The sequence below is a fragment of the Ambystoma mexicanum genome, chromosome 1q, assembly GCF_040938575.1.
Source record: "Ambystoma mexicanum isolate Mex_15411 chromosome 1q, UKY_AmexF1_1, whole genome shotgun sequence".
Lineage (NCBI taxonomy): Eukaryota > Metazoa > Chordata > Amphibia > Caudata > Ambystomatidae > Ambystoma > Ambystoma mexicanum.
In genome coordinates this window covers 817180336-817324514 of record NC_090922.1, presented here as the reverse complement: position 1 = coordinate 817324514, position 144179 = coordinate 817180336, and the positions used below count along the sequence as shown (strand labels likewise).

General features: G+C 46.2%; 1 protein-coding gene across 1 annotated transcript; it reads right to left on the bottom strand.

Annotated features, from left to right (window-relative positions):
• Nucleotides 1-50981: 50981 nt before the first annotated feature.
• Nucleotides 50982-109259, bottom strand: LOC138537124 (glutamine synthetase-like). Its single transcript, XM_069641429.1, has 7 exons — nt 108775-109259; nt 71773-71956; nt 71444-71605; nt 67021-67167; nt 55615-55742; nt 53575-53774; nt 50982-52059 (listed from the first exon to the last, which is right to left on the bottom strand). The coding sequence occupies exons 2-7, from the start codon at nt 71936-71938 to the stop codon at nt 51741-51743; spliced, it is 1122 nt and encodes a 373-aa protein (XP_069497530.1). The 5' UTR covers nt 71939-71956; nt 108775-109259; the 3' UTR covers nt 50982-51740.
• Between the last annotated feature and the right edge of the window lie 34920 nt (nt 109260-144179).

Below are 144179 nucleotides of genomic sequence, written 5' to 3'. Positions count from 1 at the left end.
TCCGCCTGGTTTTTCCGGGCGGAGAAATCCATGGCGCTACGGGACCTTGTTGTTAATTACGCCACCGTATTTAACGGTGGCGTAATTAACGCCTTCCCCACTCCCATTATACCCTATGGGGCAAAAATGGGAATGGGGAAGGGTAAAATGGGGAATGGGGATTTACCGCCCCGCCAAGGTCGGAATGGGGCGGTGAATCCGCCAACCCCCATGGCGCTATCGGCAGCTTTCCGCCGTGCTCCATGGTGCATTTTGCACCGCGATTTCCGCCAGGGTCGTAATGAGGCCCATTGTCCGTTTTCTTACGGTTCTCTGGCTGCAAACATTCATAACATACCCCGTATAGATTTCTGTTGCCCAAAGCAGAGTTTTACAAGTTCAACTACTGAGCCCCTCACATGTGCGTTGTGTTAATTACTACGCGTGCATTTTATTGAACTTTATTCAGCAATGCAGCGTTCCATAGCTCCCAACATTAGTCACATTATCCTGGGTAATTTCGTGTTACCGAGATAGGTTCGAAGGAGCTCAACTAATGGAGTGCCATCACGCATGGGCTGTGCTAATGACTACACATGCCTCTGGACTTTAACGTGATTCAGCAATACAGCGTTCTGTGTACTTATATGAGGTCTGGGGGCCCCATCAGGCGCCCGGAGGAAGCTGATGTCACGTTGAGGAAAGCTTCTCTGCATAAGTGTGCCTCTGTGAAAACTGCAATCGAGGAGTCATCCTGCTTCGTGGTGGCTGTGTAAGCCCGTGCCGTGATCTTCAATAATCTACACCAGGCACGGGCAGACAAGGGCCGTAAGTGGGAAACTGCAAGGCTGCACACGCACATGACTTCTGGCCCAGACAGTTTGTTGCCTGAAGTCTGGTAGCTGTGGCTGCAAATGACACACCCAGCTTGATGCAGAGTGTGCTTACAGTTTAGTCATCATGAAGTGGAGTAAAAAGTGGCCTCAGAAGAAAAAAAACAAAGGGATTTTGTGATGCTACACAAACGTGAACTGGTGGATCAGAAGGCGGCCGAAAGCAGACTTCAAATCCTGTAGGGAGCAAAGAATCGCCACTATTGGCTCCCAAGAAAACCCTTGACATCACATCCCAAGGACATAGTCCAACCATAAAATGCAGGTAAGAGAATTTTTGACTGGTTCAAAGGGATGGCGTTAGCCTTCCGCCTCCAGGAGGTGGAAAAGGAGTTGTGGGGTGCAGCCTTCATGATCTGCCTGACAACTGGTACTGACATTGGGGGTCATCACGAGTGAGGCGTTAAGAGGTTAACGGCGCCGGTAAAAGGTGCCGGCGCCGTCAACCCCTTAACGCCTCATTACGAGGCTGCTCGCAGGAACCTGCTAAGGGTGCCTGGTTTTACCAGACGTCCTTAGCGGGTCCCGCTAGCAGACCAGGGTGCTAACAACAGGCCCGTTGTTAGCACCCTCCCCATTCCCATTGAGCCCTATCGGGGCTCGTATGGGAATGGGGATGTACCAGGTCCGTGTTCCTTGAATGAGGAATTACCTGGTCCTCCAACATTGGAATGGCCTGGTAATTCCTCATTCGAGGAACCCAGACCCGGTAGCCAGTAAGGGGGTAATGGAGTAGCCATGCCGCTACCTCCTAACTCGTAAAGACTCCCATTGTCACTCATCTGACTCCTGAGGAGAGGCACATTTATGCCAAAATTAATGAAAGCAGCTATCGACCAGGAAGTTCTGCAAAACCCCAGAAGAGTACCTCAGGAGCTTTAGAGAGCACAAAATGAAAGGGAATCAAACCTTTGTGACGTTTGCACATCAGTTCTTCAAATATCTGGGCAGATGGGAGAAAAGTAGGAAAGTTAACACTTTTGAGAGCATGTTTAATTTGGTTGCATGTGAGATTATCCTTGAAAATTGTCAGATGAAGTTAAACCAGCCCTTAGTGGACAAGTGTATCCCTGACTGTAGAGAGATTGCAAAAGCTGCAGACCGATATGCGATCCCTCTAGTTCAGAAAAAGGCTCAGGCAAATACATCCAAACCAGATGACAAGACATCTGATAATAGAAATCATAGGGACGGAAAGGACAGAGGTTCTGAATCTTCCAGAAAAGGTCCAAAGAAACATAAATGAAGATCTTAGACCGATGGTCAACCCCCTCTGAAACATAGAGAGAGGGCACTTCTAGCACTGGGGCACCCACACCCTCAACACCCAGGGGATGTTTGCTGTTTGGGGAGTTAACACATAAAAAGGTAGATTTGGCCTGCAAGGAGGAAGCCGAAAAGGCCAGTGTGACTGTTGTACTCCTGAAGGTGGAGGCTATAGTCAGGGTGGGCATCTTAGCAGATGAAGTTGTTAGGAATCGTCCTGCCCAAAATAGACTGGTCCCAATTCTCCCAGCCCGATTATGGCAGACACGCTGGGATCTAGAGGCCGTTGGGAGGTTCGCTAAGTAATTTACGGCAGATATATGCCATTCCCAGGCTCCTATAAAAGATGGCTACCATGTAGGGTCATGTTCCCCTAAAAACATGGCTTACCACGTCTGCTGGTGTCAAGACATTCATGATGCCTGTTCCACAAAGCTAAAGGGGAAGAAGAAACAAAGCCAGACCCTCACTCTGCTTAGGTAATTAGCTTTTCTATTATTTTCTGGATCCATGTGCTTTATAGTCTAGTAAGCAGAATTGACTTGCCACTATATGATTGGTACCTTGTCTCTCAAAGCAACCACAAGACATCCAATCCCTCATCTGGTTCTCTGTGGAGGAACAGGTACTAATACAAAACATCTGATGTACAGGTGCACACCAGTGTTAGGAAACCAATTAATAGCATGTGTATTGTTAAGAGGGGGCAAGGGAGAGAGAAACAACCCTGGCACTGGGTTGCATAATAACAATAGTAAAGAAACTGGTGTCCATTGTCTGTGGAACACTTGCGTCCCCTGCACACCAAGTATTACTGTGTAACAAACCATAGTTTTGATTACTAATCTCAAATAGTATCTGAATTAATTCAATCACACATTGTTTTGCAAAAACATATTTTATAAGGTAATTGTAACATCAAAGATGTACAAATTCTTCACAATTTAGTACTCATTATTTATACAGCACATAAAATTCATATTCTGAAAACAATTGTATTGAATTATGAACATGTGTCTATTATAAATAAAACGAATACGTTTTAGACAAATGATCAAGTGGACTTCAAATTCCTGGTGTCTCCTATAATTGATTTGGATTCACCCCAAACCAGTCAAGGAAATTAAGTCAATGCTTTGTGCCCATATTGTTTCTTATTTGGTCCTATTCTGCCCAGTGGTTTTCGTGCTACGGCTGTTCAAAAACTGCACTTTTTCTCTATGGGAAAATGGATGTGAGTAGGCTGAAAACATTTTTATGTTTTAATAACAGTTTAATTTTTCAACAAATTGAACCCAGAATTTCCAGTTAGGGGCGGTCTTTGACAAACCTTTGGTTTAGAAAATTTTATTCAAATCCATCCACCAAGTCAATAGAATTTTGGGAGACAATGGCCCTCATTCCGAGTTTGGAGGTAAGTACCGGTTATTACCGCCATGGTGCAAAAAAACTGGCCTATTACGACTTTGCGGGCTCTAGCTTTGCGCCATGCCGGTAACATACCTAGCGCCATGCCGCAAAAGGGCCCCAAAAAGCCCTTACCGGCATCAAACGCACCGTACATAACACTACCGCCATAGAGCAAAGCGGCAATAGCGGTGACCGTAAATAGCGGTGACCGTAATCTGCGATCACCGCTATTTACAGTTACCGTTAAATAGCGGAACTGGAAACAGCATTATCTCACAGGAACTGGAAGGAGCACGGCAGCCATCTTTACAAACACAATCCATTGCCATCTTCACCGCACAGGACCCGGAGCCATCCAGTGAATACAGACATCTACCATCCACACCACCATCATGCCGAAAGCACCAAAAAAGGGAGCTGCCCGCCTCAGGAAGGAGCACTTTACCCCGGATGAGCTCCAGATCATGGTGGACACTCTCCACGAGCATTCGGACACCGTTTTTAGCAGTGACATGCAGAGGGTGCTGATTGTATAGAAGAAGGTGATCTGGGCCATGAGCGCCGTGGGCAACACCCCCCGCACCACAAAGGACTGTCGAAAACGGTGGGACGGCATACGGCTGAGGGTGCAGAGCATCCTCTCCGCCAACAGAAGCCAGGCCCTGGAGACTGGAGGAGGGCCAGGTTCCCCCATCAAATTGATGCCGTCGGAGGAGACGTGTGCGACCATGATTGGCCCAGAAGCCATTGAAGGGGTTGGCGACATGGAGTGCGGGGCAACGTCATCCGTCGATGGAGGTGAGTGTCCAAAGTCAATACTGAGAACACATTTGTAATGAAAGTCTGTACTGCCATAGGCTGGCCAAGGTGTCACGTCATGGTTGGCCAACCCCCTCCCTTTCAATAATGCTGAAACAAGTGAGACCCAGGCAAATGCCAGGTGCAGGGCTGTAACCCATATGGCACATACCACACGAAGATGCCTATTCCGTGAGGCAAACAGGGCAGGTGATGTAAACATTGTGCATGTGAGCCAGCACAGCACCCGGCCAACATGAGTGACACAGACATATGCATGCATTTACCATCCAAGCATGGATCAATGTGCCGCTCACCACCCAAATGGAGACAACCCACTAGAATCCCATTGTGATATTGTAAGTATGTCCAAATGCAGATTCTAAAAACATCGCTCAAGCCGTCTCTCTCTTCCACCCCCACAGGCAGCAAGCATGACAGTGATGACCAGGCAGCCAACCGGCCCAGTACCTCCTGGGGTCAAGCTGGGCCCGCCGTCTACCTGCAAGCAGGAAGACACCGCAAGCCACACCACAAGCTCCTGCAGGGCCCATGGAGGGTGCACAACCCCCACCCCCACCCCAGCCTGCACTGGCACAGGACACATGCCCCACACCGCACACTGAGGAGACCAGTGTGGTTGGGCAGGATGCAGCCACGAGCCCCCTGGATGTCCCTGACAGCCCCTCAGCTGTATGCATAGCTACTGAGGAGGACACTGATGTTAATGTCCACACCCCTGATGCCCAATCCAATCCCCAGGTGTCATACAGCGACTCCGGTGAGAGCGATACACCAGGGCATACCGGGCAAGGAGCCACACTGGAACATGCCAGTCCTGTATCCACCTCCCTTACTGAAGCAACAGCAATCCATGCAAGCCCAATTCCCAGCGGGCCAACCATATCTGCCACATTAGCCATGGATGCAGAGCGCTCGGAGCAGCTCACAGGCCTCATTAATGAGTTCATCTGAGACAATCGGAAGTCCAGGGAGGAGTGGCGCAATGAAATCAGGGCACTGGGTGAGGTCATCACAAGTAGCACGAACCGGCTCTGCGAGGTCCTTGGCCGGATTGCAGACGCCCTGGAGTCTGTACCTCCTGCACGACAGCCCCAGCAGGAGGACACACATTCTCAAAGCTCCTTCACCCAGATCAGCCCGCTCCATTGCTCACAGCGTACATTGCGCCGCCATGACATGGATCCCCTTGGCTCTGGGAGCGCACATTGACAATGCTGGCATACACGTGTGGCCTATGTTGTCCTTATGGGACTAGTGTGGGGTTGTTGTGGGGGGAGGGGGTGGGGGCGAGGATGTGTTTGGGAGTTGTGGTGGGAGGGGGTGGGGGGTGAGGGTGTGTTTGGGAGTTGTGGGAAGAGGGGGAGGGGGGTGAGGGTGGTGGAGGGTTTGTTTTTCACATTTGAACCTACTATTTAAATACACCGGTTGTTCATAAAAAAAAAGTCAGAGTGGACATTCATCATTGCGCATTTGTCATTTAATGTTTCACAGTGCATAGTGTACATGTATCCCCACACCCAGTGCCCGATGTCCTGACATCCTCACACCCTCTGCTGACTTGTGTGTCAGAAATATTGTCCGATCAAAGATTGCTGCACGGCACTTCCCTCCTGTGCATCGGCACCGTGATGTTGTCCTGCCAATTCTTCCTCTTCCTCCCCTTCATCATCATCAGGTGGTTGCAGCTCCATGTCAGGGGGCAGGGGTACGATCCGACGGATGCACATTCGGAATCACCCCCATTGTGCAGCATTATACATGCCATGGTGATCTTGGCCACCTTCTCATGCCTGTAGATAAGTGCTCCACCCGACCGGCTGAGCCAACGAAATCGTGCCTTCAACAGGCCAAAGGTCTGCTCAATCACCACACGTGTACGGGTATGGGAACGATTGTAGTCCTCCTCGTGCCTGTTCTGTTGGTTTCGGACAGGGGTCATGAGCCATGCCTTCAAAGGATAGCCACCATCACCTGCATGAGAGGGGAATGAAGGTAAGTGTTTGTACATTTATGGCAGACAACTGTACTAGACTTACATGGCAGCAGGTAACTTCTGCCCATACGCACATGTCCCTGGATGTATTGGCCCCATTTCTGACCCCGCTATGTGTCCTGTGCAATGGTGGGATGATGGAGTGGGTAGCATCCTCAGGATGGTTTATGGTGTGCATCCACATATTGTTGCACGTGTATTGTATATGCATGCAGCAGTGTTGGAGTGTGATCATTGCTGTGTTGTGTTCTGAGAGAATTGGTATTAGGGAGTGTTGGCTGTTGTCAGTAGCACATTCGTACCACGCTGTGGTATCCCTGTTAGGCTCAGTTCAATGCACTCCCAGGGATGACTCTCTGGTGTGGTGATATGCTGGAGACATATACAGTGCATATATACATAGTGCATATGCAGTGCATATTGCTAGATGCCCTTACAGTGTGTGAGGGCCGCCGATGAGTGGTGCATGTGTTGCGGAATGTGGCCTGGTCACCTGTTGGTCATGTAGTGTTAGGTGTCGGCCTTACTTCATCACTTTGGGATTTGGTATTCATGTGCCGTTTCACTGGCTCTGGGGCACAGTGTTCGGTGAGGTACTCATCGTGCACTGACGTCATCATTTCCACCCAGGTGGTGTATGCATCGCCCCCCCCTTCCCACCCAGCTGGAGTATGCAGGCACCCACCTCATATCCCTGATGCACTGCCATGGGCCAGTCAGGCAACTCACCGAGCAGCCAAGCACGTCGTCCAGCATGTTGCTCCATGTAGCATGGTAGCGTGGTGTTCCGCACGACCAAAGAGTCATGAGTTGATCCTGGATAACGGGCACAGCAATGTGTGATGATCTTGCTTGCGTTGCATACCATCTGCACGTTGATGGAGTGGTATTGCTTGCGGTTGCGATACGCCACCTCCATGGCATGCAGGACCAACAACTCCACGTGGGTGCAGTCGAGGGCACCGATATAATTTGGCATGCCTGCCAGTGCATGGAAGGCAACTTTTGTATCGCATATCTCCTGGGGAGTCCGTGGTATGGATATGTAGTCTTGTGTGTGCTTGAGGAGGGCATCCAGCACTTGGTTCAGTATCCGGGAAAATAAGGGTTGTGATATGCCATGCATGTGCCCCACTGTGTGCTGGTAGGTGTGTGTGGCAAGGAAGTGGAGCACAGACCCCACCTTCAGTGGAGGGGGGATGGCGGTGCATATTTCTATGAGGCTCACTATGTCGTCATGTATCAGGTCCACTATGGTGGTGATGGTGTCACGGTCATGCCGGTACAGGGTGTGGATCTGCTCTGGTGTTAGGTTGTAGGGGATGGCTCTGATGCAAGGGATTGGGGACTGCCAGTGTTGTAACGGTAGCTGCACTGGTAGGGCATGCTGGGCCTGTCTCACCCTCCTTCTCCTCCTGTGTGTCCTCTGTGGTGGGGGCTGTGGTTTTTGTTGTTGCTGCCTTGCAGGCAGGGCCTCCAGCTCCAGTAATGCTACTGCTATTGGTATCATCTTGGTGTGGGAGGGGGTGTTGTGTGTGGGTGTGCTCCTTTTGTGCTGTGCCAGACTCCATTGCCTCCACCTGTGCTGATTGTGTGCACCTGTGGCTCTTGGAAAAACTGCTCAGGGTTCTTAACACCTTCTAAGAGATGCCGGTGTTCACTCCATGCTGGTAAGGTACTTTTCGGGCTTCAGGAGGCCGTTATTTGCATGTCCGCATTACTTGGGATCAGCTCCGGTTTACGGCATGCCGCTAATATCGGCATGGTGTGTCGCGTGCGTGACCCTAGACCGCTATTTACGGCATAGTACTTTACGGTGCCGTAAATAGCGGTCTGGTTGGTCAGAATAGCCCGTAGCGGTAAGCGATGCCGGTAATCCTTTACCGGCATCGTTTTTCCCTTACCTCCAACCTCGGAATGACCCCCAATATCTGCTTTTTAATTTCTGAAATGCCTCTGAGCCCCTGCTGCAAAGCACCATGGGAGATATCTCCATTTGTTTTGGGAGAAGGAGCACTGCAGTCTCCGTCAAATATTTAAAAAACTACTCGACAGTATAACCCCAAAGCACAAAAGGATCGAGAGGCAACGCTTTGGGCCAAAGTTGTTTAGGACCTGGACCAAATTCGTCTAGCGGTTTTCACTGTGCGGGCTTCCCAAAATTGACCTTTTATGTCTATGGGAAAATGAATGGGGGACTAAGCCGAAAGTGTTTTTTTGTTTGTTTTCTTAATAACGTACACACTTGTCTGCAAAATTTCAGCCAAATCCATCATCTGAGTCAAATGTTATTAACAATTAATTTTTCGATTTCCTATGGTATTCAGTACTCACTTTAACTATAGTGCAGCGGCTGCCACACTATTTTTAAAAATATATATATTTGGAGAAATTCAGCTGCCCGCTGGAAATACAGCCGGAGTGCCAATGTGACTTGGATTAGTTTCCACCTTTTTCTGTTTATGTTTTTAACGCGGTCTGGCCGCGTTCAGCATCGAGCACCCGTGTGGACTTCTACTCTTTGAATCTATAAGCTGCAGCAGGAGCGCGACGCGATTCAGCCAGACGTTTCTTTGGAAGTCGTAAACTTCAAGCGCACGCAGCCCTGCTCGCAAATGCAGCAAAAACTCTAAGAAACTTTCCGTGTAAAGGATTTCCACTGCAGTCAAAAGTCAGCAGCCCCCTGTGCTGCACGAGTCGGAGGACCCGAACATCACAGGTAAGGCAGCTGTTTTCCTGACGCTTTACGAGTGTTTCTGAATACTCACACTGCCTGTATCCTTTTTATAACACGGAACGGCGTTAACACGCCGCATATTTAGAGTTTTTAACACACGTGGAAACAAATTTCTATACTTTGGGACCACCAGCACAAGGATTGTTAACTTTCAGTGCTTTTCTTTTGAAAGTATAGAGCAAGCAAAACGTCAATGTTATCCACAGCAGCAAAGTGTATTTGTTTGTTTACTCAGTAAATCAAACGCCTTACAATATCATAATGGCAGACAAGGAAGGCAGCAGGGATGCAGAAGCGTCCATTTTATTCAATGAAACCTTGCAACAATTGCCTAAACAGGCTGATAAAGCAATGCCACCTCAAATGAGAACGGTACAACAGAAGATTTTAAAATTGGAAAAATTACTAAAAAGGAAACCAACAAATGGTGGGAAATTAAGTCCTTACAAAATGATCTGGACAATCGGAGAATAGCAAGAGGCCTTAGAATTTTTACTATACCAACGTATGAAGACCCTGACCCGGCAATGTTAAATGAATGGGGGGAAGCTACCAGTGAATGTTCTTTCAAAATGTTGACAATCTTGGTTAAACATACCAATAGTGATAGAATCAAGGCACTCAAGGAGATTAAAGTGCTTGAACAAGATGTATACAATGGTCCAGATGCTGAAGCAGCAAATAAAATTAAGATTCAAATGCAGACCAATATCAGTAAATATGAAGAAGAAATAAAAGAACGTAAACAAAGAAAGTTTTTAAGAGACAAAGAAGACTATGCCACAGGCCGTATCTATACATTTGCCAGAAAATATGACAATGTTCGCAAAGTTATTCAAAAAAAGGCAGAGGTCAATGATGAAAATGCAAGTCTGACAGAATCAGAATTAGAAGAAGATGCCAGCACTTCTGCAAACTCTAGCAGTGAAAATACCCCCATTAGGTTAAATTGTTTAGAGGAAATGAGACTCTTACACCAAGTAGGAAAAACAGGACAAGTGCGAAATACAAACAAAAGCAAGCAATTCCAGAAAACAATGTCAGCAAAAGGAGGCCAAAGGGGCACCGGGGAAAGAGGGAGAAGAGGAGAGCAATCGACAGGCTGTCTGACACGGTCTGGCAAAACCAAGAAGAACACCCAGTAGAAGATACAATGCAAGTAATCAATCTATCAGACAGAACCCTGACCCAATATGAACAAGAAGTACTAGAAAAGGGTCTCTCTTTTTGCCCCACTACTAACTTTGACTATTCCCAAGTAAGAATCGATCTGTACTGTTTTATTCGTAAATTAAGATTGACTAAATTCCACGCTAGTTTGAATAATGTACCTACGCCTGGACAGAATAGAATTCCTTCACATCTGAACATCAGTGATATACCAGCATTAAGAGATCTTGCAAATTTAGGAGAAATGGATACCACCCAGATTCCTTCACATGCAGTACAGGATGAGTGGCAAATCGAATTACCTACGGAAATAGATGCCTGCATGGCGGCTTCTAGTGGAATGAAAAATAAGTCCAAATTCAACCCTTCTAATGTATTTTGTCCAATGATAGATTTATTTGAGGACCTTGTTATAGATGATTTAAAAAAAGGGGCGATTAGACCAGGTACAGTCCAGAATCTGACGAGACTACAACACACAGCGATGGGAAATTTACAAGCAGATACGTCGATCATTATTAGATCCTCTGATAAAGGCGGAAATGTGGTAGTTCTTAATACTAAGGACTATCAAAAAGAAGCAGCTCGACAACTGAATGACAATAGTAACTATGTCAAACTGCCTTGTGACCCTTACCCAGAATATAAAGTGCAATATGACATCATGTTGGACCGATGGCACAGTTTGGAACTCATTACCACTAAAGAGAAACAGTATCTAACTAAAAACCATCCTAAAACTCCAATCATTCACTTAATACCGAAAATCCACAAATCAATGACTAGACCACCAGGCATCAATAGATTCTCTCTTTGAAAACACCTCAAAGTTTGTTGATAACTTTCTGTTTCCCTGTGTGGAAACTTTACCTTCTTATACAAAAGATACCACAGCATTTTTGAATCAAATTGCACATATTCCCTGGCAACCTGACTTTCTTTTAGTTACATTAGATGTTGTTTCTCTCTATACGTGCATCACCCACTCAAAAGGCATTCAAGCAGTTAAAAGATTTTTGTCAACCAGATCTTTGAGTTTTCGTGAACATTCCATCATGCTTTTAGATATGCTGTCTCTTATTTTGACTCATAACACTTTCATGTTTGATTCTAAATATTATAATCAAATTTGTTGAACGGCTATGGGCACAGCAGTGGCTCCAACTTTTGCTAATTTGTACATGGGCGCATGGGAAGAAGATATTTTCTCCAATGACAACTACAAAGAACACACAGATAAAGTAATTATGTGGCAAAGATATATTGATGATCTATTCATTATCTGGAGTGGGACGAATGTGGAATGGACATATTTCTTTCATATTCTGAATGAAAACCAGCAGAATGTACAATTTACGGAACATCACAGTAAAACAGAAATAGTCTATTTAGACATAAAGGTGAAAGTCATTGGAAACAGTATAAGCACAGAGTTGCATAGAAAAGAAACAAGCACTAACACATTACTACACGCAACAAGCGCGCACCCACAATCTCTGGAAGACAGTATCCCATATGGTGAGTTCTTGCGGGTGAAAAGAAGCTGTAGTGAGAATGAAGTATGGGAAACAAATGCTAAAAAAACTGCGGCCAGATTCTTGACTCGAGGCTATAAGAGAACAGTTATAAACAAAGCCTATAACCGGACCTGTAGCAAAACCTGTGAGAAGACCCTGGCCAAAAAAAGTACACTCAGGGATCAAACAAAGGATCAACAGCACGAAGACTGCATACTCAGGTTCATCACCACATTTAACTCTGGAGCCAAAGAGACAAAACAGATCTTAAACAGACATTGGCACCTTTTGAAACGAGATCTAGATATCAGTCCACATTTGCCAACATATGCCACTGTGACCTATAGAAAACCACCTTCTATACAAAATAGACTATCACCTAGTATGTTCCAATCACCGAAACAAAGTACTAATACTTGGCTAACCACAAGAACATCAGGCTTTTATACCTGTGCCAAATGTAAAGCCTGTCGTTATGGAATGAACATGAAAGTTTTCTCACATCATTGAACGAAGAAAGAAGTTAAAATCAAACAAGATCTGAGATGTTCCACATAATTTGTTATCTATGTGATTACTTGTGCTTGTAATTTATGGTATATTGGTAGCACCAAGCTGGAAGCCAAGTTACGAATATTGCAACATCTACGTGCCATCAAGAACCATGACATGTTGTATCCACTTGCAAAACACTTTGAAGAGTTTCATCAAAATGACATCAGTTCCTTCAAATATTTTATCATTGACTCAGTAGGATTTCACCCCAGAGGAGGGGACAGATTGCGTACTGTAAGACAAATGGAATCCAGATATATAGTAGATTTTAACACTAAATATCCGGGAGGTCATAATCGTGACGAAGAACTATATGCATTCCTGGGATCTTGAAAAACTCCAAAACTTTAAAACTATTATTATTATGTAGTTACTTGGCTATATTCACATGATAACATGGGTATATATGTGAGTGTCTGAAATTCCCTGAATTTTCTGAATTTTTTGCTTTCTTTTACATATCTTCTGTGCCCATATAATGAATTAAGGTTTCTAGCAAATCATGTTTGATTTGGACGTTTAGGCATCCATTTGCAGTTCTTTCTGCATCTATTTATCAACTTTTATTCTTCATTGTGTGTAGCACTTATATCTTTTAATCACTATTTTAGTACACATTTTTTTGAAATGAGAGTCTGTTTTATATTTTTAGAAATTGTGTATTGTTTTTATCAATATGTTGAGTGCATTATTATCAAGTTTTTTTAATCGCATGGGAATATTAGACCATCTAATACACAGGCTGGTTGAGCTACAATATACAGGCGCCCGCAAGGGTAAGACACTGCCTTTACTGTTGAACCAGACCAACCTATGTGTTTTATTATGAATATTTACAACATATTTTATGGATTATTATGTCTTCCGTAGCATATTCATGTTGAGTTGATTTGTTTTGTGTATACTAAGAACATACGATAGAGGCACCCGCAAGGGCTAGATACAGCCTCAAGTCACAACATATAGGCGCCCGCAAGGGTAACATACTGCCTTTTATGTTGCACTAAATCAACTTATGTGTTTTATTATGAATATCTATAACATGTATTATAGATCTTCATGTTCTTTCCAGTATATCTATGTTGAATTAATTTGATTTATGAAAGAATATACCATGGAGGCACCCGCTGGGGTTACATACAGCCTTATGGTTAATGTATAAACCACAAGTGGTTTTAAAACTTGTACTTTACAAAAAGCACCTTACTGATAGCACATAGCACTTTAGTAATCAATACTCCTCTGATGTTTACATAGCACATAGCACTTTCTTACTTATGAAATATCTGTAATTTTGGTACTAATGTTTATATTATGTATTTTGTAAACCTTTGACAGCGAATTTCAGTTCAGGCCAAGCTATTGTGTCGGCCCACTTGGGCTGTTAAAATATGCCTGGTGAATTAGGAAATGATGAAAAATTGCTTCCTTCAATCATGTTGGTAATGGTGAAAAGCAGGATGCAAATTATATTATCTTAAATCAGTAATTCCGTGCAAAATTGTCCACCTTTAACCCACTTGGGCTAATAGGTATCCGGGACGAATACGGAATAGAATTACCAAAATATATCTAATATAAAGTGTTTTTAACAAGTGCACTATAATGAGAGGTCATATAGTTCCAATATGGCCGCCTTCTTGACTAACCATTGTCATTTTACCTAAATGTTAAACATCAAAGATGGACTCATACTCTTTTTTCGATAATATCACAGTCCTCACTCTCTGTCACATACCAGATGAAGCCAGAGTAGGGTGAAACGCGTTGTTCCTTCTTTGCACCTACGACTGCTGTTGTCTTCCTTGTCTATGTATTTTACCCAATAAAGGACACTTTAATTGCACAGTACACCAAGACTACCTGTGGATTATTTGGAGAAATTCAGCTCCCCGTTGGAAATACAGCCGGAGTGCCGATGTGACTTGGATTGGTTTTCAATCCACCTTTTTCTGTGTGTGTGTATATATATATATATATATATATATCACCAACAAAAACATTATTAAAGGGACGTTATGGTTAAGTTGCACTACTAAAAACCTATCCCCTTTACTGAAAAAACTATGCTAAAGGAACATTCTGGTTACTGGGTTACTGTGCCCTACTAAAAACGTATGCAATTCACTGACAAAGAAACGCTGTTAAAGAGACGTTATGGTTAAGTTGCACTAGTAAAAATCTATGCAATTCAATGGAGACACATTGTTACAGGGATGTTATGGTTACAGGTAAAACCGAAAGCCCCCAGAAATTAGCCAGTTTTCGTAAGCTAAGCAACCATAACTTGTGCTACCACTGTGCACTGCAAGGACTAACACACATGACTTTAAAGATGACATCACAAATATCACTGATGACATCAGTAAAGGTGATAGGTTTTTAGTAGCGCAATTTAACCATAACGTCCCTTTAACAATGTTTTTGTTAGTGAATTTCATATGTGTTTAATAGGGCACTATAACCAGAACGTTGCTTTAGCATAGTGTCTTCTGTAAAGATGATAGCTGTTTGGTACTGCTACGGAACGATAATGTCCCGTTAACAATGGGTTGTCACTGATTCCTTGGCTGCCCTCATGATGAATGTGTGGAAAAGCCAAGTTCTCTGGTGTATATATCCGTTTGCGCTACCCCTTCCTTTTCCTAATAGTGTTGGTGTATCTTAGCAATTACAGATCTACATGGTAAGTGTTGGTGAGTGTTTGAGTGCTTTCTCTTTTTGTGTTAACATTGCATGGTGAGTCTGTGCTGCACATTACTGGCCGAGATGACTGCAGGTGAGCAATATGGATGCTTCCTAGCGATACTGCACATGGCCTGCGTATGTACAATTAGACTGCAAGTATCCGTAGGACTCTATTAGTGGGCGCATGTATATATATCTATATATATATATATATATATATATATATATATATATCACCAACAAAAATATTATTAAAGGGACGTTATGGTTAAGTTGCACTTCTAAAAACCTATCCCCTTTACTGAAAAAACTATGCTAAAGGAACGTTCTGGTTACTGTGCCCTACTAAAAACGTATGCAATTCACTGACAAAAAAACGTTGTTAAAGAGACGTTATGGTTAAGTTGCACTAGTAAAAATCTATGCAATTCAATGGAGACACGTTGTTACAGGGAAGTTATGGTTACAGGTAAAACCGAAACCCCCCAGAAATTAGCCAGTTTTCGTAAGCTAAGCAACCATAACTTGTGCTACCACTGTGCACTGCAAGGACTAACACACATGACTTCAAAGATGACATCACAAATATCACTGATGACATCAGTAAAGGTGATAGGTTTTTAGTAGCGCAATTTAACCATAACATCCCTTTTACAATGCTTTTGTTAGTGAATTTCATAGGTGTTTAGTAGGGCACTATAACCAGAACGTTGCTTTAGCATAGTGTTTTCTGTAAAGATGATAGCCGTTTGGTACTGCTACGGAACGATAATGTCCCGTTAACAATGGGTTGTCACTGATTCCTTGGTTGCCCTTATGATGAATGTGTGGAAAAGCCAAATTCTCTGGTGTATATATCCGTTTGCGCTACCCCTTCCTTTTCCTAATAGTGTTGGTGTATCTTAGCAATTACAGATGTACATTGTAAGTGTTGGTGAGTGTTTGAGTGCTTTCTCTTTTTGTGTTAACATTGCATGGTGAGTCTGTGCTGCACATTACTGGCCTAGATGACTGCAGGTGAGGAAATATGGATGCTTCCTAACGAGACTGCACATGTACAATCACACTGCAAGTATCCGTAGGACTCCATTAGTGGGCGCATGTCCGCATCTTCTAAAGCACTTTTAAATAGTTGTGGGAGCGCATGTGTATCCGTTGCACAGCTATACCCATGCGTAGGGCATCCTATGTGTGCTGGTAACACCACCCCTGTCGCCAGCCCTACGGATTCATGCAGTATGCTACCGCATTTCAAGTACTCCTGCCAACTATGTGAGTCCAAATTTACAAAAGCGTGCTTGCAGGTCCAAGCTGCTGTTCCTAGCGCACATTTGGTCAAAACCCACCCAGCTGGCTGGGCTGTATGCAGGAGCAACATTTATTTTCCATTTCGTCTATGAGGATTTCCACACATTTTGTGACCCCCCTATAACTTTGCCCACTTGGACAAAACCGCACCAAACTTTGCAAGATTACTCTGAGGGGGGCATATACTTGTTTTGCAAAGTTTGTTGAGGATTGGTCTGGGGGTGGGGGGAGTTATAAGCCGCCCAACAAGTGACTCTTTCTAAGAGTTGCGCAACCTATAATGGCAACCAAAATCTGGAACACCCACCCGCATACTATCAGGATTGAGCTTTCCCATCAGAAATTCAAAAAGACACTAAAAACTTGGCTTTTCAATAAATATTAACACCAAGAAATGAAACCTTGACCATGAACAGCCTATAAAATGTAACTCCAAATTGTATGTTTTAGCTCTACCTGCTCTATAACAAATGAATGAATTGCTCAACCTTGCTCTGTAATAACTGATTCAGTGACTGAAGGTTAGGTTATATATCATGTTTAAGTAATTCTAATTGTTAACGTGTAATCTTTAATTTGTAACTCTCACTTATATGTAACCAGATTTGAAGCCTACTGTAACCTACGCCATGATACCCTCGGGTTTGGGCGTGTAATAAATGTAAAAAATAAAAATAAATAAATGAACTTAAACACACAGGGCCACTACCGCATTTATATATATATATATATATATATATTACACAGCCACAGTAGTGGCTGTGTAGTTATGGTTAAGTTGCTGTTTCCATAGGAAGAGCACTTTTTGGGCGGCTTATAACTTTGCTCCCCCTGGACGAATCCTCACCAAACTTTGCAATACAAGTAAATGGCCCACTCTGAATCTCTTTGCAAAGTTTGGTGAGGAGTCGTCCAGGGGGGGAAAAGTTATAGGGCGGGTCCCAAAACTTTTTTTTGGGAAAAAACTTTGCGCACGGCTACAGCCCGAACCGCTGGACGGATTTACACCAAATTTGCGGCAGGAGCGGCGGCCTGGTCCCGAAAGCGTGCTTTTGCAAATTTGGTGTAAATCCGTCCAGTAGTTTTTTTTTAAAAATGACCAAAATGTAAGGCAAAAAAATGTGTGATATCTGTGTTCGCTTCGCGGACGGACTTCCCTGTTCGCTCCGCGGACAGCACCCCGATTGGCCCATGGCCTTGCGTCATGTCCGCAGACATGCGACGTGTTTGCTGATTGGACGGCGAGGGGCGTGGAGCGCGTCAGATTTTCTGTGGCACCCGCCATCTTGTATTCGCCGTCGACCGCGTACAGCGCGGTGAAACGTGGATAAAAAATTGTATTTAGTGCCATGTGTTGGTGTGTAAGAGTGTTTGGGGAGGGTGGGGGAGTATGAGATAGGTTCAATGTTTTGTTTTTTTATGTGCTAGACATTTTTGTTGTGTTCGATTTGTCCGCGGAGAACACGGCTGTTCTGACATTTTGTAAATAAACTAAATGGTGGGGTGTTTAGGTATAAATGAGCTATGAACTCTCACGGTGTACTTAATTGTTCGTAAATACACAAACTGGGGGTGTCCTCAGGACGCTGTCCGTATTGTAATCTGTCTAGTTGAATGTGTTCTAAGAACACTCGTGGTGTCCCGAAATGGTTGCAATTACACAAAATGGGGGTGTTCTGAGAACGTTGTTTGTATTGTTCGTTGTCAGGGTGAAAGTGTTTTAAGACCACTCCTTTTGTCCGCTAATAGTACAATTTCCTATGGGCGTCAACCGACCTTTTGTCCACTGAAGAAACGATAAATCCGGCTGGTGTGCGCCGACATTATGTGATAATCCTATGACTGGCGCTATTGACCTGGCTGACTTGCTTTTGCGACACTAAATCATATCTCCCGCCCCTAAGCCTGATATTATCAAAGCATTCATATTCCCCGCCTCTCTCCGTGACGTTACAGGATGCGTCATCAAACGCGCCCAGTTCTCTGCAGTCCTAAACGACTTTACACAGAACCCGGAAGACAACACATATTATGTCACAACACAGCACGCCACAATTCGGAATATGAAACAGTGATTTAAAAGCAAACAGCAAGATTGTAAATTTTGTAAAGTACATTTATTTGACATCAAATGCTTAGAGAATATTCAGCAATTTGCATTTGTCTTTGTTGTCGATCCGCAAAAGTTCATGTTGAGGCACGCGATGTTCCTTTGCGGTACAGAGGGTGTTAGATCAGCTTACAACTCAGTGTGCCACAATTCGGAATATGAAACTGTGGTTTAAAAGTAAACAGCAGGATTGTACATTTGGTAAAGTACATTTATTTCACATGAAAGTTTTAGTGAATATTCAGCGATTTGCTATTGTCTCTGCTGTCGATCAGCAAAAGTTTATTTGGAGCCACGCGTTGTTCCTTTGCGGTAGATAGGCTGTTGGTTTATGATAAAAGCAGTAAATGGTCGCTCTGATAATCGGAAGGTTGCTCCAACAACGAGCCATTAGACCACCCTATTGATTGGTATGTTGTTTGTAGCCGCTAGTACTGCGTAAGGGCATATTGGTCCTTGGCGATTGTCCCATAAAATGGTGAGAGTCATGAAGTTGCATATTTGGACCTGCACCTGGCAGTTGAAGACCCCATCCGCTGGAGTCTGTAAATCGTGACATAGGCAAAATGGGGCCACATACCTGTTTTAAAAAACATAAATTAGTCTTACCAGCCGATCTTCATTAAAAATCATCATTTTATTTATTAGGACGTGAAACTATTTGCTATCGAAGATAGTGCAACGGAGTATGTTAATAATAAAATAATAATATTTTCCCATTCATGTAGCACTAAGAACTGTGAGGTATCTAAGCGGTGCTTATTATTAACCACGGTGTGTGGTGCTCATTTATCGACATTGGAAGGATGAAAGGCTGAGTTTGGCCTTGCTGGGATTCGAACTTGCGTTAGCAAGCTGTGCACAGATGTCAAAGCGAGCTTTGTACTCGCTGTGCCACTTGACAGGCTACAGTGAAGTGGCACAGCGAGTAGAGCGCTTGACCGCCTATAGACCGGTTAAATTATTTCTATTAACGCACCCTGTGTCGTCTGCCTTTTTCAGAGCCCTCTAAACGACACGGGATCAATTCGGCGGTGATAGTGCGCGGTAGAAAACATTATGCCACTTTCAACGAACAAGTTCAACTTGAGCGGTCTTTAATGCTACGCTATTGTAATTATATTTGGTATAAAATAATCTAAAGGGTTACTTACAGTACAATTGCAATTTCCATTGTCTACGAGTGGTGCAGTCCCAAAATACGACTCCGCGTGTGCGAACGATCTTTCGCATAGTGATATAATATATAAAAGTGGTTTCGTTTAAGAAATTTCATCTTTATTTTCTCTTACGTTTTAGCAACACTCCTTCAAGAGAAGTCTTTCATCACAATCTCTGTCTGTCAAGGTCAAAACACAATACAACCTTATAGTCCGCTTCGTGAGCCTCTCCGGGGCCCGAAAAAAAAATGGAAGCAGCTGACCTTCACTGTGAACGAGCATAAATTCTTACTTTGCAACATTGGCCCTCATTACGACCCTGGCGGAAAGTGACTGACCGGACCGCCACAGCGTAAATAGCGTTTCCGCCATTGCACGAAGGAGCAAAGTGCGGCCCATTCCGACCCATCGGGCACGAGCACCACGGCATGGCGGAAGTGCAAAGTCCGCGATGGCGGAAATGACCCCAAAACGGCCCACACCGCCGCCGTACGGCGCCCTAGGTGCAATACCGCCACCCATCTTAGCGGACACCGCAGTGAGCGCCAACCGGAAAGTACGGTGACCGTAAATATACGGAAACGGAAGTAAAAACATGGGCCCGGAACGGGAAACATCCCGCCGTACACCTATAAAACCACAAAATCCACACAACCACTAAAAACACTACCCTGAAACACACCCCAACCCGTCATCCACCCTAGCGAAACCAAGAAAAATGGGAAAAGTAGCGAAGAAAGCGTGCGACCGCAAGCGGCAGGTCCACTTCTCCCGTGAGGAACTCACCGTGCTAACAGAGACCCTCCAGGAGAATGCTGCCGTCGTCTTCTCCACGCAAATGACCAGGACGGCACTTGCGAACAAGAAGGCCATATGGGCCCTGGTGGCACAGCGTGTAAGTGCGGTGGGGACCGCACCCCGCAACCCACAGCAATGCAGAAAGCGATGGGACGACCTGCGGATACGCGTCCGTAGCATACTTTCTGCCAACCGCAACATTGCCACAGCCACCGGGGGAGGTCCTGAATCACCCATCAAGTTGACCCCCTGGGAAGAAATCTGTGCCTCCACCATTGGAATGGAGAGCATAGAGGGAGTCGGAGGGATGGAGAAAGGAGTGCAGACATCCGAAGAATCATGTAGGTGGCCCAAATAAAACAATGCTAAATCCACAATTTCCAATCATGTGAAGTACCATGTGTCCCCATAGTGCAACAGAAACACATGTCCAGGAGAACGTCCACACACATTGGCCTGATAGCGCACTTTAAAACTCACAATAAATACATAAATAATTAAAAACCCCTAAAACACCCACTACACGTGCAGCAGGCACACCCTAACTGCAGGCTGCCAAACAACTGCACCCTCACTCCACACACAAATGAAAGCACCTCCAAGGCCCCGACCCAAATCACCCTCAGGTACCACCCCAATGCATGTGATACAATGCCATTCCAATTCCCACAGACCCATTAATAACCCTCGCCCTCCTTTACTCCACCACAGGGTCCGATCCAAACGACGAGCATCAGGACACCCCTACCAGCACACCTGCAAAGAGGGCCAAGACCAACGGCCAAAGACCCTCCACCTCAGCTGCACGGATCAAGACACGGCAGCAGCACAAATCAGGTGGCAGCACAGAGGAGGGAACATCAACAGGCACCCCAGCAGCCAGCATGCCCACAACACCACCACCACAGGTCCCCCCAATGGATGCCACAGAAGGCACTGCCTCTGGTGGCAGCAGCACCATAGGTGACACCCCATTGATGGCAGCATGCTCCGACACAGAAAACGGGGATGTCGAAGTCAGATCCATCCATGACCTGTCCCAATCCCCCTGTCTGTCCCATCCCGTACACCATGAGGATACCACGCAGGGGCACCCACAAGACGACGACTGGCCATCCCCCACAAGCCCTGTGGCAAGGCAACATGAGGTCACCAGCCCCTCTGTGACACCACCGCAAATGGCCATGGCCCAGCAGAGGCAACAGTCCCTCGACCAGTTAATCGTGCAACAGCAGCAACTGGCCACGCTCCTCAAGGACCATGCCGATGAATGTGGGGGCACTAAGGCAGACATAGAAACATCAACTGAGACACTTAGGGCAGAAATGGAGAGAAGTACAGAGACACTAAGGGCACAAATGGAGAGTAGCACCGAGAGCCTGAGAGTACAAATGGAGAGTAGCACCGAGAGCCTGAGAGTACAAATGGAGAGTAGCACCCAGAGCCTGAGAGTCCAAATGGAGAGAAGCACCGAGAGCCTGAGGGGGGAACTGCATGCGACGTCCAAAGACGTATGTGCCGAACTTGCCGCAGTGCGCCGTGTGCTCACTGAGCTCTCACAAACCCTTAGGGACATGCATGGACGTGAGCAGGCAGAGACATCATCCGTTGCAAGTTCCGTCCAGGGCAGCCCCCAACGTAGATCTGGGAGGAACCTGCGCTCCACAGGCAGGGGTGCCCCTGATACCCGCAGAGGGGGCTTGCAATAGCGACTGCCCACTGACGATGAGCATCTTTGGACACTGGTGTTCGGGGGGGAGGTAGGAGGGTGGAGGGGGTGTTTTGGGCTCACTTGGGTGGCGGGTCGATAGGGTGTTCAACATGATATCACATATGCCATAAACAATGCACCATCAACCAATGAGATGTGTGGACAATGATCTTTGTGTACTAGGCCATCATAGGCGTACAGTCCATATTGTGCATGTACCAGACACACACAGTGCCACGAGTACCGTGTCCATGTATCAGCCACCAGGCGTGAGTGCTAGAAGCATGCATCAATGAGATGCTGACGAATGTCACGGCCCTCCGGTGCCTCGCAGACTCCTTGAGGTGCTGCCACATCCCCACCCTCATCATGACCATCTTCAGGTGCTTGCAGTTCTGCGTCAGGGGGCATGGGCACATTTCTACGTACGCACATGTTGTGGAGCATGACACATGCCATGACCATCTTTGCAACCTTCTCATGGCGGTACAGGAGTGCCCCGCCAGACCTGCTGAGGCAGCGGAAACGAGTCTTCAGTAGGCCGAATGCCTGTTCAATGACTACACGGGTACGTGAGTGGGCATGGTTGTAGTCCTCCTCATGCTGGTCCCGTGGGTTCCGGACTGGTGTGAGGAGCCATCTCTTCAGTGGATATCCAGCATCACCTGTATGTGGACGATAAACGTATGATGTGGAATGCCATTGCTACGTACGCACACCCCCCCCCTTCCTGCCAGGTCATTGCCGAATCACATACCCCACATCATCATGCATGAAATGAGACTCACCGAGTAGCCAGGATCTGTTCCCTGCGTGTCGCTCCATGTAGCGTGGTATTGTAGAGTTCCTCAAGACCATAGAATCATGGGTTGATCCAGGGAATCGGGCACAACAATGTGTAATGATCCTGTTGGAGTCACACACCATTTGTACATTCAGGGAATGGAATTGTTTTCGGTTGTGGTACTGGGCCTCCATGGCATGTGGGACGACCAATTCCACATGGGTGCAGTCGATGGCACCAATGCAACCCGGTATGCCGGCAAGTGCATGGAATCCCACTTTTGTGTTGGTAATTTCCTGCTCCGAGCGTGGTAGAGAGATGTAGTCGTCTGCGTGCTGCAGGAGGGCATCGAGCACTTGCAATAGTGTCCGTGAGAACAGTGGCTGAGAAATGCCATGCAACTGTCCGACTGTGTGCTGGTAGGTGCCTGTGGCCAGGAAGTGGAGTACAGACACCACCTTCAGTAGGGGTGGGATGGCGGTTGGGCTATCTATCATGCTGACAAGGTCAGCCTGTGTCATGTCCACAATGGCGGCTATGGTGTCCCGGTCCAAACGGTAGAGGGTGTGGATCTGCTCAGCAGTGAGGTTGAACGGATGTGCTCGGAGGCGTGGGATTGCGGGCTGCCTGCGTGGTGGTAGTGGCTGTGCTGGCGGCCCTTGCTGGCCCTGCCTTGCCCTCCTCCTCCTCCTGCGTCTCCTCCGTGCGGCCGGTTGTAGTTGGTGTTCGTCTTCTTCTTGGAGTTGGAGTACTTGCAGTGCTATCAGGTCCCCCAGGGCCAACATCGCGAGTCCTGCCGGTAGCATTTCGGAGTGGGTGTGGTTGTGGGAGGAGACTGGGTGTGCAATTTATGTGTTTTCAGGCTGTATGGCCTCCACCTGTGGTGATTCATTCCACCTGTGCAAGCTTCTCTCCCCTTAGGCCGAGCACGTCCCGCACACAACGCTGCAATTCGAGTAATGGCATCTTGCTATTGCAATCATGTTTTTGTACCCGATGGCCGTGTAACATTGGTTGATATGTACATTCGGCTATGGTCCCATTGTTTCACATACAATCTTTGCAGTCGCGAACAGACTTGTGAAGGGTCAGTGGAACGTAGTACTCGAGTAACGGTGGGCCCTCATGCATCACTGTACCGAGTTGCACCGACGGGCGGGGCGTCCCATTTGTGGGTGAAGGCAGTTGCCATTTTCACACACAGCCGCACTAGATGGATTAATTTGTGATTTCAAACGGCCACAGATGCCTTTTCGACGTGATGTTGCAAATGAGGAATTCGAAGGGCGGCGCTTTCGGTTTTCAGCTAACGGCGAGGAGATGCCCACAGGTCTGACTGCAAATATAACGTTCTATTGTTCAATGTCCTTGAGACAGGGGCCATGGCGAGGATGCAATGATTGATATGAATAGTTTGGGATGCGCAATAGCGACGTGGGCGATGAGGCCGGACGTTCCCAAATACATGTTACTTCACAACACTGGAATTCCGGGCTGGGGCACTGTGGATTTTGCAGGCTGCATAACGCACAGACTCAATGGATATTTCTAATGTTATGTGAGTAAATATTCAGGCGTTTTTATACCGGGATGAGGGAATGATGAATGGATGCATGGGCAGATGATTTGATACAGAGTTTGCCATGTACAGGGCTTCTTGGAATCTGTCCGCCTCCCCTGCGCTATGTGATGCAGGGCTGCCATAGTGGGACCATCGTCTATCTGGCCTTGTTGAGCCCTCCCTGTCTCGACGCGCCTTCAGACACTTGTGTCCATGCACGTTAACATTCCCATCAGATGGATTCTGTTTTCACAGACGCATGCACAGGTACACTCGTTTGTGATGGTGTTTACACCTCGATATAGATAGTTATGAGTCGCAAGTGGTTTTGGGGTGGTGATGATCCTTTGGAGTTGGCTAGCATGCATATGGCTGTGGATTTAGTGTGATCATTGAAGTGAGTTGTTCGAATGTAGTTCTGATGGCCATTCTGTTCTTTTTCTTTTCTTTTGGTTGACAGGTATCTCCTCCCCTTTTGCCACTGCCATCTGTATGCCACTCCTGCAGATGGCTTTTACTCCCGACACCTGCTGCTTCGTGTTAATCAGTGGAGCAGCATTACGATCTTATGGGACGATCGCCAATGGGCCACATGCCCTTACGCAGTACTAGTGGCTCGGAGCAACATTTCGGCCTTTCAGCTGGACTAGTGCCTCCCCATTGGGACGGCCCTGCGGTTCTGTGCGCTTCCATGTTGCCTTTTCGTACGTGAATGTGGCTCTGTGTACCATGATGGAACAGGGCGTCACACAAGTAGTAGCTGGTCATTTCTTGCGGATGCAGCCCACAATGGTGAAATGTGTTTTGGAGTTCATGGCCTAATGGCTGTATGGGCTTGGTGATTTTGTTGTGCATTAAATTTCTATTCTGATATGGGCCGTGTAGCGTTCTTCTTTGCAAGTGATGTGGCATATTCCTATTTGGGGAGCGATGTATTGTGAGGAGATCTGCATTGGGTTCCAGCTTCGGAGTTTAGTTGCGTGGTACTGTGCTGGGCGCGTTTGCCTACGAAGCCCAGTGAGGTCAGGGATGGGGGCTGCCAATATGACTGTTTGAATGTTGTCATGCTCAGGGGCGGGGGATTGGGTTTTGTGTAACAGATGCCGGTCAGCCAGGTGGACTGGTGGAATGATGTGATTTTCGGAATATTGCTGGTCACAGGTGCCTGTGTTTGCGTGCGTTTCTTGGTGGGGGACTGTGGTCATGTCCATTGGGATGGCTTCTGTATTCGTGCCATCTGTGCCCTGCAGCTCCCATTGGCCCCTCTTGTGATTCTTTTGTTCGTTGGCATGCATGGGTGACTTGTACATTTCACTGGTTGCATTGTGACTTCATTGCACCTACGGGGAGTTGTACTTTGTGGGCAGGGAGCGGTGTACAGGCACTCAGTGGGGCCGGTTACGGTTGATTCGCGATGCCGTACTTCTCGCCATGGCGGAATGGTACTTTCCGCCGTGCTTGATGGCGTTAGGTACATGTCCGCTAGGGTCGGAATTCGCGTACCGTTGCGCCATGGTCGTATTTACGGTTTGGCATGGCGCGTGCGCGCGTACTTGGTGCAGTTAGCGTTGGCGTTCACTACGGTGTCGCTAATGGCATCGTACTTTGCGGTGACGGGCCATAGTCGCACCGAGCGCTATTCGATGGCGGTATTGCATTTCCGCCATCGTTTTTCGATTTCCGCCAGGGTCGTAATGAGGGCCATTCTGTGTAAAGCCATCTGTAGAAGTTGGTTTTTGCACGCCATGTTTGTATATTGTTTGCGTGATATTGAAAAAAGTTTGTTTAAGGGACGTTATGGTTCTAAGTACAGCCGAAAGACCCCTGAAAATCGCATGTTATGGTAATCTATGAAAAATAACTCGCGCCACCACCGTGCACTGCTAAGACTAACACCCAGGACATCAAAGATGACATCGCAAATGTCATTGATGAAATCACTGATGACATCACATGTGTATGTACTTTTCATGCAATTTGTGTACTAGGGATTTTTATTATAATGTTGCGAAAAAAGTGTCAAGGATATTGCAATAAATATCATACCGTTATTAGTGCTTTGAACGATGCATTGATATAAATAGCATTGTATTATGGGATTCTATCTAGTATACTGAGCTACTAATGGAGAAACATAGCATTGTGTGCAGAGTACAAGATGAAAGTATAATATTTGTAATGTTAATATGTTGAATAATGAAATGATAATTGTCCTGAAGTGTTCGAAAATTCACAAAATGGGGGTATTCTGAGGACGTTATTCGTATTGTGTGATTGCTTAGCTGTATGCAATGAGGGAATGGCACAGAGAGTAAAGTGGACGCCGTCTGCGGACACCGCGGCTGTTCGTGGACAGGGCGTGCTACATCCAGGTTTTTCCAGGAAATCCAACATGGAAAGAAGACTGTAAGGATCAGCCAATCAGATGTCGAGGTTGTGGATTTGTGTTGAAAGAGACTGTGTGTGGTGAAGATGGCAGAAGTAGAGAAAGTCTGTTTAACTGCACCAAGCTTGGAGATATGTTTGTGTATGGTTTACAACAGTACGCTCAATGCAGGCATGTTGCAAAGAACTTTGATGTGAAAAGAGTGGAGGTGGTGCGGAGCACTGTGCCTTATTGCAATGTACAGGGAATTGTGGAAGTTTGTGAGCATATGGCCACGATAAACAGTCCGCATGTGGTAGTTTTGCAATATGGTGCTTTCCATTTGGGCAACGTCAGTGCCCCTACTTTGTTGGCTGATTTGGAACGCTTGGTTCAAGCCGTAATGAAGATCCTTCCAAATGCGAAAGTAATTTTTTCTGTATTACTACCTAGGGCAATATGGGACAATAGTTCAGTTTTTTGTCCTCAGCAAAACATTGCTAAGTGTGTCATCAACCGAGGCATGTGTGCCTTCATGCTTAGAGCTGGTATGTTCTTTTGTAATAATGAGAATATTGATGCCAGTAATGCTGTTAATTTTAAAGAAGATGGCATTTCTTTATCTTTTACGCGAAATGCCTTTCTATTTTGGAATGTAAGGGTTGCTTTGGAGAAGGTTATGTGAAGATTTTAGGAGTAAAGTAAGAAAAAAAAACAAGAAAACAAATACAAAATAACAGGTGTCTGTCAAGCATCTGTAAAAAAAACAAAAAAAAACGGCTCTTTTCAGAGCCAACTTCAAAGGGGAAATGGGGCACACTATATAAATTTACATTCACCATGCTCAGATTTTCGATATGTCCGCAGACATGGCGGTAATCCGCGGACATGAAAATCACTACGAGGGGGTTAGTATGTTCTATGTTACATGTATATGAAGTCAGGTTAAGTTGTGCTACTAAAAAACTATGAAATTCAGTAAAAAAACTTTGTTAAAGGGACGTTATGGTTAAGTTGCGCTACTAAAAACCTATGAAATTCAGTGAAAAAACTTTGTTAAAGGGACGTTATGGTTCAAAGTAAAACCGAAAAACCCCTGAAATTCGGCAGTTATGGTAACATAAGCAACCATAACTCGCGCCACCGTGCACTGCTAACACTAACACTCAGGACATCAAAGATGACATCACAAATGTCATTGATGACATCACTGATGACATCACATGTGCATTTACTTTTCATAAAAACTCTGTACAAGGGATTCTTATAATGCTGACCAAAAACTGTCAAGGATCATTGGGATAAATATCATGAGCTAATTAGTGCATTAAGCAATGCATTGATATAAATAGCATTCTATTATGAAGTTCTATCCAGTATACTAAGCTACTCATGCAGAAACATAGGCAGTGTGTGCAGCATACATGATGAAGGTGCCATATTCATAATCTTGCCATGTTGAATACTGAAATGATAACTGCTTTCTTATTAGAGTTTTGCGTACTGTGAAACATGTAATAAGTAGATAATAAAACCCACTTAATACATAATTATTACAGACAAAGCACAAAGAGACAACAACACATACAAATATGAGTATATACAGGGACAGTGAAGTAAACAAAAAAGCAGAAGTAGTAGCAGAAAGAGTTCATAACCTAACTGATTGTCTTTATACAGAGAAACTATTGCTCTGTTTCAAAGCTGCTACTTACCATATGTATGTGTATCACATGATGTGACTGCACCCAAAGGAAAGGAGAGTGAGTATAATGTATACAAATATGAACATATACAGGGAAGGTAGAGTAATAAAAATAAAACTATGAGAAAGTGCTGATAACCCTAATGATTATCTTCATGCACAGAAAGGATTGCTCTCTTTGAAGCCTGTGTCTTCCACTATGTATATATTTCATATGATGTGACTTGACCCTAAGTCTACAAATATAGTACCTTTGCAATTTTTACTTCCTGACTGTTACTGAAGAAAACTATGTGGCTTCGATATGTCAGTAAAGGATAAAAAGGGAGAGCCAGCCATGTGATGTCATCAGTGATGTCATCAATGACATTTGTGATGTCATCTTTGATGTCCTGGGTGTTAGTGTTAGCAGTGCACGGTGGCTCGAGTTATGGTTGCTTATGTTACCATAACTGCCGAATTTCAGGGGTTTTTCGGTTTTACTTTGAACCATAACGTCCCTTTAACAAAGTTTTTTCACTGAATTTCATAGGTTTTTAGTAGCGCAACTTAACCATAACGTCCCTTTAACAAAGTTTTTTTACTGAATATATATATATGAATATATGAAACACAACACGCCGTAGTGGCCGTGTAGTTATGGTAAAGTTGCGGAACCCATAGGAAGACCACTTTTTCAGCGTCTTATAACTTCGCTCCCGCTGGAGGAATCCACAACAAACTTTGATTAAAAAAAAGTATATGGCCTGCTCTGAATGTTTCTGGCAAATTTGGTGAGGTTTCATGTACGGAGTGAAAATGTATAGGGGGGTCCTTAAACATTTGTTTTTCCATAGACTGAATGGGCAAAAACTTTGCACGCGGCTACAGCCCGAACGGCTGGATGGATTTGCACCAAATTTGCGGCACGAGTGGGGGTTTGGGTCAGAAAGCATGCTTTTATGTTTTTGGTGGGACTCAGATCAGTACTTTTGTTGCAAACAACTGAAATGTATGTCTCTAAAAAATTGTGATATCTGGGTCCGCTCCGCAGACCCATTTCCCTGTTCGCTCCGTGGACAGAAATGTCATTGGCTTGCACTACGGCGTGCTGTCGGAGAACTTTGGACGCGCCCGGTGGTTGGCTGGAGGGAAGCATGCTGTGCGTCAACATTTTTTGTCTAATGCCACCATGGTGTATCGGAGGACAGTGCACCGGCGGAAGTGTCTAGAAAATATACTGTACGCCATGTGTTGGTGGCAAGAAGGGAGAGAAAGAGTGGGGGAGTGAGAAGGGGTTCATGTGACATATGAAATATGTGGAAGAAAACGGAGGAGTGCCTGCAATATTTGTGCGTATTGCACCAATTTGCGGGTTCCTAGACAGGTGACTACTTTGGGTAATTATTGGAGGCAGCTGTCGTAATGGCCAGATAGCTTCTGCTGTGACCTGTTTGCGGTGACCTCTTTCCGTGGTGAGTGGTGGCAGGTGAATTTGAGAAGTGGATTGAATTGCACATGACATAGGTTGGGTGGGAGCGATGGGAGAGTGGCTGTGCTCTGCGGATGGATTGCGGTAGTTGGGCACATGGTGGCATGCATGGATGCATGAAGTTGCGGTGGGTCTGTTGAATGATTAGACTATTGGGTCCTTTGCCAAAGGCCGTAGGCCATAGGGCATGCACTCAAGAGCCTAGGGCTTCAGCACACCCACCGCAGCAATGAATGTCTGACTCTGCATCCGGTAGAGAGTGGTGCTTGCATAGTGTGGTGTGTGCAGATTGGATGGAATAGGGCCAATGTTGTGAACAGTATGTGGGTAGGTTGGCAGTGACACAATACTTTGTGAAAGGAAGTGGGTACGCCCACAGTATGCGAATGAAAGTGCACAGGGGTGCAGGAGACAGTTTTCTTTTTACATTATGGAAACTGTTGCATTTTTGCTGCATAGCTCCATGGCGGTGGGCAGGTTGGGTAGGAGTGCTGGTGGCAGTGGTGTGTATGTGGATTGTCGTAGTTAGTGACATGGTGACATGCATGGTGGCATTACATTGCGGTGGGTGTGTTCAAGGCCTAGACTATTGGGTGCATGGACAAAGGCCGTAGGCCATAGGCCATGCACTTGAGAGCCTAGGGCTTGAGGACACCCACGGCAGTAATGCATTTAACTCTGCATCAGTTAGAGGGTGGTGACTTGTACAGAATGGTTGTGGAGCACATTTCAGACGGAATAGAGCAGCAGAAGTGAGCTGCCATGCGTGTATGTTTGGTTTCGCAGGTAAAGTCACTGTTAGAACATGGTAAAGTTTTTCATGTGTGGTTGGAGATGGTACAGTGAAAAGTCACGCAGTGGGGGCACTGGGTACAGTGTTTGCATGCTGTCAGTATGGAAGAGGGTATGGTTTAAGTGCTGCTTATATGTGCTTGGATAGTGTGCTGTTTGCACATTGCTTTGAGTAGGGGCAATGTTGTGAACACTTTGTGGTTAGGTTGGTAGTGACACAATACTTTCTGAGTGGAAGTGGGTAAGACCATAGTATGTGAATGAAAGGGCGTAGGGGAGCCGGTGACAGTCTAATGTTTGCAGAGTATGGGGACTGTTGCATTTTACGCTGTACAGCTCCATTGTGGTGCAGAGGTTGATAGGAGTGCTGGTGCCAGTGGTGCATATGTGCATAGTGGTAGTTGGATGACATGCTGATGTGCATGTTTGCATTACGGTGCGGTGAATGTGTGCAAGGAGCACACCCACTGCAGCATTGCAGGTTTGACAGTGCATCAGGCACAGGGTGGTGATCTTTGGAGAATGGGTGTGGAGCAAATTGTAGACATGCTACAGCAGCACAAGTGAGTAGAAAAGCATGTATTGTGTGTTCCATGGTTGTGGTGATAGTTGCAACATGCTACAGTATGTGGTGTATGTCAGGAGATGGTGCAGTGAGAAGCTGTACAGTGTGGCCACAGGGTGAAGTGTTTCTATACTGTCGGTATGGAAGAGGGTATGGTTGAAGTGCACCTTATATGTGCTTGGTTACTGTGCTTTGTGCAGATTTATTGAAGTAGGCCCAATGTTGTGAAGATGTTGTGCTTAGGTTGCCAGTGACACCATAATTTGTGAATGGCAGTGGGTAGGAGTGGTGCAGGCTGTGGTATTTTTCTGGAGTCTGCTAATTGTGACATGTTTTTGTGAATGGGTGTTTTATGGTGGGGGGGAGTTGGGTAGAAGTGCTGCTACGTATGTTACATTTGTGCATAATGTTAGCTGCCCACATGGTCGCATGCATGGATCCATAGTGTTGTGGTTGGTGTGGGCAAGGGCTGCACTGTTGTGTGCATGGCCAAAGGTGTGCTGGGTGCGCCTCAGGATCTGTGTGGATGCTGCAATTGTGCATTCTTTAGCTGAGGTTTCTGGTGGAGGGGCTTTGGAATCAACCGGAATGTGCTTCAAAAAAAGGTAGCAGGTGCTCCTCTCCAGAAAGAACATGGCATATCCTGTTCTGAGATGAGAGTTTGCAGCACACGCTTTTTGCTCACTGTACCTTTCACAGATGGGAAATATCAATTGCATATCAGTCTTTGTCCCACCCACATGGGCAGTCCAGCACCAAAATGCTATGGCAATTCCTCTCTGAACAAGAGTACCAATAGCAACCCCATACACGTGTTTCAGCCTTGTTGGGCCTCATCAGTGAGGTGAAGCTGTGCCTCTCTGAGCACAGTGAGCAGGGAGTCCGTGTCTGGTTGCCCCCAGGTAACTCAGGGTGACCAACCCCAAGTTCCTTGCAAATACTTCAAAAAAAGGTAGCAGGTGCTCCTCTCCAGAAAGAACATGGCATGATAACCTGTTCTGAGATGAGAGTTTGCAGCACACGCTTTTTGCTCACTGTACCTTTCACAGATGGGAAATATACATTTGCATATCAGTCTTTGTCCCACCCACATGGGCAGTCCAGCACCGAAATGCTATGGCAATTCCTCTCTGAACAAGAGTATCAACAGCAATGTATGTATATATCTGTAATATTAATGCATGTACCTATCTGTAACCGTAACGTAACCTTCGCTTACCGCATTCAATTGTAACTGTAACCAGATCTAAACTTACGCGCCCGTATGCCCCTGGGCCTGGCTGCGCTTTATAAATAAACAAATACAGATACAAACAGCAACCCCATACACGTGTTTCAGCCTTGTTGGGCCACATCAGTGAGGTGAAGCTCTGCCTCTCTGAGCAAAGTGAGCAGGGAGTCCATGTCTGGTTGCGCCCAGGTAACTCAGGGTGATCAACCCCAAGTTCCTTGCAAATACTTCAAAAAAGATAGCAGGCGCTCCTCTCCAGAAAGAACATGACATGATAACATGTTCTGAGATGAGAGTTTGCAGCACACGCTTTTTGCTCACTTTACTTTTCACAGATGGGAAATATGCATTTGCATATCAGTCTTTGTCCCACCCACATGGGCAGTCCAGCACCAAAATGCTATGGCAATTCCTCTCTGAACAAGAGTACCAACAGCAACCCCATACACGTGTTTCAGCCTTGTTGGGCCTCATCAGTGAGGTGAAGCTGTGCCTCTCTGAGCACAGTGGGCAGGGAGTCCACATCTGGTTGCCCCCAGGTAACTCAGGGTGACCAACCCCAGGTTCCTTGCAAATACTTCAAAAAAAGGTAGTAGGCGCTCCTCTCCAGAAAGAACAATGCATGATAACCTGTTCAGAGATGAGAGTTTGCAGCATACGCTTTTTGCTCACTGTACCTTTCACAGATGGAAATATCCATTTGCATATCAGTCTTTGTCCCACCCACATGGGCAGTCCAGCACCGAAATGCTATGGCAATTCCTCTCTGAACAAGAGTACCAACAGCAACCCCATACACGTGTTTCAGCCTTGTTGGGCCTCATCAGTGAGGTGAAGCTGTGGCTCTCTGAGCACAGTGAGCAGGGAGTCCATGTCTGGTGCCCCCAGGTAACTCAGGGTGACCAACCTCAAGTTCCTTGCAAATAGTTCAAAAAAAGGGAGCAGGCGCTCCTCTCCAGAAAGAACATGGCATGATAACCTGTTCTGAGATGAGAGTTTGCAGCACACACATTTTGCTCACTGTACCTTTCACAGATGGGAAATATACATTTACATATCAGTCTTTGTCCCACCCACATGGGCAGTCCAGCACCGAAATGATATGACAATTCCTCTCTGAACAAGATTATCAATAGCAACTCCATACACGTGTTTCAGCCTTGTTGGGCCTCATCAGTGAGGTGAAGCTGTGCCTCTCTGAGCACAGTGAGCAGGGAGTCCACGTCTGGTTGCCCCCAGGTAACTCAGGGTGACCAACCCCAAGTTCCTTGCAAATACTTCAAAAAAAGGTAGCAGGAAGAGGGTATGGTTGAAGTGTAGCTTATATGTGCTTGGTTACTGTGCTGTGTGCAGATTTATTGAAGTAGGCCCAATGTTGTGAAGATGTTGTGCTTAGGTTGCCAGTGACACAATAATTTGTGAATGGCAGTGGGTAGGGGTGGTGCAGGCTGTGGTATGTTTGTGGAGTCTGCTAATTGTGACACATTTTCGTGAATGGGTGTTTTATGGTGTGGGGGAGTTGGGTAGAAGTGCTGTTACGTATGTTACATTTCAGCATAATCTTAGCTGCCCACATGGTCGCATTCATGGATCCATAGTGTTGTGGTTGGTGTGGGCAAGGGCTGCACTGTTGTGTGCATGGCCAAAGGTGTGCTGGGTGCGCCTCAGGATCTGTGTGGATGCTGCAATCGTGCATTCTTTAGCTGACGTTTCTGGTGGAGGGGCTTTGGAATCAACCGGAATGTGCACTGACAGTGTTTAACAGTAAATATGGAGTGGTGCACAGAAATGGTATTGTGCAATGCCGAGGTTTTGTATGTGATTGCTGCATGCGTGTTTGAAAATTTCACAGCACCCAATGACGGAGTGCTGTAAAAATGCCAGTACAAAGGGAAGAAGTATTGTGTCTGTTTTACTGGGCCGTGCCCCTCACTGTAGATGGGAAAGCGCATGTGCCACATCCTGCCACTATGAGCATGGTGTCCGTGGAAATGGAATTATGTGAAATTGGCAATTAGGTGATTTGGGTGTGGTTGACAGGAAAGGGCAGTACCCTTTTGTCCCAATACTGTGTCGTGAGGTTGGTAGAGATGGAGAGATACACAGTGCTTATTGTCGGTGATACCTTTGTACGCCATCTAAACAGGTGTTGTGTGCAAAGAGGTGTTGCTGGTAATTTCGAGTTGGAAGGAGTGGACGCTTTCTGGGGTTATAAGTATGACTGCGGTTTCGGCGGGATGGTTCGCCTTTGCAGTTATGTGGCCTCTGTCACGAACATTGACTTTGTCGTGGTGTATTATGGAAGTCTACATTTGGGTTACATGGCGTGTGGACGTTTAATCTGTCACCTGAAGAGGTTGCTGAACACAGTGATGCAGATTTTTCCTACTGCCAAGGTCGTTTTCTCATGCATTGCACCAAGAGGAGTTTGGGCCCATGCCAGTGTAATTTGTCACCAGCCAGATGTTGGAAGGTGTGTTATGAACAGAAGCATGTGTGAATTTATGCAGACTGCTGGCATGTTCTCCACCCACTATGAGATCATGAAGTCGCAAAATATGCAGTGGTTCCGTAGAAATGGCATTTAATTGAGCGCCATTGGCAATGCTGTTTTTTTTACACTGTGCAAGAAGCATTGAGCATAAAGTGGTAGAAATGTGAAGAGAGGCAACAGAAACACATATAAACATAAAGAAAAAAGTTGCTTGCCCGCACGTAAAAAAAAAAAAAAAAAACTTTCTACATCTACGGTGGAAGACCCAACCCCCTACCCAGCTTGATATTGCTTCCCCCGCAACCCCCCTCACTATCACGAAAAGGTAGCGGATTCCACATTACTTTCAGGATTACACGTGTCACAATCTGGGTGGCCATGTGGATGTATGTGGATGGTTAAATCATGCATACTTTTACTTAACTTTGTAGTGGACGTGCTTTGAAATGGCACGTCACTTGTACTCTGAATGTGTAACGGTACATTGGAAGTGTTGTACAGCAGTGACAGTGTTGGATGATGGCGGCTTCAATGTGATTAGTGGATTCGTGTGTGCCTATTTACGGGTAACCCAATGAGGTAGTGCTGCAGAGAAGATAGTTCAAAGGGAAGAAGGACTGCTCCAGCTTTACAGGGGTGTGGCTCTCGCAGTACTTTGGGAAGCGCATGTGCCACAATCTGCCCTTCTCACCATGTTGCCCAATTGACATGGCACTGTGGGGATTATTCAATCAGGTACTGTGGGTGTGGTTCACAGGGGCAGTCCAACTGTTGTAAATTATACTCCGCGTACTGAGGCTAGCTGACATGGCGAAACACATCGTGTTGACTTTGGGTGATGCTTTTATGGTACATCTGCACAAGTATGCCCTGAAAAGACACTTTGATGGCAATTTCGGTTTGGAAGGAGTGGAGGCATTTTGGTGCGCTGTCGATGCCCGCAGTTTTGGCATTGTGTTTGCACTTTGCAGAGAAATGGTGACTTTTGCTACTGTCGATGTTATCGTCATCCACTATGGCCGGATGCATATGGGTTATGTGGCTTGCTTAGATTTGTTCCGTCGACTGAGGAGATTGCTGAATGTCGTGAAGACGCTTTTTCCCACTACCAAGGTGCTTTTCTCATCCATAATACCACGAAGAGAATGGGCCACTGCTCATGGATGTTGTTCCGAGCCAGACGCAGGAAGGTGTCTCATCAACAGAAGCATGATACTTTTGTGTCTGCTCGTGGAATGTTCTTCTGCAACATTGACCTCATTAGTTGTGGAAATGCAGTTGTTCCAAGCAAATGGCATTTTGTTGTCATCCATTGGTAATGCAGTTTTCTTTGCTCGTCTACAGGATGCACTGAATAGTTTACTGTAATAATGTGAGCACAAAAAAACTAAAAATCAAATAAAAACTGAAAAAAATGTGTTTCTCTACAAAAAAAGCTCTTTTCAGAGCTGCCCCTTACAACAAACTTCCCCTACCCTGTTTGCATTTTATTCCCCCATGACCGCACGCAGGCCGCGCGAAAGCCACATCCGGGAATTTTCAGGATGGCAGTAATGGAAATGGGACTGTGGAGGCAGAGGGATTGCGCAATAATGTTTCTGGGCATGGTGTGTATGCAGAGGACTGTTGTACAGAACTGATACTTTTACATGGGGACATCTTCAATGTTATTGGTGGATACGTGTGGAACTTTTTAACAGTACACAATGACGGTGTGCCGAAAAGAAGACAGTAGAAAGGGAAGAAGGAATGTTTCTGCTTTATTGGGGAACGGCCCTCGCCGTCCTTTGGGAAATGCACATGCACATACTCCCATTGCCAGCTTGCTACCCATGACATTGGGACAGTGGGGACTAGCACACCTGTGGGTGTGGTTCACAGGAAGGGCCGTTCTTAATTTTCTACAATACAGTGCACAATGAGCGGGACTGACATGGTTGCAATTACTTGCAAACGCAATGTAGCACAGCCCATTTGGTCCAACATCACTTACACGCCAAACCTATGTGGCCTGCTCCTATGTTCTGAAAAACTGCAAACAGATTGCGTAGCAGCTCTGGCCTGTGGCCTTTTGTAGGGCTGCTGTGGAGAACTTGCACCCGGAAAACAGGCCTACATTGTTCAAAAACCTACATACATGTACAACGGCCCATTGTGGTGTGTTTGTAAGTGTGTACTTTACGAAAAACACTCCCTATGTTGCTCAACACTGTCCTTTGCCGCTTTCCATGGGTCCGGATCGTGTCACCGAAATAAGGGCCCACTGCTCTCCTTTCGAACTGCTGTTTGCAGAACGCGTTTTGGACAGAATACGCTGTGCATACGTGCATACCGTTGCCACTTTTGTAGTGAATAATAGGGTGCCATATGTGTGCCGTGTATTTTGGGAGATGCTGGCTGTTTATAGGGTATAGCAGGTGGGATGTTTATCTGTATATGTACCTGTAGGCCGTGGGTGGGAGCCGCAGCCTAATTAATGTTCGTTTGCATATGCTGCACAGTGGCAGTGTTACCAGGACACAGAGGAACAGATGCACATGCATGGACTTGCACAACAACCATATGTCCCCTCCCACATGTAATCATAGGTGGAGGACAAGATGTGGACATGCAGAATGTGCTGGCATCGTACGGATGCCTCCATTGTCATTGTGGATAGGCCGGGCAACTGCGGTGTCCGTAGGACACCTATCTTTTCCTTTATTGTTGTAATTTCATTGAGGACTGTGTGCCGCTGAGTGAGAACAGCATTTCAACAAAAAAACAATATCACATATACACACAACAACCTTTCACTTATTAACATTTACTTGTACACATTTATACACACCATTAGGAAAGGGAAGGGGTAGCATAAGTGGATACTTATTGTGGGGAATTGGGGTTTTCCTCAAGTTGGTTGTGAGGGGAGGAAGACATTCAGGTATCACCTTAACATCTCCCATAACACGGATTTTGAGGGGATGGCACCCTTTGCCATGGGCAAGGGGTACACATGCAGATCTGCTAGGGCTGTTTCATATTGTAAATAATACACCCTTGTACGAAACCTTTCAGGCGGCACAATTGATCACCAATTTTTCCAGTTTGGCTTCCACCTGTCCTTTTTGCTATGCACAGAGTTTCTTTTATTTGCTATGGCCGTATGCTGCTGTGGAAGGGTTGCCAATTCTGCTGCCTTGCTTTCCTTTCCAATATGTTCTCTCACAGAAAAGAAAATGTGTTTGGTGTACATTAGCAATATATATTACATAATGTATGCTTCACAGTACTATGCGCAGTGCCTTAAGTGGCACTACAAATCGAGCCGGGGCTCATCGAGGGGGCGTGGCCTAACAGCGGGGGTCTCGGTGGCCTGTTAGGCCACGCCCCCTTGATGAGCCCCGGCTCAATGGGCTACTGGCACCCTATGGGAGAGAGTGTGCTAATCTCTGCATTTATTTTCTATAGACTTGCCTGGCAGGGGACAGCACCTCGCCTATTCAGCCTTAATGGTGGCGCTGCCCCTCGCCAGCTGGGAGGGGCAGCGTCACCATTAAGGCTGAAAGGGTGAGGCCACTGGAAGCAGAGGCCTTTTTCCTAAAGACTAAAACTCCCGCGAATCCGCGGGAGCTTCAGTATTTAGAAAGCAAGGCCTCTGCTTCCAGCGGCCTCACGTTTTCTCCATGATGGTGGCGCCGGCCGACGTGCATCACTTGATTAAAGGGATGCCTCACAGGTGCGGCGCCACCATTATGGCTGAAAGGCATTTTTTTCTGAAGCCTGAAGCTCTCGCACACGAGCGAGAGCTTCAGGCTGTAGAAAAAAATGCCTTTTTGTGTAGTGGCCGGGGCTGCCAGGGGAGATTAGTGGGCCCTGGCAGGGCCCCGCCTCAAAACGAAATTTCGGAGCCTGCCGGGGCCCAGCCCCGGCAGGCCCGGGCCCACTTAAAGCCCTGACTATGCGTACCAATGCGATTAGTAGTGCAAGTCATTGCGCCATGATGGTAATTTTCTTCCAGCCACTCTAAGGTGCTTGCCATTTCTCCGTAATAAATGAAACATTATGCGTCTCTACTATTGTTTACTGCAGCACCTATGCAGTTTGTAGACACACTTCAGTGTGCTTTCTACATTGTAGTGACGTTCTGGTCTTGGTACTTTGCAGTCCGTGCTCCCTGAAAACACGTTGTTAAGGGGACGTTATGGTTAAGTTATTCTACTAAAAAACAATCGCCTTTACTGAAAACACTATGCTAAAGGAACTTACAGTGCCCTACTAAAAACCTATGAAATTCACTAACAAAAAACGTTGTTATGGTTAAGTTGCAATAGCAAAAACCTATTAAATTCAATGGAAAAACATTGTTACAGGGACGTTATGGTTCAACCGTAAAACCGAGAAAAAAAACAAAATTCCCCAGTTATGGTAAGCAACCACAACTCGCGCCACCAGTGTGCATGACATCAACGATGCCATCACAAATCTCATTGATGACATCACTGATGACATCACGTGTGCATATAGTTTTCATGGAAAGCCTCCACAAGGGATTGATATTGTAATGGTGGCGGAAAACTAGCAAAGATCATGGAAGAACTATCATGAGATAAGTAGTTCATTAAGCAATGCATTGGTATACAATGTTTTTTGTTAGTGAATATATATGTGTACATATATATATATATATATATATATATATATATATATATATATATATATATATTTATATATACACGCCATAAAGTGCTCTTCCTATGGATTTAGCAACTTAACCAGCCTGCGGTAGCAGCCCTGTAGTTATGGTTAAGTTGCTAAACCCATAGGAAGAGCACCTTATGGCGGCCTATAACATTGCCCCGCTGGACGAATCCATACCAAACTTTGCAAAAAAAGTATATGGTCCCACCAGAATTTTTCTGGGAAGTTTGGTGATGTTTCGACAAGGGGGGGCAAAGTTGTAGGGGGGATTTTCACCAACTTTGCAGCAGGAGTGGCGGCATACTCCCAAAAGCATGATTTTTTGTAGATTTCATGTAAATCCGTCCAGTAGTTCTTTATAAAATGGCCCAAAAGTAGGTAAGAAAAATTAGTGATATCTGGGTTTGGTCCGTGGACTCACTTCCCTGTTCGGTCTGCAGACGGGCATCCGATTGACCTATCGGTCGATGTGATGTCCGCAGACATCGGGCACGCCCACTGATTGTTCAATAAGTGAGGTGCGTCAGATTTTTGGAAACAGCTGCCACGTTGGATTCGCTGACAGCCGCTGGTGTCCGTGAACATCGCAGTAAAAACATATTAAAAAACACAACATTGCACTTGTCAAACATATCAAACAATCTCTGGGAGATGAGGGGGATGAGAATGGGATGTGATATTACTGTAAGAAGCCAGAAAACGGGTGTTTTTCAACCCTGAAGTCTGCGAACAGTCCAGATGTTCAGGGACATCTATGCCTATTTCTGCATTACAGGGTTGGTGAAAAGCAGTTTTTGGATGGCTTATAACTTTGGCGCCACTCAATGAAATTCCAGGACATTTTTGAATGCTATTCTAGACCTGATTATGAATGGTTTTAGAAGGTATGGAGCTGTTTTGTCAAGAGGGAACACAATTAGAGGGGGGTCCCAAAATATTGTAAAGAATGTAAATGTGGTGCGATTTGAAGATTCGACACAAACGTCAGCAAAAGGATTTTGAATCTAGATAAAAATGTTTTTGCAAAGTTTTATGGGATTCTGTCAAGAGGGGGGCAAAAGTAGATGGGGGGACCCAAGGCATAGAAATGTGGTGCCATTTGACACATCTATACAAAGGTTTGGGAAAAGATTTTAGATCTAGATTTACATGTTTTTGTAAAGTTTGGTGGGATTCTGTCAAGAGTGGGCTAAATTAGAGGGGGTCTCAACATTTTTAGATGGCTTATAACTTTGTTGCCGTTTGATGAATGTGGCCAAATGTTTTCAGAAAGAGTATAGACCCAACCTTGAATGTTTGTGTAAAGTCTGAATGGATTTTGCCAAGTGGGGGCTAAGTTAAATGACTATTGTATATATATACATTTTGACACTTTAGAAAAAAAGAAACATGGGTGGGTTTCCAGCAAACTTGCGTAAGGAGCATTGGTAAGGACCATAAATCATGGTTTTGCAAATGTGCCTGTGCTTTATTTTTTGACAAGTGTCATAAGTAGGTACAAAAAATAATAATGTACCTTTGGTGACTGAGGTATAGCCTGTGGCCATGGGCAGTGGCCAGATTGTCTGGGTCATAGCATAAAGTCATGACCCTGGACAATCTGGCTACTGGCCCTGACCACGAGGGATGACAAATGGTGTTAAAGTGGCCATGCCCACCTGGGACTGGCTATGTGGTAAATTTATCCTAATGTGGGATAGGTTTGAAGGGGAAATAAAATGTGCTTGTGGTAATGTGGTCATAAGGTTCTTTCTTCACCTTCTGCAGGCTGCCATCGAAAGGGAAGAGCGGCTCTTTACGGAACCCGCCTTCCCTTTCCATGGTGGCCAATGTGGAAAAGGATTTTCCTTCCTATAGCAGAAACCCGGGGTGCTAATGGCCTTCATCCCCCATTGCAGGGGCTGGAATGGGGGATAACGGTCCGGAGCCCTCATTATATGCCCTTGCGTCGCTTGGACCGATAACTTGGGCTGCCGTGCCGTTATCCCTGTTCCAGTCCCTGGAACGGGGGATGAACACCACATTATTTCCATTAGCATAACACAAAATGCTTATGTTGGAAAATCTTATTGACTCTATGTACTTTACTGAGCAATGTAAAGTAGATGGAGTCTATAATATTTTTTTTGTTCTATTTTTTTTACTGTGAAAGGTGGTTCCTAAAGGAACCTTTCTTTTGGTGTTTGTTGATATATACTTTTTTTGCAGGAGAGGCTAGGACATAAGGGTGGGAGGAAAATGAGGGAAGATGCACCAAGCACTAATATGGAGGGGCAGGGGGACAGGGGAAGATGTTGCACATGTTACTTCTAAGGTAGGAGACAGTGTTTCTCATGCTCCTTGATTACAGCTTCAAAAGCACTTCAAAATTGCTTCCCCCTGCAAAGTGGTGTGTTGCAGTATATACAGAGGACTGTCGTTTTCAAAAGATATGGATCAACAGCCTCATTTAGGGCTTGCAACGTAGCTGGTGGGATTTTGTGTCCCACAGAAGTAGGCTCTGTGGTTAAAGTACTGGTTGAGGAACATGAGGTCGAGGAAGACAGCCTACCACTTGCTAAAAAAGGAACAAACTTTCTGAGAGCATTGCAGTGGTTGGATTTGGTGCAGCAGTGCATAGAATTGGTCCCGTAGGAGTACTGTCCAGGTAAACCATGACTGAGTACAACGTTGCACTCAGTGCATTTCACTCTGGTAGCTTTAGCCTTTGCTACATTCCCAACAGTGGTAAAGAACTGCCACACCTATGATTCTCTATGGGTGCTAGGAGGTAGGCACTTCTTCTATTTCATCTTCTTGGTTCTCTTCATTGGAAGTCCTGCCTTTTACCGGCGCCATTAAACCCATGCCACACTAGTCGTAATGAGGCCCAATGTATCAGTGGTCCATTTTTATTAGGGACACAGAAATGGCATTTCAAGATTGTGGGTACAATTTTGGATGTCTATCAGCAATTGTGAAGTAAAAAAAAGAAAACGAATATGTCTTTTTTTAACCACCCCATTGAACATTTAGTGATGTAGGATTTAGGAAAAGTGTAGTTCCCCAGGTTGGTATGTAGATGTGAGGATCATTATAATCACACAACAGGAAGAGGTGCCCTTCATACAACAAGGTGCAATATTTACAATATTGCATTTTCTAAGCCATTGTATAATGAACTAGGGAAAACATTGTAATTGCGATTACTTTTATTTTCGTGAAGGTACCTTTTTTTGACTCATATGCAGTTCATTTAACAAAGGAACGTTTTAAGACGCACACGTGTACAAATAATGATGTTGTTTTAGTTTCTTTGAGTTGCATATCAAATAATCCCAGCAAAGGGATCCCACAGGCAGGAGATTTATTTTCAGACGCGGAAATGCAAAATGACAGCCGAAGCATCAGGGAGACTGCAACATGGCTTGCAAGGTCATGAAGCCCTTACACAGCAAATGACCCAAGAAGATTTGCATTTTTGTATTTTATTGGCATTTACAAAGTGCTTTACGCCAGCACACTGTGCACAAATTAGACTAAATGGTACAAAAATGGAGCAGATAACAATAGCAGAAATGAATAGCAATGGATGGAAGTTAACTTGTGTGGAAAAATGTCAAGTGTAGGAGAAGATCGAATATCAGGGAAAGGGCATTCCAAGGTTTTGGAGCAAAAGAGAAAACGAACGAGAGGAAGCACAGGGAGGTTTTGGAACAGAGATAAGATGCAGGTGTTGAGAGTGTGTGTTTGTCCATGAAGGGATGTTGCATGTTTAAGATACATGGTTCTTTGTATGGGTTGTAAGGGTTGTTAAGTATTATGTAATATGCGTGTGAATGAGTGAGTGTATGATGTATCACCGGCTTGGTGAGCAAGTGAATCAGTGAGTGCATGGTTTATGGGTGTGGTGTGAAAGAGTGAGTGAATGGTGTGAGTGAATGACCGAGTGAATGTTGTGTGCATGTGTGAATGTACTCAGCCAGCCACCGAGGAGCTGATTTCGACAGGTGGGTGGGGGGGTGGGTGGTGCGCTAGTACAGCAATTTTAATGGGCATCCATCTATGATAAAGCAAGCATGATATTTGTTATTACATGGATAGACTTGCATTTTGGTGCAGACAGTCTAGCTATTTCCTACTGTGCATGGTATTTTTGTTCTTGGCATCAATTGTGATGTAAGCACGATAAGCCTTATTTTGTGGGTAAAATGGCATTTTGGTGCAGCTAGTCTAGCTATTAATTACTGTGGTATGGCATTTTACTCTGGCCATCTATGATAAAATAAGCATGATACATTTTATTATGTGTCTAGATTTCAATTTTGTTGCAGCGAGTTTAGCGATTTCTTACATGTTGTACCCTTAAACTTCAAAATAGCATTTGCGAAACCAGACTTAAAAAATACACCTGGATCATATTGAAATAAGCAAGATACTGCACAAATCCCAGGTGTGGTTCAATCCACTAAGAGGAATGGAATCAGCCGTCCTACTGATCTGGGATGTTCTAAAGACCAGCTAGGATACAGAAACCATGGACCGTCATCTTATTTGGCACATCGGCAGCATTCAAAATGATTAGTCACAGAATACTCTGGCAGCAGAGAGATGAACAAACGTCTCAAGACATATTTGTTCATGACTTTCTGTCTATTTATTCAGGTCCATAGCAGGTATGGGTGGGAATACCTATGGGGAGGTCTAGGCGAAATAAATAAATAGGTGGGTTGTCTAAACAAAATAGTGTTATTAGCATAAACCTCGAGCACTTCACTTCATAAGGACAGACGTCCTGAGTCTCTCCCTATCTCTTGGCCAGTGCCTTATCACCCTTTGTAGGTCAGAGAGTCACTCGAAAAGTCTGTGGTGATTTAAAGTGCACCAGGGCTCTTCTTACTTGACTGTCAGTGGTTTTGCTTGGCAGCTGTCGTGCTGATCATGGGTTGTTTTGGCCCTTTGGTACAATACATACTGCTAATAGGCACTACCAGCCCACTGCCCCTTCGGAGTCTAAGCATGGGTTGGGCGCTAAACACTTCCCCTCAGATAGACACCAAAGTACTATTAGATTCCCATCCACTTCAAGGTGTCCCACTTTCCGGTCAAATATTAGGGCTAAGCTAGACCTCTGTCACATTGGCCGCTGGGCATGGTGGTGATATGCCTCCAAGACTCCAATTGGTTTCACCATCTCGCTACCAGTCGTTAGCAGACTCCCTCTTTACAATGTACTTGTGCTCTATCCCTCCTGACACTGCTTCCTTTCCCTTCTTCCTTCCCACACGTGTTTTCATTTCTCCCAGTTCCCTCCTCTTTCCTTTGTTCACCTTCACTCTGTTCTTTCCCTACTGCCACTCTGTCCTTTCAGAACTGTCTTCATTCCACCTGTTTTTTTTCTGTTTATTCGCCTTGCCTCCTCCTTCTTCCCGTCTACTTCCGAGCGTTTCCCTCTCCTCTTTGCCTCTGCTCTTTTCCTCTGCACATCCATGTAGTCTGCATTCCACTTCATCTCCTCTCTCGCTGGCCTCTTCCTCTCCTTACTTCCCTTCTTCCCTCGCTCCATCTCAGCTTTGGTCTCACCTCTCTCCACTAAGTCCTCTTTCTCTATCTCTATCTCCCCCTTACCTCTGCTCCCTCTTCACGTCTCAACGTGCCTTGCAATCCTGTTAACTTACTCACTGCTGCTCAAAAAGAGCACCCTTTTATATCCGTGCTCTCCAAATCATTTGGTTGGTGAGTATAGCATTGGGGACACCTGGTTTCGGCTAGTATCCCTGGGTCTGGATTCAGTGTGTGTCAGCCTACCCCCTCTGACAAATATAAAGTGAGCATGGCCGAAGCGAAAAAAGGAGGCGCCACGATTTTGGAGTGAAGCAACTTTGTCATGACAACACCTATCTCTGCCATAGGGGAGCAAGGGACTCTCTTCCCTCCCCTGATCTGTCTACTTCAGGGTGTATGTGTGCAGGTGGTTCACTTTGCAGACCATGGATATGGTAATGTGTTTCTCCCCTCTTCGTCCGTGAACCTCATATTTTTGGGATGCCACTCTAGTGGGTTATCACCAAGTAAGGAAGCTACGTTACTCAATGAACTCATGAGGCTAGGTATAGAATGGTGGCCCTGGGAGCTGGGTGGGAGGTTGAGGGGATCTCCTAGTATGCCACCTCATGGACAGCATTGGGTAGCAGGAGGGAATCCCCGATCCACCGGATCTTTATGGGCCCAACCTGATGCCTTTGCTCAGAAACTCTGTTGCAATACTCATCGAATGGCTGATGGAAATTGGCTTGTCCTCAACATTGCTATGTTGGATATTATCTTTCCCTGATGAGTGAAACCACCTTTCTGCCTCCTTTTCAATTTAACCCATGCAGATCACCGCTGGAGTCCCCCAGGGAACTATCCTCTCACCCCTCTCCCCCCTATTAAACATCTGCATGACACTGTTCATGATGTTCGTTCAACAGCAGATTCTCAGGTTACAACTATGGTGACAAGTCAACTCCACAAAAACGTTGCAGACCTTTCCAGGCTCACTCCCACACAGATTAATGGAGGAGTCAGACCATTTTACAGATAAACTAAATAAAATGTAAATTCTGATGACATAGGGCAATGGATCTAGAAATCCTCATGGACAGCCCCCTAACGCTGCAGCCACAAATACATTTACTGACCAGGAAATGCTTCTTGCACCCAGGTTCAGTCGAGCACATGTCACCTTGCATTCCAGAAAGAACCTGCCATTCAACCAAAATAGAGATCCTAAGCAAACATGACACAGATTGAAAACACAGCCAAAACCTACCCGCAAACTAGAACCAAATGCAGGACCTACCGTATGACAACAGGAATCAAAACCTGGGCCCATAGGAAACAGGCAAATCTGAGGTTGCCACCGGAGTACAAGAACACCTTTAGCAAATGTGAGAGTCGAGGCATATCTGTCTTTGGGGAAACAACCCACCAGAAGAAAAATTGGTGCTCTCGAATTACACTTGTGCACGTCTAGCCTTTTCGTCCTGGAGTGACAACTGACCCAGTACCAAAATCTACATGTTAGCCTCCTACTCTAACCAACCTGCATGCCCCCTCTTCACTAGCACTCCTAGAGACCTTGCATCTCTTGCAACCACCACCTCCTCATAGTATATGACACTCAAAGGATAACAAGTACCCACTCATTCTCTATATCCTTACCCCCCTCTTAACCTTCTTGACATACTCTACCAACTTCCCTCATTGCATGTTTAAGCTCACAAAGGCTAGGTTACGATGTGTGGACACCACTGGAAATGAAGCAACACGCAATTTTCTTAAGTACGTAGACCCTTAGCAAAGCATTGTTTCTCCGACAGCCTTGCGCCAACATCTCTGCTATCTTAATCTTCTCTCGCTAACCCACTAACCACCCTCCTTTACAGCACTTAAAGCACCAAAGGGCACACCAATGGTAGACAACTTGCAATTCAAGTCCAAAAAACAAGGCTGTGAGGTTGCATATTCCGGTTTCTGCTTTGGGTCTCTGGTTCTTGATAAACATTGACAAAACACAATGGAGGGGGGCTAAAGAGCAGCAAACTCCACCTGATGCTAGCATATTTTCACAAAACACAGACAGAAGTTATTCTCGAGATTCTATTCATAAATTCTATCAGGTAAGTGGCCTACAGCTTGCTAAATATCCCTGTCGGAAAGTCCATCTATCCCTATCCCAGGTGATATTCTATTCCTATCTGGCACTGATGTGCCACCGATCTAGGAAAGAGAATAGATGAGGGGTTGTCCTTAATTTGGCTCACTACTTTCCTCCTGCTGTTGATGTACTAAAAACCCAAACCCTTGGGGGAGTGTTCTATAATTGTATTCCTACCTCTACTTTTAAAAGTGATTTTTCTTTCCCTGGCTCTCAATAAATTTGAGTGCCGTGGGGGTTCAGGGAATCAGCCTGAACACTTATGGCCGGTCTACCATTTCAGCGGGTTATACTACAGTCTTTCTTCAGGACCAAAAACAGCCTAAAGCTGTTTTTCTCTAAAAGGAGAAGGTTAGTCAATCTTCTTCTGTATATTGGCCAGAAGTCTGTTTCAAACCTGCAGTGGGAGACATAACATGTATTGGACATCACTATATCTCTCCCCTGCTGGATTGTCATTGGGAGTTCATTTATCATATTTGCTTACCCACCATCCTGATTCTGGTCGTGTTCCAGGGGGCATGTATTTTGTTCTGCCTGATTATCCCTGTAATGAGAGAACCACAAGGGAAGATATACTAGGGCTTCACCAGAGTGGACAGCATGATTTTGTGCAATATAAATATTATTGCACTCTCCTTTTTATTATTTCTTACCCATGGAATGTTGTATTGCCACTCGGAAATGCTGGTCCAGACTTTTCAACTTGTTTTCTGTCTTGTTTTTCTTTTGTCTTTGAATCCTATAGGCACACCCATATTCATTGTATAGCCTGGAATTGTCCCATTAAATGACAGACATTTTATCACAATATAGAGTTGCCTCTATTTTCTGTGTGTTATAACTTTGTTACACCAATTGTGTACATTATCAACAAGATTCATATTCTCCAGAATAATGCCATCAGAGCGGTACAGGGCTTATCTAGAAAATAGCACATATCAGAGGTAAGGAGACAGAATAATTGGCTGTCTACCAGCGACAAAATTCTGCTTAAAACTGCCTCGTTAACACACAAGTGCCTTAACAACGCTGCTCCTCGCTACCCTATGAAGAGAATCAACAGAAAAACGTCCAGTTGTCCCACCAGGACTGCAAACACAAACCGTCTAGTTGTACCTATGTTCAAATTGACCAAAGCCAGAAGGAGCAGTTTCCCAGTCAAAGCAGCGAAGTTATGGAACTCCTTCCCCCCCTTCCTGAGGGCAGACCAAACCTTTCTGAACTTCAGACATAACATCATTAAATGGCTTGGGGAAAAAGACCACTAACTCACTCTAGTGCCACTACTGTCTCTAGTCTCTTCTGCACTACCTCTATTGTGCCTTGCAAATAGATACTACAAAGCCGTTTTACACTGAACTTCACCCTTGTAAATTATGTAATTCTTGCATTGATTATTCCTATTGTATGTATATACCTGTCACACAGTCCACTGACTGCATCTATTGATCTGTAAATGTTGTTCTACTACTATGTAACTGAGTAACGTTAAGCTGAAAGTAATCATGTATCCTCCTGTTCCGCTGAGCCCTGATACCTCCAGGTCTGATGCGCATTACAAATAAGTAAACAAACAATTGTCGAAAACATTTTTAGGGCCAACATTCCAAAAATGAATAAATAGTGTTCGTCTTTGCATGGAGTGCTGCTGCCAAAACACTTCTGTTTTCTCTTTTTTCATGTTTACCATATGCCACGTTGGATATTGACCGAGTATGACGGCTCAGTGTCTATTTTTATAAAGTTGCCCACAAGATCATGTCTAAACAAGGTATCAAGGCGGTGCTGCCATGCGCTACCCGCTTCCTCCCCACAGTTGATATACCCTGAGATCAGTGCTTGCACTCAATTTGTACGCTTACCAGTGTTTAATCCTTCTTCTAGTGCCGGGGGAGGCGGGAGAGTTGCCTTCTCCCAGCGTTTGTGTTACTTGGTAACCACAGCATCATTCTCGCATTGTTAAGGAGGTCATTCTCGATCATGTGCTGCGTGCGTGCTTGATTATAGTATTTGCCAACCACCATCTTTGAGTGGGAACTGTTTGGTATTGTGTGTATGTAGTGGCTGCAAAAATAGGTTGAAGTACTTCTGGAACTTGAAATGTCTGATTGCAAGTGAAAGTGCTGTGGAAGGTGATGTCACAAGAGTATACGAAAAATGGGATCCCATTTATTTTGGAGCAGCAGGTGTTACACTGATGAGTGCACTTTTGAGTCACCGCTCCATTTCTGATCAGGGTTTACAATTCATTTTGGTCTCCTGTTCATTTTTTAAGGCTTTTTTGAATTGGTTTGCCCTAATTGATTTGTAATTATGGTTTCAATTATTCCAGAGTACTGCAACAATTTTTCAGAGATTTGTAGCCTACAGATTCCCAATATGATCTTTCAGGATTTCTCTTGTTCCCCTGATGAAGACGTGTATAAATAATGCTACGTCGTAACCCGTTGGTGCTTTGACTCCTGTTAGCTACATTTATAGGGTATGGTTGGATATAATTTAAGTGACCTGAAATGACCTTCCCACTTATTTGTATTTATTTTGTGTTGCTGTTGCATGTACTATTGTATTTTCTTCTTTCCATGAATTGTAAATACATTTTGCTATTTTTTATTCTATGTTCAGGTTTTAGACCCAATCTCGTGTTCCAGGTTTCATTTTCAGTTTTCACATATATATGTTCCCAAAATGTGGAAGAACGGGCCCCTGCCTTTCTGTTTGCCCGATGTCACAGAGTATGGCAGTCTGCTTTCAGAGTAGAAAAGTATATGTAGGTTTATGACCAGTTGTGTTAGTTGGCCCAACAGTTACTGAATATTGTGAAGTGTTTGCCTGGTTTGTTCTCGTCTTAATAATAAGATCATATTTTGAAACAGCTCTTCGTGTGGCATTCAATCCACTTCTAAGAGTAACAGTAATAGGTGTCACAATGTCCCAATTTCTTGCTACTCAATTCATTGACCTTGGAAGGATGAGGGCCTCAATCTTTTTGTCTTGCAGGCGGAACACTGATGTCTGGGGCAAGCAACTGACTTGCTCAGCTATCTTGCTACTACAACTATAGTGATTCTGGAGCTGTAGGATTGATTGTTTTGCATTAGCACTGTCCTCTTGAAGCATCCAGGGATGCTAGCTCATCTTGTGGATCCTTAGGCGTCCTTCGGTGGATCAGTGTGTATGAAAATAGGGAAGCCCAATTCAATGAACACTTATGAATATGGGTAAAGAATTCACCATCTGTATTATGTCTTCTCCAGGGCAAGTCAGCAACTGAACTCAAAAAATCCCATATATGTAGAAGAATCCCTCCCTCACTCCAATTACTGTCAGGAGGAGTCTGGAGAGCAAGTCTGTGAAAATTGGTTTTATTGCCAAATCAAACTATGTAGAAACTGAACCATTCAGGAGAAAGAGCCTTGTACCTGGCATGGAGCTCGATAGGTAGTAAATGTAGACCTTGGCGAGTCTCACTGGCGACACTTATGTGAATCATGCACCCTCTAGCACCATTAAGAACCAACACAATTTCCGCTTTTATCATATATAATATAATTATTTTATTTTTCATTGAAATTTAAAAGTACTACAGAGTCATGCACTAGAAACAGGGTTCCCGATTTATGATGAGGGTGAGGGCCATAAAGTCATGGCATGAGGCCTTGGTCCTAGTGTGGCCCACATCCCTTAGCTGTGCGTTATCCACTACTATTATATAAAAATGAGAACTCTTCTCCCTCACCCACTTTACCACATGCCCACGGTGCAAACAAGAGATACCCCATGCACAAACAAGGAGATGAAGCCATTGAGTTTCTTCAGTGCGTTGGCCATTTTCAGGCACCAGGAGAGCTACCATTGAAGCTGGCCATTCTGTCATCTCTTCGCTCCCCTGTCCCTCCCTATTCCACAGTTGTCCGTTTTAACGTTGTCATTTATTTTTGTGGATAGTGAACAGGAGACGGGTGGGAGGAAAAGCACAGGGGAACGCAGGCGTCTCATTAGGAAGCTTATGCTACAACGTGAGCTTCATCTGGGGTCGGAGTAGAGGCTCTACTGGTGTAGACATCGGTCCAGCAGAGCCTGCTGGAAAGTATACAGTGGGCTGTAAGCCATAACTGAAGCTCCCTCAACCAACGCCCGCATCAGAGTCTGCTGATGCCTCTGCCTCAACAACAGAGTTTCAATAAATATTTGCCTGCCCTTGCCCCACTCGAAGATATGAGTCCTTTTCAATTCCAGCTTGCACTACGGAAGGAGTGTCTTTAAATTGGGCATTTAGCTAGCATTTCACTTAGTGCTTGTACTCCGTGGGCTTATCTCCAGTTTCGTTGAGGATACATGTGCGGACAAGGGCTTCAGTCACTGCGTACGGGTCGCAGTTGGCTGATGGCCGGCGGTCCTCAAAATAACCTTTCTTGTCCTGCCCCACGTTCCTGGGGATGCGAATGCTGGCGCCCCGGTTGGCCACACCAGCTGTGAACTCATGGATATTGGCTGTCTCATGCAAGCCTGTGAGACGCCGGGCATTGTCTTTTCCACCCTTTGGGTCATAGATGCAAATGTGATACTCGTGCCTTTTTGACAGCTTCTCAATCGCCTCCTCGATGACCCTGTAAAGAGAAAGAGAGTGACAGGTTAAGGAGGATTTTTAAGGATCTTGCATCGTGGGAGGCAAATTGAGGAGGCCTGGTGTGCTAAAAAGGACACAGGAACCACACCTTTAGTTTTAGTTATTAAAGGACATGGGGCCTCATAAAGACGGAGGCGGAGGACCATGGTGCTATTAGCACCATGGTACATGCCAGTGTCCGCCATGGCGGAATGGGGGATTACCACCCCATGCCGAGGTTGGTGGGGCGGTAATTCCCCATGTTGCCATGGCCCTTCCCCAATCCCATTTTTGCCCCATAGGGCTCAATGGGAATGGGGAAGGCGCTAATAACGGTACCGCAAATTGCGGTACTGTTATTAGCACCAAAGTCCCTTTGCGGGTCCCTACTTTAACGGCTGGAAAAACCAGCCGTTAAGGTCGGGTCCCGCAAAGGGACCTCGTAATCAGGTGTTAAGGGTTTAATGGCGCCGACACCTTTTACGGCACCGTTAAACCCTTAACGCCAGGGTCGTAATAAGGCCCCATGGTCAGACCCTCTCTATGGGGCATCTGCAAATGAGAGTGGGAAGAGATGACTTATCCACCACCATTTCACTGACATACTTTCTATTGAACACTCTTGGATCCCTTTTGACTGGAATTGGTGGAAGGCAATCTCACAATCCATGGCCCCTGCCTCGCTAATGCAGCAACATGTGTTCGCGGGGAGAGGTGGGGGAAGACACACTAACTGCACAGCTTTCAGGAAATTGAATCAGCCTCACCTGAGTGGACAGGACAAGTGAGTATTTTAGAAATGAGTGAACAGGTTTGGGCAAAACAGGTTCTAGGTTGCTCCTCTTCTCTCCTTTAAGTGATTTGAGGTTAAGATTGCAAGATTTCGAATGAGGGCCAGCAAATGGCAATTGAACTTATTCATACCAGTCCTAGAAGGCAGGTAAGTGACATGTCCCCCTGATGCAACCATGGAGCCTAGATACATGCAATGTTCTGCTTGAGTCCCATTAGGACTCACCACTCATCCCCTGCAGGTGCCCCAGGGTCCCAAACACAGGGCAGGGTTATGTGTAGGGCAGAACAGGGAGGGGGGAACGAACACACACACACTAAAAATCACCCTGATAATTCCAAAAAGGAATGGGCACGCACCACCTCATTATTAACAGCTTGAGTAGAGCGTGCCATCTTTTAACAACACTTGAAATGTATATTTGGGCAATAATCCCAAACTTTACAAGTGGGGGCTTGCTTAAAGCTGGGCAGTTCGCCAAAGAAAGAATGGAGTTAATGTAATTTAACCCATCCTCATTCACAAGAAGTCCAAAAAAGTGATAACCATACTACCCACGAGACACGGTGTGGCATGCTCTGCCTGAAGAGAAAAGTCTGGCCATGAGGGGAGGGACTCTAAATAAGTACGAACATGACAATTGGGGATTTCTCCACAGGTGAGTTGTGGAGGCTGGTTATTCGAAGGCCAACTCATCTATTTCTTGGTTATCGAGTCACTTACTTGAGGCCGCCATCTTCCCTCATGGCCTGGGTGCTGAAGTTCGTATGGCATCCTGCTCCATTCCAGTTGCCAGTGATGGGCTTGGGGTCCAACGAAGCGATGACACCAAAGTCTTCACACACCCTGTGCAGGATGAAGCGTGCAATCCACAGGTGATCCCCCATGTCTATCCCTTCGCTGGGGCCGACCTGGAACTCCCACTGTAAAGAGCAGAGTAGAGCGCCCTTTCACTCCACACAGCCAGCTTGCAATACACAATGCACAGCCCGATGAAGGTTTCCCAGCAGTGATCTGCCAGAGCAATAGGTCCCTAGTAACGTATGCCTTCTCCCAGTACTGTCCTATCAAATGCTATAGGATCTCAGAAACATAAGGTTCCCCACACACAGTACCCATTTAATTATTTGAGATTGTTGCAGTGGGCTGCCTCCAAAAAGTGCCCCGGCAACTGTGACAAATTCCCAGCAGTGCCATGTTGGTCCCATGCTCTGCTATTACTGTGATTCAGTGGTGTGAGCTACCGCGAGAAGTCCTCTAACAGTGCCCCGTTTGCCTTTTATATCATTAGCACTGTGCAGTATGATCTACACTTAAGACTCCTCCAAGGAAGCCTGGTCAATGATCTATGACTCCAGAAGTGCCTTTTCCCTGTGGGAGGGTTCCCACACAATTAACAGTGGTGCATATTGCATTTATGCTCTATGCCCCCAACTGAGAAAGCTTCCACCCAGTTAGTCTAGGTCTACAGCAGGTTGAAGTTCCTCCAGTTCCCCGCCTATGCTATGGAACCCTAGCAATCTGATCTTTCTCTAGGTGCGCCCCGGCTGTTCGTTAGGACTTAAGCTAAGTGTTGCCAGCATTGCCCTTCCAATAGGAGAGGACGGCTGGAATGCAAAACATATCCCTGCTTTCCCGTCCAGTGCTTGGGCCCCAGCAGTATGAGATGAGATGTCCCATCAGTGTTCCGGCCATGCCATAGGTCCACAGAAGAGCAGGTCCCACCCTCCCAGGATTCATTCTCCTTGAAGCATCCAGGGATGCCAGTTCATCCTTTGGTTCCTTCTGCGTCCTTTGCTGGATGTGTGTATGAAAACAGAGACGTCTAATTGACTGGGTATAGAATTCCTCATCCAGATCATGTCCTCTCCTGGGAAAGTCAGCAACTGAACTAAACAGAAAATGTAATTGTGGCCCAAGATCCAGAAAATGTAGAAGAATAAATCAAACTCACTCAGTCAGTGCTTGGACCCCAGCAGTGTGAGTTTTCCCCAGCAGTGCACTGTCAGCACTACGAATCCTCAGCAGTGTCTAGTACTATGTACTAGGACGAGAACTCCCGAAGCATGAGCTGCCACCATAAGGGCACTGACCGACTGTGTTGTAGGATCTCAGCGTTGTGACCTTCCCTTAGGATTAACATACCTGTGCTATATGCTATCAGCTGGGCACCCTTTAATTCAGCAGTGTCCTGTGAATATAATGCAGCATCAGCATTGTGAGTTTTTTCTAGAACCTCTGCTGAACACACTGTTATCCAGCAGTGATGTGTCAGCGTGATAGGAGAGCAGCAGGAGCAGCAAAGCCCTGTATTTGCTCCCAGCAGGACATGGTTCCATCCCTAGAGCACAGTCAGGGGTGCAGGACTAACGCAGTAAGGGCTTGCTTCGGCAGTGGCCAGTAGGTGTTTGTTTCAATGTGAGTCTCGTTCCAGCAATGGCCTCTAGTGGTGTGATCTTGTAACACCCGTTTCATGATACTGCTCTACAGGGCCCCAGCTATGTGGCCTTCCTCTAGCAAGGTCGAGTAAGTGATATGGAACTCCAGCTGTGGACGTTTTCCCCAGAAGTGCCCAGTCAGTGACGTGGGACCTCAGTGTTATTTTACAGTCATCCCTGTCTGTGCTGTAAACTGTATCCCCAGCATTGTGCATTTCCCTAGACAATGGCGCTTGGCGCCCAACAGATCCAACTATGTGTGTGTGTGTCCCCAAGCAATGTCCTCTGGCACGCAGTGGGCCCCAGCATAGACTTGAATGCTCACCTGAGCTGGCATGACTTCTGCGTTTGTTCCAGCAATCTTCACACCGGCATACAGGCAGGCTCGGTAGTGAGCCTCCACAATGTCCCTGCCATACGCTTTGTCTGCCCCAACACCACAGTAGTACGGGCCTGCAGAGAAGGTCAAGGAAGAGAGGGGGCAAGATTAGAGAAGACCATGGCAATCTCACACAACTGTCGAAACATTAACAAGCCATCCAAGATACCTGGGTGCCTCTCCCTTCTGCACTAGAGCAACATGTCCATTCCACCTACACATGGTAGCCATCCAGGAGAGCTGCAGTGACTCTCCCTTCTGCACTAGAGCAACATGTCCATTCCACCTACACATGCTAGCCATCCAAGAGAACTGGGTGACTCCCCCTTCTGCACTAGAGCAACATGTCCATTCTACCTACACATGCTAGCCATCCAAGAGAACTGCAGTGACTCTCCCTTCTGCACTAGAGCAACATGTCCATTCTACCTACACATGCTAGCCATCCAAGAGAACTGCAGTGTCTCTCCCTTCTGCACTGGAGAAACATGTCCATTCCACCTACACATGCTAGCCATCCAACAGAACTGCAGTGCCTCTCCCTTCTGCACTAGAGCAACATGTCCATTCCACCTACACATGCTAGCCACCCAAGAAAACTGCAGTGCATCTCCCTTCTGCACTAGAGCAACATGTCCATTCCACCTACACATGCTAGCCATCCAAGAGAACTGCAGTGACACCACCTTCTGCACTAGAGCAACATGTCCATTCTACCTACACATGCTAGCCATCCAAAAGAACTGCAGTATCTCTCCCTTCTGCACTAGAGCAACATGTCCATTCTACCTACACATGCTAGCCATCCAAGAGAACTGGGTGACTCTCCCTTCTGCACTGGAGCAACATGTCCATTCTACCTACACATGCTAGGGATCCAGGAGAACTGGGTGACTCTCCCTTCTGCACCAGAGCAACATGTCCATTCCACCTACACATGCAAGCCGTTCAAGAAAACTGCAGTGACTCCCCCTTCTGCACTAGAGCAACATGTCCATTCCACCAACACATGCTAGCCATCCAAGAGAGCTGCAGTGACTCTCCCTTCTGCACTACAGAATCATGTCCATTCCACCTACACATGCTAGCCATCCAAGAGAGCTGCAGTGACTCCCCCTTCTGCACTAGAGCGACATCTCCATTCTACCTACACATGCTAGCCATCCAAGAGAACTGCAGTGACTCTCCCTTCTGCACTAGAGCAACATGTCCATTCCACCTACACATGCTAGCCATCCAAGACAGCTGCACTGTCTCTCCCTTCTGCACTAGAGCAACATGTCCATTCCACCTACACATGCTAGCCATCCAAGAGAACTGAAGTGCCTCTCCCTTCTGCACTAGAGCAACATGCCCATTCCACCTACACATGCAAGCCATTCAAGAAAACTGCAGTATCTCTCCCTTCTGCACTAGAGCAACATGTTAATTCCACCTACACATGCTAGCCATCCAAGAGAGCTGCAGTGACTCTCCCTTCTGCACTAGAGAAACATGGCCATTCCACCTACACATGCTAGCCATCCAAGAGAACTGCAGTGCCTCTCCCTTCTGCACTGGAGAAACATGTCCATTCCACCTACACATGCTAGCCATCCAAGAGAACTGCAGTACCTCTCCCTTCTGCACTAGAGCAACATGTCCATTCCACCTACACATGCTAGCCATCCAAGAGAGCTGCAGTCCCTTCTGCACTAGAGCAACATGCCCATTCCACCTACATATGCTAGCCACATATGCTAGCCATCCAAGACAGCTGCAGTGACTCCTGCTTCTGCACTAGAGCAACATGTCCATTCCACCTACACATGCTAGCCATCCAAGAGAGCTGCAGTGACTCTCCCTTCTGCACTAGAGCAACATGTCCATTCCACCTACACATGTTAGCCATCCAAGAGAGCTGCAGTGTCTCTCCATTCTGCACTAGAGCAACATGTCCATTCCACCTAAACATGCTAGCCATCCAAGAGAGCTGCAGTGTCTCTTCTTCTGCACTAGAGCAACATGTCCATTCCACCTACACATGATAGCAATCCAAGTGAACTGCAGTGTCTCTCCCTTCTGCACTAGAGCAACATGTCCATTCCAGCTACACATGCTAGCCATCCAAGAGAACTGCAGTGCCTCTCCCTTCTGCACTAGAGCAACATGTCCATTCCACCTACACATGATAGCCATCCAAGAGAGCTGCAGTGCCTCTCCCTTCTGCACTAGAGCAACATGTCCATTCCACCTACACATGATAGCCATCCAAGAGAGCTGCAGTGCCTCCCCCTTCTGCACTAGAGCAACATGTCCATTCCACCTACACATGCTAGCCATCCAAGAGAGCTGCAGTGTCTCTCCCTTCTGCACTAGAGCAACATGTCCATTCCACCTACACATGGTAGCTATCCAAGAGAGCTGCAGTGTCTCTCCCTTCTGCACTAGAGCAACATGTCCATTCCACCTACACATGGTAGCTATCCAAGAGAGCTGCAGTGTCTCTCCCTACTGCACTAGAGCAACATGTCCATTCCACCTACACATGCTAGAGCCATCCAAGAGAACTGCAGTATCTCTCCCTTCTGCACTAGAGCAACATGTCCATTCCACCTACACATGCTAGCCATCCAAGAGAACTGCAGTGCCTCTCCCTTCTGCACCAGAGCAACATGTCCATTCCACCTACAAATGCTAGCCATCCAAGAGAGCTGCAGTGACTCTCCCTTCTGCACCAGAGCAACATGCCCATTCCACCTACACATGCAAGCCCATCAATAAAACTGCAGTATCTCTCCCTTCTGCACTAGAGCAACATGTCCATTCCACCTACACATGCTAGCCATCCAAGAGAGCTGCAGTGACTCTCCCTTCTGCACTAGAGAAACATGTCCATTCCACCTACATATGCTAGCCATCCAAGAGAGCTGCAGTGCCTCTCCCTTCTGCACTAGAGCAACATGTCCATTCCACCTACACATGCTAGACATCCAAGAGAGCTGCAGTGCCTCTCCCTTCTGCACTAGAGCAACATGTCCATTGCACCTACACATGCTAGCCATCCAAGAGAGCTGCAGTGCCTCTCCCTTCTGCACTAGAGCAACATGTCCATTGCACCTACACATGCTATCCATCCAAGAGAGCTGCAGTGCCTCTCCCTTCTGCACCAGAGCAACATGTCCATTCCACCTACACATGGTAACCATCCAAGAGAGCTGCAGTGACTCTCCCTTCTGCACCAGAGCAACATGTCCATTCCACCTACACATGCTAGACATCCAAGAGAGCTGCAGTGCCTCTCCCTTCTGCACCAGAGCAACATGTCCATTGCACCTACACATGCTAGCCATCCAAGAGAGCTGCAGTGCCTCTCCCTTCTGCACCAGAGCAACATGTCCATTCCACCTACACATGCTAGACATCCAAGAGAGCTGCAGTGCCTCTCCCTTCTGCACTAGAGCAACATGTCCATTGCACCTACACATGCTAGCCATCCAAGAGAGCTGCAGTGCCTCTCCCTTCTGCACCAGAGCAACATGTCCATTCCACCTACACATGGTAACCATCCAAGAGAGCTGCAGTGACTCTCCCTTCAGCACCAGAGCAACATGTCCATTCCACCTACACATGCTAGCCACCCAAGAGAGCTGCAGTCCCTTCTGCACTAGAGCAACATGCCCATTCCACCTACATATGCTAGCCACATATGCTAGCCATCCAAGACAGCTGCAGTGACTCCTGCTTCTGCACTAGAGCAACATGTCCATTGCACCTACACATGCTAGCCATCCAAGAGAGCTGCAGTGCCTCTCCCTTCTGCACCAGAGCAACATGTCCATTCCACCTACACATGGTAACCATCCAAGAGAGCTGCAGTGACTCTCCCTTCTGCACCAGAGCAACATGTCCATTCCACCTACACATGCTAGACATCCAAGAGAGCTGCAGTGCCTCTCCCTTCTGCACTAGAGCAACATGTCCATTGCACCTACACATGCTAGCCATCCAAGAGAGCTGCAGTGCCTCTCCCTTCTGCACCAGAGCAACATGTCCATTCCACCTACACATGCTAGACATCCAAGAGAGCTGCAGTGCCTCTCCCTTCTGCACTAGAGCAACATGTCCATTGCACCTACACATGCTAGCCATCCAAGAGAGCTGCAGTGCCTCTCCCTTCTGCACCAGAGCAACATGTCCATTCCACCTACACATGGTAACCATCCAAGAGAGCTGCAGTGACTCTCCCTTCAGCACCAGAGCAACATGTCCATTCCACCTACACATGCTAGCCATCCAAGAGAGCTGCAGTCCCTTCTGCACTAGAGCAACATGCCCATTCCACCTACATATGCTAGCCACATATGCTAGCCATCCAAGACAGCTGCAGTGACTCCTGCTTCTGCACTAGAGCAACATGTCCATTCCACCTACACATGCTAGCCATCCAAGAGAGCTGCAGTGACTCTCCCTTCTGCACTAGAACAACATGTCCATTCCACCTACACATGTTAGCCATCCAAGAGAGCTGCAGTGTCTCTCCATTCTGCACTAGAGCAACATGTCCATTCCACCTAAACATGCTAGCCATCCAAGAGAGCTGCAGTGTCTCTCCCTTCTGCACTAGAGCAACATGTCCATTCTACCTACACATGCTAGCCATCCAAGAGAACTGCAGTGTCTCTCCCTTCTGCACTAGAGCAACATGTCCATTCCAGCTACACATGCTAGCCATCCAAGAGAGCTGCAGTGCCTCTCCCTTCTGCACTAGAGCAACATGTCCATTCCACCTACACATGGTAGCCATCCAAGAGAGCTGCAGTGACTCTCCCTTCTGCACTAGAGCAACATGTCCATTCCACCTACACATGGTAGCCATCCAAGAGAGCTGCAGTGACTCTCCCTTCTGCACTAGAGAAACATGTCCATTCCACCTACACTTGCTAGCCATCCAAGAGAACTGCAGTGACTCTCCCTTCTGCACTAGAGAAACATGTCCATTGCACCTACACATGCTAGCCATCCAAGAGAGCTGCAGTGCCTCTCCCTTCTGCACCAGAGCAACATGTCCATTCCACCTACACATGGTAACCATCCAAGAGAGCTGCAGTGACTCTCCCTTCAGCACCAGAGCAACATGTCCATTCCACCTACACATGCTAGCCATCCAAGAGAGCTGCAGTCCCTTCTGCACTAGAGCAACATGCCCATTCCACCTACATATGCTAGCCACATATGCTAGCCATCCAAGACAGCTGCAGTGACTCCTGCTTCTGCACTAGAGCAACATGTCCATTCCACCTACACATGCTAGCCATCCAAGAGAGCTGCAGTGACTCTCCCTTCTGCACTAGAGCAACATGTCCATTCCACCTACACATGTTAGCCATCCAAGAGAGCTGCAGTGTCTCTCCATTCTGCACTAGAGCAACATGTCCATTCCACCTAAACATGCTAGCCATCCAAGAGAGCTGCAGTGTCTCTCCCTTCTGCACTAGAGCAACATGTCCATTCTACCTACACATGCTAGCCATCCAAGAGAACTGCAGTGTCTCTCCCTTCTGCACTAGAGCAACATGTCCATTCCAGCTACACATGGTAGCCATCCAAGAGAGCTGCAGTGACTCTCCCTTCTGCACTAGAGCAACATGTCCATTCCACCTACACATGGTAGCCATCCAAGAGAGCTGCAGTGACTCTCCCTTCTGCACTAGAGCAACATGTCCATTCCACCTACACATGGTAGCCATCCAAGAGAGCTGCAGTGACTCTCCCTTCTGCACTAGAGCAACATGTCCATTCTACCTACACATGCTAGCCATCCAAGAGAGCTGCAGTGTCTCTCCCTTCTGCACTAGAGCAACATGTCCATTCCAGCTACACATGCTAGCCATCCAAGAGAGCTGCAGTGACTCTCCCTTCTGCACTAGAGCAACATGTCCATTCCACCTACACATGGTAGCCATCCAAGAGAGCTGCAGTGACTCTCCCTTCTGCACTAGAGCAACATGTCCATTCCAGCTACACATGCTAGCCATCCAAGAGAGCTGCAGTGCCTCTCCCTTCTGCACTAGAGCAACATGTCCATTCCACCTACACATGGTAGTCATCCAAGAGAGCTGCAGTGACTCTCCCTTCTGCACTAGAGCAACATGTCCATTCCACCTACACATGGTAGCCATCCAAGAGAGCTGCAGTGACTCTCCCTTCTGCACTAGAGCAACATGTCCATTCCACCTACACATGGTAGCCATCCAAGAGAGCTGCAGTGACTCTCCCTTCTGCACTAGAGCAACATGTCCATTCCACCTACACATGCTAGACATCCAAGAGAGCTGCAGTGACTCTCCCTTCTGCACCAGAGCAACATGTCCATTCCACCTACACATACTACCCGACCCTCTCTAGCAGACACTCGCCCCTGCTGACAGCTAGATGTGGTCGGTTCCTTGGGTAACCTTTATATTTCTCCCTCCAAAACGCCCACAAATAAAAGTACTCCATGCTGTCCAGTGGCATTATGGTGAGTAAACCCATTTTCCAGGCAAAACATCTGTATGTTTAACACGTCCGTCCTTTGAAAAATTTGATGGAAGGGTCGGGGTCCCATCCTGATTTTCTAGTCACTGCTCTCTCTTTATTCACATACCTTACATTGTCTCCAGCTTTACATTTGCTCACCGAGCACTAATGCTACTTTGCTGCGGACCCAGGCTTTTCCAAAAGAATGTACTCCCTGTTTGCTCCGTATTATGGTAGGAAACAGTAAATTAACACACGGCGACAAAACAAATGCAAAAGATAAAGGAATCTCAGAGCCCCAGAGGAACGAAGTCACGGTTTTGGAGTCAGCCAGAGTGCAGAAGACAGAAGAGCAGACCCAAAGTGCAGGTAAGCAGCATTGGCACATGTTGCAATATGGACTGCTATTATCAGAGGCCCGGACGAATGACGGTGCCCTTTTACAGCCAACCAGATTGCAGAACTAGCTCGAGGTGCAGTATGGACCAATATTCTCAGAGCTCCAGAGGAACGACGTTGCCGTATTGGTGCCAACACATGCTTCAAATTGTAAATAAACATTCGTCCCAGAAAATGATCAATTGTATAAATAACAATTCAACCAGTCCTCTTTCTTAATGTACTAGTCCTCTTTCTAAATGTTATCCCGGAAGGGACCTGGTTTGCCTACTACAGAGGCACATTTTGTTCCAGCTTGATAACCATACAAACATTCAAAGTAGGGTGTCTGGAGGGGCCCTTGGGATATTTTGTATATTGAAAATAAAATGATAAAATCCAAACAATCAGGAGCTGCTGTGCCCAATGGCCTCCCAGGTTTAGGATCGCTACTATGTGAGCACTTGTATTATTTGAGTTTTCATGAACGTAAGATTAATCCGTGATATTGCATCTTCATGGCAAAAAAGATGCTCTCTTACTCCTGGTCTAAGATCTTTGCTTCTTTACTTTTGGACGATATTAAATTAAAGTATGGGCAGAAACAATAGTTAAATGGTCTTATCGTCCGGCTCTTACAACAGAAAGCTTGGTATAAAGGCAATTCTCCACTTATTTTGCCTGTATAGATCTTTGCACAGCCTTCACTTGTCTGGATAAAAAATAAGCCTTGCAATAAGCAATGGGGCTGGTGAATTCCAGATGGGCTCTTAAATCTGTTAACTGATGTACACAAAGACACTTCAAATCAAATTAGAATGACTTGGGATGGAGAACTTGGTAGATAACTTTATACACTAGTAGGATTAAGGCATGGTTGAATGTTTGCCCCTTGCCTTTGTAACATATTTGGCAGGTCTATAAGAAGGATTGAGTAAATGTTGGGCTGTCCCCCCTAAAATTGGCCATCTACCTATAATCTCACTTTTGTTTGCAGACATCATATTTGATACACTCTTATAGGTCTTCAGTGTTCTTTGACAAGCCTAAATCATTATCTTAATGAGAACAATAAAAAAAAAAAAGTAAGCCTAACTAAATCGGCTATTTTTATCCCTGGAATGCTAAAAACAACAGTAGTGTACTGTGAACAAAGCTCGGTTGAAGAGAACTCGTCTCATGATTTATTTAGACAATAATGCAAATGATAAGCCCAGAACAATGGACATTTCAACAAGAATACAAATTCAACTTTATGTTATATTCTCTAATGTGTAAAATCAAAAGTAAATATTGTAGTCTCTTTTATTCCATTCATAACATTTTATAACGGGAACGTTTTTAGAAGTTTCACCTCAGCCGAATTGGAATAAATTAAATGATATAGATGGTTGCTTTTGGTAGAGGATCTTGGACCGCCTTCAGGCTACACAAGTAGTGATGATTCGGCATGAATTGGGAATCTGTCATGTAGATCTACCATCTATTGGAATACATTGAAACAGTTTTACAAGATCCTTGTACCGGCAAAGAGATATATATGCTGATTTAATCAGGCTATATCGAATATATTGCGTAAGTCCCAGATTGCTTTTATTTTAGAATGTGATGAGATCCCATCGGGGATAGACTCCAACCACTAGTCTTTACTGGATCAACTTCTAAAGATGAAATTGTATGAGTGGTGCGACCAGCAAATTAAAATGTAAAAGTTAGAATAAATCCGAGCAGGAATATGCAAAGGTTTTAAGACTTCATAATGAACAGCCCAGATATCCAATTAGGTTTCCTAATATGAGATTCTGTTGTATTTATTTGATATTCTGTTTCAATTTGCTTGGAACTCTTGATAGATGCAGAACATATTGAAGTTTGACAAAGAACAAAAGAGGTCGTCAATTATCTTGACAGAATAACCACCTTGGAAACCTTAACACATGTGATAACTAGTTGTAAAGCTTTGCAATCATTGAGAGTATATTTTTGTACATGATGTCCGTTTGTTTAAATTCAAAGTTCTTTTGAAATCGTTTATTAAACGGGAGACAAACTGCATTGATTATAGCTTTTGTACGTTTCTTTATTATTACACATGAAATACTAGGTGAATCAAATTAATGATCAATTCTTTATCGTTTCTATAAACTAAATTGGGAATTTGAATTATCTTTCTTTTAATAATGTATTCATGTGCATTTTTATTATACATGATGATCTGTACATGTTCTATTGTAAACACTTTGAAAAGTTGTTACAAACTAACCACAAATAAATAAAAAAAATAATTGTAAACGAGGGGTAAAGGAATCTCTGTGACAAACTCGAAATAAGTGAGAGATTTGGCATAAAGTTAGCAAACATTTTTAATTTCAATTATTATTTTGGTGCTGGTGAGCTGGTATCCAGCATTATATACGAGTGTTAAATAGTTGTGCTTAAGCGTTCTAAGGCGTGGAGAACTCCTATTCCCAACAACAAAAATCCTGGTCAGTCCAGGATTGAGAAGAACTCCGTTTCGCGGCATGCAACAATCAGACTTTCAGTGGCTGCTCTGGGATCTAAGGTTTGGTGTCCCATCACGCTGTATTTCCATGGGGGCCTCTTTCTCAGCCCGTTCACTCAGGGATGTAGGACTTGAAATCCCAGCATCAGGGCTAGCGCTTTCTCAGCTCTCTTTTGTCCTGGGGTTGCAGAACTATTGGGAAGTCTAGTGTGAACAATATATGGACTGGGCTTGTATCTTTATTCTACAGGTTTCCCAGGTGGGGGGATCTCCACACAGAGCTGTGTTTAACGGTAGTGACCAGTATTCTGCCAATTGTTTAACCATCTTGCTTTCCTTCCTCTTTCTACTGAAGGTTTCCTCTTTATTGATCTGTGTGACATGTTGACAGTATAGTTGATGCACTTTAATGAGATCTGATAATATTTGTGGTACCACTGTAGAACTGTATATATTTACCATTGTTGATTTTCTGAGCACAAAGTACGTTATCGTGATATTGTATATAACCTTGAATATTAATTATATAAAGATTGTGTTTTAACCGATACAGTGTGCAGACATTCCTTTGTGGGTGCTTGGGGACTACACTGTACTTAAGAATCAGCCTGCATCACCTCCTGAGAAGCTAGGCCTTGATTGCTCGACCACGTACCAATAATAGAGAATCTTGGCTGGGGTCCTCTGTGCCTCTCCTCTACCATATAGAGAGCAGAAGCACAGACACCCCCATCCAGTCTTTAGACTTGGATTTCACAGTTTACCCTGGGATTCATGCCTTAGTATCACGGTATGCAGCATTGCAGCCAGGCTTTAGTTTCTCAATCCATTTGCGCTGGAATTCAGGAGTTAACATTCCAGTTTGCAGCAGCACAATCAGGCTTTACTTTTTCAGTCCGCTTTTGGAGGTAGGACCGGATATCCCAGCATAGAGTTTTCCAATTACATTTGACTTTCTTCATTCCCTCTGGAATTCAGGACTCAACCAGCTCCGGAACACGTGCTATGTATCTTTCCATTGTTCTTCTTTTGTGAAGCACCATGCTTGAAAGCTTGGATACTTAGCATAGCCTAATGAATCTTTCAATCTATACATTTGCTTGATTTCTCAATGACTGAACTATCATCTAGAGCCCATACTTTCATTGGTCTAATATTTGTTTCTATTGGATGTTTCCAAATACTACATCCGGTTTCTAATCACTTGATGCTTTATCAATTAGCTATGGAGTTTCCCATGAAATCAAGCACCCTATTCTAATATTTCTACTGCGCTGTATGACTATTGTTTCTTCAGTATTTGTTCATTTTAAGGATGCTTTTTGAATACAGGAGGACTCAAGTTATTCTGTTTTTCCCACAAAGCCTTCAAATCCCTTTTCAACAATATGAATTGCATTGATATCACCATATCACATTACTTCTACGGCTTTCCCACCCTGTTGCTTGCTCCATTTGTCAAACTGAAAATAATGGGTAGTTGAGCATCCTATGTTCTTGCCCCCCAGCTCTGGATATCAAGGCCTCACGTCTTACTCTTGGTGGCAGGCCATTTGACCTTTGGAAGAAGAGGGATTGGAGGCAGGGCGAATTCACCAGTAAAGTACGTCATGGCAGTTACTTGGCACAGTTCACAGTGGCACAAGATCCTGGCATGTTCAACCACTCATTAGAATTAAATCATTATGCATGCTTGCAGAGCGTTTAGTGTGTTGGGCCACCTACTACGTCTCTGCTAAAAGAGCCTCCTCCGATGAGACGTGTGGTGGGATTCTAAATCATGATACAGGTGTCTCATTCAGTCACTTACATCCAGAAAAAGAGGCATCTTGCTACCTATCGAGAGGCATGGTAGAAAGGATCTGCTGTTAGAGGAGTGGCTTTGTCCACCTGGGTGCCTCTCTACCTCAAAGTGTTACCACTATAGTCTCCAGGTTTGTGATCACCTTCTACTAGGATGGGATTCTTACCCTGGGGTCCTGGATAACCTTGGGACGGCCAGCCGAATGGATGCCCATCTATCCCCAAGAGCGTGTACTCCTGCTCCATGCCGAACCAGGGGTGCTCATTCGCGGCCATGTCCATGATGTACTTGCAGGTGTTTCTGAAGTTTGTCTCTGTAAGAAAATGAAAGGTTCCATCATTAGCAGTGTGCTCCTTCCTCCCATTACCTGGAAAGATCCCCTCATATCCCACAAACTCTCCCTCACACCCAACAGCGCCGACCATGCTCCTGGGCCAGCCATCATGGAGGTGGGCTAGAGAAAGCGTGTGGCAGGGACTTCTTACAGGTTCACTGCCATGTCGGCCGTATGCTGGGGTTAGGATAACCAAAACCAATGATGAAGTCATGCCAGCACAAGTCAGAAAATGGAAGCCGGTGTAGGGGGCCCTGGGGTGCTAGAAGCCGCTAATGGGGGGGGACGATGTACCCTTTAATGTCTTCTGCATTCACTTTGCCACATTTACCTCTTCATACCTTTACTTCTTCTTTCACTTCTACTAACATTCACTTCGTCATTACAGGCAGAGACCCCTCTGTAGCCCCCTTTCTTTCTCATCCATTTTCTCCTCCCACCCCCACAGCTTGACCCCAACCCTGGCCTTACAGCTAACCTCAGTATATCCATTGCCGCCTTGGCAATGAGAAGATGAGGTAAGGGTAAGAAGAAGTATGTCATAATCCGTGCTTGGGGTCTGATTATGGCTATGTCTTATCATGAGGGTATGATGTCACTGTGGAACCTGGGAGGTGCCTGTGTATTCTGAGAATGGCAGTTGGTGCTGCTGCTCTGGATGGGAAAGGTTGTCCCAGTATTTTCTCTACATGTTATCTTGGATGAGGCAATAAACTCACGTATATATAATTTACCTGGCTCAGGTACTTCAGTTATACACTGGCGACGAGGATGGGATGCTGCTGGGAAGGGGCAGTTGTTTGAATAATACCACCTTCCAGAGGTGACATCTGTTCCATGTTCCAGATCCTGCCTGCCAGAGGAGGTTCGCCGTTGGGCCCCTGCTAGCCGGGCGGTGGCAGGGGGCAGCAAAGATGCGGCATCGGGATCCAGGAAGAGGGCTTTGGTGAGGAACAAAGATCACCGGTCCAGTGGTCCCCATCGTGCTAGGCAGGACAGCAGGGATCGTCATCCCAGGGGGCTGTCAAGAGGCTGAGGTTGCCGCTGCCGGCTGAGGAAGGCCTGTTCAGGGTGTATGTGACTTGGAATATAACTGGTGAGGAACCGGCCGGTTTTGTTTTGAGTGCAGCTGTCGGAGAGATGCCAGTGTGCGGGTTGGTGTCCATGCTGGCAAGTCGCTGCGCGTCACAGGCTGGAAGTGAAGGGGACGTTCAGTTGGAACGCACCGCGGGTGCCATAGGCATGGGCCCACAGGTTTTTCTGGCATTTCCATGGAAGGCAGCACTACTCGTTGGTGTGGCACAGCCTGTTGCAGGGGCGACAGGCATGAGTTAGGGTGCCCGGATGACCGAGGGCAGTCGGAAAGTGTTGGGTGCATTATTGGATCTACAATGGAGTGGTTCGAAGCCCAGCACAGGAATGGATGGGTGGCTTGATGGTGTCAATGGACGGAACAATGAGGAGTTGAGCTGTGCACAGCAACTATGTGCAAAAAGCGCACAGGACAGTTTCAAGGAGTTTGTGGCTGTGGACACGTGTTTTATGGGTGCCAAAAGGAGGAGCCTGCTACGGGAACCTTGCAACAAGAGTTTTGGAGCCATTGTGAACTCAAGAGACTTGGATCCTGATCTTAGGGGTATGTGGTCAAGAATGAAGGGTACAGCTAAGTGGATGGACTAATCAGGGTAGGTGTTAGTTGAGACCAGTTTTCTTTTATTGTTGTGTATACGTTGTGGCCTCCGGAGTTAGTGCATGTATTGGGTTGGTCTTGGGTTTATGTTAGATGTTTAAGGCCAGTGATGGTATGTGGATTGTTGTCTTCATGTGGTGGTCTGTTCTTGTTGGGGTGATTTGTGGACTGGTGGGTGCAGGGTCGTGGATCTGCAGTGTATATGTTATTTTCTTTTGCAGGGGGGGTGGTCTGGACATTTCCCGTGGGGTTAACCTATTGTTTTGTTTTCCTTCTCCTGCATCGTGGACTTGAGGGTGTGGAGTGCAGTGCTAGGGGTAGGCCTATTAGCATCTCATTATGGGACCAAATTTCTATTTTGTTTTATCTGTTTGTGGGTGTTGTGTTTGTTTGTAGGGGAGTTTCCCCTGGTAATCTCTGGGGTGGCTGGGTGGGCTCTGGGTGGGGGTCAGTGATGCTGTTTGGCGGTTGACAGTGAGGTGCTGTCTGTTTATGTTATAGTTAGGTGTTTCCTAGTTAATCTTGTGGGCAGGGAGGTGCTGTTTAGGGAAAGTGAGGTGCTGTCTAGGTTAAGGGGCAGTTAGGTGCTGTTTAGGGGCAGTGAGGTGCTGTCTAGGTTAAGGGGCAGTTAGGTGCTGTTTAGGTTGAGGGGCAGTGAGGTGCTGTCTATTGTGCGGTTAAGGGGTAGGTTGTGGGGATAGTGTGTTGATGTCTGGCGGTAGGCATGGAGTTTTGTTTTGAGTTTGTGGGTCATTGGTTTGTAGTTCTTGAATTGGACATAGACATGGTGGCCACATGTCTGTGTGGGGCTGAAGAGTTGTGTGGGTTAGTTTTGCGGTTGTGGTGTGCGGGGTTCTCCACTGGGGAAGGATCTGTTTTATTGTTTCTTCCTTTTATATTGTTGTTGTTCATCAGCGGGTTTTCTAGCTGGTGTGGGTGTTCAGGCTTTGGGGATGGCCTGTGGTTTTGTTTTAGTTTATCTTGTGATTCTTGTTTAAGATCTTTGTGAACATTTTGTGGCGTGGCATTTTGTTTCAGTGGTAGTTATCTCTGAGCTTGTGTGAGCCTCGGATTTCTCTTTTGACGATTGGGTGTTTTCCATCTTTGTGGGTTGATGCTCAGTGTTGCAACCAAAGTGTTGTGTTCTAGCTTGGTGTGGTGCAGCCTACTGCAATCAAGGTGTTATGTTAATGCTCTATAAATAAATAAATAAATCAATCAATCAATGATAATGATGTGTTCTAGCTTATGCTGTGTTAGCTGGGGTAAGGTGGGAGGTGTGTCATAATCTTTCTCCCAGTTTGATTATTGAGGTGCAGCTTGATTATTGAAGCTGAGTGTGCTGAGTGAGTTGCTTGTGGTTTGTTTAAGTGGTCCTGTGTTATTCAATGGTTCTGTCAGTGGTAAGGAGGGAGATGTGTCATAATTTGGGGTTGGGCCTGATTATGGGATATATGGTTGTGTCAGTGGTAACGAGGGAGATGTGTCATAATCTGTGCTTGGGGCCTGATTATCGCTATGTCTTATTATGAGGGTGTGATGTCACTGTGGAACCTGGGATGTGTCTTGGGATTCTGAGAATGGCAGTTGGTGCTGCTGCTCTGGATGGGGAAGGATGTCCCGGTATTTTCTCTACATGTTATCTTGGATGTGCCAATACATTCACGTATATATATATAATTTACTTGGCTCATGTACTTCAGTTATATCAAAGTGCATTTCTGACTAAGTGAATAGCGAAGAAGTGTAGAAGACGTTTTTTAGGGGGGATACGCTGTGCCGGCGTTTCCATAAGGATTCCAATGCGCTCAAGAGGCACTGCTTGTGGAGGATCACAATGCTTATAGCACTGGCAGGGCTGGAGAGCACATCAGACACCGGAGGGCTTGCAGCACTAACAGGGCAGGATGGTAGCGTGTTGCTTATGGTTTTTGAAAAGTATTGTAGGTTACCCGCTGCACCCCGCAATTAAGTGACTAGTGCAAGTCCTGCTAGAGGTCAGCCAAGAGCCCTCTACGAACGTTTCCCCATCATCATTGGATGGCTATGTTCACCCATTTGAGGCCGGTTCCCAAAAGAAACCTGTTGTGTGTGCTTCGGTCGACTGGGAGCCTGTTCCATAACCAGCGATTTGCTGTCCTCCCATGAGCTTCTGTACCCAGATCCTGCATCAACAAGGGCAACAGTTATCATCTAAACATCCCAGATTCAAACAAAAACAGCAGCCACCATCTAAACTTTACCGCAATCACTGTGGCCACAGAATAGACATTGCCAATCCTGTCTAGAGTGAATACCCTTTGAGACACTTTTTCTCTTGGTGGAGGAACACACTTCAAGTGCCTCTTGGTTGAAGAGAACCTACAGCACGTTTTGAGGGACCTAAACATAGATTCCCTCGCTGCTCGCCCGTGGCGCTATTATTTTTTATTTTTAGGTGAACAGAACATGTAGCTGTCCAAGTGCAGTGTAGTTAAATATAAAATCAATTTAAATACCAAAAAATATATTAAAAAAGACATTCACTAGAACCAGCTCAATGGCTAGTTGTTACATCTCACCCACCTGCCACCTTATGGTTGTATTTCAAGACTTCGCACATGACGAGCTTGTTTGGGTCCCTGAGGAAGGGGTCTCGGAAAATGGCTACAGGTTTGAGGAACATGTCGCTGTTGGAGCCCTCGGCCTGGTCGGTGCTTGATCCATCAAAGTTCCACTCAGGAATGTCTGGCCAGAAAAAGAAAGAAAGGTGTGAGCTGTACCACCAAGGCACTGAGTTAACACATTCTCCACCGCTCATGTCTGAAGGGGTGTCCGGATCCTTTTCTCCCAGAGTTGTAGTGCCCCCATTCCGCTTAGCTCCAGGAGGGGAGCCAGACCTAGTAAGGACTCACCTTCGATGGTTTTGGGCTCGTTGTCCAGGGTCCGTGTCTTGCAGCGCACAGATTCACCGGAGCCATCAATCCAGACATACGTGACCTGCACCTTCTCCCCTTGTGGAAGGTCCAGGTACCTCTGCTTGACGGCCTTGCTCAGATCTGCACTGACTGACGTGGCCATGATTCTGGATGCAGGGTCCTGAGGAAAGAAGGATGGGAGCTGCGTAAGTGTTCGGTGGCGTGATTGTCAGCATTACACAGCAGGGAAGAAATCGTTCAAAGCCTCAAATCTAACAAAATTCGTAACAATTGGAGGGGGTTCCAAGGTCACCATAAGGGCATTTACCATCTCTTTTTAGGGACAGAAAGGTAAACCCTCCAGGGAAAGTCCATCTATCGAAAAAGCACGGAGACTGGATTGCTCTCAATACTAGAAGTAATCCCATTAGAGAGACCTAGCTATCAAATAGTCACCTGAGCCAGTCCTGATTTTTCATTTTGAATCCTGGGAGTTTTAGGCCCGTACTTTTAATGGGAAAAACGAAACTATAAGTCCATCATGCAAAGCGACGAGCCAGGAATGGCTCAGGGTATCATGCATGGCATGGGCCTCCTTGGTAGCTAGAGGGAGGCCAGAAAAGGAATGAGCTTAGAGAAAAAACATACCTCAAAATCCACAGAGCGGGCTAGCTGAGAGGGCCAGGGGAATGCAAGGGGAAAGGGCTCTCACTCACTGATCCTTGTTGCTTTTGAGAGAAGAGCAGCAGCTGAGCTCTCGGCCACTCGGCCTGGTGTTACGAGGGCATAAAGGCTGGAGTGCCACAGATAATGCCCACTTTGGACCCGACTGAGAGACGAGGCGATAAAGAGTCAACTCTCCATAAAAACGAGTGTTAGAGGGCGATGTGAGGCCTGGTCCGAGTCTGGTTGGTGGTCCGGCGTCACCATCCCTGAAAAGGAATGATAGTAGGCCCCTCAGAGAGCGAAAAGCAGACGCTATATTAACAGGTTATATTTTAGTGCAACTCCTGACATTTGACTTCTTTGCGCTTTAAGTCCAAAAGAAAAATATGTAGGCTTGTGGATGGGTCATGTTATGTTATATAGTCTTATAAAGCGCACGTAAAAAAGAAGGGTCTTCAGGGACCTCCGGAAGGCCAGGTGGTTTGCGGTTGCCCGAAGTGACCAATGCAGCAGAATCCATGCTTTGGCAGCTGCCACTGAAAAGGCGCAGCCGCCAGTCCGCATTTATCTAAAGCGGGGGACCGCTAGTAATAGGGCAGTCTGAGGCCAAAGAGGGCGAGCAGGGATGTAGTGAACACATTTTTCCTGCAGATATTCTGCTCCTACCTTGTAAAAAGCTCAATGCACTAGGCACATAGATTTAAACAAGATCTGTTTTGCAATCCAAATCCATTGCAACTGTTTCAGAAGTGGTGACATGTGAGCGCGTGCCGGAGGGCACAAAACTACCATGGCCGCTGCATTTTGAAGCATTTGAATGCGATTTATCAGATAGCGTGGTTGGCCATAGTACAGCGAGTTGCAGTAATTAGCCGTACTAAGGACCAAAGCCGCTACCACAGGGGCATGGAATTGACCAGGAATGAAGGGAAGAACCTTCCGCAAAGTGCGCAATTTAAAATGACCAGATTTGCAAACTGCCCCAACCTGCTCAGTCATAGTGAGAGAAGATGAGAACTTCACCCCTAGAATTCTCACTACAGGGGACGGAGAAGGAAACGGGCCAAGAGAGATTGGCCAGAAATCAGGAGTCCAGTAGGTGAGAGGGCTAGTCGTTCCAGCCACAAGGCCCTCTGTTTTGCTGCCATTAAGTTTTAGTGAGTTATTGGCCATCCAGGCCCCCAGATCCTTGAGGCAGCTCCTGAGCCGGGCCGCAGTTTCAGGGCTAGACAAATCCAAGCGAACCAGGATCTGCTTGTCATCCGCGTAAGAGTAAAAGCAGCATCAATGTGACATAATAAGAAGACTAATATAAATGTTAAAGAGGATAGGTGACAGCGCAGATCCTTGGGGAACCCCAAAAAACAGATAGGATCAGAGCAGAAAGATAGCAGGAAAACTGCCTGGGACTGGTCTTCCAGGAAGGCTGCAAACCAGTTCTGCACCTGACACGTTCGACAGACGGAGGATCAGAATAGAGTGATTCACCGTGTCGAACGCAGCCGACAGATCTAGCAGGAGTAGAGCTCCCACCCCACCCTGATCGACTAGGCGGGTCAGATCGTCGAGCACAGAATTAAGAACTGATTCGGTTCCTCTCCCTGGTCGAAAACCGGACTGGAATGTATTAAAGAAAACAGATGTTTCCATAAAGGACGAGAGAAGGGGGGAGACAAGAGCCTCGAGAACTTTCACCAGGGACGGGAGAATGGAAATGGAGCGGAAATTTGCCAGCACGGCAGGATCCAGAGAGGGCTTCTTCAGTGAGGGAAGCACACGTGCATGCTTCAAAGAACTCTGAATAAGCCCCTCTTGAAAAGACAGATTCACTGCCATTTTGATATGGGTAATCAAATCTGCAGAGATAACTTTGAGCACATCCAATGGGATGGCATCTGCAAGCGAAACTGATTTAAGACCATGAATGGCTTTAAGAGATATCCTGCTTAGAAAAGACAGGGAAGGAGAGCCATGAAGTGTTAGGAGTAGGCATGGCAGGGATAGTTTGCTTGGTCACAGACCTTGCAGAGGTATTGCTAATATCTTTACAGAAAGCTTTGATTTTAGAATGAAAGAAGGAGGACAGAGAATCACACAGAGCTTGAGATGGCTCAATCGAGGCACTGATCTTATTCGGTTAGTGGGAGTAGAGCACAAGTTGCTATTTGCTGTTGTGCGAGGCAGGCATGGAGTGAACATTGCCCGTCTACAGGTGATCGTGTACTGTGCATGCCATGTGTTTTTTCACTGGGCATACGCTAGAAGACCCGAGCAGGATGCCTGTGTGCAGGAGGTGGAAATGTGCGTTTCTGGTGTGGCGTCACGTTGGCATTTGGAGTCAGAAGAATTCAGCAGGCAGAAGCAACTTGCCTTGAAAGAGTGAAGGAAAGGGACTGACTGCGCGCTTGAGTGGCATTACTTTTCTTAGGATCGGGGGTTCAGAGTTAAGTGCATAGCCAGAATCCTAATGCTGAAAACATTGTTACATACAGGAAAGAGATTGGGCTGGAACTAGACGGAGCTGTGCTCCAGCAATAAAATGGTCTTGCCGACGAGCCCTTCCGTGTAGACCCGGGGCCTGAAATTATTCAACCCCGAGCCCAGGCCCACACCTCTAGCATTCTGCCCCCCCCCAGTTCCGTGCACTACATTCTGATGGGAGGGGCTGAAAGCTGCTCTACCCACTATGGAGGTTGCTGTGCACAAGCCAGGCAGGAACACCTGAGAAGTGGCTTGTGCTCATGTTCATACGATGTGCCACTTACACTAATTATGCTGATGACACCCAGATACTTCTGCCCCTCACAGGCGTGTACAATACAGATGTACATCGTGTGAACGAGATCCACACCATCATTCAGGCATGGATGGCGTCCATGGCCTGTGCCTGAATGATGACAAAACGGAACTACTCCTTGTAGGCTCGCCAGCAAACCTAAACAAACTAAGCCCCAATTGTAATTTGTTTAATATAGATGAGCACAACATCCCAACTGCCGAAGTAGTCAAAACACTCGGCTTCTACCTCTAACCTTAGAAAACAGGTGAATATGACCGCCTCGGTCACTGCCTACACAGGCAAGCCAATTAGAGCCTGCAGACCCATGCTATCTGCAGAAAGCTGTCTCATATTAGCCAGAGCTCTCATAATATCCAAATTGGATTACTGCAACAGCCTCTACTTAGGCGCTAACAAGACTGTACTCAACAAACTCCAGATAATACAGAACAATGCACTTAGAGTTGCACTCAAAAAACCAAGAAATAAGCACATCTCAGCAAATAGAAAACAATACAAATGGCTCTCTATGAACGAAAAGATTGAACCTAAAACCCTATGCCTTACTTTCAAAGCACTGAACCACACAGCCCCTCCATACCTCACGGAAAAATTCACCTTGAGAAGATCCACACGAATCACCAGATTATCAGACACCTCCTGCCTAGTGGTCCCAAGATACAACTTAAAAAGATCTGGAGGATCTAGTTTCCCAGTTATGGCCTCCCAACTATGGACCACCCTCCCTTCAGACATCAAATCTACTCAAATCTTTTCCAACTTCAGGAAGAACGTCATTTGCTGGTTGATCAGCAAGAACTGCTAAACCACCTGACTACACCATACCAACTCAGCACTCCCACTCTCATTTCGCTTCATTCTAGTAATCTAGATAACTACTAGCCTGCCACACCAGTCTTGCCTTTTTTCCTCTAGCCTTGTATTTCCTTATGAATCGTGAATCATGACTGTATGCTTGTACTTTTCTGCCATGCTATGCACCATGATTGTCCTTATCCGTACATTTGTTTTAAGCTTCTATACTTCTACAACTCTTTCGTATGCATTATCTCCAGCCTAACTGCATTTCCTCTGTATGTAACAATACTCTAAAAGCGCCCAGATACCAGTGGGTCAGGTTGCGCTATATAAATAAAACAAACAAACGATGCCAGAATGCATACCAAGATCACTGCTAGCTGTGAGACAAAAGGAGATTATTTTCTGTGCGATGATATGCAGACGTTTGCCTTAGTGACTGTCACAAATAACTTCATGAACAGATCACTGCTCGCCTTAGGTAGGGGGGCACAATGGAGGCCCACCCAGGATTTCAGAGGGGGGGGGGCGGCGTTGTAAGGCTGCTGGTGGAAGGGCGCTCTGGTCTATCTGTTGAGCATGTACTTGTACGCAGAGGGGAGAGAGATAAAGAGGGGGGAGGACAGACTGGGTACAAGAAGGTGTTTATAGCAGCAGCTGCATCTCACCATTTGGAGGTAGTTGTTGTGCCTACTGGGGGTACTGAACAGACATGATGGTGAGATGATGGGGTAACGGCATCTCAAGGCCTTGTTAACGTACATTATAATAATGGGCACAGGCATCGAGGCGCTGTTACAGAAATTGTTTGTTTTTCTTAGTTGCATAATTGTGTTTGTTTTTTTGTCTTAGTTACGTATTTATAACGCGCTTAAACACCCAGAGGTTTGTAAGCGCGCACACGGGGATCGAACCTGTTGTTGCTTCCAGTCGTCTTGCTTCCAAGACGCGCACGCTGCCGCTGAGCTATCCTCCCGGGACAATCTTGAAATTAAGAACACGTAGGAACCCGGGGAAGGGATAATGACGAACACAAACCAGGACAGGAAGTTTGAGGGGGACCTGTGCTCCTCAGATTGTTAAAGGCATTGTTTGGCCTCCCCCCAACTTTTCTATCACTCACTCTCATCAGTAGCTCGGCAGGACCTTGCAGTGACCCAAGAATCCCATTTTCATCACTAGTGCACATATAATAATAATGTGCAACACTGCGCCCCAACCACCTCTCCCCCCGCCCCCCTGTCAGGTATAGAGGGGCGCCCACTTGGAAGGTGTGCGTCGGCTCTAGAGTGATAGGACTTCAGTGCGCGGGGCCACCCGAACTAGAGATCAAACCTTCACCATAGCCCAGACTAGATCGATGAACATGCCAAAGAAAAGGTGAATTAAAAACATTATAAGTATGCTTCTTTACAAAGAAAAACAGTTTACAGTACAGCAAACAAGCTACATGTGCAATTCAAACAACGACGTAAGCATGTTACTTATTACGGATTATAAAAACCAGAGGAGAATGTACCGATTTCGTAAATTGTTCCATCTTAATTGATAATGCACATTGTCGAATGATAATCAAATCACTGAGTGTAAGAAATGATGTGCTGTTTGCAGCTTGAAACGTTTTATCGAAGGCTGTATATCTCTTAGCAATATCAAATCTGACACATGCACCCCGACCCCCGCACATAATTAAAACAAGCATTGGCAAAGCCAGCAGTGTTGGTTTACTCATGGGTAGAGGCATTTACCAAGCACTGCCATAATTGTACAACCTGGCCAGGCGATAACAACAGCTGGGTAATGTTGCGATAACCTAGGTATAGGGATTGTCCAAGCACTGCTGTCACATGCCCAGGTAATCACACCCCTTTCCAGCTGCTGCATTTTAAGGCCTGCTAACACCATTGTGGCAATGCCTAAAACATGCCCATCTCATGGCTTTGTCAATGCTTTCTTTAAATAGGACTTAGGACTTAATCTAGTTGCTGAAGGCACATTTGGATAAAACATGTTTTCTACACAGTAGCACATTTATAGCTGTCATTAAGGTATTCACTGAACTCATACGGGCGGGCCAACGTTTGATGTTACTGCTTGATAGAGCAGCCACAAAATGATCCCAGGAGGATGTGGTTTGTAAATAGTGGGTGGGAAGGGCCACAGGGATTAGCATTGCCCTGGGTAGATAATGGATGGGTAAATAAATAACCAAACACCATCCACAAGGTGTGTGCCCCTCCTAGCTCTACTCCAATCCAATCGTTTGGATTTACAGGTGGAGTTTAAGCACCATCTTGTAGCAACTCAAAAAGGAGTGAATAAAAGAGGGAGTTAGGCCATGGGGCAGTTTGAGAGCGCTGCTGGCATCAAATCTGAAATTCTTAACTGCTCTTCGTTTAAATTGAGCACTATTGCAGATTCATTTGTCCGACGCTCACCCAGTAGTTTTTGTTTTCTTTTGTAGTCCGGCACTTGTGATCCGGTAGTTGTGTCACAAGTAAAACTACAAGACCCACAATACAATGACGTCGAGGGCTGCATACACATCTAACTGATTGCGTGGGCCATATTTACATGAATACATGAGAATGCCCGTGATCTACTTTAAGTACCGTCTTAACTCCTCACCATGCTGTAGCATGTAGCATATGCTGTGCATAACAATCACTACACGCAGTAACAGAGCTGTACTTACCCACGCTATAAATAGTTCACTGCTCTGGGCAGACTACTGTGCTAAAAGTCGAGAGCGGGCGCAAAATCTTCCCCATTCATTTACCAACTGTTGACAGTAATTAGCCTGGCCACTTCGAAGGCATTGGCCCTCATCAGGAGGTTGGAGTAACCATGCCACGTTTAGCATCATGGTTGCCTCCTTACCGCAATCCGGGCCCGGGTCCCTCGAATGAGGACTTACCGAGCCATAGCAACCTTGGCGGACCCGGTAATTCCCCATCCGAGGAACCCGGACCAGGTCCATCCCCATTCCCATTCGAGCCCGCATAGGGCTTAATGGGGATGGAGCTAACAACGGGCCCATTGATGACGGGCCCGTTGTTAGCTCCCTGGTGTCCCCGCAGGACCCGGTATGGACGCCTGGTTTTTCCAGGTGCCCATTGCTGGTCCCGCAAGGAGACCTCGAGGAAGGGCGGAATGGGTTTACTGGCACATTTACCGGTGCCGGTAAACCCATTCCGCCAACCTTATGATGAGGGCCATTATCTCGCAATCTCTAGTCTAAGCAAATACCCGGGAGGGAATGGCGCGCTTCTCGCCAGCACTGCATGAGCCATAAAACCATTCGATTAACCGAGAGGAGAATTAGTGCTGTGCAGGCTGTTCACTGCCCACTCTTCCCCCAGAGTCACCGCCCCCACGCCTCGCCCCACGGACATGTTCCTCTTAATGAGGCGCTGAGATGCAAACTTAGGGTGCCATCCATCCGCTCTCTATGGTTACTACAGCGTTGTAAGCTGTTCCTTGTTATCTACTCGCCCCCCCCCCATCTCTGCTAATAATATATTTAGCTACTTTGTACAATCCCCGTTATATAATCGGGCTAACCCATTTCTTATCCAATTAAGTAGGGTGAACAGATTTAAAAAGTAAACTGTGACAGGGCAACTGACATAAAAGTAGGACTTACTCTTGAAAGTGGCTGTCAAGGCACTACACTTAAGTAGCTTTTGGAGGAGAAGGGGGTTTAAGTGTTAATGTTCAAAGAAACACATATTGTAATTCATCTAGCACAAACAAACACTATCTCAAGTTGTAATTTCTTCTGTGCGAGATTGTGCATTCCTGCCTGACAGCTATGAAGACCAACTACAAAAAACCGGGACCACTGCAGTTTCCAATGGGAACATAATCTTGAACAAGGGGAACAGAGCACCAAAATCCGGGACAGTATTGGCAAAACTGGGACGTCTGGTCACCCTACAATTAAGGAAGACCGCAATAGAACACATGGACATTGAGGTGAAGGATTTGATCATCTCCCCCAATGCGCCTCTTGTTTTAAAAAAACTATGATTCACAGAGAATATTTCTTTTCTTAGTATACATTCAAGTTATAATGGTTTTAGTGCAGAAGGTTTTCGTCGGGAACATCTTCTCACATACCTAATAAAGCTACCATTGTTAAATATCTGCAGATTTATCATATATTTGTGCTTCAATATACTCCCCAGCAGGGGACACACGGGGCGATGACCCAAATTGGCATGAAATTAAATAACTTGTAGACTATATAAAGACCAAGTTGAGACTTCTTGTCATCTCCTCACCCAATGTCCCACTATATTAAGAGCTGTAGCCGCTGGGTATACACCCCTTGCTTCATAAAGGAAGAACCATTTTGGAGCACGATTCATGGAGCGGAGAGCGCAGTTATAACTGCAGTAGCTTATCCTGTCTGGAAAATAGCCCTATACCAAATTGTATTACTGAACGACTATTGATTTTAACAAATGAATTTCAATTATTCATTTTTTCAAATAACTCTTATTCTATTTTCTGTCTATAACGTTGGTTTTAACTAACAAAGCATTATACTATTGTATTTTAGAAGACGATTACATTTTGCAAAAGGTCTGTTGTGTAACCAATTGCTCTAAATAACATTTTTAAAAAAATGGAAGCAATTCTAAACAATACAAGAGATGTCCAAATCCCTGTTGGGATAGACCGCCTTTAAAGACCGCACAGCAAACTTTGGATTAGCAAACACAATACAGACCGAGTGATCTGGAACATTATGGGAGAAAAACCTGTTTCCAAAAACGATCTACTAAAGAAGGTTAGGGGAGGGAGGAGCCACAGTAACCTGCACAGAAAATGCTGAGCATGTGATGAGATCAGGAACATGAGCGAGATGAAGCAGACAAAACCATGAGCCAAAATATTAAAGCAGAGGAGCTGGCACGTGCATGTTTGGCAGGGCGAGTTCACGCCTTCACGTGACAAAGGTCGACAACCATCCTTATTGGCAAGGGCGGCATAGTGCATAATGCAGCAGACCTCAGCGTTGATGAGCAATCATGTCGGTGTAATAAATAAAAACAATGAATAAACAGCTTTTAAAAAACAAACAAACAAAAAAATCTCCATTTCCTCTGCTTATCATCTAATAATAAAAATAAAATAATAACATGCGACTCCTTGAACAGAAGTTTCTGAGCCAACATGTACTACAGGACTGCTTTGGGCATAAAGGAACACTTTAATGAGAAAATGCCTTTTAAACTGCATTGATGCCTATAGACATCCATGATTTCCTTTGGACCCTTATGTTCTATGGCTTGCATTAACTGTACAGAACTGGGTTTTGCAGTGCTCCAGCTTTCCTGCCTCCTCCATCCCTCCCACATCCTGTTTACTATTCCTTTCAGTTTGTGACATTTGGAAATTGTTACATTTTCTCTCTCTCTCTCTCTCTCTCTCTCTCTCTCTCTCTCTCTCTCTCTCTCTCTCTCTCTCTCTCTCTCTCTCTCTCTCTCTCTCTCTCTCTCTCTCTCTCTCTCTCTCTCTCTCTCTCTCTCTCTCTCTCTCTCTCTTCTCTCTCTCTCTCTCTCTCTCTCTCTCTCTCTCTCTCTCTCTCTCTCTCTCTCTCTCTCTCTCTCTCTCTCTCTCTCTCTCTCTCTCTCTCTCTCTCTCTCTCTCTCGTCTCTCGGCACATGAATGTATTCATTTTATTTAATTATTAACTCAGAAAACGTTACATAGTGTCTTTAATTGTTCACCTTATTGTATCATTTTAATATTAGGAGTGTTGTTGTAATGTTTGTTATTCAGTTACCTTTTTTAGAAGTGGTACTGTCCCGGTGCCCTCCCGCCAGATCAACTTGGACTATCCCTTTTGTTATTTTAGCCCAAGCCCCTGGGCGTTGGTGAAGCTTTTTACCTAGAGACCTTCTGGAAAGACTCTACCAGTCCATGTATGTCTGTCAGACCTACCTGAGGACTGTCCCCCTGCTGTTGCCAGGCCTACCACTTATATTGAAGGTCTGTTCCCTTAACATGCCCTTAGACCTCCTGTATGTGCCTCTCGATTCTTCACCCTGCTATTACTGGACCACAAACAGGTGTTGTGGACCCTGGGCTACATGTTAGGCACCCCAGTTAAATTTCAGAGCTTTACTCTTGATGCACGGTACTGTGCATCAAGGGTAAAGCAAATAAAGAATGCCACGCCCCTAAATTTAAAGGGTGGGGGCTGAAAACACACACAAGCACACAAACACTTTCACCTGTGCATTCACACATTATGCATACAACTCCTTGTATGTAGATATTCATAAAAACACACACCAATATACATACATACACACACATTATATTAAAATAATGATGAATTTACCAGCGTGCCGCCACGGGAGGCTCGGATGACCCTCCGCTCAGTGACGTGAACACGCTGCCTGACAGGAGAAGAGTCCTCTCCTGTCAATCAGCATGTTCACATTGTAGGTTTCTGCAACGTGAACCCGCTGACTGACAAGCAATGTGGCTATGTTGCTAATGCAATAATTAGAGGGAGCTGGGCCAGTTTTAAGAAGCCCTACCACCACCCATTATGTGCCATGTTTGTTGAGGAGCCAAAAGGGCTCGGCAACAAACTAATACAATGCGCGGGGTGAGCACCTGATCAGGAGCAGGCAGCATAGTCCGCAGTGTAAATAAAGTGAACGGGAGGAACTGTGCAGACTGTCCCTAAGGTGAGGAGGCGGCCTGACACTCAGGTGATGGGGCGTCTTGTGCACGGCCCCTTGCATCCATTTTGTATACACCTGAGCAGTTACATGTTCCAGCATTACAGGCGGTGGAGAGAGGAAATAGAAGGCAGGAACGGACAATGCCCAACATAATGCCTCCACCCCCCAACCAAGAGTAAGAAATGTACCTGGCGTGCTGCTGCCCTCTTCCCACCTCCCAAAAGTAGCCTCTTGTACCTCACAGCCACAACAAAAAAAAAATCTGGTAAATGCCCTGCCTCCTGCAACCCATCCCCAGCCCTTTCCCTGACAGAGGAGCTCTCTGCCAGGGTAAGGGCAGGAGCTGCACATTTGCTAGGTTGTGAGAGCTGCAGTTCCCACATTGGGAAACGCAGAACAGTGCTGTCAACTGCATTTTGTCACAGGACAAAGATACAGCATGCACACAACAAAAGAAATTGTGTATGGCATGGTGGCTAATTTGGTAATTGTAATGTTTATTTATAAAGTGCCTATACACAGGCAAGTGTTTCAAAGCACTTTGGAGCAAACAAAGATTGTTTTGAATCAAAATAGGGCAAATGTGGTTCATTGGGTTTATGGTCATTCCATCGAAATGACAATGCATCCTTGTCTCAGGAGGATAGCTCAGGGGCAACGTGCTCGCCTTGGAAACAAGACGACATGGAGCAACACAGGTTCGATCCCTGGGTCTGCGCTTAGAAATGTTTGGGTAGTAAGTGTGTTATAAATAACCTATCATATCATGCATCAAAAATAAAAGCATCAGAATTTTATCATTAAAAGAACATATCCATCGAAACTTTTCCATCGAATGGATATGGACTTTTAAATGTAAAAGATAGCATTTCGATGCGTTTATTTTCTACATTAAAACGTTACATGGAGCTGTCCATTGCTGAAATTTCGGCACTGGCCAGCTCCTTGTAACGTTAGAATTTTTTTTGTATATTGGGGTTGTGCAGGGTGCCCCCCTAGCTTCCCCAACCCCCCCTTAACCCTAACCCTAAATCTAACCCTTAATGTAACCCTTAATCTAACCCTAGCCTCAACCCTATCCCCTAACCCTTAATCTAACCCTAGCCCTAACCCTATCCATCAAAATTAACCATCAAAAATTATTCAATTAATAAGCTTTTCTCGTGGAAAGGTATTCAATGGAAAGGTGTTAGATGGAAAGACCAGATACCGTCCATTGCAAATGGTTTATCATTCAAAAAGGCTAATAACCGATATTACACGTCGCAACAGCTGCCAAGGTAGAGGGATAAGGCCAGAAGAACAAGGTTGCTGTTGCTCAGTACAGATCAGAAGAAAAATACCACTATGTACAGGAAAGCTTATAGATGGGTGAACAATTCATCCTGGGCGTGTGCTGGGTGTACCAATATCAGTGCGCTGGGTATGGGGTCTAAGTTTGTGTGGAGACCCAGTCGTTGTACATCATGTGCTTTGCAAAGTGATCAAGGGTGTTTGCCATACAGTGTTATGATCCTTTGTAGTTTGGGCTATTTGTTGGCCATTAAGCGCCACCTCTGGGCCGAAACTAAAGCATTGCTCAAAAAAAATTAAATAAACAAGAACCAAGGAAGAAAGAAATGGAAATTAATGCAGGTTGTGAGCAGGAGAAAACATTTGTCAGTGGTAATACACATCTCCAACGAACTACATTTTACAGACGTCCTCACAACTTATTTTATTGGAGAGGTGCAGTACCACTGAAAACACACAGATTTCCTCGTAAAATAGCTTAGATTTCTTATGAGGACATCTGTATGTTGTCAGTGGTACTGCACCGCTCCAAAAAATAATCCCTTGTATGGTAACAATATCCAAAAAGAAAAAACCTACATGTAGCCCAAAGGGGCCTGGAAAGTAGCCCAAATATAGTCCAACTCCCTCTGGCTGCAAAAAGTAAGATCACTACACGGCCCTAGCTTCAAAAGTGATACAGACACGCGAATGCTCTGATTATTTACCGGTAATCTTCATTACTCCTAGTCCTACTCTTCCTCGTCACCGTACTGACGACCCTCCTCACCCTCCCTGCGGGGAAGGTCCCATGCTCTGGCTTGGTAATATGAAACTGAGTGATGTGGATGTGGGGGAGAGTTATAGGAATTTAAAGAAATAGAAGAAGGTCCTGTGTCGGAGGCAGGGGCCTCATGAAGTAAGTACTGCGACAAGGAAGAGTGAACATGGAGGTAATGGTACTTTACCCCTGATTGGAAGACAATTAGGTAAACAAGCCACTAGTGGATTACATTGCTGTAATGAAACAAGAAATTGCTTTTAGTATTTTGGTGACAAAGCCATCAAAATGCTATTGAGTGGGCATTTGGTGCATGGCAACAGCTCGACGACAACGTCTTTGCAACTCCAATGCCTTCTGAGTACACTGCACCTAAAACTCTGTTAATTTGCTGCAATGACCCCAGATTGGATTTCATTGCTGCACTGAGGAAGCGGAGTGTGAATTTACAGTATTACCGCGAGACTTGCGTTTCAGAAGAGAACGCGATACCGTGCTCTGCGCCATAACACAACTCCATCTCGTTCTTCTTGCTGATCAAAGTGATCAATACAGTTACTTCGAGACTGCGCCCCTTGTTGTGGAGTCACAACTGTTGTCTCTTTTCTAGCACGAAACAGGCAAACTCAGCTCAAGGAACTCCCCTAGCAAGCGATTGGTTCACATAATACCAGGTTTATTCTTTCCATTAAGGTGTGTGTAGTTTTTGCACTCACCGCTGTAAATACAGGACTGCAAACACAAGAATGCAAAGAAAAAAAGCAGGTCTCAGTGATGTACTCACGGCTAAATGGGACAACTTGAGCGCTGTGGCTTTTTAGTTCAAACCATTAGGAAAACTCAAACATGTAAGCGCAAACCTAGACAGAACGTGGCCAATCAAAAGTCCCAGCATACACAGGTTTGCTCGAAAGCCAGCAATGGATAAAGGTTATTTCATCATATCAGGATGTACGCAGTGATGTCTGGTGTGCCTTCCAAGCTGCCAAACCTAATGAGTTTCAGGCCTACATTGACAAGCTAACTATGTTACCAGTTCACAATGTTCTATGTCTGGGCTTGCCTTTTACAAAGCATTTCCATCCTGTGATGATGTCTCATTTGTTCACCAAGCCTACAACTTCCAGAATGCATTGTTCTCTTAAATGAAAGCCCAGGACTGGAAACATTGTGTGCCACAGCATTGAGTCAGATAGTCACTCTGATGAGACACAGTAGTTGTTTGCGCTATGGCAAACAGCATTTTTTAGTTTTGGCACTTTTAGAGCTTTTTTGGTGGCATAAGCCACAAAATATTGGCAAAACAATTGCTACAAGAAAGGGGTGCCAAGAAGCAGCCTTTGCGGTTGGCATGGCAACTGGAAATGCTGTGGCATACAATTGCAAGCGTACAAAGTGTTACTTCCTTGTATACTAAAGGGATTCATTCCAATAGTGGCTGAACGTATTTTCTCCGCATCAGGAGTACTGTCACATGCCATGTGTCGGTGTGACTTTCTTCACTGGAGCTGTGGAGTGACCTCTTTGCAAGATGGAGATTGACTCCCTATGGCACTTTCCGTGTGGCGTGCCCTCTCTGTTGCCAATCTTAGCGCACGTACCTGCGTCTCCGTTCTGGCGTAGTCAGCCGATCAACGCAGTGTTTGTATCTGACAGGTCAAGGTCGCTAGAGAAGGCGGGGTGTCTGTGGTAGGAGGTGCAGACCAGGTCGGAGATTTAGTGTGAAGATGGCAACAAGGGTTTGAGCGTCTCCCTTCTCAAACCAACAATACAGGCAACCTGCGCACTGAACCGCCCATAGCAATTGGACATGCCGACTCTGTTTACTCAGGATTCTCTTGCCGGCTGCATGGTTCCGGGCATGAAGTCCATTCATTTCGTTGTTCACCCTCTACCGGGGACAGGGAACCAGTTAAATGACAGGTGAGCAGGTTTGGACCGAGGAGATCTGGTTGGATAAGATACATAAGTTCTATGATCACTATCCCATGCGGTAGAGCAGGATGTGGTGGTTAGCAGAAAGGACCGACGCCTTCACGTTCTTGGCTGGAGTGGCGGGCTCTGACCGTGTTCGGGTCCGCTCCTCCTCTTACAACATCATCCCCTTGTACATCGTGGGAGGGGACGTTGGGCAGGTTTATTTCCCCCGGTTAGTCATATAGCACGATCAGGGCCACTTGTGGGGAGCATGGGGTGACATTGGAAATACATACCGAGCGTGCAATTCTTTGAGTGGATGTTTTTCCTGTCAGGCTTAAAATATATTTTACAACTGCACACTACATAGACCAGTTGCAGGAAATGCGTCTGCTGGCCGCTCCCTCGGTAAAATCGTGGCACTTAGCAGAAGCCGGTGGCCCTGGGTTGCCCGACTGTGGCCATAAGTAGTTTACACCCAATAACTTTAAATGACGTCTGTGTCATATGCTGAGGGACACATCCTCTCGAAAACACGAGCTCTCCACGTGTTGTCGACGTGATAGACTAGCAGTGTCCTGCTGTTCTGTTCCTCTGTATACGCGTTCCACATTTTTTCAATCACCCGCCCCCCAAAAGGAAAGTGCTCTCATCTTTGAGTTCGTTTCGCAATACATGTAAATAATACTTACATTTATAGATCTAAGCATTCTGAATCTTTTATCCCTGTCACTATGTACGTGCATCACTGACCCTGCTTGGCTTAGTTTCTTTATTTGGCAACGGGGTGGCTTTCTATGCAACACTGGCCACTTTGGTGCAGGGACGTCATTTCACCAAAGTGCCAGGAGTAGCGGAAGTGAGATCACACGTCTCGACCCCTGATGACATCACATGAAGTGATGTCATTTGACCCCACCCCAAAGTGATATCGCGGGAAGCGATGGAACATGACCTTTCACCCGTTGACAAAACAGGAAGTGGCATCACATAGCATTGTGCACTACAAAAAATATGGTTACGATATCACTATAATGTGATGTACATTTCATACAAGAATGGATCTCCATATGTATCGTTAAGATCAGTGTATGCAGGCCCATATTACTAAATTACTGTGAATGCAAGGAGACATCCATGACCAAATCATAATGATGTGTTATTATATAGCACTTACGCTTAAGCGCTTTATATAGAAAAAATTTACACTCAATATCACCCAACCTGTGTTGGTACTCATTTATCGACCTCGGAAGGATGAAAGACTGAGTTGAGGCATTTAAGAACAGACTAACGGTAATTCATGTAATAAATGTGCACCGAAAAGGGGAGTGCCAGCGTGAAAATCGCAGCGCACACCAGCCAAAGCCGCGCACGTAGCTGTTCATCGATTCATGGAATGCGCTGCGCTTGAAAAACCAGGGATGTGCACCAAATCTATGGGTGGCGCACGCGGGCGCACACATCACTAAATGGTGTGCGCGATGCACACAGGGAAAGCGCACACAAGAAAAGTGGGTGGAACACGGGGCGTAACATGCGGAATGGGGAACAACGCGTGAAAATGTGGGCGTTATGGGGGAAGTTCAGGAGGTAAATGCTCGCAACGCACACATGCGCGCTAACAACACGTATTCATGGAATCGAACAGGGGAAAGCCGTGCGCCAAAAAAGACACGCTAATCCGGAAACAAGTACGCCAGCAGAAAGCGGGTGTAACTGGTCCCGCGCAGCATAAAAGTGCGTGCAAACCACAAACAAGCTCATACGCTACGATGAATATACCGTTCCTTGCAGCAGTGGTCGTGGGAGGAGGAGCCAGGCCCCGCATTTTCTTACCCAAGACCAGCCTTTTTGGGATGGCTGATGACTCGGCAGCAGAAGGGGCAGCTGAGACCCCACAGGGTCCGATGGAGGAAGATGCCACTGAGTCATCCAGGTTGGTGGGGGGTTTGGTTGAGGAGGAGGCTGTGGAAGGGACACAAATGGGGTCTGGGGGGGGGATTCCACTGGCGCTAGTGGTGCAGTCCAGGGGCAGGGACAGGAGGCAGCACAGGCCTCCGCGGAGGTGCCTGTGTGTAATCCTTTCCCCGATCCTGTTACTGCATCATCCCGCACCAGCAGGGATGCGTTCGTCCAGACCCGTTTTCTGGGAGGGGATGAGCGCACAACAACTGGCCTACCTCTCCCTGCGGATGTGGCAATCCGGGACCGGGTTGAGCCTGTCCTGGCTGGGATGGCGTTGCGTCAGCGTGGTATGCGAGATGACCTGCAGAGTTTTCGTGAAGACTCTGCACGTTATCTCAAATGCCTCTTTGACCGCGTCGGCCTACTAGGACGGGTCACCAGTGCTGGATTCCTCCGTGTTCTGGACCTTGTACTGACCCCCTCCTCAACTGAACCCCCTATGTGCCAGTCGTCCTCCGTGCCATCTTCCGACCCAAGTATCACCTGGGTACCCCGTGGAGCTGCCTCTGACCCAGCGGCCAGGCTGGTAGAGGATACATCCCTGCCACAGTCGGGAATCGGAGGTCCAGCAGGGGTGGTACCCCAACAACTGCACCCCAGCAGGAGGAGGCCGTGCAGGCATCAAGAGCCAGGGCAGAGGCACGGCAGCAGCAGTCTCAAGGTGGGAGCGATGATGGCTCGGGGCCATCAACATCAGAGGGGCAGGCATGGGCCAAAGGGCAGGAAGACCCTGGATTGGGAGTGTCTTCCGTGTGGCAGCAGTTGGGCCAACAAATAGATGCGGAGTGGCGGTGGGCGGAAGAGGCACGGCTCACTATGGTCAGGGCGGAGAACTCCATGTGCAGGGCGCTGAGGCGGGCTGAGTGCCTCGAGGCAATTCACAGGCAGTTGGAGGTGGACATGGCTTTATCCCTGTGAAACCTCTGGGCCATGGAGCAGGCCCACCTCCAGGACGTGGAACGGGAGTTCGATGATGCCCTGGCCTGGGAAATCAACAAGTGAGCCGCAGGACTTGTCCGCCGCCATTGTGTATAGTTAATTAGTGTTAGGTTTCCTTTCTGTTTTTATTTCATTTGGGGCGCTTGGACAATGCACCACCTTTTTGTATATAGTTGTTCATTAGGTAGGGTTTTTTGTATGTTTCCTTTCAATGGTTGTGCTCATGGACCCTGGATTTATACTTTGTATATATAATTGAACACTGGATTTCACTTAATTTTTATTATTTTATTTTACCATGCATTAATAGATTTGTCTAATTTTTTACCTTTGCATTTGTTTTAAGGGACAGACACTTTGGACCCATGTTCATTCAGATTGATTTGGATTCTGCTTTCACACATTTTATTTCTTTTATTTTGGACATGCAGCATTTTGTTTATTTCAATTTTTGTGTGATTTGATTTCATTCCCTTGCTTTTCACTTTAATACATTTTTATTTCATACTTCAATGTGTGGTATTCTCTCTTTGGTTTCATGCATGTCACGATGTGTGTTTTCTCATTCACTTGCACCCATTGTGTGTGTGTGACGGACATGTATTGATGTGCATACTTGCCATTTGGGATGTATCATGTGATGGGGATTTCAATGTGGGGTGGGTGTAATACTTGGTTGGACTGCGGTGGCGTGGGATTTGGGTGGCCATAAGGCCCATGATTGTGGATCGTGATGACGTGTTGGGGGGGACATGAGTCGGGGCTTGCTGGCAGGCGCCTGTCAATGGTGGGTGGGTGGGGGACATGTGTGAAGTCTCCCAGGTGCATGGTGCCATTGGGCCTGCCTGCGGGGAATGCCCAGGGCTGATGGGCTGCCTGTGGGGCATGGGGAGGGGGGTAGGGACACACCAGGGAGGGACCACACTGCCAAATCGTGTGTGTAACTACCTGCGCACCCTTCAGAATACACATACCCCGCTCGCACAAGGCCTATCGCGTGTGATACTTCCCGTGCACCCCCAAAATATACTGTACCGGCCCTGTGAACTGGTGCAGGGTTAGCGCGGCCCTTTGCGCTGCATTGGGGATTTCAATGCCTTTTCCTTGCGCAAGGGGCATTCTTGGGGGTGTAACCGCCGCTGCGGGATGTTCTCTGCGCCAGCGCTCAAAATGGCTTTGAAATTCCATGAATACGCGGTGCGCCAGAATGCTGTTTAGCGCGCACACTGGCACACGCTCCCTCTCTGCGTTGCTCGCGTGCGCTTCCTCTGCGCTGAAATCTATGAATTACTCCGTTAATCAGTTACTCGCCCCTCCAAGTGTGCCTGAAATAAACCTTTGATGAGTCTAGCAATTATTGTATAGAATTCCAGAAAGACACATTATTTGGTATTTCTATTCTTTCTTATTTAGGGTCAGTGCTGAAAGTGTTAGACTTGTGGCAGTCCTGTTCTTATTTTTCTTCTTTTTTTTTAAAGGGGCCTGAACAAGAAAGCCTGACACTCCAGAAGTAAAGAGCCACATGGTGCTGGCCACAGCCCAGGAGCTTGCATTACAAAAAAAAAAAGTTTTTTTTTTCGTTTTTTTTAAGAAAGAGGTCGCAAGGGAGACCTTAGAGGTCGCAGTTGTGACCTCTGTCAACCCTTAAATGACATCCCTGTTTTGGTGGTGTAATGCTTTTTGAGTGGGGAAGATATATACGGTAACTGTCCCCCTGTTAATATTGCTCTATCACCCTGCGGTGCGGGCCGGGGTTTGCACATCTATTAGCATTGTGTTCCCATTTCACCCACCCGGAACTGACTGCTCCTTCACATTGACGGGCTCGCGCTCCCCCAACTCTGCTAAAATTCTGCCTCTGTCCTTTGTATCCAACCGGTCTCTCCCGGTCTGATGCGCATTGCCAGGGATGTACGCCTGGGCTCCTGGAGGTATGATCCCCTCGCACATTGTTCCATGGTGGCAGCTTTCCTCCTCTCCCTGGCACTTGGTGCAGGACTACAGGTCACAGAAAGCAAGAAAAAAAATAGAATTGGAGGGCACAGCTCATGTAAAACACTATTATTAAATGAAGCACTACTATCTGGGATCATATCCTACTTCCTTCTCATTCTCTTGCACACTGTGTCCCTTATTGCATCATCCTTTAGTTTGCACCGTCTTCTTCGCACCCTGGTGCCTATAAATGCAAATTGCAAATAACCTCAGAAAATGCCAAAACTATTGGCATTGCCAATGCTTGTTTTAGATAGAAGGCATAATGGGATATAAACGCCTTCAAACACCAGCCACTCACAACCGAGTGCATCGCTTCCAAAAAAATTAACCAGGGCACTGCCTAACAGGATCCACCTTTCTTACGTATGTGGCTCCAGATCCTACCTGACCCCTCTTTGATTAAATGTTAAAAACCTGCCTTTGTGCCTCCGGATCTCCGTAGAGGTGGAGAACAGGTGTTCCACCTTTAACCTGATAAAAGTGAAATGGCACCTTGAACACTTTTATTTTCCACAATGACTACAGGCCTCATCTGCGACCGAGCTGCTATTAGATGGGAACGTTTTGGCCCTTCTGCGTTACCAAACATCATAGAACAGCAATTGCCAGTGCAAGAGATTAAGTGCAGACACTAAACACGTCTACTTGCAAAGGAATATGCATAACAACGCATAGAGAACAGCACTGAAAGATTTAAAAAAGACAGGCTTGTTTACAAGGCTTGGAAAAAAAAGACGAATGTCAGTTGACCTCAAGACTAAAATAGGGACGAAAAACCTTTGGGCAAGGCATTAGGGAGAAAACCAAATGGTTTGAGAGCCTTTCATTAGACCGAAGATCATAAATCAAACCCGGGCTAGAAATGGCATCCTTTCTGATGATTCATATTTTCCTGCATTTCTATTCTCTAAAAGTGCCAGTATGGCACCGTTTTGGCCTTACTGGTGCCCGCTAGAAGTGCAGTACAACTGACCACCTGCAGATGTCCTCATAAGGAATCTCGGAGGACATCTGTACGTTGTCAGTGGTACTGCACCTTTGCAGAAAATAATCCCTTTGATGGTAACAGTACTGAGAAAGGGAAACCCACATGTAGCCCAAAGGGGCCAGGAAAGTAGCCCAAATATCGCTCACTTGCCTCTGTCTGCGAAAAGAAAGAACGCTGCATGGCCCCGGCTTTGAAAGTAACAGACACCTGAAAGAAAATTAGTAACAAGCCACTAAGTTTTTATTATCATTATTTTATCTTTAGCCGCAAGCAGCTTTTTACAATTACATATCACATCATTTAGTATTTCACAAGTACAAAATATTTAAAACCACACAACTAAATTTAAAATGCCATTATTGAAAAAGAAAAAGAAAACAGGAATTCATTATGTCCTTATGTGCAGTTAGTTGTTCTTTGTTTGACAGACCATTACTGTCTATATCTGAGTTATGGATTAACAATTTAAATGGAGTTCAAGTCAACAGTATGACATCCTTTAACTTTATGCAGAGTTTAGTTTTTCTCATCTCCTCTTTGTATCTTTCCGTGCATGGATTTAGATCTTTATGAATCTTTACGCCTTCTATCGTGAGCCTTGGCTTCCAGCCCGACACCAGTCTTTCTCAGAGGGAAGGAGTTGTCAATGACCAACTGTTGTGCAAGAATCTAGTCAACCTCCGAATTCTGATTGCTTCTGTTCCATCCCATTCCATCAATATATCTTTTACATTTTGAACTTCATTTGAGTAACACCAAGGGCAGATGTTGTTTGGGTAATTAGCCTTGTGTCTTATATGTAATATCTCTCTTGGTACGATATTAAGATGGAATCTCAGGAAGTGCATTCTCAATTGAGGATTGGGGAATTCTCTTAGATACACAGCACGCCAGCCTCTGGATTTATCTTGTGCGGACAAGGGTCGATATAAATTTGAGCCCTCACCTTGTCAACAGTGTGGATCCAGTCGTACCTTCAACAAGCCACTATTAGATTACGTCAGCATAATGGACCAAGAAATAACATTTAGTGTGTCGGACTATTATGCCACAGTATTTCCAGTTGTCGTCCCAACCACAAAGTCAGCTTTATGCCACACCGTTTAAGCTCTCTCTCATCTCTGTAGCAATAGTGTTGGTGGCCACTAAAATGCACCAAAATTAATAAGCCGGCATTTAAAAATCCTATGGAGCTGTGTGTAATATCGATGGACAATATCACCATTCAGCCAGCCGTCACATACACCTAATGTGAGAATAGAAGAGTAAAAGACTGCACATTCACCCACCTTGCCTCACATAATACATCCTGCACATTTGCCCCACTCACTAGATCCAACACTAAAAATAACCCCAGCTACCAAGCCCCGGAGTACAAAAGTAAAAGCAAGTCATTGGCCATTTACGCCTAACTTTTTACACCCCGGGACATTTTAATGCCATATCGAGTGGGAGAAGGAGCGTGAAACTGAAGTACAATATCCACTGTGCCATCCTCCTCTGACTTCAAAGGGCAGCTGCAGTTAGGCCTGCATGAGATTTTCATGCAGGTGTAAAAGGAATGGTTTGCATGGAATGCGCCCGTTTTAGCTCCTGGTATAAGCAAGAAGTGTCCATCGAAATCTATTAAGTGCTAACATTAGCGCCCCCTCACTTTAAACAATATTTTTTTTAAAGCACCCCCTAAAGGTGCCATTTTGTAAAGTCTTCAAAGGTATCTAGAGGACCACCAATGGATATAGGGTTCCCTTCATGCTTCAACTTTTACAAAAGGGAGTACACAAGTAAATGGTACTCTATTTTTCTTTCCATTTTGGAAAAAATAAATGCTTCCCACAAATTATGCTCTGCAGAAGCATTTGCAATGGATTCCTACGGATAACACCCGATTTTAGGATTCCATGGAAGCCCATTTCTTTGACCCCTGCATGAAAATCTCATGCATGTGAAAAAGTGCGTGCCCTTTGACCCAGGCCCCGGGCCGCATGAAATGCGGGACGATAGACGGTCTGGGAGTTTAGGCGCGGGGTGGGGGAAAACGGTGCAAAAGCATAGGGAGGGGCGTCCGAACGGCGCCACAAGAAACAAAAGCCCAGGAAGGGCAGGAAACAGCACCTGGGAAGGTGCGAAATGTAACTGCAAGGGATCAGGGGGTAACCCGGCCGCCCCCAGGAAGGAATAAAAGGCCGGGGGGTATAAGTAAGCCTGGAAAAGGAGAGGTGGCACAAACCAGGTAAGAGCTCACCTCTCAGGTAGGCTCTTAGTGCCTGGAGAAGGGGAAGGAAAAACGTTTGCTCTTGCGGGCTTACGCATTTTTCTACCTCTCTAAATTTCATTCTGATCGCAGTGGCTACAACGGTGCCGGAGCAGGAGCAACCCAGAAGTACCAGCTGCGAATGAACAAAGGACTTTCACCGTGGTCAAACGAGAAGCGTGACTGACAGAATTCAGATGAGAAGGATGGCGGAAGGAAGAGCGAAAAGGGCCCAAGAGTTCTCAGAATGGGCGAGAAAGGCGGAGAAGGAGTATGGGGCACAATGGGTGCTGGAAGTAATGCAGAAAGAAGAAAGTGCAAAGGCAACGTCACCTCTGCTGTTCCTAGAGCCCAGTAGCAGCGAAGGAGAAGATGAGGTACCGCAAGGACAGAAAAGGGGAAGAGCGGAGTCGAAGAGATCAGAGGGACAGACGGAGGCACCGACCAAGAGGAAGAAAAAAGATAAAAAGAAAGGTACTGTGAATAATAATGTGGGGAATAAAACCAATGACAAGAAGAGCAGACGGGTGAAGAAATCCAGGGAGGAGCAGCAGGGGAGTTCATCAGATGAATCAAGCAGTGATGACGAAGAAAGGGATCATCTAAGGGCTTGGGTAAAATGGAGACGGGTGGTGATCAGGGAAAGACAGAGAGGGGTAGGGGGGGCAGGGGCAGAACCCAGAGAAGCCCCGGTCCCGGCACCACAGGGGGCACCAGCAGAGCCAAGGGAAACCCCGGTCCCGGCACCACAAGGGGCACCAGTAGTCCCGGTGCCGCAAGGAGCACCAATGATCCTGACACCACAAGGTGCACCGGCAGGGCCAAACATAGGGGCAGGGGCCACACCACTGGGGGCAGCACCGACGGTGGCAGCGGCAGAAAATGAGGGGCCACTCATGACGAAATATGGCCGGCCAACCATGGGTAAAGACGCACAGGGCAGGTCGATGAAAGCGATGGCTTGGTACATAAATGACAAAGTAAAGGAAAAAATATGGAGGAAGAAATTAATCGATATCTTTACATTGTTAGATTGTCAAAAGAGGGGGATGAATGTGGCCCTAGAGGACATGAAGGAGGACGAGAAAAGCTTACTAAAAAAGGGGCCAGTAGTGAGGAGTTTTGACAACTGGATGTCGGCCTTCACCATAATGTCTACAATTATATTACAAAAATTCCCGGAAGACGGGGTAGCATTAGTTGCGTATCAACAGAGGGTGCTGAAGGTCCACGCAGCGTTTGGAGGGGACGCATGGCTGGAGTATGACCACGAGTTCAGAAAGGAGATGGACTGCTTTCCGGATATGTGCTGGGATAAAGAAAACTTTAACCTCTACATATTTAACGTGCTAAAGGAGAAATGGGATTCCAAGGAGCGTAGCACAGGGGGACAGCAGAGAAGGCAGTATTGGCAGAATGATTACAAAGCGGATTATAGATCCAGTAGCCGAAAGTACAAACCCAGCTATGACAGAAATAGCGACCAGAGTTTTCGTAGCAGAAATTACGGGTCAGTCACAGAGAGGGTGGCAGAGCAGCCTGCCCCGACAACACAGAGGGGGGGCAGTGGGTGCACGGGGACAGCACGAGCAGAACCAGGTCAATGCAGGAGCTTTGAAAAGGGGGTACCATGTAGCTGGAGATGGAAGTGCAAGTTCAGCCACAAGTGCGAGAGATGCAAGGGTGACCACAGCAGCTCCAAGTGCACAAGGGCCGCAGCTCCAAGAGATGAGACGCGGAAATAAGAACTGGGGCGGGAAAGGGGCCACGCCGGTAAAAATCGAGAGGATGGAAAGGTGGCTCCAGAAATGCCCCGACCAAGAAGCGGCAGAACAAATCAGACAAGGCTTTAGAGAAGGTTTTAACATCCCGTTTACCGGGCAGGGAGCGCAAGACATTCATAGGAATCTAAAATCGGCAATCGAAAACAGGGATATAGTGACCAGTAAGATCAGGAAAGAGGTAGAACTGGGGAGGGTAGAGGGCCCTTTCACGGCCTTACCATTCGAAGAATTTATATGTTCACCGCTAGGGCTGGTGCCGAAAAAAGACGAAGGGGAATGCAGGCTGATACACCACCTATCCTACCCCCCGGGGGCTTCGGTGAACGACGGCAACGCCCAGAGCGAGGCGACGGTAGCATATTCAGACTTCGAGGAGGCAGTAGAACTGGTCAGGAAAGCGGGGGAAGGGGCATGGATGGCGAAAGCAGACATTAAATCGGCATTTCGCCTGTTGCCAGTCAACAGCGGATCACAAAGGTGGTTATGTATGCATTGGGAGGGGGAATACTTCATCGACAAATGCCTCCCGATGGGGTGCGCCATCTCATGCGCATATTTGAGAGGGTAAGTTCATTTTTACAATGGGCAGTAACACAGGAGATGAGGGAGTCCATGATGTTACATTACCTGGACGATTTCTTATTCGTCGGGCCCAAAGGTTCGGAGCTATGCAGGGCAACCCTGGACAAATTTGTGGAAATAACAAGTGAGTGGGGTTTCCCTCTGGCGGAGGAGAAAACGATGGGCCCAACGCATATTCTCCAATTCCTAGGTATAGAAATTGACTCAAACAAGGGAAGGTGTCGGATCCCGGAGGACAAGGTGGCAGAGCTGCTGAAGACAATAAAGGAACTACAAGGAAGAAACAAAGCGAAAGTGAGAGAATTGCAAGCGCTGGCAGGAAAACTGAACTTCGTAGGAAGAGTCATACCGCAGGGGAAGGTGTTCCAGAGAAGTATAGAGCAGAAAACGAGAGGTGCTACCAAGGGGCACTACAGAGTCAGGCTAGGGGGAGGAATCAAGAGAGATCTGGAAGTGTGGGCAGAATTTCTGAAAAACTTCAAGGGGGCGGTAATATGGCTCTCACCGGTGAACGAGGAAGATAAAAGGGTGTTGTTCACCGATGCAACAGGTGGCTTTGGTTTTGGCGCAATACTGGGGAAAAATGGTGTGCAGGCAGGTGGCCAAAATCGTGGTGGAATGGACAAAGAACATAACGCTGCTGGAGCTCTTCCCGATATGGGTCGCGTTATGCGCATGGGGAACAAGGAGTTGGCAGTATGGTCAGATAACATGGCGGTGGTGCACGTGTTAAACAAAGGAAGTGAGTCATGCATGATAGTATTAGAATTAATGAGGGCAATCACACTGGAAAGCCTAAAAATTAATAGATGCATAAAGGCGAGGCATATCGCTGGGGAAGAAAATGTGGTGGCTGATGCAATCTCCCGCTTTCAGTGGGAGAAATTCAGGGAGCTGAGAACGGACGCCGACAAGGAACGAACGGCCACGCCGTGGAAGGCACTAGAAAGGAAAGCATGGTTGGCCACAAGGTCGACTCAAAAGAAGTGGGAGAAGAACGGAGAAAAGAAAGGGTCATCAACAAGCTGACCAGAAATGCCCTGATGTACAAAACGGGTAAGCAGTATGAAAGGCATGTAAAAGATGTGTTGGTGGAAACAGGTGGAAAAAAGGTGGAAAAAATTTCAACAGAAAAAATGTGTGAATTTCTCGAAGGGGCATTTGCCAAAGGGGAAAAGAAAAGCTGGGCAGCAGCGCACCTGGCGGCGGTGGCATATACCACAAAAGTGGCGGGCATACCGGACCCGACTGACAGCGCTAAGATAAAATACGCTATGAGGGGATGGGCGAAGTTAGAGGGGAAGAAACCAGATAGCAGAAGGCCGGTAAATTTTGGGAAATTGATAATTCTGTTAAAAGGGCTGCAAGACACATGCAGCAGCACGTACGAAACTGCGCTGTTCAGGGCAGCATTTGCGCTAGCATATTATGGAGCTTTCAGAATAGGGCAACTGGTGGCCAGGAATACGAGGCAGGAGACGGCCTGGCAAGGAAAGACATTAGTATGGGTGTCAAGGGGATATCTATAATGCTAAGGAAATCTAAGACAGACCAAACGGGGAAGGGGAGAGCAATAGATATCAATTGCATCAGAGACAAGGACCACTGTCCCAGATGCATCACCCATTGAAATAGCCAGAAAGAAACTAAATCAGTAGAAAAGTACTGCAAGAGCACAGGGCTGCATTTCATAAGACATGGCTTACACCGGAACAATCCGGACATGTTTCACCAGGATGGGGTGCACCTATCAAGGAAAGGGATGGGATTTTTTTCCAACAACATTTTTAGGGCACTCCAAGTAAGGTGCTTTTGGGGGGGACCTGAGCGGGCGTAAGGAACACCCGCTCAGGTGTGGCGGCATGTGCCCAGGAACGAAGGCCCAGGGATAACAAGGACTCAGGAGGAGCCTTGGGCAACTTCGGGACTGGACACAATGTGCCCAAAAGCATATCGCAGTGTAATTATTTTGTTGTGTTGTATTTTCTGTAAGAAAATAAAATGCCTATGGCCTACAACTTTTCCATACACATAAGTTGTCTGTGATTTATTACTTAGGTAGGGATCTGGTAAGAGAAGCAAAGTGAACCCACACTACTTAGCCTATGACCCAGGCCCCGGGCTGCATGAAATGCGGGACGATAGAGGGTCTGGGAGTTTAGGCGCCGGGTGGGGGAAAACGGCGTGAAAGTGTAGGGAGGGGCGTCCAAACGGCGCCCCAAGAAACAAAAGCCCAGGATGGGGAGGAAACAGCACCTGGGAAGGTGCGAAATGTAACAGCAAGTGGTCAGGGGGGTAACCCGGCGGCCCCCAGGAAGGAACCAAGGGCCGGGGGGGTATAAATAAGCCTGGAAAAGGAGAGGCGGCACAAACCAGGTAAGAGCTCACCTCTCTCGGGTAGGCTCTTAGTGCCTGGAGAAGGGGAAGGAAAAACGTTTGCCACCCAACCTACCCTACAATAATATCGGAAGAAGAGGGGTGCAGGCAGGAGCCAAACGCCGAGTACTCTCTCGGTACACGGTCCAAAAAAGAAGGAGCGGGCAGAAGTAAGAACGCCGAGTACTCTTTCGGTACACGGTCCGAGACATGTCGTAGGCGGCATGTGCCCAGGAACGAAGGCCCAGGGATAACAAGGACTCGGGAGGAGCCTTGGGCAACTTCGGGACTGGACACAATGTGCCCAAAAGCATATGGCAGTGTAATTATTTTGTTGTGTTGTATTTTCTGTAAGAAAATAAAATGCCTACGACCTACAACTTTTCCATACACATAAGTTGTCTGTGATTTATTACTTAGGTAGGGATCTGGTAAGAGAAGCAAAGTGAACCCACACTACTCAGCCTATGAAATCGGATGTGGAATGCCAGTGGACATGCGTTTTGTGCTTCTTCTCTGCATCCAGTTGGCTAGAAAAATGCTCTGGAGTGTAAAAGTAAGGTGTTATTGTCTAGTGCCAGCGCTGGCCAATGAGCCGGCCAGCCTCAGCGCCAAATAGCCCAACACAAAATAAAGGGCTTTTGAAGGGGAAAAAAAAGGTGCTTTCTGTGCTATGGTAGGGAGTGGGGGTGGCGTTGCACGCAGCACATTAGCGAGTGCCCCTCTGGCTCTCCCCCCCACCTGTGTCACAGGCAACAGGAGCCAAGGCAGACCCTCATCGATCCGGCAGGCTCGCCACTGTGACCTAATCTGCTCTGCGCTTGCGCTACCACAGAGCAGATTAGGTCAGAGAGGCGAGCACCCAGGTGCGCCACGGGTCAAAGACCCTGTGACTTAGCAGAAAGCAGAATCCATTTGGAAAACGCAATGATCACAGAGCCCCCAGCTTCGTGGTCTCGGTGATCGTTGTCTTTCCCAAATGGATTCTGGCATTTGTAGTTTGGGATGTCAAAATCCGCTCACTTTGAAGCGAATAAAGCCATAAACAACGGCAAAAGCCAAATGACTAAAAACAGCCATGATGGCTTAACTTCAAAAACAGTGCTAAAGGAAAGAAGCACTGTACTGACAGGAAATGCTACTTCAGAAATAACAGATGATGACTTATTAACTAACACAGCGGAGATCATAGACATACAGAAATCAAACCCAACCCCAGAAAAATCCAATGCTATGAGCGCTAACTCAGAGAAAAGTTTATATGAAACAAGTCGAAAAGAAAGCACATCAAAGCAAAGTGTAGAGGAGGCGCAAAATGAGTCATGGGCTCCCAAACGTCCCCGAATTCACTCACCTGAGCAAAATTCTCCCACAAATACACCAGGTGATTTCCCAGATCCTGTTAGAAAAGCACCCCAGACTATCGATTTTACAACCAGAGTTGCGTTTGATCCAGAAAATCAAAGGCAAAAGTCTTTTGAAGAGGGAGAGATAAATAGACAACGTGCTGTAGAAATAAAAGCACTACAAGACCAAATCAAAAACTTTTTACCACATACAAAAAATGGTCCAAAAGAAACCATGTCATCAGATGATAACTCCTCATCTTCATCAGAGTATAGCTCAAATGAGAGCAACAGAAATAAAGGAATAAACCTACAAAGACGCAAAAATGGTACCAATTTTGGAGCAACAAATGAGATTAGGTGGTTAAAAGAGGCACAGGAAGCGATCATATCCTCTGTATCAATAACTATGGTTCCTTTTCTAAAAATGTATGAAAGTCTAAACGAAAACCAACGAGATCAATGGACAATGATTGCCCTAATGAATAGTAAAATGATCTATGTGGAATCAGTCATGGAATCAATCAAAGAAAAGAGAAGCCGAGAGAAATAATTGGATGGAGTGATCCTAAAAACATTGATTGATTCACTGCAAGATGCAAAAGCTGATAAACATCATTTTCTAGAAGGAATTCGAGAAATCATCACGACTTTAGCGCCCCAACCAAAAAGGTCTGAATCAAGATTGGATATCATGCAGCCAATTACATGCGAAGATCAAAGAGACGTCCAACCTGTCCCATCTGTGGTCGAACCTGATCCAACACAGCCCATTGCACATGGAGACCAAGGAGCATCCGCCACTGTGTCATTGAGTGCAAGATTGACTCCTAAACCAACACAAATCAAAAATGGAATTGGCCAAAAAATCTTACCTGAGACTTCAGAAAAATCGTTGGAAAATGCAGATAAAGCAGTCACAAGTGCTTTTCCAATATTTGATTCCAACGCAAATAAAAAGTCAGAAGAAGTAAAAATAAACAATACACAAAAGAAAGGCCAAAAAAGTACATGTAAAACAAAAAACGTGATCAATAAAGAAAAGAAAAAGATCTGTGGGTCAAGGAGTTTTTAGCGAAATGTAATAGTCACAATGGAAGAAGAGCCACTTAGCTCTGCTTTTTGCAGTAAACCTGTAGAGACTCCTCCGCAGTTGATCTCGGAAAAGATTCAGACGGTATCCGTGTCATCCGAAGATTCTAGTTCACACGATGGAAGTCTACAAGAACTTTTGGACTGTTCGGTCTATGATGATTAAAATTCGCAAACAAATGAAACACAGGAAAGGGTGATCATGGATTTCAATATATACGAAGCCAAAGAAGTATGCATTGATCCCAGGGTGCCAGATGAAGAAGACTTTCTAACCCTAAGTGATAAATTAAAAAAATGCACAGCCAAACATTCCAAAATGAAAGAACTAAAGGAAAGTTCTTCGCAGAAAGAAGTGCAATCTACCACCTCAAATAATGTACAACAAAAAGATACAAGAAATGGGACAGGACCACAGAGCGAAAAACAAGGAAACTTGAGAAACACTGGCCTAAACCACAAATGGATGAAGCAAAAACCGAAACCACCGAAAAATACGGTTGTAATACTCGAAAAAACTGCAAGAAATTCGGATGGGCTGATACTAAACAGATCAGCTGTCATGAAACTTCTACAGTATATCCCACAATTAAAAATAATAAAATCAGAGGAAATACTGTCAGTAATTTTCCCAGATGAAGCTCGTGTCGATCTAGTTGAAATTGTGACGAATTCGGTGATACTTGCTTCCATCATGCTAGAGGCCCACGAAAACTTCAGAGTACTGGGCTTTAAGATCACAGAACCAGTAGATCTCCAAAACCTCAATGAAGAGCCTGGAACTAGTGGTAAAAACAAAACTGAGCACTTCAAGAGAGATTTCTCTGAAGTTGAGGAGATGCAATATAACAAATCGAGAATTGTAAATGGAAAGCCAAACCAGAGAGAGAACTATCATTATGATCAGAGTCATTTGGGCGGAAGCAAAGATCCAATAAGACTGACTTCAGAACCAATGAACAGAATACTGAAGGAAAATGGAAATGAAGATCAAATTCAAAAGCATGAAAAAGAACATCTAAATAAAATAAAAATAACCATAAGAAGAAATCAAAAAATAGCTGAATCAACCAACTCACTACAAATAGCAAAAGAGGATCCAAAGTACTGGAATTGGCTAGCTGGTACTCTTGCTATAAAACCAAAACTGTAGCCATCTAAAAAAGTCCAGATCGACCAATGGAAAATAGGAAGCTGGAACACTAGAGGATTTCGTCACCTTTTCAATGACTTCAATCCCTCCTTAAACGAGCTGGACATAATATGCATACAAGTATCTTGGTTAAAAATTGCTCCATTCAAGGAAGGATACATCGTGCTATGCAATCTGGCCAAAGGATGTTCGCTTGGAAGACCATCTGCAGGTCTTTTAACCCCAATCAAAAACAGGTCTGGAATAATGGTGCTTGAATCTACAAATATTAATCCGTACATACAGGCAACAGTTGTACAATTTCAGTTGGAAGCTCCAAAAGTCAAACAAACAATGTTAATACTGAATGTCTATTAGAATCCCTTAAAAAATGAAAGCAAACGCTTAATAGATCAAATAATGGAATGCCTGGATGAAAAAAGAGAAGCGTTCCAAGATCTAAATATCATCATCTGTGGTGATCTCAATGCAGATTGCTTCGAAGAAAATAAACTAACACAAAGTGACATAAACCAAAAAAATGGTCAAAAATGCAAACGTGGGAAATCATGGAATAATGAAATGGAAGCAAGGAGATTGCACAGATTAAATAGAAACACGAAGGGAGATATACCGCCAGCAAATACCTGGTCAAATGGCAATGTGAGCAATACACTCGACTACATGTTTGTCTGTGAACAACTGCTAGCGAAAACTCAAAGCTTCAGGATATCACCTTCAATTTACAGCGATCATGAACCAATTATCGCTGTATTCTCACATTGGGAGACTAGAAGAAATCAAACATGGGATGCAAAAATAGAGTTAGAACACGGACTAAACCGCTTAAGGTTGAAAAAAAGTGACTTTGATACTGTATTGGAAAATCTAGAAAAGTGGCAATCCAAAGAAAAAATGTCTGTAGAATACGATACATCACTACAGATATTTAGACAAAGCACCGCAAAACACGCAAAACCAAGAGTCAAAAAATTACATGTATATGATGCAGAAGTGGAGACACAAAAGAAACAACTAAGAAAGAATCTTTGCGCATTAAAAAATGAAAAGAACAAAAGAATGAAAGAATTGATCCAAAAAAGAAAACAAAAATACAAAAATTGGCAGAAAGCCCACAAATCACAATTGTTACAACAGGATGCAGAAGCCATGCAAAAAGCCATGAATAACACAAACAGCAGGACATTATGGGACCTGATAAATGATAAACAATCATCAACAGTGGCGCTCACAAATCTAATATCAGAAATTGTTTGGATGGAGCACTTCGCAAAATTGTTCAACGAGATAGAAAAATCGGATACTGAAAATAACACTAATGAAGAAAAAGCAGGACCATGGGATATTTCATTCGATAAGGAGGAGATAAAGTTGCTAATTTTGAGAGCAAGCTCCTCAAGAGCCCCAGGGCCAGATGGTCTATCGAATGCAGTGTTAAAAGAAGACCCAGAGAAATGGGCAATCTTTTCTGAAAGACTGTTCAAGAGAATTGTTAAGCAGGGACAAATACCAAAATCATAGAAGCTGGCCATGTCGTCCCAATTTTCAAAAAAGGGAATAGGATGGACCCAAAAAATTATCGCCCAATTGCCCTACTAGATTGTGTTGGGAAAATCTTTGCCACTCTTTTGCTAAAACAACTGAAAACATGGATCAAAGACTCAAACACATATGACAAAAGACAATCAGGCTTTGTTGAAAATGTGGGGTGTAATTTAAATCTCCTGATACTAGGATTGATGAAAAAAAGAGCCTACACAAATAAACAAAAACTGTATACAGCCAGCATTGATCTGCGCCAAGCCTTTGATAGTGTAAACAGAAGTCGGCTTTGGGAAAAATTGGACTCTAAAGGCTGCCCTACAGATCTCCTGAAAGCCATCAAGGAACTGTACGCCAAAACTTCGATAAGAGTCTCAAGGCGGCAACTTATCAAAGGATATAAAAACAACGAAAGGCCTCAAACTAGGATGCCCATTAGCTGCCACTTTGTTCTGCTTCTACATTGAAGAAATGCAATACTGCCTGGAAAACAGCAGGACATTTCCACCTAGACTAAATGGCAGACCTGTCAACCATCTGCTTTATGCTGATGACCTGATAATATTAGATCACACACAAATTGGTCTACAAAGAGCCTTAAATCAGGTTGAAAAATACATAGAAAAAAATGATCTAAAAATAAATGCAGATAAAACCGAAATACTAATATTCGGTGACAAAAGATGGAAAAAAAGTGAAGAGCCCTGGAAAAGGATGCTAAAGACAAAAACAAAACAACTAACATCATCATCAATAAAAGATATGGAAAATTCTCCCTCCGACCGATGATAACATTCTACAGGCTCAAAGTAATACCAACACTAACATACGGAGCAGAGACTTGTATGAATATCTCAGAGAAGTTCTGGAACACTTTGGAAGGACTCTTCTGGAAAAACATCTTACCGATACCGAAAGCAACACCAATGACGGTAATTCGACATGAACTTGGTTTGACAGCTCTATACGTACACATCCGCTACAATAAGCTGATGTTGTACAGAAAAACAATGAGCAACCTGACGCCTCCCCAATTTGAAATATTTTGTCAAAATAATAACTTCGAAGAAAAAGTAGTAGAAGACTCGAAAAGAGAAAATGAACAAACTCTGACAGAATCTGCCCTCAAAACCCAAACATTAGCAGAAAATCCAATAGCTGTAAAAAGAGTGCTTTGGGCCGAGGACTGGTCGAACACCGAAATGAAAAGAGCTCTGTCAAAAACTCATACACTCTTGAAAACCAATTGTGGTGTGATGTCCATCATACCGGACTATCTGAGAAAATTCCCAAATTGCAAACAAAGAGATCTGCTACTTCGCTTCAGATTGAATATCCTCCAAAACAAAACAACAAAGGCAAGATACACCAAAGAAAAGATATGCACAAAGTGCAGATTGTGTAAAAGAAGTGAAGAATCACTAAATCACTTAGTGTTATTCTGCACAAAACTAAGAGATCTTCGAAATTTGTATATGACCAGCAACATTGCTGACCTATGTGGCCTAGACGCGGAGAAATGGTGGAGTCTAATTTATGCTTGCCAAATTCCAAAAATAAATTTTGTAACGGTCACATTTCTAGAAAAAACCCTTAAAAGGCTAGACCATATCGATGAAGAAAATGCATTGTAAATAGTGAATTGATATGGTTAAAAGGATGCGTTGTTTTAGTGCTTAGTGTTTATCTTTCACTGTCTAGTTTGGTCTAAACTTATTATTATTGTTTAAAAACAAAAACTTGTTTTAAGTATTCCGTTTCTAATTCGAAAGGTTTTTAAATTAGATTTAGCCTATTAAGGATTTTCTGGTTTTTCCCTGCATTTGACCTCTGTTTTTGTAATTGCCTGATGTTGATTTCGTTATGATAGATCTCTTTTGTGAAACAAAATTCTTTTTGCTGATTGTGAAAGGTTTGTAATAAACCAAATACACTTAATACATTTTTTTTTTTAAAAAGTACATTTAGACACAACGTTGCTAGCTTGAAAAGCACACAGGCCATAGCAAGGTACGCTTACTATGGTGTGTGTACTTTTCAAGCAATTAAAGAAATTGCGCCCTTTTTAAAATGTGTTTAACATTTCCTTCTGAACTCCGTCCCCTCCTCCACTCTGCCCCTGCACCGGGCCTTGTGGGATCCCCCTCCATGTTTCTTCCATTCCCACCACTGGCTAAGGTCTTGTTTTTACACCTTACTTTTGCATTCGGGGCTAACAAAGGGAACCCCTAAAACCTCCACAAGGCTGGGTGATGGCGTAAACACGTGACCTTTACTGCGCTTCGAATTGACAGGACTTTAAAAACCGGCGCATCCTTAAGACTATCTCTGCGTCCTTCCTGCTGGGCATTCTAGGGTGGTCCAAGTTCTCCCCTCCCCGGCTAAAGCGCAAGCATAGGCGGGCAGGGACCAGACAGAGTATCTGCAGCACCCTCTATTCAGGAGCAGGTACCTTGCTCACTGTACTAGGGAAGGGGGCGAGAGCAGTCAGATCATGGGGGGGGGTTGAGGGATGGGGGGGCACTCTGCCGCACACAAGAGAATGCATAGGTAGTGGGTAAGCCAGATGAGGCTCGAGCCAACCCGCTTCAGCCTCGTGCATGCCTGACTACATTTCAAAAGGGAAAACCCGGAAATGTGTGTCACGGGACGCCCCCGATCCACTAAAGACCACGCCCACCACCACACCCACTTGTGCACGCCCACTTTAAGGTCTTACACGGATATGGACATTTGTTAATTGAAATGGCATCACGCACACAGACATCACTTGCTGTCACTCTCGCGCCGCACCTCCATGTGATTGGCCAGGTGTGGGCGGGGTTACTGGGACAGCCAGGCACGCAGAGAACCGGAGAAGAGCGTGGAACCCTGGAGACTAGTCTGCCCTTGTGTCTGGCTAGTACCTGCCCACACCGCGGGCTTGACCACGAGCCTCGCCAGCTTCGCGTTCTGGTCTCTGCAGCACCCTGTCATCCTTGTACCTGCGAAGCTTCGCCACTAGCGCTTAGCAAAGAACCGCTCCCTGCGTCACTGGCGGGAGTACAGACGAGGGACAGCTTTGGTCATCTTCAATGAAACGGGAGCATCACTACCCGGTTGTAACACCGTTTTGCAACCTCGCTGGTGATAGATGCAAACACTCTGCTGGGGGCATGTATCATGCAATGAAATGCTGAGCATTGTATGATAAAAGGCTAGAGTTTTTCATTTGGTCTGCTTTACCTAGTAGAGCCATTTGCCTCTTAACAAAGAAGGCGCACACGGCTGAGGAAAGTTTCACTGGCTTGCCGAAGATGTTAAAAGGTATTTGTACTGCGCACTGTCACCAACAGAGTTGGTCCCCAGGCGCTCTGGCGGATCTGCAAACGAGAAGGTGGGATGGGTTAGTAGGTGAAGCGGGAGTAGGATGGTGAGAGGAGTGGTGTTCTGTTGGCAGCTTCAACTCGTTATACACCGGGTGCTGAGCTTTGGTGCAAGTGTCGGATCGAGGTCAGTCCTCGTGTGCTGTTGGTGCGGCTTATGTGTTGCTGCGGTGTTGTGAAGTGCGTGTGGGTTGTTGTGTGAGATTTGAGTGAGATAAGTCTGCAGAAATGCTGAGTTTTTTGTTAGTGGGTTGCATGAAGTTTAACATGCTAACAATCAGATGCACGATTGGTGTTTCTGGTGCATTTGGGTCTCTGCCAGTTATATGATTTTTTAAATATTTAATTTTAAGACATTCGCCAATGTTACTGAGTCGGCTCGTGTTTGGCCCTTAGAGCCAGGCCCGGCACACTGGCTCGCCCCTACCAAGAACTCCCTGGCTCTCCCAGCTCTAAGAGTTTGCACGCTCCAACATGTGAACGGAATTCTGCCTCCACTATGCACGCACTAAAACAGTCGCAAGCGCTGTCCGTTTCCTCCAATTACGTGGACCCTCTTTGTCGGATTTATCTGCTTAAGACAATGGTACCCTTGCGGACGCAAACGCTCGCGTGCAGGAGTTGTGTAGTAACAGCTCATTCGCCGAGGACTGAGGCAGCAGTGTTACCTATCCGTGAGTCGACGCTGTGGCCTGGTGATGTCTCCCTGGATCGTAGTGTCTTCCGGACTGGTGGTGCACCCTGGGTGGTGGCGCGGGTGATTAATCGTCTCCCAGCTCTTAATGCCGCTCGTTTAGTCCAAGTCGTAGCTCTCTACTTCCCAAAGCGCAGAGTCGTTACTTTTATGGGCAGCCCCGGACCTGCCCACGGTCTCATAGGTTGGCGCAAGCATGCACGATCGCTACATGGCTGGGTGGATACCAGCCTCAGGGTGAATGCACAGGTGGGGCGAGAAAAAAATAATCAGGCTTAAGTTAAGTCGACACATGGACGCTGCACCCAGGCAGAGAAAGCTGAAAAACAGGCTCATGGGGGACCCGGTGCCCCCCCCTCCCCCTACACCTCACCTGGCCCTCCACTGGAGTGGAGTCAGGGAATGAGGGTGAGGCGGCTCCCTCTTCAAAGCAACCAATGCAGGAGGCTTCCGAAGCCTAACTGCATCACGCGCATATGGCCCACATTACATAGTCGCTGCTTTACTGAGGGACGGCGTCGCTGCTACACGTGATTTACAGGCGTAGTTTCTAAGTATTACCTGAGCGCTGAAACGAGAGAGATGTCTCTTCTCACTTATTGAGAATATACACACGTGCGTGTATCCCACTACCGCAGGGCTCCCTGCTTGCCACTACCACATGGCTCCCTGCTAGTGGCGATTTTTGGCAGTGCTTTATTGTCCTAATACCACTGTGGTACAGTGCTCTCTGTAGTCTCGCAGATTTATGGAAACGTAAGCATTGCCACAGAACGTAAAAACAACGAATTAACACCTCCACGTTTTAGGTCACCAGGGTGGGTGGCATGAGTTCATTCTGTTGTGGGTGTGTGATAGACCACTCGTGGCCGTGCTCGGGGCCGGTGTCAGAAAATCCTACAGGTAGGAAAAAATGATGGTGTAGGAAAATCTGACAGCCTACCCTGTCATTTTTTCCTACCCGTCAGAAAATCCTACCGACAGCAGGCATTGGGCAACCCACCCAAGGGTAGGAAAAAGTGACAGGGTAGGAAAATGTGACAGCTTGACCTGTCATTTTTTTCCTACCCGTCAGAAAATCCTACCGAGAGCAGGCATTAGGCAACCCACCCAGGGGTAGGAAAAAGTGACGAGGTAGGAAAATCTGACAGACTGACCTGTCATTTTTTCCCACCCGTCAGAAAATCCTACCGACAGCAGGCATTGGGCAACTCAGGGGTAGGAGAAAGTGACAGGTAGGAAAATCTGACAGCTTGACCTGTCATTTTTTTTAACCCGTCAGAAAATCCTACCGACAGCAGGCATTGGGCAACCCACCCAGGGGTAGGAAAAAGTGACGGGTAGGAAAATGTGACAGCTTGACCTGTCATTTTTTCCCACCCGTCAGAAAATCCTACCGACAGCAGGCATTGGGCAACTCAGGGGTAGGAAAAAGTGACAGGTAGGAAAATCTGACAGCTTGACCTGTAATTTTTTTTAACCCGTCAGAAAATCCTACCGACAGCAGGCATTGGGCAACCCACCCAGGGGTAGGAAAAAGTGACGGGTAGGAAAATCTGACAGCCTGACCTGTCATTTTTTCCTACCCGTCAGAAAATCCTACCGACAGCAGGCATTGGGCAACTCAGGGGTAGGAAAAAGTGACAGGTAGGAAAATCTGACAGCCTGACCTGTCATTTTTTCGGTATCCCTACATATTATCCCCACCAAAAATATTGCCGTATATATGGTTTTGTCTTGCCACAGGCGATATTTTTTGGGGGGATAATTTGTGGAAGCGGGGGTTGCGGGGGTGTCCCCATACATTTTAAAAATAATGCTGGGGTTGCAGGGGGGTGTCCCCCACAGGGTCCATGGCTCAATATCGCCGCAAAAATACAGCGATATTTTTGTATCGCAATATTTTTGTGTGGATATTAACACATATGGAACCTTTTTTTCCTACCCGTCAGAAAATCCTACCGAGAGCAGGCATTTGCCCGTGTACCGGGAAAGTGGGGTAAGGGGAGTAAGAGGTTATGGAAACAATTCCTCTTTTTTAAGTTTGATGACACACCGTACTGCCTCAAAGTGCATTTTTAAGGATGGCAGCTTTTGCGCAACCTCTATATGCCCCACCACTGCTTTACTATTTTGATCATTAGTATTGCGAAGACACAATACAAGGACATGATTGTTGACGGCTATAAGCTCAAACAATATTCAATTTAGAGATTTGCCAACAGGTTAAGCTTTGTCTGCACCTTTTCTGGCAACATGTCACAACATTACTTTACAACTCGAAATGTCCATATCATTGGAAATGTTATGTTAAAGGTACTTATATAGCGCACCGTCGCCAACGGAATTGGTCCCCAGGCACTCTGGCGGATCTGCAAAGAGGATGAAGGTGGGTCGGGTTAGTCGAGGAAGAGGGGAGTAGAAGAGTGGGGGAAGTGGTGTGCTGTTGGCAGCTTCATCGGATCGGGTGAGTGCTTGTGTGCTGTAGGTTTTCTCTATGTGTTGTTGATGCAATGTGGTAAAGTGCGTGGGGATTGCTGGGATATAAATGGTTTTGTGAGTGGGATGAGTATGCAGAAAATTGAGGGTTTGGTTAGTGGGGTCTGTATCCTGGTCCAGGTACTTCTGGTTCCGTTTGGAAAAATGTCACAACCTCCGCACACATATGGTACATATCTGCATGCAGGTGTGCACTCACTTTTTTATTGCTTGCATGTAGCCGTACAAGAGGTTGCATTAATGGGGCACACTAATATGGATGAGAAAAGAATTCAGGGAAGGATATAGAGAGAGGGGTAAAGGGAAGGAGAGCCGACCGCGGCTTCATTGATTTTCTTTGGTGACTCTGCAGCTGTGCTCCTGCTGAAGCCATGTTCCTGTGAGGACACTGCCTCGCTGATGCCATGCTCTGCCCTCTTCTGCCGAGGTCAGCGCAAGGCAAAGTCTGTGGTCTGTGCAGCTCTGTGCACGCATGCGCAGGGACCTCAAGTTTACTTCCGCTCAGGCCTGCATGTCTCTGGGGCGCAAGGTCCGCACAGGCACAACTTTAGCCACCAGGGGCATCACGCATCAATTATGTATTGGGCGCAGTCTGCATGCAAGCAGCGGAGAGGAGGCAGGGAGTGAGACAATAGCCATTGGAACTCTGCAAAAACACCCTCCAGGCCATCATTAACCAGCATTCACTCTTAAGAACATCCAGCCCCTCCGCTCCATCTACACACACACGTCCATCCCATCCTCAATGGCCTCTCAAATTCACACACTATACAACCACTCGCTGGCATATTTTCAATGACACCAAAAACTCACTTTGAAACCCTTCCTTCTCGACACCGATAAACCCAGACTCTAACAACTATCATTCGAGGCACAAACGACAATATAGAGAGGCAACGCGTTCACCTCCTAAAGACCCCGACACCGTTGTACTCACCGGCATTACATCAAGTACATAACCCCCCTCTCACAGACAGACCTTCAATCTATCAAAGAAATAACCCACCTAGCAATCTCCTCTGTAAGCGTCCTAAAATCTCACTCTAAAACCACAAACTATCCATCTCCTTCCGTACACAGCAACACCTCCAACGATACGGACCCGTCCATCCACCACCAAAACAATTCACTGTAGATTCTTTCGCACCCACACAGCATACCCACTATTTTCTCTAAACTGTTCGCCAACATAAACACCTTACACCCCAGACTGCCTTGTTGTAACAAGCTCACAATCTGTCTGCATGCAAACCCCACCGCTGGTCTCACAAAAAAGCCAAACTCGGCCAAGTCACCCGATGTTTCCAGCAACTGAGCACTAGTTACTATCACTAATATAATTGCCACCTGTCGAACACAACATAATTCTATACACCCGCCCTCCCCACATCTCTCCTCGTCAAGCTTAGCCACTTCGCGATCACCAGCTGCACAAATGCCACTTAATTTCCCCCAAAAGTCCTACCCTCTCGTCCTTCACTACATGAACCCCCTCCAATACGAGACGCTACAATCCCCCTGGTCACACATACCGTGACCGCCTAGTCCACTTCATAACCCTCCAACAATTCCCTTGATTACTTGTGAACTGATTCACCCATTACCCACCTACTTGGTGCTGGCAGCACAAGTGCCTCTAAGACAACCCCCATTTCAAGGAAGCTCCTCCTCTTCAAACCATTACTCCATCCAACCCTCTTGCTAACAATCACATCTTACAACCATACATACAACCCAAGCTCTCCTCTTCCTCTCGCCACCTCCTGCCGGTACCATCCTTCTTGAAATGCATCCACCTGGCCCCTCGTTGTACACCGCCTCCCACGCCAAGACTGTCACTAACGAAAGGAACATATAAGCCACCTCTGTTCATCTATCCACCTATACCCTCGGTACATACCCTACTTTCCATCTCTTCCCTTCATTCATCCTTCCACTTACTCCTGCCAGCCAAAGTACGTACAGGCCTCACCCATTCCCTCTTCTCCCCTCCGCTGCCCCGTACTCTGTTGCGCCTCTCAAATTCTTAAGCCTACTATTCCAGCCTCCTCACTCCCTACTCCCTCCCTTGTCCCCAGTACGCACCGGCCTTCTTCGCTCTGCTCTTCAGAATGTGACAGTCACCAGTGCAGATATTGTACTTTAAAACCAGGGAAAATAGAAGTAGTGTTTAATGAAGGTAGTCATGGCCCTTTTTTGAATTAGTAATGTTCATGGTAAACATTGCATATCTACTTAAAATGATACATAAAAGAACAAACTGTCAAGCACCAGCACACACAGGGTCAGCGACGAGGTGGGCCCAATGACACCAAGGTCAGGGGCAGCACCTGGCTGCCCTGTGAGGCCTTCGCTGAAGAGCCAGACGCTCTGCAGGTAGCCGGATTTACAGCCCCCATGCAGGTTTTTGTTATGAGCGGGACGGGGGCTATCCAGAGGGCACATTTAATGCAAAAGTTAGAGAGCAGACCAGACTTTTTGGAAGACTTCCTTAACTTTAATATTTCCAATATATCTTCTATCGCATGCAACGCAGAACGGCACCACCCGACTGCTTTCACAGAGGGAGCAGGAGCTGTGCTTTATTTGGCTTTCAAAAATGCATATACATAGTGCATCTGAGCGCCGCTTATTGAGGGGGCGAGCGGAGGAGACTCTGCTATTTCGGCGCCCCTGCCCCCAATGCTTCACTACACACAAACATCACAGAGGCAATATGCCCTGGTCCTTCTACAGCACAATTCCAACCATGGAAGTGACTTTTGAATAAGTTGCCATAAGTAAGCAAAATAGTTATTTAAGAACAAACTTACCTGGAAAGGCAGCAGCAGTACTACTCGGGGACTCTACACCTTTCACCGTCCAATTCAGCAAACAAAGAGGGCTACTACTCCCCAAACCTGTGAATATAAACATTTCCCTGCCTCCCACTATCCAGCCTTGCCTCTGGACAGTCCTCACACATTGCCGCAGTATTCGGACAATGTACTTCTGCCATCCTCTTCACCCGAGCATGCCCTCCCTTTTATCACACTCTCCAATTTGCCAGGCTTCCCTTCCCCTTGGAGCTGCCTCCATCCCTTGCCCCCAAGCTGGTGAATCTCCATGGCTGGTGGGGGGCTCACCACTAGGTGTTAGGTGTGGGGGCCACCAATAGGCCAATGTGGGTAGGTCTGCATGCAGACTGGTGCAGCAGAGGTCCACTGTACACTTTACAGAGCGATACATGCTTCTGCATTTTATAGCTCGTAGTATTTATTATATGCCAAATTTATTATGGAACTCCCAAGTTCCAGGGTGCAACGCGCGGTTGGCTAAAATTATAGGATCGTCCTACCATTTCATGCACCATGAGGAGAAAATGTACGATTTGGTCACAGAACAAGTGTGTTGATAATTGTCCAGTAATCAGGGTATCTGCAAAAAAAAAGATTTTTTTGGAGGGGACAACATTGTGTTACCTGACTGGCATACTTTTGTGTTTGTTCAGTGGTTTGTGAAAAATGGCAGTAATTCTGCTACTGCCCAAAAAGGTGGCAGTAATGGAATTACCACTTTTTGCCGTGCCACTGAACTTATAATGAGGCCCTTAAAGTGTGCTGCTTTCAGCTCAGTTGGGTGTGTGTTGTGCTCGGTCGAGCTATGGGATGCGTGTGTGAGCTATGGGATGCGTGTGTGAGCTATGGGATGCATGTGTGAGCTAGGGGATGCTTGTGTGAGCTATGGGATGCTTGTGTGAGCTAGGGTTTGCTCAGTTGATGCAGTGGGCGGGCATCAAGAAGATGCAATCTAGGGTGGAGTTGATGTCTCGAGAGGAGCCTATACTGGGATGTAATTGGGTGCTTGGCTATACAGTTTGGGTAAGCTAATGTGGGCAGGTGGGCTGCTGGCGTGAGCTAGGCTGGGTGGGTGCTGTGCTGGGGTGAGTTACAGTGAGGTGCTTGGATGAGCCACGGTGACGTTGTTATTTGCTGTAGTGTCCTAGGGCGAGTTGGTGATGTGCTGTGATAAGCTATGTAAGCTTGTTCAGATGCTAGGTGGCTAGGTTAAGTGGGCTGGGTGCTGGTATGAGCTTCGGTCCAGTGGTATGAAGAGGTGAATTAGGGTGGGGTTGGTGGCAATAGCTCTAGTGCAGGGGTGCACAACTGATTTTGACAGAGGGCCGAAAGTACCTTACATGAGGGCTATAGTGGGCTGAAAAGTAAATGTGGGCGGGGCGGTAGGCGGGGCATGGCAGGAGGCTTTTTAAACCCCCAATTTGTACTAAACACATGGAAAAAGAATGTTTTTGAGGGGTAACGATTTTTATTTGCATTTCAAACTTACATTTTGTACTACACATTTTCCATTGTTATAATTTATTTCTATTTAGTTATTGGATCTCGCCTGTTTAATTAACTTATATATATTTTATTGACCCTAGATACACTATGCCCCATACACTATGCCCCATGGCCCCCTCACCCCAACCAAACACTATGCCCCATGTCCCTCACCCCCAACCAAACACTATGCCCCATGGCCCCCTCACCCCCAACCAAACACTATGCCCCATGGCCCCCTCACCCCCAACCAAACACTATGCCCCATGGCCCCCTCACCCTCAACCAAACACTATGCCCTATGTCCCTCACCCCCAACCAAACACTATGCCCCATGGCCCCCTCACCCCCAACCAAACACTATGCCCCATGGCCCCCTCACCCCCAACCAAACACTATGCCCCATGTCCCTCACCCCCAACCAAACACTATGCCCCATGGCCCCCTCACCCCCAACCAAACACTATGCCCCATGGCCCCCTCACCCCCAACCAAACACTATCCCCCATGGCCCCCTCACCCCCAACCAAACACTATGCCCCCCTCACCCCCAACCAAACACTATGCCCCATGGCCTCCTCACCCCCAACCAAACACTATGCCCCATGGCCCCCTCACCCCCAACCAAACACTATGCCCCATGGCCCCCTCACCCCCAACCAAACACTATGCCCCATGGCCCCCTCACGCCCAACCAAACACTATGCCCCATGTCCCTCACCCCCAACCAAACACTATGCCCCATGGCCCCCTCACCCCCAACCAAACACTATCCCCCATGGCCCCCTCACCCCCAACCAAACACTATGCCCATGGCCCCCTCACCCCCAACCAAACACTATGCCCCATGGCCCCCTCACCCCCAACCAAACACTATGCCCCGTGGCCCCCTCACCCCCAACCAAACACTATGCCCCATGGCCCCCTCACCCCCAACCAAACACTATGCCCCATGGCCCCCTCACCCCCAACCAAACACTATCCCCCATGGCCCCCTCACCCCCAACCAAACACTATGCCCCATGGCCCCCTCACCCCCAACCAAACACTATGCCCCATGGCCTCCTCACCCCAACCCAAACACTATGCCCCATGGCCCCCTCACCCCCAACCAAACACTATCCCCCATGGCCCCCACACCCCCAACCAAACACTATGCCCCATGGCCTCCTCACCCCCAACCAAACACTATGCCCCATGGCCCCCTCACCCCCAACCAAACCCCCCAACTCAGCACACACACAAACATGCACCAATACAGACCCGAACCCCCACCCCCCAACTCAGCACACACACAAACATACACCCATACAGACCCGAACCCCCCACCCCAGCACACAAACATGCACCCATACAGACCCGAACACCCCACCCCCCAACTCAGCACACACACAAACATGCACCCATACAGACCCGAACCCCACCACCCCCCCAAATCAGCAAACTCTCAAACAAGCACCCATACAGACCCGAACCCCCACCCCCAACTCAGCACACAAAAAACATTCAAATCAAAACATTCATACACATCCAACACCCCCCCACCCCCGCATCTCAACATACACACAAAATACATTCAAATACAAACATTCACACACCCCCCCACATCTCAACATACACACAAAATACATTCAAATACAAACATTCACACACCCCCCACATCTCAACATACACACAAAATACATTCAAATACAAACATTCACACCCCCCCACATCTCAACATACACACAAAATACATTCAAATACAAACATTCACACACCCCCCCACATCTCAACATACACACAAAATACATTCAAATACATTCATACACATCCGACACACCCCCCCACCCCCGCATCTCAACATACACACAAAATACATTCAAACACAAACATTCATACACATCTGACACACCCCCGCATCTCAACATACACACAAAATACATTCAAACACAAACATTCATACACATCCGACACACCCCCCCACCCCCGCATCTCAACATACACACAAAATACATTCAAATACAAACATTCATACACATCCGACACACACCCCCCGCAACATACACACACAAACATAAAGCAAAACAAACCCGACACACAAACACAAACAGACCACTTACCGGAGACGTGCTGGAAAGCAGGTAAGCTGGAAGTCGCTGGAATCGTACTACGGCTGGCGTGGTCCAAGGCTGAAATGCCTTCCGGCATCAAGCCTTATGGACCACGCCAGCCGTAGTGCTGGCCCTCCATTGGTGCAGCACACACGCATTACGTGGCTCGTAGGAGCGACGTGATGCGTGTGTGTGCTGAGCCAATGAGGGCCAGTGTTTTCACCGGCCCGGAAGACAACAAAGACTTTCCTAATGGAGGGCGGCCGCGGGCCGCCCTCCATTAGGAAAGTCTTTGTGCCTCGCGGGCCGGTCAAAAGGGCATGGCGGGCCGCAACTGGCCCGAGGGCCGTATGCTGTGCACCCATGCACTAGTGGGTGTGGGGCTAGGGTGAACTAGGATGGTTTGCTGGGGTGAATTAGGATCAGTGTGCTAGTCTGTGTCATGCTAGGATGGGGCGTTTTGCTGGTGTGAGATACGGTCGGTGGATATTGTACCTGATGAGCTAGGTGGGTGGGTGCTGTGTTGTGGTGAGCTAGAGTGAGTGGCCAGGGGCTGAGATGAGTTAAGATGTGCGCAGTGTTGGGGGAATTTATGGTGGATAGGATGCTTGGATGATGGGATGCTTTGGTGAGCTTGAGTTGACAGATGGGGTGCAATAGTGATCTTGTGCTGAAGTGATCTAGGGTGCAGGGGGTGTTGCTAAGAGCTAGAGGAGGGTGATTGTACTGCACAGGTGAGCTAGGGTGGGTAGATTGTATGCTAGTAAGAGTTAGGGTGAGTGGAATGTTTTTTTGTGTTGAGCTATGTTGTGAGCTAGGGTGGGTGGGTGGTGAGCTGGAGAGAGGAAAGGTCGGGAGTGTACTGATGCAAGCTGGGATTGGTGTGTGGATTGGTTTGCTGAGGCAGTTTATGGTGCCCTGGGGTAGCTACAATAAGTATTGTGCCAGGGCAAGCTAGGCCGGGAAGTTTATGTACTGGAGGGAGCTAGGGTGGATATGTATTGTGCGGGGATTAGTTAGGGTAGATGGGTGGCATGCTGCGGAGAGCTAGGGTGGGTCGGCCGGTGTTATGCTGGGGAGCTAGGGCGGGGTGACGTTGTTGGGTAAATTTGTGTAGGATGAGGCAATGTGGTTTGTTGAAGTTTACTGGGGTTTGTGAGGTCAGGTGAGGTGTCAGGGAAGTTGTGTGACTGGGGAGAATAGGGCGCTGCGGTGAACTCATGTTTTCTGGGGTGCTTTGGCAGTGGTTGGATAGGTGGGCAGCTGGGATGAGCTATGTTGAATGAGTTGTGCTTGTTTTTATTGCATTTGCATTGGGGTGAATGCTTGGCTGAGCTAGGGTTCCTGGGTGTGGTAGGTTGTGCTGGGGTGAGGTAGGTTTGCTGGAGTGAGCTAGGGTTTGCTAAGGTGCGCAAGGGTGGTTGGGGTGCTGGGGTGAGCCGCATGTGTTGCAGTGATGTAGCCGGGCTGGGGATGATTAGGGAGTCATAGGGTATGGGGTGGACTAGGGTATGGTAGTGAGCTTGGGTGAGTTCTTAGGGTGTGTGTTTTGGTATGATGCTGCAACCAACAGGGGGGATTCTAGGTGAGGAAGGGTGGGTAGAGGGTAGGTGTGATCCTGGGGTAGCAAGTGTGGGTGAGCTATTGAGATGCTTGGGTGAGCTTGGGTGGGTGGACTCCTGGGGTGAGCTCTGGGTGAGTTGCTGGGGCACGCTGGGTTGGGTGGGTGTTGTGTTACCTTGAGGTGACCTAACGTGTGTGAGTGGGGTGTTGGGGTGAGCTATGGTGTTCTGGGGCTAGTTATGAAAATTGGTTGTTGTTCCTGGATGAGCTAGGGTTGGTGGGTATTGTGCTAGGGTAAGCTAGGGTCCTCAAGCGTATCTGCTATTGCTAGCCTAGGTGGGAGGGGTCCTGGGGTCAGTGAGGTGGTGGGGTGATATTCTGTTGGATGAGGCGAGCTAATGTGATGAGGTTGGGTGAGCAGGTGACATGGTTGGGTGGGTGCTGTAGATGGGGTGATTTGAGGTAGTGGGGGGTTGGTTTGGTTGAGGAGAGGCGGTGGTTGGGTGGAATTAGGTGTATTAGTGGGGTGATTGGGGTCGGTCTGAAATTTCTGGGTGAGGATTTAGGGTGAGGTGAGGTGGTTGGGATAGGCTGGGTGGATGAAGTGAAGTGGGGTGGGGTTGAGTGTGGTGAGCTTTAGGCTGGCATGTGCTAGAGTACATTGATGGAGGAAGGGCAAAGCTGAGGCAGGTAAATCCTACCGAGAGCAATTTTTGACTGTGTACAAGGGATGTGGGGGTACATGTCAACGGCTAGGTACTAGGCACATTTGACAATCTACAGGATGACCAAACTGTGACCAAAAAACTCTATCATGTTGGATTATTCTATGCATTTCGGAGTGCTACTCCATTGCTGTAAAAGATGTCCCTGAAAATCCCACTCCACCATGGGAGTGTTAACCACTTTGTCTCTCCAAAGAGGTGCACCAGTGAAGGGCATTTGCAATGCCACAACTTGGTCCTCACTCCAGCATTTCTCAAAACATTGCTGATTAGACACCCTATCGGGCAAGGACGCTTACTTTGGAAGTGCGGTTCTGCACAATATCATGTGTTAATTAGGCTTCCACAAATGAATCCACTTCTCCCACCTCTATCTCCAAAACTGCTATCAGAGTCTATCAAAGATGAGGAATCTGTTGGAGGACACAATCCATTAGAATAACTAATTACTTTCCCCATGTAATGTTTTTTCTGATGGATGTTCCTCCCACGGGTCCCTCATCACCCTCCCAGCCTACCCCTCTGACCTTTGGTGAATTTGTTATCACTTCTCTCTTTCAACGCCCTTGCTGGTTATTTAATTCTTCAAGACAGATGAGCAGAAAGAGGGAAAAACTAGGAACTGAGACAGCTTGCACAATGTGTGCTATTCTACTATCATCGTCCCGTCCGGACGTTGGAATGGTAACTGTCATGGGATGCTGAAGCCGCACAGCTCCCCTGGCGGTCAAAATCTTTTCAGAGACTGCATAGGAGGATACCAATACATCAAAGATGAGGAAACTGTGAGATGAACATCCACCAGAAAGAACATTACCATGGATAAATAATTCGTTCTTTCCATCCGCTTGCATCGGTAGAAGCTGTCTCTGTGAAAAAACCCGGAATTTCACCAGACCAAACTACTGCTCAATGTCTTTAAAATCCTTGTAGATTATTTGAGGGTAGCCTACCGGGTACCCCTTTGTTTTGTTTACAATAGATACAGCCTTCTGAAGTCATAAAAATGCCACTGTATTAGTGCTGCCCCCATACAAGGAGTTTTGCGGCACCAGAGTCTGTGGAAAAGGGTGTTGCTCGATGTGCTCAGAAAGTGTTGCATCAGATTCTAGCATGGACACCGCCTCATGTTCTCCCAATGTACTGTCATCACCACGCCTTCCAATGATACACTTTATCCTAGTTCTACAACACAGGTGCCCGTGAGTTATTGTTAGTGGATTTAAATCATTTTATGGGTTGCATTGGGAGCAACCGTGAGAAAAGCAGCCATTGAACTTAAAGGCACTGGGTAACCCGTCAATTACAGCATAGCCATCCAAATAATATGGGCCCACCTTATGCCTGCTGCCTCCCCGTAATGCTGTTTGTAAGAAGATACCCTCACTTTCCATACAGTAGGCACTGTGTGCACAGAGTGGAATAACATTTTCTGTGCGGTGGTAGAGGTCGTAGGCATTAAGGCAATGGTCTCTGGTATGTTCAGCAATCGCAGCATAGAACCCAGTACTCAAGGTATGCTCAGCAACCGCAGCATAGGGCCCAGTGTTTATCAAGTAACCCATAGCATAGAGCGCAAGATGGAACTAGCATCCCACAAAAGTAGGCAAGACCCAAGAAACACCAAGCACCCCCATAGCAGAGGCCACAATTAACCCAACTCCCCACAGCAAGGATCAAGATAAACAACAAATAGCATTGCGCACAAACTTTCAGCACCCTGCGACAGAGCCCACGATTTACCCAGAAATCTATATCATAAAACCAAGCTATAGCCTGCAATGAATAGCACCATGCCCTAGCTACATCCAGCACTGTGAAACAGGGCCCAAGATATACCCAGCAACCGATACCATAACACCCAAGATATAACCTGCAATGAATTGCATCGTGCACAAGCTACATGTGGCACCCTGCAACAGGGCCCACGATTTACCCAGAAACCCACACCATACCAAACCCATACCATAACACCCAAGCTATAACCTGCAACGAATAGCCTCGTGCCCAAGCTACATCCAGCACCCCACAACAGGGCCCACGATTTACCCAGAAACCCATACTATAACAAACCCATACCTTAACACCCAGCTATAACCAGCAACGAACAGCATTGTGTCCAAGCTACATCCACCCCCTGACCCCCGGGCCCACGAGTTACCCAATCACCCATACCATAACAAACCCATACCATAACACCCACGCTATAACCTGCAACGAACAGCATTGTGTCAAAGCTACATCCAGCACCCTGCAACAGGACCCAAACTTTAGCCTGGGCCCAGAATGGCCTGAGATTTACCCAGCTGGCAGCAACCCATAGCCCAAAAATAGAGCTGGGGAATGACCAGGGCACACTGCAAACCATGTATACAGTCAGCACTCAAAACATGGGGCAATTCAGTTAGCACACTTTTTTTGCTATTTGTGTAATACTGAATATTGAAAATAGGTTTTGCAGCAGTGCATATTACAAGTTTTGTTTTTCCTCTCGGACAAAGTGCTGTTTCCCATGTTGGTGCCTACATTCGAGCAGTGTGGCAATCAGAGCTTTCTACTGAATTGTGCTGTTTACCTTAATAACAAGAGTCAATAAACATGACTCTACTTTTCAACTCTGGGAGATGGGGGGTTTTCTGGCGTCATTTACGAGCTGCTCTGTGTAGAGTGTAGCATTGACAAGGAAACTAATGCAGGACGCATGCGCAGACAGCCGGACTTATCACGAATATGTACGTGTATGTGAACTAAGTGCATATCACATTAATAATGCACTTAGTTCACATACACGTACATATATATTTGGGATGGATTCTTTCATATGTTTTGCACATTTAGTGCTTATTAGAATCCTCGGAGCTTATAGATACAGTGTCCACTGCCTTTCGTCTGCTGGGTTCGTGCTTTTTGCATCTGTTTTTCGAGTTGCTCGTAACACGGCTTCACCTTGTTCTGTTACTTTAGCGAGCCTGGCTCTTGTCAAGTTACAAAAACATCACCCCGGGGACCCCAAAAAGACAGGCACACCACATTCCTGGTGTCAAAAAATCCTATCTTTTAAGTACTGACTGAGCATGCGCACGCATGCTCAATCAGCAAGATAGGATTTTCTGACAGATAGGAAAAAGTGATGTTACACTGGCCGTGAGAGGTGAATGGCTACACCGAGGGCCCGCCCAGTGCGGGTGCGTTGTGGCTATCTCAAAAGCACATCGCAAACACGTGATTTGCTTCTCCATTGAATCCCTGCTGCGAATTCAGCATAAAACACGTGCTAGCAGCGTTCGCGCTCCAATCGATACAGATAACTCACACTCCTCGGAAATCGTTTAACGGGATCCGACCGTTTATTAACATATGCAAGATTATGTATTACATTTCCATACTGAGTTGTCTTGACTTATAACTAAGCACAACCGAAGACCGCATTTAATTCGCCATTAATGGGGTGCCTAAATGAATAGATTACTTTTTAGTCAAGCCTTGAGGAGGAACACGGAGGTGGGTTGTTCATGCAATACACCATTTCTGATGATTTCATTTTCTCCGACATGTTTTTTGTGTCGTTAAGTAGGAGTCGTGCTGGGCCGCGTGATGAGAAGCAGCTGCTTCCACAGAAGTGCTTTCTTGTTAGGTTTTCTAAGGACACACCCAGAGTTGTAGTGTTTTTATGCGATTCAGGACGCACAGCGTTGGAGTCCGGTGTTGATGTAGACGATCGTACAACAGCGCTTCCGCTCTTGAACACGCGGCTGGTATTTATACCACGATATACCGCAGAAGAGTCGAGACAGGCAATATGTATGTTTCAATATTTATGTTATCGGTTTATGGAAGTGGTTTGGACACGAGCCACTCGCAAAACACCTACACGTTTGAATTTTGATGCATCATGTGCTGTACTGACGATTGCCACAGGCTTACAAAATTCTCATCCTCAGCCGTGTCGCACTACAAAACAAAAATCTCAACGGTTTACTCAAATGTGTATAATTTACACAACCCTCTAAGAACACTAATCAACCCTCATTCTAAAGCAGCCGCCCCCCACTCTGTCTCCCGGCCACACAGTCACATATGTAATCCCCAGACACTGGTTCCTCTGGACCTTCAAGCCCCTATGTCATCTACCAGAGACCTTTCCTTTTAAACTGGCCTCCTGGCCACCTAATTCTTTTTCCACCGGAAGGGTCCTCCTTTGAGATCTACTGTTCACCCATGCCCCTCTGCCCTCAAATGACTGGGCCAAACTCATCAATGGCATCCAATGCCTTACCATGGTAATTGTTGAAACTTTCCTCCCATTGAGGGAGCGGGTTATTATCGGATCTGGAAGACCCCATCCATATGGTGTTAATTCTTCAACCATTAATGTCCAAAACCTCAACAACTCGGACACTCAGTTCATTCTGGTCACTCGATCTAACCATTTTTAACAGCATGTTCAACAAAGCCTATTGGTGTGTGTGGTGAATTGGATGCTGTCCTGCAGAAGTAAACGGATGGGTAGAGGCTAACGAACCCACTCAGCCATCACACTGCCAAACCAAGAGCCAACACAATCATAAAGATAAAACAGGCACAGTTAAGCGATCTACCTCCTTCACCTATTGTGGTGATGTGGAGCAAGGCTGTGCTCTTAAGAGGTGTGTTAACGTGGTTCAGTGGTGACCCAAACAGCAAGTCCAAAATTGAGGGAATGTCCAATCAAGTTCTACAAACATAGATATACTTTAATAAAACACACCATCTGCAAAATAACTATAAAGAAAAAACACTACACAAAACCCACCTCTGATGAAAGAACAGAGAATAGGCAAAGATCACACAATGCAGCACTCTTAATGAAGCGGTGGTGTAAGGCAAGTAAAAACCACACTGTTCTTTTGAAAGGATATTTATTTTGGATGCAAAAGGGGAATTAGTGACACAACCAGACTCTAGGGCCTAGAAGTGGACCTACAGGCAGTTAATGGTCAATAGTACCTTTTTGCAGTTCGACCGCATCGACCAGCTTTCGAGTTGCTGTGCAAGCGGGTCGAACCAGGCTCGAGGACTGTGCCTTGTAGATGATCCAAGCGTAGTGCACGTCAAGCCGGTTCAAATACGGGAGCTCAGGAGTTCGAAGCCGGCACTTGAGCGATGCAGGCCGGAATTTTCAAAAAACAACTTTTTGGGCCCTTTTCAACATTTACCACCTTATAACCCATTACAGTGCTACTCAGTGTGGTGCTCGCTCCCCTACCGACCGTTCCCAAGGAAGTCTCTGTCAAAACATGCATCGATACTCCAGTTAGTGCACAGCTGTTCAATATAGAAAGGGTTCTGGAATCAGATTAGGAAGTGTATCTGTGGTAACATGGCAAAGATCAATGCAGTGTTGATAATAAGTGGTTGATGTAGGGCCCCCATATGTTCGGGGATCTTGCGTGGAGGGGTAGAGTTGTGACGAAGTTTGTCTCCATGTCGTGACAGTATGCCACATCTTGTAGCCACGTTTGGAATGTAAGAGGACACCCTCCCCCATGTTGTAGCTATACGTCGGTGCGCTAGTACCAGCAGTAGTCCGGCTAATCTTTTCACTGAGTGTTGTAAGTTTTTGGTGTAACCTAGCATCACTACCTTAGGGTCTTGTTTGAGGCGTTCACCTACTATCGCTGAGGTCTTGTCTTGTACCTTGTTCCAGAATTGTCTGATCAGCGGACATTCCCAGGCTAAGTGTAGAAATCCTGCGGGAGATTCATCGCATCTTTCACAGGCAGCTGATGCGGCTGGGCGGTGTCTATGTAGTTTGGCTGGCCTGTGGTACACCTGATGTACGAAGTTAAAATGAATCGGCTTGTACTGTGAACTTAGAGACACCTTTTGTGTTTGCCATAGTATGTATGTTCAATCTCCCTCATCTATCGTGTCTCTTAGTGCTCTCTCTTATCCCTCTTTGGGGGCTGTCGGCAGCTTTGTGCTGTTTGTCAGTAGGTCTTTATAGATATTAGACACTAATCTGCCATCTGCCTTCTCCCTGCATTTGAATCACTCCATGTACGAGTTTCCACATCGGCTGTTGTGTCGGGAAAGATGGGAACCAGGATTTAAGCGTGTGCCTGAGTCAAAAGTATACAAAAATGTCTAAGGCTGAGTCTGCCCCTCTTTCCCGTGCCTGTTGAATTGTTATTCCATCCATGAACCTGTCACTTAATGTATCTATCTCTATCTTATCTGCCCACTGGAGGTATACTTTCTCGGATGTGAGTGGTATCCCCAGGATAAATCTTGCCGGGAGAAGGGGAGGGGGAGAATCTGACCACGACCCCACATTTTTGTGCAATCCTTTTCCAAATCTCATACGTGGTTAACACTATATCCATAGTTTTTGGGGTACGTGGAGGTGACCCATGATCGCTGCAGATTAGGGGTTATCAGGGCCCGTTCAATCTGGACATGTGGGCGGACAGACTGGGTGGCATACCAGTGACCAAGTAACTGTGCCTTTGCGGCCTAGTAATAGCATTCCAGGTCTGGTAGCGCTATCTCGCCCTTTGTTAATGGTTGAGCGAGGGTTGTGTGGGCTACTCTCGCTGGTTTGCCTGCCCATATTAGTTCTAGAATTGGGCTTCTGAGAGGTTGGAAACATTTCCCATTTAATAGTAGCGGTGAGTTTATAAACAGGTATAATAATTTAGGCAATATGACCATTTTCAATATTGAGGCCCCCCACCCCCATAGTGTGAGCAGTAAGTGTCTCCACCGACACATTTTGTCACAAAGAGCTTCCATCACTCTCCCATAGTTGTCTCGGTAAAGTTCTTCATGATTTCTGGATAGGATAATTCCTAGATGCCTGACGCCTGTGGGCTCCCACTTGAAACCATAATCGTTCTGTTGTACCTGATGTTAAGGGTAATACGACCGATTTTGTGTGGTTGATTTTTAGCCCTGAAAAGGCTCAGAACCCGAGCACCTCTCTCATGACTGGATTCAGGTTTGTCGCTGGGTCACTGATAAAGAGGGCCACGTCGTCAGCATATAGGGATAGAAGCAGTTTACGGGGTCCTAAGGTGAGGCCTCTCTCTATTTGTCTAGTTCTGAGGCCTGCAGCTAATGGCTCCATTGCAAGTGCGATTGCTGTGCTGGCAGGGGGCAGCCTTTTCTGGTCCCTCTTTTTAATATTATGGGGATTGATTTTGTTGTCCCTAGTGTGATCCTGGTTAAGGGATGTTTGTAGAGGAGTAAGACAAGTTTCATTTAATACTGCAAAGAGGTATGGCCATTTGACAGAATCAAAGGCTGTTTCTGCATCCAATAGGACTGCCACTGACTGGGTCGACGGTTCCATCGCTTTGATGATGCAGAAGAGCTGCCGGATTCCGAATGTCGAGTTGCGCCCCGGTATGAATCCCGCTTGGTCTGCGATCACCAAGCCAGGCATCAGTGGGAGCAATCGAGATGTGAGAATCTTAGCAAGGATTTTGTTCTCAACATTTATTAGTGACACAGGTCTATACGAGGCGCATTCCTCGGGTGGCTTTCCCAGTTTATGGTGCAGGATAACGTTCGCTTCACTTAGTATGGGGGGCAGGCATTCTTTCTCTAGCACTTACTAGTATACCAGTAACAGGATTGGAGCAATAAAATTTTCCCGTCAGACCACCCGGGCCTGGTGATTTGGTCCCTGGTAGCTCCTTGATTGCAGTCTGAATCTCCTCGAGTGTGACTGGTCTATTCAGGCAATCTCTCATTTCACCCTTGACCTAGTACATCTCAGTCTCGTTCAGGTACTCGCGAAGAGCCTCTGGGTCGCTCGGAAACTTGGAACTATACAGGTCGTGATAGAAGGCGCAAAATGTTTCTACTATTTCGCCTTCAATGTAGACCAATTTTCCTTGAGTATCTCGCAAGCATTCTACTTGTGGGGGTTTTCTATCTGCAGCCAACAGCCGAACCAGGAGAGCTCCCGGCTTCTGGCCTTCACTGTATTGTCGAATCTGATGGCCTCGTGCTAAATACCGGCCTTCTCGGTCGGCGTTGGTGCAGAATTTATCCAGTTCCTCCCTGAGGAGGGCTAGTGTTTGCAGACTTTTTAGGTCAGCGTATGTGCGCTCTAATTCCTTTAATCGGCTTTCATTGTCTGCGAGTTCACTTCTAATGCTTTTCAGAATCCCGTTCTCTTTGGCCATACATACTCCCCTGGTGTAGCATTTTAGTGTTTCCGCAGTGTCCCGCTTGATGCTACTGACACTTGGTTAATAGTCAAAGAAAGGATGTAACCTCTTCTCAGAGCTCCCGGACAAACACTGGGTCTTGGAGTGCTCCTGACTTGATTGCCCAGCTGTGGCTGCTCCTATTGTCGTCTGAGGGGGTGCACTCTAGGGTGACAGGGGAATGGTTGGAAAGTGTTCTCTGGATTATCTGGCACTCGCCTCACTGGAATCCTCCAGATTGAGACACCAGTAAATCAAGTCGTGAGCTGGTACCGTGCACCCATGAATGGAAAGTGAATTCATGAGCATCCCTGTGGCTGAATCTCCACACATCTATCAGGTTATAGTCCTTGCAAATCCCCTTAATTGGGAGGCTTGTCTTAGAGGGTGTGGTGGTGGTAGTGTGTGATTTATCCCAGACCGGGTTAAGTGTGGTGTTCAGGTCCCTGTCCCATATGATCGTGGCAGTATCAGCCCCCATTAAGTGCATCATCACCCAGTCAAAGTTGTTGGTGCCGTCAATGTTTGGACCGTATATGTTCACTAGGGCCACTGCCATGCCCTCAAGCACCCAGTGGACCAACAGCATTCTACCTTCATCGTCCCGTGCTACTGGCACCAACCTAAACTTTACTCTCTTGCTTATCAGTATGGAAACCCCTCTAGCGTAGGATGAGAAGGAGGCATAGTATCTGTGACATCCCAAGTCTGCGGCCCATTGACTCTCAGAGGACGGAAGGAGGTGAGTCTCTTGAATAAAGGCGATGTCTACATTATGTCTTCTGAGGTATTGAGATATCTTTCGGGCTTTAGCTGGGTTGTCCCCCCCCCTCTAATATTCCAAGTCGCTAGCTTGAATGATTATGGATTGTTTCATGTTTACACAGGTTATGTTCCCTTTTCTTGTGTAATACTTTATTGGTATGTGCATGTCTCCTTTGATTGCTGTAGTTTGACCACAGAGTTCGTCGGCGGGAGCCGGACCCACGCTCAGTGCAATTTCCCCTTTATTCCCTTCTCCTACCCTGTACGCGCCACTCGGGTGAACTTGTAGTGGAGTCCCCCCCTCTTCCCACTCTCGCAGGCAACCCCCAACTCGCCTGTCAATGTACCCCCCCATAACTTCAAGACGTTGCTGCACTCGCAGCGCTATTGCCCAGCCAATTTTGCAGACTTCCATTTGTTTGTATATTTAGTCTAGCCCAAGGATGCGAATTGTGGTGTGCGATTCGTTAGTGCCGTGTTGGGGGCTAGGTCTCGTGTTACTTCTCAAGTGTGTGCTGTTTAACCAGTTCCATAGTGTGCAGTGATCATTATGGGTTGCAGTTCACACATACCGTGAATTTTCAGATTGGGTCTCTCCTGCCTCGATTGTCTCTCACCGGTCTCGGATTGTTAGCCCGTCGACAGCTGGCTTCGTCTAAGAAGCTGCTCACCGCCTCAGGTGAAGTGAAGAACTGTGTCCTAGCGGCATGTTGAACTCTGAGTTTTGCCAGAGCATGTAATACTGAATTTGATTGTCCCTCAGGTGTTTCTTCACTCCTATGAAGGACCTGCGCGATGCCTGGACCGCTTGCGAAAAGTCTGGATAGAATTGGATCCGGTCTCCATCATAGTGTAGTTCACCTTTCTCTCTGGCGAGCCGTAGGATTGTATCACGATCTCTGTAATTGAGCAGGCACGCGATAATGGGGTGCAGTGGTGCCCCTGGGACTGGACGGCTGGTCGGCATCCAGTGTGCTCTCTCGACCATGAAGAGGTGGGATAGGGAGGGTTCCCCAAACAACTCTTTACCAAGACTTCTATAAAGTCCCCCCTCTTTTGCGGGATCTGACGTGCTCTCACCCCTACAAAGCATATAGTGTTGCAGCGATTATGTCCTTCTAGATCCTCATTCTTGGCAACCACTCCTTTTATTTGTGCCTCCAATGCTGATAGTCTGGTGTTCAAGGCAGTGTTTCCCTCCTCCAAGTCTGATACCCTCTGCTCTGCTGTATCCAGCCTGTCACCATTCTTGTCTAGCCGATGTTGTAAAAGGTCCACTTTCAAGGATAGATTGTCCTGTTTAGAGCCTAGGTTCCCAATGCCAGCTTTAAGATCCAACAGGATTTCGCATATATCGATCTCTGGAATGGGGCCTGTCATGCCTTCTTGTTCCATCGTTGTCACCGGGGCTTCCGGTTGTGTGTGCGCGGGCCGGAGGTTTTGACAGCGGATCCGGCTTCGAAGTTCAGCTTCCTTTGAGATTTATCGGATTTTCCCATTCTTGATTTTCATTTGTGGCAGTTTCGGGTAACCTATGTGAAGGATGTTATCACCAACCCTGGTGTCGAGTCGAATGACGGTAGTACGAACTAGACAACCGGTCTCTGTAGGGTTTCAGAACTCCTGTCAGTCTGATATCTTGTTTGGCTGTTGCCTAGCTTAATCAGTCCGTACTGTTAACTCTGATCGGTCACTCCTGACATTAGTTTCCTGTTCCTGCACGTATGTTCAGACTCCCAAGCTTGTGTTAAGGATGGGTTTCACTCTGCTGTAGTTTTAGGGGCAGGTGCACAGTCTATCCTCTCGTCCCATGACCTACTGGTTCCACCTCTTCTCACGGATATCACAGATGATGAATGCTAATTTCCAGGGGAGATGGTCTTGTGGGAGATGTTGTTCTCACCCCCTCTGTGTGAATGTCAAGCTGTTCAGGATGACTTGTTTGCCTTCCCCTAGTGCTTATCCCCGTGTCTGAGGGGTGCAGTACTGGTATCTTTCTGCTGTATGCAGGTAAGACTTTTTTAGTGTCCCTGCGGCAGAGTTTGAGGGTACTGCCCCTCTACATTCAGAATGTGCGCCTTCACAGTGGTGGTCTAGTTTCCCCTCACTCGGGCCTGGTACGCCTGATCCGCACAGTTATGCTGTGCCCTCCTTTGTTTCTGTGATGGCCGTTGCCTCCTCTAATATTGCGCTGTGCCTGTGAACTGGGAGCTTGGTAATACTGTGTGTGTTGGTGCAAAATAGGTTAGTTACGGGTCGTTATGGCCTGATGGCGCTGGGGGAGCGGGAGTAGAGGGCTCCAGCTGCTGGTCTTTTTCCGTTCCGGGGTGGGCTTGATGTCGGGCACTGGTGTGGTCACTGGATCATCTCCTCACTCTCACCAAGCTCCGGTGGGATCCCCTGTTCCAGCCAGGGTCATCCGGTGCTTCCTCAGTTGAGGATACGTACCCTGGACCTGGGTTGACCCGTCACTTGTGGGTTGGATCTCTGCCGGGCCCCTTCTTCCATGCGGATCGCGCTGTTGAGTATTGGTTCCCTTTTCGGGGTGCTCTGGATCTTCCTCCGCCGATTGCTGAGGGCATGGGAGAGGCAAAAGGAAGGAGGCTCACCTCGCAGGCTGCACTCCAGTGGACCAGGCGGCTCATTCGCATGTGTTCTTCCCGCAGTGGTCGGGCAGGTGGGGATCACGACTGTCTGTTACCGGATTTGCCTTCTGACACGTCACCAGCTCATGTTCCTGTTCCATGGTATTCAGACTCTTCTTTTGGGTGATGAAGGGACTGCTCGCCTCACAAACCCGTGTATGGTTATGCTCCGCTGAAGTTCTAGGCCAGTGCGGACCCGGATTGGGACCCCCTTCCCTTACTCATCAGTGAGTGTTGTTATTCCTCCGCCAAGGGGTCGGGGCACGCGGATGGCGCGCTGAGGGCCCCGGCCAGCCCCGATGCTTGTCTCCTCGTCTCTGCCACTGTGTGGGGAGGTGGTCAGCCGTGTGTCATCCCAGCCACTGTCAGCACTCCGGTCAGGGCTCGCTAAGGCCGTCTTGCCGTTGGTGTACTCTCAGGCGCTTTTCACAGTGTTTCCAACTATTCTAGACCTGTTGCTCATCCAGGATTACATGCAAGTGCTACCGGATGAAGACTTGTGCCACTGCCTTCTAAAGGACGGCCCTCGATGTTGCGCTGGAGCCGGGGCCGGGTTCTCGCTATTGCGCCACTTCTCCTGGCTCGTAGATGCAAGCCCCTCTGTGTCTGCAACACCGCTCCACAGTGCTGGGGATGGTTTAAACAGCTGACATGCACAGTTTGTCATCTTAGGCACCCTGGGCATGATTTCATTCCGGATTTTTGGGAGCTCTGCCGGGAGCTCACAGGGGAGCCGCCATCTTGGTTGGGCTCTCTATCGCCCTTGTGATGGAGGTCGGAATGTGTACCAGGGTTGGTTCAAAGTTAAACCGTTTCAAGACTGATGTATCTGCTGGTTAGGATTGATGGGGGACGCTCCAGCAGTTTGTGTTGAGGTCCAGTATGGGTTTCAAGCAGTGACCTTGATAGGCCAGTATGCAGTTCAGCGAAGCAGCGTTCAAGTTCAAGCAGGATCAAATCTTTTGGTAACAGCTGGGAGGATATCAGTGAGTGACGTCCCAGAGGTTTGAGTCAAGAGCTGGCAAGAAGCAGTTGCTTCGAGCCAGGCAGGTGACGGGCTCAGCGTGGTACAAGGCAGCGTCGAGAGGTTTCAATTGGTGTAATCACGTTCAGCCAAAGAGTTTGTGGGCAGCAGTGGCAGCGTTCCAGGCAGTGAGGAGGTGTCGAGCCAGGTCATGGCAGAAGTACGTTGCAGTTCGAGACAGTGCTTAGAGAGGTGCCAATCGTGACTGCCACAAGTGTCAGTTTGACCTTCCAGGCAATGGCAAGGATGTTGATGATTGGATGCAAAGATAGGCTCAAGCAGTTTGAGGTGGTGCTAAAAAATCGCTGTACGAAGAAGTCCCCCAGGGCTTGGTTGACTGTCGACAAGGATCTCAACAAAGGTGCTGGTGGTCAGACAGTGGTTTGAAGACTGCGGCTGCAACAAAGATCTTCTGGTTCGAGCTGTGGCAACAATGCGCTCAGCTGGCATGGTGCAGCAGCAAACTTGTTTGTACATGCAGCAAAATGGTTTGAAGTGGTAGAGAGCCAAAGGCCGCTCTACATGGTACTGTAGTTTAAAGGCATAGAATCCGCCTTGAATCACGTTTCGAAGTAGTTCAATTGGAGAACATAGGATTTCTGGCTTGGTCCTCTGGTTGCTGTGAGTCCCAATCCAGGGGCTCAAAGATACGTTCTGGTCCTTGTTATCATTCTCCCAAGCTCTAGGAAGGCTGGTCCACAACTGTAAGTGTGTTACAACACAGTGATTTGTAACAGTTTATTGAGAAGCTACATTGAGAAGCCAAACTCAACAGGAGGTGTTCCTTCCCTCCCCATTCACGTGGTTATGCAACAAACAGTTTAACAGATTCTTTTTTTTTAGCCCCATCTAAGACACATATCATGCCCCTTGGATCCCTCTTCCCTGAGCGAACAATGAGCCAAGAACCATGCCTGTTTACAGGAATTATTTTGGTATTTATTTAAATTAAAAGTAATAGAAATTGTCACAAAAATGTTAAACACCACTTTATCCGTGGCACAACACAATCAACTTCTCTCAGCATCAATAAATCACAAAAGTGAGTTTAAAAGAAAGAATATAGACACCATTCTTTCCTTTCTGCAAATTTCACTACACAAAATAATTACACTGATCAATGACCAAGGCTCTTATGTACTGTTGTGCGATTTTGATTTTCCTGCTGGTTTAAAAGGCTAGCAGTAGGATTTTAAGGTTGGTTTAAATACATATGGTAGTTATGCTTTTGCCCAAACTTTTGGTTTAAAATAAACACAGGATGATTTATCGCTTTGTTTATCAGGACCCCTCCCACCCCCTCCCTTCCTTTGGTTGATGTTTGGAAGTAAGACAGAAAAATTGGAATGCTTTGGGGAATTTTGGATTTCAGACCACCCCCTTACTCAAAGGCCAGTGTTTCGGATGCTGGATAAAAAGGTTGGACTGAAGAACAAAGGCACCCCGCTTCCCTAAAGAAGTCTGGGCCAGATGGACAACAAGAATTACCCAATTAAATTATAGGCTAGAGTTTTCAGCGCACACTGGGAAGTGAGCTTTGTTAATTTTGAATTTTAACAAAATCCACCACGTAGTGTTCAGGCAAATGGGAAATTAATTACATTAATATATTGTGTTACATAGGCCTAGGATCTACACAGTTTTGTCCCCCCCCACCCACCATGAAGGGAAAGGATTCAAAGAAAGCAGACTCCACCCACCTTTTGGTTTTCCAGGGCTTAGTTCTACTTACATAGGAAGCCACTGTTTAAGGTTTAGGAAAGCCAGCTGCATCTCAGGACACTCTGGAAAGATATGGCAGGGGTCTGGTCTTTCCACTCTCAATGATGGCCTCCCACTCTCCACCACAGGACCCAGTCAGCTTTGAGACCTTCCTAGAGATAGACGGCTCCACCCAGATGCAGTCTCAGTAATCTCCTCTGGTGTCTCCTTACAGCTGTCATATGGTAAGTTTCAGAAGCCTTCCTGATGGTCTGTCTCTTCTCTCTGTCCTCCTATTTTTCTCCTTTTTCTGTCTCTCCTCTCTGTCATAGTGCAGTCCCTCTTATATAGCAGCAATGACACCACCAATTTTACAATCTTGGGCAGGTACCCTGCATTAATTCCTGACACTAGGATTGGACAGTTACCCTTCTCTCTCCTCCAAGACCAGCCTGCACGTCAGGATTGGTTTAGGGGTCTGGAGCAACATATGACATTTCCCATTCATAACCATCCTTTGTTCTCCTTTCAGATTTTTGGTAAAAACTAGTTATACATCACAACTTCAATTTTACTAGCAACTACCAGACTAAACATATTTTCAGATTCCGCTAATCATGGAGGATTAGATAAGCCGGCCATCAAAATCATACGATGTTGCACGGGCATGTGGCACATTTCTGCTATTTCCATAAGAAGTACAATTGTCATGAATATGTAAGTGATTAAGCATATCTCTCATTTCATTTTCCACCCGCTCACCAACTCTCATATTTGGAACATGTTCAGGTCAGCCGGAAACCTAGTTGGACATTACAGTTCTCAGAGTCAAATGGAAATTCATCCGCCTTATGATGGCTGAGAAAAAGGCCTAATTTCTAATAGTCCTTTTTAAAATTAATTGTACAGCAGTATATTCAGCAAATAGGAGATCTGCATCATCCAGCACAGCCATCTGTCTCCCTGGGCCAGCCTGTGACCAGAGGTTTTTTAGTTAGGATTCTCTCTGAAGTTGGTAGTTTGCTCTTAGAAGTTACAGCCCCAAGTCTTCGCACCTTTTAGTCATGCTCTAGCTAAGGGGAACTTGTCCTGTAGTAACTGCCTTAATAGCCAGCAAGTCTGGGAAACACTGGGCTTTTGACAACGTCAGCAGGAAATTCTATTGTGTTTGGTCATTAGGTTGGAGATGTGACATCATGCTGAGAGTGGGAGCTTTCCTTGTGATGTTTTACCCTCAGTCAGCAAAAGGGTTTGCCTTGGGTTGACATTTGTTTCATGAAGACAAAGTGTCTCTTCACACGTCACTGGAGTTTTGAGGGTGAAACATAATATATGTTGCTCTTTGTCAACCCACACATCATGTTTTATTTTCCTTACATTTTTCTGTGAGCAGTGATTTTTTTTTTCTTCCAGTTTTATATTTTTTAAAACTGTGTGCAGACCGTTTTTGATTTCAATGTTTAAAAATCCTGTTTTCCATGTGATGGGATCTTTGATTCCTCCTTCTTTTGTAAATAAAAATGCTGCTTATACATTGGTAATGACAGGTAGGCCCCTTTCCACATGGCTCTTTATTTTTTTTATGAAAAACAAAACATAAGTCCAGGCCATTTTTGTTTGTGTTTAAAATTCCTGCCATGCATTTGAAAGGGACTTCTGCTCCTTGACCTTCAAGTGCTGTGTGGACGATGCGGAGGGCCTTGCACAGGATCCTTTTTTATTTGTAGTCAGTGGAGTGCTCTGAGAGACATTGTTACATGTTTCCCCTGTTATGTCTGTGTAGAGGTCTAGCTGCTGTGGTTTGGAACTTTTGAAGTTTTTGTGAGTTTTTCTGGCATACCTAGGTAAATTTCTCAAAGTATCTGGGAGATGATGACCAGCACTCTGTGTGCGAATGAGAAGCAGGATATTCTCAGTCGGATATAGTGGAGATGGTATAAACACTTTTTGACTAGTACGTTGACTTGGGGATCCAGTGTGAGCCTATGTTCTTGAACACTTTAGATGTATAGAGCAGTTACGCTGCACCTGAAACACCCCTAGAATGGCCTTTGGAAATGGGTGAATTGAGACTATCAGTGTGTATGGTTTTTGTTTTAAATACTTGGACACATCCATTCGATTATTCAGGTGAGGTAGTGCCTGTGAGTGATGCTAGAGTTTGTCATCAGCCTTTTTATATATTTTTTGCATGTCATCCACATAGTTGTAACCGGTCAGGCCATAAGAGTTTATGATAAAGGGGTCCTATAGATATCAGAGAGGTGAGGCCAGTGCTTGATCTCTAGGGGTACGCCGCAGGTGGGTCATGGGTTCAAACTAAAATGGTGGAGCCAGGTGATTTCTGTTCTGTCCGTAGGAAACTATCTCATCAATTGTATTGTGTTATGGAGTTTGGTTTCTTCAACACTTCTAATTAGTGTACTGTGGATTACAGTGTAAAAGGCCACTGCTGGGGAGTCCAAGTGCCGAGGTGATGTTGTCTGCTAAGACTTTGAGGTAATTCTAAATGGAAACAAGTGCTGATTCGTAGGTCTAAAACCAATTTGTGTGCTCCTTAGTAAGTTATTGGACACTACTTGCTCCAAGGGTTGGATGTATTGATAGCTCTTTAGAATTTGGATTAGCTATGGTGTGTTTGAGATAGAATGAAAGTTTGAGGGGTCTTCTAGGTCTTTGGTAGTGTATTTTGAAAGTTGTTTAACATAGGCTGTCTTTAACGATGATTTTGGTACAATTCTAATTTCGAACCATCAGTTCATTAATTTAAAGTAGAAAGCTGGTGTTTTCTTGTTAATGATCTCTTTGTCGATGTTCAAGGACTGGGGTCAATCAGAGAACGAGGTGAACTGGAGGAGTCGCCCCAGCCCTTTAAGACAAGGTAGCAGTACTATGAGATGAATGGGGATGCAGAAGGTACTCAAACATCAATAATTGAAACGACTCAGGTAGTTGGCAAAAAGGTTAACTGTTTTTTAATATCATTGATCTAAAACAGGGAGTACAACGGACATCTCACCGCATGGTTTCTCAATTTGCTTCAGAAAAAATGCTGCATTTATAGTAAAAACTCATCATTAATGATGTTGACCCTATGTATTTACTAACAACATCCTACGTGACAAACTACAAAAACCTAATGGCAATTGTGATTGGGTCTAAAGGAACATCTAAGTATATGTTCCAGACTATTCTAAAAAAGTTATAGGCTACTTAACATCAGGTGGGGCAACTCAGCCCTCCCCTGAAACAGATCACTATGAACGCCAATAAATACACAACATCCCATTGGTTACGTAAACTACAGGGCCCTTAATTACGCAGCCCTCTACAATTGGTTGGCACTCTTACATCCATCAGTACTTTTCCACCTACATTCCCAGCATGCAGGCTGGACTTCCAGGAGTTGGTGAGCTGGTCATAACCATTAATTCCCACCAATTAGCATATCATCTATCATCACCTGAGTGGTCTGCTGTCGATTTAGACTTTGAATTTGTCCTTGGAAATGTTCTTTGCTCTGGAGAATTCAAGGGAGTGAAGGCACAGACTGCCTTCATGCATAGGTGTAGTTTGTCATGTTTGTCCAATTTCATCCTTTCACGGGACTGAAGACCACAAATTTGAGCGCTAGTGCATTTAAAATACTATTTTATAATAGACCTCTGATGTCTTCATTGTTTTTGTCCATGCTATCTGAACAGAATTTCATTTTTTCACATGATTTTGTAGCTATTTTCTGATAAGACTGTAGCTTCTTGGGGCTCATCCAACCTGGCCTTTCTGAGATCTGCTTCTGTAATGCAATTGCTTTTTCAACTGCAACACACTGGAAAGGCTTTCCTTTCTTGTCCAGCTCTGCTATAATACGTAATGGAAACATCCATTCTTTGCTTATACATTTATGTATACGTTGGTGCTTGCCGCAATCTACTCACTACTTAGCTAACCTCAAGAATACTTCACTTGCTTGCGTTTCTTTGCATATGTACACATGTTAAATAACTTAATATCTTAATAGTTTCTATAGCATAAGTTTCTTCAGCTTGAGCCCAAGATGTCACTTATCTTTGAAAATTTCTTGATGCCTTATATAATATCTTCACTTCTCTTGTCTCTGCATCTCTTCTATTTTATGTCAAACTGTCTTCGTGTGATGTCACCATTCGTCTCTAATAATTCATTGGTCCTGCTTCTTGCGGGATTTCATTCAAATGGTAATTATACTGTCGTGTATGAGTATGGCTTTCTCAATGGGAACCTTACTTCCAGGAGTCTCCTCGATATTGGTATTTTCACTGGTACTGCACGTGCCTCACTTTCTGGTTCCCAACAAATAGGCAATATGGGCGAGCTGGTTGAGGTGGGGGAACTTGGCTCCTTCTCTACACTCCCCCCTCTGTGCGATTAATCAACCACTCTCCCATCATCCTTCACCACATCTAGACATCCTTGTAGAAATGCTTTTTTGGTTTCCATATCTTTATTACTCCATTCAGGCATCCAGCTGATTTCAAGTGCTCATCCTTGTTCCATGTCATGGGCATGCACTGTCCACTTGGACTGCAATAGACCCATTTTCCCACATACTTCTTTTGATACAAGAACTTAATTCCCCCTGTTGCATGGATACTGGCCATCACAAAGTCTCTGATTTCTTCATCTGTCAGATCTCTGGCCTTCCATCCTGATTCAACATTGATCATGATTTTCATCCCTATGGCTTTCTTTGCAGCCTTCTTGCATTGCGAGATTATTATCATAATAACACAGAATCCAAGTAACGCCAACACGATCAAGCCTCCAAGGAACTTGAACATGTCTACCATCCATTGTGGAACCCAAGAAAAGAGCGCTCTAAACCAGCTATCATCAGCAATGTCTTCCACTTCGTTTATCATCTGGACATGTAGCTTTGTCAGCATCTCTATGGCCTCTGTTATGGTCCCATTCTCGTTGTCATGAGAAGCTATGAACTTGCAACATGATTCTCCGAGTTTTGCACAAACACCTCCATCCATAGCTGTGATCATGTCCATGACGTATCTATTCTGAAGAGTCATCAGTCGGATGGCTCTCATCTCTTCTATGATAGCATCAAATCCCTTTATGGTAGTGTTGATTGTCTGCAACAGTTCCCATCTGGTATTTTGCAACCATTTAGTATTTGCTCCAACCTGGATACTCTGCATAAAAATCAATGTAAATACTGATGAGGTCTGACTGAACGGTCTGTGTTCATACGGGAAAGTGACTTGGCTGAGAAATAGTTCTCTCTCTTCATTCGATCAGTTCCACAGAACTCTTCTTCCTTATGTGAGCCATCTGCTTTAGGAAAACTGTCAAGGCTTAAGTCACTTTTAGGAATCACCAATGCTGGAACATGGACATTCACTAGTGAGCATTTTCCTCCCCAATCCTTGGGTAGATTCATATATGCTCTGGATCGACAAGCCCAGTAATGATCCATGATTACTGCTGTTCCAAGTTTCATTCCTGGCACATCAAAGATTCAACCACAGTTCTGGTTCTCTCCAACTTTTCTTGTGTCATTGTCTCTGAAGCACAGCTTTGCACTTTCCAGAGGCACTATTTGCATTGGTCCTCTACCCAGGTCAGTAGATTAGCTATAGAGGCTTGCATCCATTTTGTACAATGTCAATGACTGGCTGATAACAACCAATGATCACCCAGGCTGTGCAGATGACCACTCCCTTCCAACCATCGGTTGACAGCACTGATCCCCAGATCTGCATCTGTCCTCTATTCTTCCATCTACAAACTACTTCTGCAGATTTTTCTGGACTTTCGAGCCTTCTGTTTACTTCCCATCTGATTTCAGCTCCTTTTACTCCAGGCTTTTTGTATCTGAACACATGATTCTTGGTATGCACCCTGTGTCTTGTCTTTGTGCTTTGGATATAATCATCTTCATCTGGAACTGTCCATTCAGTTGACCATTTGAGATAGGCATCTCAGCCCATGAACTGGCCTCTTGTAAGGCAGAGTGCTATGTGTCATAGACAATGTGCTGTCTGGACATCTATTTCAATAGATATGATGATTTTAGACTTGCCCATGCTATGTGGTAGGAGTGCACATACAAAGCATCCCTCCTTCGAGGTCCTTCTTATCACTTCTTTCATATGCTGATACCATATGTTATTCCCCAAATTTGCTGTACTGTCCATCTACTCATTTAGCTTGTGATCATATTCCCTAGCACTTCTCTTAGGTCTCATTCTTTTCTTCTGAGCTTATATAACCATCTCATGAAGAATGTCAGCATAATTCCTTCTTATTGGACCAATCATAGAAACATTTGTCAATGGACTTGGTGTTTTTATGTGTGCTATCTGTGTAGGAGAACGTTTCAAAAGCCTCTTCCTATCCCGATGCGTTTTCTTGGCAGCAGAGAATGACGGCCATAGAAAGTCCACTATAACCTCTGTACGTGACCTCCCTCCAAAAGGTAACACAGATTTGTCTATTTCAGGGCTAGGTGCCTTTAAAGGTACCTCCAAAGTAGGGACAATCACATAAGGTCTCGGCTGCCTAGTAGTTGCCACATCTGTACCCTCCTTCTGCATAGGAAGATGCACAGGAATCCTTTCTCTGTTTGGTTTCACATAGTAAGCAGTGCTCACTGTAAGTGAAAGAAGTATCACTGTAAACAAAATGCACGTGTAAATAATGTACGGGTATGCCAATTTCTTACAACAATAACGTTTTGCACATTGTAGAGGTCTCTCGTTGTTAGCCATTATGTTATTGTTATTGATGCTGCCCATTCTTAATCTTTTTTAAGGAAGGAAAAAACTATTTTTAATTGGGCAACTTCATGCAATACTCTGGAAGCTGCAGAATTTTCTTCATGAGTACCTTAATCAGCTTGCTGCTACTGGACGATTAACAAAGTTCCCAATGAAGACAAAGGAATCGTCCTTTCACCAGAAGAATGAAAATCTCCTTCAGCAAGAAGTAAACAACGACAGCTATTAGGCTCTGGATCTTTTCCTTCAAAAGTCTCATTCACGATGTCCTCAATTCAATGTTCTCTCGGAATACAAATTGACTTGTTCGATGATGTCTCATAACAATTAATTAAGTGCCACGTTATTCCTCAGGTCTCTCAAAAACGTGCGGACATCAGTTTGTCTTCCAACAAGATGCGGGCCTTCCTTGATCAAATAGTAAAACACCATGCCCACTAGTCTATGTGCATTATCATCCGATAGGGACATTTGTATTTTCCCCATTGTACTCAGAAAGCTGAAGAACTTGATCGATTATAGCTGCAAGCAATCTCCTTACCATTGGACCAGATTTGGGATCTTGCAAGAAATGATGTACGCCAAAAGTTCTTCCCACCAACGCAGGGCAAGAGTGGAGAATAAAGATAAAAACAGCAAGGATGATCCGATGAACGTTGTCATTGGGCAACACCATGGGCACCTCCGAAAAGAAACTCGGTGAGAAAGGAATCGGGGAGCTGCTCCCTTTTCCAGTCGTCAAAAAGGAACTCCAAATCTGGCATGCTTTCCTTCTCGATCAAGATGTAAACGTGTCTCAGTCTCAGTCCAATGTCAACAAACTCCTGTGGCCCAAGAACAAATAGCTTCCCTTAACTCCTTTTTAAGTGACTTAAGAGTCTCCCGAAACAACCCACAGTCCAATGTATTCCTTATTTGTCTACTCCAGCTGCTGTATCCTTTGTAACGCTCACCTGATTCTCGCAGAGGCGTCGGTCTTGACTGGGCGACTACCGTATCTTCAAAGGTGACGTGCAGCACCTGGTTGGCTCTTTGGGCTGGACCTCTGTGCCCTGTATGCCTGACGTGCAGAGTAAGATGTCTGCAGATAGAAAATACGAGGTTAATGAACTGGGGTTATTGGGGTGTCCCTATCTCTTTCCTCTTCTCCTCTCCTGTAGACCCCCACAGGTTAACGCTCTCACCTTAGGTAAGTGAATGCCAAGCTCTCCATCTGCCTCGGGGCAGGGTGCTGTAACCAGTTTCTTCACTGGATAGGTAGCGCAGGCCTCTTGACTTCAGAGGACTGCTGTCCGTCGTTTACTGCACGAACGGTAAGTTTCGAGTAACTCAAATGTCTTTAAAGTCTTTAATAATGATGTCTCCTGTTTTGCAGGGTTCCGGCGATGGCGGATGACGGGCTGAAATGAGTTGAAGATGGAGCCCGTGTGATGAATAGAAGCGCCTGGAAGCACGTAAGTAAGCGCTTGTTGCCAGCTTCACGATGCGCTCTAACTGTCTTTTTATTTTGCAGGTACAAGTTCGGAGCGGCTGCAGGGTGCCGGGATACCCACTGGGTTAGATGTGGAAAGGAGTAATGGCACGTGAGTATTAAAGTTCCCCAATGTCTTTAAATGCACCTTGTTTTGTCTTTCAGATGCGGGATGCAGCGCCGACGGCCTCCGGAGCGTGCAAAGAGTTGGTAAGCTTTTGTCTTTCAGATGCCGGAATGCAGTGTGAAGACCTCCGGAGCGCACGAAGAGTAGGTAAGCCTGTGCCTTTCAGATGCCGGAATGCTAACCTGTTCTTTCTTGTCTTTATAGGTGTTGCTGAAGACTGGATTCAGGATGGTAAGCCTTTTTCCTTAGGCCCAGGACCGGATGCAGAAGACACGATGAGCGTTCTGCTGCAGAGGGTGCAGAATAACGCAAAGCAAGATTCATCCACCGGGTGTGGTTTAAATAGCCTCCTGTAGTGCTTAGGTGTCTCCTTCCACAGCCACGCCTAAGTAAGAAAAGAGTTCCTGGTAAGAAAAGAGTTCCTGCCTTCCAGAAGAGTTCCAGTGTTCTGAATCTAGGGAGTGGCTCCAGCCCCACCCAACAGGAAAAGTAGTTCCAAACAGAAGAGGATCAGAGGCTCAACTGGCAGGCAAGTAAGCAGCATGGTCTGCTGCAGGTAAGTCCACCCAAGCATTATGAGCCCGGCGCTTCCAGCGCTGGGACTGGGCTTATTTATGAGCCTGGTGCCACTGGCGCCAGGACTGGGTCCAAAAGGTCCCAATTGGGACTGGTTGGCACTCGGAACCTGGGTTATGGATCTGCTTCCAAGGGAGTTGGGAAAACCCTGACCTTTTGGAAGCAGAGATCATGACAGTACCCCCCCTCAAGGCCCCTCCCAAACCGGGCTTCTCCGGGGGTTTTGGCTTGTCAGGAAATGTTCGGTGAAATCTTTTGATTAGGCGAGGAGCGTGGACATATTCAGCAGGTTCCCAGGATCTCTCTTGGGGGCCGTAGCCTTTCCAGTCAATTAGGTAGAATAGTTTAGATTTGGAGATCTTGGAGTCCAGAATGCTTTTGACTTCAAACTCGAGTTCTCCATCAACTAGGATAGGTTTTGGAGATTTGGTTAGTCGGGTTTGAGGTTGCACGGGTTTTAATAGAGAGACGTGGAAGACCGGATGTATCTTCATGTGCGGGGGCAAGTCCAACTTGACCGCTACTGGGTTTACTATGGTAGTGATGGAATAGGGACCAAGGTATCTTGGGTTGAATGTGCGTGGCCCTTTTAGAGATAGATATTTGGTGGATAACCAGACTTGATCCCCTACTTGATAGTGAGGGGCTTCCTTCCGATGTTGATCTGCTCCTTTCTTGTATTGTTCTTTAGCCCTTTGAAGGTGAGAAACAGCTTCCTTAAAGGCTTGGGTGATTGTAGAATGCAGGTAGTCTACTGCTGGTGTTTCAAGATCTTGGAGGGGATCCAACTCCGAGGTTCGAGGGTGGCTGCCGTACAAAAGAAAAAACAGGGTTTTCCCAGTTCCCGAATGGACAGAGTTATTGTAGGCATACTCGGCTATCCAAAGGATATCTTTC

Coding starts and splice junctions, on each gene's coding strand:
- LOC138537124 (XM_069641429.1), bottom strand. CDS start 71,938: ATGGCCACGTCAGTCAGTGCAGATCTGAGCAAGGCCGTCAAGCAGAGG. Junction 67,168..71,443: donor ATACAACCATAAGGTGGCAG/GTGGGTGAGATG, acceptor ATTTTCTTACAG/AGACAAACTTCAGAAACACC. Junction 55,743..67,020: donor AGGTTATCCAGGACCCCAGG/GTAAGAATCCCA, acceptor CCTTCTCTGCAG/GCCCGTACTACTGTGGTGTT.